This window comes from Phacochoerus africanus, chromosome 4, assembly GCF_016906955.1.
Source record: "Phacochoerus africanus isolate WHEZ1 chromosome 4, ROS_Pafr_v1, whole genome shotgun sequence".
In the NCBI taxonomy this organism is placed as follows: Eukaryota; Metazoa; Chordata; class Mammalia; order Artiodactyla; family Suidae; genus Phacochoerus; species Phacochoerus africanus.
In genome coordinates, this window is record NC_062547.1 from 137,125,226 (window position 1) to 137,265,936 (window position 140,711).

Sequence of the window (140,711 nt, forward strand, 5' to 3'; positions counted from 1 at the left end):
AGGCTGTTGAGGTCATTGAAATAACTTTTATGAAAGCCTCTGGTTAACTGTGAAACTGAGAAATCATTAACGCTCTTAGGGATCCCAATGAAGTTACCAGAAGAGTACTGAAAAGACCCTGACTTGTTACCTCTAGCTAATCTTGAGATTCTATGCAAACAGTAAACAAAGGCTAAGACAGAGTTGTAAACTGCTAAGGCATTAAATACAAGCACCAACAAAAGGGGCTTTTCCAGAGCTGCTTGGGAAAGGCTGGAAGACTTACTGGTTTCAGGCATTTAAGGAATACTCTGTTTAATCACTAGCAGACCATTAACTTAACAGAGCAAAGACTTTGACGACCACATGTGGCAAATAATACGTACTTTTCAGAATTAGGGAAAGTCACTTAAAGAATGGTGCAAAAAAAACCCTAGGGAGGGGGGAGTATTTGATTTCTAGAATTTCCAGTATTATATGATTTAAAAAGTTCAATTTTAAACCAATGAAATCATGAGACATGCAGAAAAATAAGAATGTATGGTGTCTACACGAGAAAAAACAAAGCAACCAATAGGAAATTTCCCCAAGGAAACCCATCTGTTGGACTTACTAGACAAAGATTTTAAATCAACCACTATAAATACGTTCAAAGAATTAAAAACAAACAATCAGAAAGAAAGAAAAACCATATCTGAAGATCCAAAGGAAAGTATGAGAATGCTGTCTCACTAAATAGAGGATATGAGCAAAGAGAAATTTTAAAAAGAGCCAAATAGAAATCCTGTAGTTGCAAAGTATAATAATTGAAATGAAAAATTCACTAGAGGACTTCAACAGCAGATTTGAGCTAGTCGAAGAAGGAATTAAATACCAGCAAGAGAGGTCAAGTGAGATTTCCAGTGTGAGGAACAGAAGGTAAGATGAATGAATAAGAGACTCAGGAAACACCATCAAACATACAGACATGCATGCAACAGGTGTCACAGAAGGAGGAGAGAAAGGATAGGTAGAATATGTGAAGAAATAATGCTCCCAACCCCCCAAATTTGATGAAAAACATTAATCTGCATGCCCAAGAAGATCAACAAACTCCAAGTAGGATAAACGCAGAGATCTACCTAGACACATCATAGACAAATTGTTGAAAGATAAAGACAAAGGGAGAATTTGAGAGCATCAATAGAGAAATGATCCATCGCATACAAGTGATCCTCATTTTATTGAGGATCACTGATTTCTTGTCTGCAACTGCAGGGCCAGAAAGGGAAGGGATGTCATATTCAGTGTTGAAAGAGAAAGACTGTCAAACAAGAATTTAACATCTAGGAAAAAAAACTGTCTTTCAAAAATGGAGAGAAATGATGTCAGTGAAATTGGCAGAGTAGGTAGCTCCAAGTGTCCATCTGTCCACAGGAACGTGAGAAAAGGGGGCGAAAACTGTCAGAACTCTGGAAAATAGTCAAAGGTTTACAGCGATTGAGTGAACACTGAAAAGAAAAGGGCAAATTAAAAAGGTAGAAAAACACTGCAGCATTTACTTGCCTTTGGCCCACCCCCTCCTCAGCATGGTGATTGTCCTGAAGATGGCAGACTGAGTTCCCAGTGTGAGACCCTGGTCCCTGAGTCCAGAAACAAGAGAGCAGACTTTGATATTAAAGAATTGTGTTTGTCTATTTTGACCCGAGGGCTGCCTGAAGGACTTATCCAAAACTTTTCTTTCTGTTTTGCCTAACTTGGAACTTCCTTAGGGCATAAAGGTGGCTATGCAGAGGGCATCTCTCAAAAACACTGAGAGGTGAATGAGTGACCCACTGCCACCTGGGGCAAAAACAAAACAAAACAAAACAAAAACAAAAAAAACACTTGAGGCAAACACAGAGCTCATTTGCAAAGACTCAGAGAGTTTTTCTTCTCCTTCTTTCCCTCCCTTTCTCTCTCTCTTTCTTTCCTTCCTTCCTTCCTCTCTTTCTTTCTTTTTCCTGCCTTCCTTCCTTCTTTCCTTCTCTCTCTTCCCCCTTTCTCTCCACCCTCTTTTTCTTTCTTCTTTCTCCCTCACACCCTTCCCTCTTTTTGCATGAGGCATTTAGGAAAATCTCTGTTTTAGAGTTCCTTCTGTGGCACAGAGGGTTAAGGATCTGGCATTGCCCTGTGGTGGCATAGATTTGATCCCCAGCCTAATGCAGTGGCTTAAGGATCTGATGTTGCCACAGCTGCAGCCTGGACTAGATCCCTGGCCAAGGAACTTCTGTGTGCTGCTAGTGCAGCCTTTAAAAAAGGAGGGATGAAAGGAAAGACAGGAGGGAGGGAGGAAGGAAGGAAGGAAGGGAGGAAGGAAGAATATCTCTGTTTAAACAGTAGCTGGCCAGAAACTAAAGAAAAAGAGACTTCAGAGACTATGCATTACAAAGAATACAGTTCAAAAATTGTTTAGAAAAGATACTAAACAACTGCAACCTACAGAAAGTAACAAAAACAAATCCTGATGAGGGGGAAGAATTTGATTTCCAGAAGTACCACACTGTAAAATTTAAAATGTCCAGTTTTTTTAAAGATATGAAGCATGCAAAGAAACAAGAAAATAAGGCATTTACACAGGAGAAATGAACAGAAACTTTCCCTGAGGATGCATAGACATTGAAATTATTAGACAAAGACTTTAATTCAACTATGCAAAATGCCCAGAGAGCTAAAAGAAACCACAGGCAAAGAACTAAAGGTAACCAGGAAAACAATGTTTTACAAATAGAGTATATCAATAATGAGATAGAAATTATAAAAAGAAACCAAACAGAAATTCTGGAGCTGTAAAGTATAATAATTAAAAAATTCTCTAGAGGGTTCAATAGCAGATTTGAGCAGCCTGACGAAATAATCAATGAACTTGAAGACAAATCAGTTGGACTTATTTGGTCTGAGGAGCTGAAGGAAAAAAAAATGAAGAAAAGAACAGAGCTTAAGAAACCTATGGGACACCATCAAGCATGTGAACATCCACAGAATGGGAGTTCCATAAGGAGGAGAGAGAGGCAGAGGGGGAGGAGAAGGGGGGGAGAAAAGCGTTAATAGTTGATGAAATAATGACCAAAAACTTTGCAAATTTGATAAAAATATATATATCCAAGAATCGCAGTGAACTCCAAGAAGGAGAACCAGAAAGAGATCCACACTAAGACACTTTATAATTAAGCTGTCAAAAGTCAAAGGCAAAGAGAGAATCCTGAAAGCAGCAGGAGAGAAGCATTGTGTTACATACAAGGAATCCTCAATAAGGTTAATAGCTTTCTGTTATTGGAAATTAGTAGTTAATTTATCCTCACAAACTGTGGAGGACAGAAGGCAGTGAAATGACATTTTTTAAGTACTGAAAGAAAAATATTATCAACCATTAATTCTATATCCTGCAAAGCTACCTTTCAGAAAATGAAATTAAGATGTTTCCAGACAAAAGCTGGGGGAGTCTGCTCCTAGTAGACCTGCTCTACAAGAAATGCTATTGGTAATCCTTTAGGTGGAAATTAAATGAGATACCTTAAGCCATATGACGAAATAAGGAACACTGATAAATGTAGCTACATTGGTAAATATGAAAGCCAGTATTGTATTTTGGGCTTGTAACTTCTTTTTTCCTGAATGATTTAAAATATTAATGCATAAAACAATAATTATAGATAATTAGTGGGTACACAGTATATTCATTTTTCGTGTGTGACAACAAAAAACATGAAGGGATAGGGATGCAGCTGTACAGGAATAGTACTATTAAAGCTAAAGTTGTATTAGGTAAAAATGGATAGTTATAAATTTAAGAGGTTAATTATAACTTTGAGGGTAACCACCAAGAAAACAACTTAAAAAACACAGAAAAAGAATGAGAAAAGAATCAAAATGGGATGCTCCAAAAAAAGAAAAAGAAAATCAAAGAAAGCAGTAATGGAAGAATTGAAGAACAGAAAAAAAGTGACATACATAAAACAGATAGTAAAATGACAGAAGTATTTTCTTTCTTATCAATACTTAAATGTAAGTGGATTAAACTCTCCAAGTAACATAGAATAGATTATTTTTCTTTTTTTCCTTTTCTAGGGCCGCTCCCACGGCATATGGAGGTTCCCAGGCTAGGGGTTGAATCGGAGCTGTAGCCACCAGCCTACACCAGAGCCACAGCAACGCGGGATCCGAGCCGCATCTGCAACCTACACCACAGCTCACGGCAACGTCAGATCCTTAACCCACTGAGCAAGGCCAGGGATCGAACCCGCAACCTCATGGTTCCTAGTCAGATTCGTTAACCACTGCACCACGATGGGAACTCCAGAATTGATTCTTTAAAAAATCCAAATATACACTTGACAAGAGATTGATTTGAGATCCAAAGATACAAATAGGTTGAAAGTGAAAGATCGAAAGAAGATATTCAATGCAAATAAAAACTAAGAGAGCAGGTTGTGTATATGCATATTAAACAAAATAGACATCAAAGCAAAACAAGTTACAAGAGGCAGAAGACATTATGTATTGAAAATAGAGTCAGTTCCTCAAGAAGATATAAAAGTTTTTCTCAAGTACATATGGAGCATTCTCTAGGATGGACCATATGCTAGGCAACAAAACAAGTCTCAATAATTAAAAAAAATACTGAAATCATACAGAGTATCTTTCCTGACAACCATGGAGTGAAACTAAAAATCAACAACATCAGGAAAACTGGAAAATTTACAAATATATGGCAATTAACACATTGTTAAAAACACCATTAGGTCAAACAAGAAATCACAAAGCAGATTAGAAAATACTTTAAAACGGGAGTTCCCGTCGTGGCGCAGTGGTTAACGAATCCGACTAGGAACCATGAGGTTGCGGGTTCGGTCCCTGCCCTTGCTCAGTGGGTTAACGATCCGGTGTTGCCGTGAGCTGTGGTGTAGGTCGCAGACGTGGCTCGGATCCTGCATTGCTGTGGCTTTGGCGTAGGCCGGTGGCTACAGCTCCGATTCGACCCCTAGCCTGGGAACCTCCATATGCCGTGGGAGCGGCCCAAAGAAATAGCAAAAAGACAAAAAAAAAAAAAAAGAAAAGAAAAGAAAATACTTTAAGACGAATGAACATGAAAACACAACATTATGAAACATAATAGGTTGCAGTAGAAGCAATGCACAGAGGGATATTTATCCCTGTAAATGCCTGGATTTGAAAAGAAGAAACATCTCAAATTAATAACTTAACTTTACGAACTAGAAAAAGAGGAGCAAACTAAACCCAAGGCTAGCAAAGGAAGGAAATGAAAAATATTAGAGAAACAAAATAAAGAATAGTGAAATAATAAAGAAATAGCAATAAAATCAAAATCCAGTTGTTTGAAAAGATAAGCAAAAGGCTTTAGCTAGATTGACCAAGAAAAAGAAGACTCAAATTTCTAATAACAGAAATTAAAGTTGGAACATTTCTACTGACCTTATAAAAATGAAAAGGTTTAAAGGCGAATACTATGAATACTTCATACACCAAAAATTAGATAAACTAGATGAAATAGACACATTCCTAGAAATACTAACTACCAAAGTGACTCAAGAAGAAATAGAAAACAGGACTTCTTTTGTGGTGCAATGGGTTAAGGATCTGGCATTGTTACTGCAGTGGCTTGGGTTGCTGCTGTGGTGCAGGTTTGATCCCTGGCCTAAAAACTTCCACATGCTGCAGGTATGGCAAAAGAAAAAAAAAAGAAGAAGAAATAGAAAACAGACTTATTGAAACAGACCTATAAATACAGATCCAATCACTAATCCAAAACCTCCCAACAAAGAAATGCCCAGGATCAGATGGCTTCACTAGTTAATTTTACCCTACATTTAAAAAAGAATGAACATTAATCCTCCTCAAACTCTTCCAAAAATAGAAGAAGAGGGAATGTTTCTGAATTCATTCCAGGAGGCCAGCATTACCCTGATATGAAAACCGGACAACGATATCACAAGAAAACTAGAGACCAACATCCCTCCTGAATAAAGGTGAAATTATACTTACATCTGAATGCAGCAGCATACTTAAAATGATTATATGGCCTGACCTTGTGTGATTTATCCTAGGAATGCAGGTTCAGTGGTTCAATGTAGGAAAATCAGTGGATATGTAATACACCAACAGAAAGAGGAAACAATTGACACAATTACCTCAGTAGACACTGAAAAAGCATTTGACAAAATCTGGCACACTTTCATAACAACAAATGACTTGAAGTAGGAGAGAAATTTCTTAATAGTGGGTAATTATAAAGAAATCCACAACTGATGTCATACTCAGTAGTGAAAGACTGAAAATCATTCACCTAAGATCAGGAAGAAAAAATGCCTGCTTTCACCATTATTCAACATTGTACTAGAATTTCTAGCTAGATCAATTAAGCAAAAAAAAAAAAAATTCAAAAGGTATCCAAATTGGAAAGGAAAACCTGAAATTACCTTTATTTGCAGATGACTTGATCTTTTCCTTTTGGCCACATCCATGGCATATGGAAGTTCCTGGGCCAGGGGTTGAATCTGAGCTGTAGCTTCAACATACACTGCAGCTGCAGCAATGCTGGGTCCTTAACCAACTGTGCCATAATGGGAACTCCACAGATGACTTGATCTTATATATAGAAAATTATGAAGAATACATACAAGCTATTATAGCTATTATCTGGCATAGTTGCAAGGTACAAGACTGACAACAAAATCCAGCAAAGTTTAAGGGTACAAGATTGACAACAAAAATTGCTTGTATTTCTATACACTAATAAGAACAATCTGAAAAGGAAATTAAGAAATTCCATTTACAATAGCATTTGAATAATAAAATACCTAGGAATAAATTTAGCTAAGGAGATTAAAGATATATATATACTGAAAATTATAAAAGATTGATGAAAGAAATTAAATGACTTTGTGGGATTTATCCCAGGGATGCAAGTGTTCTATAATATCTGCAAGTCAATCAGTGTGATATACCACATTAACAAACTGAATAATAAAAACCGTATGATCCTCTCGATAGACTCAGAAAAAGCCTTTGACAAAATCCAACACCCATTTCTGATAAAAACCCTTCAGAAAGTGGGCATAGGGAGAACCTACCTCAACATAATAAAGGCCATATATGCCATATATGCCATAATGTTGTCATATATGACAAACCCACAGCTAACATCATCCTCAATGGTGAAAAGCAGAAAGAACTCCTGCTGAGATCAGGAACAAGAGAAGGATGTCTGCTTTCGCCACTATTCTTCAACATAGTTTTGGAAGTCCTAGCCACAGCAATCAGAGCAGTAAAAGAGATCAAAGGAATCCACACTGGAAAGGAAGAAGTAAAACTATCACTCTTTGCAGATGACATGATACTATACCTAGAGAATCCTAAAGACTCTACCAGAAAACTGTTAGAGCTCATCCATGAATTTGGCAAAGTCGCAGGATACAAAATTAATACACAGAAATCAATGGCATTTCTATACACTAACAATGAAAGATCAGAAAGAGAAATTAGGGAAGCAATCCCATTTACCATTGCATCCAAAAGAATAAAATACCTAGGAGTAAACCTACCTAAAGAGACAAAAGACCTATACTCTGAAAACTACAAGCCTCTGATGAAAGAAATCAAAGATGACACAAATAGATGGCAAGACATACCATGCTCTTGGATTGGAAGAGTTAATATATCAAAATGGCTACGCTACCCAAGGCAATCTACAGATTCAATGCAATCCCTATCAAATTACCAATGGCATTTTTCACAGAACTTGAACAAAATATTTTAAAGTTTATTTGGAAGCACAGAATACAAAGAATAGCCAAAGCCATCCTGAAAAAGAAAAATGGAGCTGGAGGAATCAGGCTCCCTGACTTCAGACCATACTACAAAGCAACAATCCTCAAAACCGTATGGTACTGGCACAAAGACAGAAATCTAGATCAATGGAACAGGATAGAAAGCCCAGAATTAAACCCATGCACCTACAGCCAACTAATCTATGACAAAAGAAGCAAGGGTGTACAATGGAGAAAAGACAGCCTGTTCAATAAGTGGTGCCAGGAAAACTGGACAGCCACATGGAAAAGAATGAAATTAGAACACTTTCTAACACCATACACAAAAATAAACTCCAAATGTATTAAAGACCTAGATATAAGACCAGACACTATAAAACACTCAGAGGAAAACATAGGCCAAACATACTCTGACATAAACAACAGCAACATCTTCTCAGATCCACCTCTTAGAGTAATGACAGTGAAAACAAAAATAAACAAATAGGACCTAATTAAACTTAAAAGTTCCTGCAAAGCAAAGGAAACCCTAAACAAAATGAAAAGACAACCCAGAGAATGGGAGATAATCTTTGCAAATGAATCGACTGACAAGGGATTAATCTCCAAAATTTATAAACACCTTCTGTAGCTCAATACCAAAAAATGAACAACCCCATCAAAAAGTGGGCAGAAAATCTAAACAGACAGTTCTCCAAAGAAGACATACAGATGGCCAAAAAAACACATGAAAAGATGTTCAGCATCACTCATGATTAGAGAAATGCACATCAAAACCACTCTGAGGTACCACCTTACACCAGCCAGAATGGCCATCATCCAAAAGTCTACAAACAATAAGTGCTGGAGAGGGGATGGAGAAAAAGGACCCCTATGACACTGTGGGTGGGATTGTAAATCGGTGCAGCCACTATGGAAAACAGTATGGAGAGTCCTCAGAAAACTAAACACAGAACTACCATTTGATCCAGCAATCCCACTCCTGGGCATCTATCCAGAGAAAACCATGACTCACAAAGACACATGTACTCCAGATGTTCATTGCAGCACTATTTTCAATAGCCAAGACATGAAAACAACCTAAATGTCCGTCGACAGAGGAGTGGATCAAGAAGATGTGGTACATATACACAATGGAATATTACTCAGCCATTAAAAGGAACGAAATACCAGCATTTTTAGCAACATGGATGGACCTGGAAATTATTATTCTGAGTGCAGTCAGTCAGACAATGAGACTCCAACATCAAATGCTTTCAATTACATGTGGAATCTAAAAAAAAGGACACAATGAACTTCTTTGCAGAGCAGATATTGACTCACAGAATTTGAAAAACTTATAGTTTCCAAAGGAGACAGTTCAGGGGGTGGAGGGATGTGCTGGAGTTGTGGGATGGAAATCCTATAAAATTGGATTGTGATGATCATTGTACAACTATAAATGTCATAAATTCATTGAGTAATAAAAAAAAGAAATTAAATGACTTAAATAAATGGAAAGACTTCCCATATTCATGGATTAGAAGACTTGTTAAAGCTTGTTAAAAAGACTATACAAAGTGATCTACAAATTCAGTGTAATCCCTATCAAAATTTGAATAGCCATCTTTTTTTTTCGAGAAGGGATACTACTTATTTTATTTTTTTAATTGATCCCCAACAGCCTTTTAAAAAAATTGAAAGGCAGATCTCAAATTTATATGAACGTGAATAGTCAAGACAATATTGAAAATGCAGAACAAAGTGGGAAGGCTTGCACTTTCTTACTTTAAAACTTACTACAAAGATACAGTAATGAAAACAGTGTGGTACTGGCATAAGGATAGACATATACCTATGTAATAAAATTGTGATTGTAGAAATAAATCTAAATATCTATTGCTGGTTGATTTTTGCAAGGGTGCCAAGAACTTTCAATGACAGAAAAATAGTCTCTTCATTAAATGGTGGTGGGAAAACTTGATACCCACATACAAAAGAATGAAGCTGGAGCCCTCCCTCATGCCATGTATAAAAATTAACTCAAAATGGAGCAACATCCAAATTATATAAGCTAGAAGAAACTCTTAGAGGAAAGCATAGGGGTGAATCTTTATGATCTTGGATCTGGCAATAACTTTTGATATTATATCAAAAGCTAAAAGTTATAAACATATGTAAATCTAAGGATACTATCAAAACAGTGAGCATATAACCCACAGAATGGGGGAAAATATTTGCAAATGACATACGGTAAGGGATTAATATGTAGAATATATAAAAACTTCCTTGACTCAACAACAATACCCCAATTCAAAAGCAGGGAAAGGACTTGAACAGACATTTCTCCAAAGTAGATAGGCAGATGACCAGTAAACACATGAAAAGATGTTCAGCATCACTTGTCATTACAATGGGGAATGCAAATCAAAACCACAACTAGATACAACTTCACACCCATTAGAACAGCTGTTAGAGAAACCGAAAAAACATAAAATGGAAAATAGGTGTTGTTGAGGATATGGAGAAATTAGAACCTTTGTGCATTCCTGATGGGATGTGAAATATTGCAGCCACTATAGAAAATAGTTGGTCATTTCCTCAAAGAGTTAAACATAGACTTACCATATGATCCAGCAATTCCACTTCCAAGTATATACCCCAAAGAATTGAAAACAGGAACTCAAACAGATACTTGTATACCAGTGTTCATAGCAGCATTATTCTCAGTAGGCAAAAGGTGGAAGCAAGCCATGCATTCATCACCCAGTGAATGGATAAAGAAGGTGTGGCATATTAATACAATGGCATATTATTCAGCTCTAAAAAGGAATGAAATTGAGACACATGCTACAACGTGGGTGAATGTTGAAAACATTGTGCTGAACGATATAAGTCAGACACATGAAAGAGCCAAAATTGTATGATTACAGAGACGAGGCAGTGATAATAGGCAAATTCACATAGACAGAAAGTGGAATAGCGTTTATCTGGAGCTGGCTGGAGAGGAGAATGGGGATTATTGTTTATTAGGTACAGAGTTTCTGTTTGGGATGATGAAATAGTTCTTGAAGTGGATAGTGGTGATAGTTGCATAATAATGTGAATGTACTTAATGCCACCGAAATAACTCTATACCTAAAAATGGTTTAAAATGATCAATTTCATGGTAAGATTTTACCACAGTCAACACCCAAAGGTAATAAATACTCAAAATGAATTCCTTCCCCACTGAGTTCGATACTTCAAAATGGTGAATTTTATGGTTCCATGAATTACATTGCAACTTGAAACATTAATGAGCTGACCTGTTGGAAAAGAGCAAGAGAATAAAATCAGAAAGGACAGAAAGGTGGAAGGAAAAAAGAAGGAAAGTAGAAAAGAAATAATAGTGAAGATAATAAAAATTAATGAAATGGAAAAAATAACTCAACAGAAAGGGTGAACGAAGCCAAAAGTTAGGTCTTAGAAAATGGTTATAAAATAACGTTCTCAATAAGACAATCATGATAAATTGTCAATCAAGCCCTGAATCAGGAATTAAAAAGGGAAATTATATTTACCACTATTTACAGTAGATATCAGAAATTTAGTAATTTTGGGGCCATCAATTTGAAAATCTGGCTGAAATAAGATAATTTTCTGGAAAAAAATAAAACTCACTCTCAATAAAAAAGCAAAAATTTGAAAAAATACTTGTATTTCCATATATGTCCTTTAATGGTTATAAAGCTTTGAATTAGTATTAGCTTTAGATTTGCTGTAAGTAATCTAAAGATGATTTCAAGTACATGAGGAGCATGTGCATAGATTACACACACATGCCATGCCATTTTAGACAAGGGACTTGAACATCCTTGATTTTGGTATCCATGGCTGGTCCTGGAATCAATCCCCCAGGAACACTAAGGGACAACTATATAAATTTCATGCCTAAACTAGACAATGACAATATGGAAAAGGAAAATTACACCCAGTGTCACGAGCTGGGACATAAACACCCCAAACAAAATATTAGGAAACTGATTTTTTTTTTTTTTTTGCTTTTTATGGCTACACCCGAGGCACATGGGGTTTCGAAGACTAGGGATCTAATCAGAGCCACAGCAATGCCAGATCCTTAACCCACTGAGCAAGGCCAGGGATCAAACCTGCAACCTCATGGTTCCTAGTCAGATTCGTTTCCGCTGTGCCACGATGGGAACTCCAGGAAACTGAATTTTTAAAATATGTGAAGAAGATATTATCCCATTGTCAAGTTGGGTTTTTCCAGTAATGCAAATATTAGAAAAATCTACATATTTTATTAGCTAGCTTGCAATATTAAAGGATAAAAAAATCCCCATATAATCACTTCAAGAGAGGCAGAAAAAAAGTTTATCATAAATCTCTCTTGTTATAAAACTTTAGCAAACTAAGCATAGGAAGAATTTGTTTTAAATGATTAAGAGTACCTATGAAAAACCTATGTCCAAATTTACATTCAGTGGTAAAACTTTAACAATATTCTCTTTAAAGAGGTAGTGCAGTTATTACTGACAAGATTTGTATTAGAGTCTATGCAAAAAGTACTTAGAGGCAAATCTAATAACAGTTTTGTGTGATCTTAAAGGAGAAAAAAAAATCTATGAAGTACATTGAAGAAGACATAAAGAAATGGAAAAATACTTCAGATCATGCCTAGAAAGGCTCACTTTCTTCAAAATGCAATCTCCCCAAATTAAGCTACTCTATCAATGCAACTCCAGTAAATCTGGCAGGATTTTTTTTAATGGGTCGCCAATTGCTGATGTTAAAATTTAGATAAAAGAATGAAAGACAAAGACAAACCAAGATGGTTTTGAAAGTGAAGAGGGAAGAAGACTTGCCTTACCAGATAAGAGGCTTTAGTCATTCAAGTAGGGTGACCATGCGTGGATAGACAAATAGACAAATAGACTCCATCGAACAGGATCGAGCGCTCAGAAACAGAACTGGCTTGTTTGGAAACCTGCCCCCACCCCCATCAGATGGTCCTGCCAATGAATAGTGGAAGACAGATTTTTCGTTAATGCCTAAGGAGAAAACACACAGTTGGTTCTCCACCTTCTGGCATTCACGGCTAGAGTCAAGACCCAACTCGACGCGTGAAACTCTAAAGTGTGTGGAAAAAGATGTAGAAGATTGATATCATCTCTCGGGGAAAGTTTTCTTAAGCTACAAAGTACGTAACCAGGAAGAAAAAGTTTGGTTATTCTGATTCCATTAATGAATGAGGTGAAAATCTAAGTCAGTATAGAAGAAGCTCTTTGAAACACATATACCAGGTAAAGGGTTAGGTTTCAAAGTATGGGAAATATTGTCTTCAAAATCAGTAAGAAAAAGACAAGCCAGCAGAAAATTTGGTGACAGATTAAGAGTAGACACTTTACAATTTAAACATATAAAAAGATGCCCAACTTCATTAATAATTAGAGACGTTATTAGAGATAACATGAGACAATAAGAGCTATAGAAATACTTACTGATAATTAAAATGGAAAAATACCATTTCATATTCATCAGACTCACAAAAACTAAGAAGTCCAGCAGTAGAAAGTGTTAGCAAAGATGTCACAGGAACAGTGTTGATAGTAAATCGGTGCAAGAATACAGTTCGGCAACAGCCATCGAAGCCGAGACGCTCGTTTCTTCCATTGAGCAGTTCTGCTCCTCGCTGTGTCGCAGAGAAAAACTTGTCACATGTTATACTCTAAACCATGACGCCGGGAGTTGCCTGGGAGTGTGGTGGGGGTCGGGAGGAGTTATTTCAATGATCTTATTTGCGGGTTTCAGAGAGAAACGAGGGGAGCTCCCCTACCCCCGGCGATCTGCAGGGTGAGTGAGGTTGCTGTCTTCGCTGTCCCAAGGGGAAGGTCGCGTGGGCATCATGGCCACAGAGGCACCCCGTGATTCGGCCCAGTAGCCCTGCCGTGAGTTTGGAGTGGTTTCCTCTCACAACAAGGACAGCAGAGAAGGTGATCGGGCAGCGGATGAGCGCTGTGGGGTTTGGAAGAAGTTACTCCGAGGCAAGCTGACCCTCTACACCTCAGCGTGCAGAGAGCGCACACAGATGATAAAGAAGGTGCAGCCACGAGCATCTCCATCACCGACAGGAAGGGGTATCCTTATGCCAAGGTGGATCAGCATCACCAGGCACAACTGAATCTTCACAGGAGAAATGCTCTTTTGGGTGCTCCAGAGTGGGTGCCGGCGGCCCAGTGGCTGGGGGCCTGATGGGGCACTCAGCATCGGTGGTGGTGTGGGGTAGAGTCTGGTCCCTAAGGGGATGGAGGATACGCTTGCTTGCGGGTTCAAGGCCCTGCAGCTCTCGAGCTCACATCTGGCTGGGAAGAGGGCCCAGGGGCGAAGGTGCTCAAGTCTGCCTTTTCAATGGCCCTGTCATCTGGCTCAAACTTTTCATAATTTTATACTCTTTGCAGTAGTAAAAAAAATTCCAAAGAAGCCAAATGTCACTCAGTGGGTAACTGGATAAAGAAATTATAGTATTTTCATAAGTGGAATTGCTAAATAGTGGTGAAAAACACTAAACTGCATTATGTATAAAAACACGGATGAGTCTGATAATTTTAAACAAAAAAAAGTTGCCTAAGGAATAGAGTATGTGCAATTTATGTAGAGTATTAAAAATGCAAAACACGACCATGTAGTTTCAGGGCTACGTATGTGGTAAAAGTATAAAATGCACAAGCAAGACCGTCTGTAGATTTACAATCGGATTACGCTTGTGGGAAGGAAAGGGGATTTAACCAATGAGTGGCACTGCCTGGAGTGGTGCTGTTTTATTTCTTTAGCTGGGTGGTAGTATATGGTGGCTCATTATAGGATTCTTTCTACGTTTTTTGGTGTATCTTAAATGGTACATTGTCGTTAACTGAGATAAAAGTATATGGAAATGGTTGCTATGTGGAGACCACAAATATAAGTATACAGGGCAGACACCACCAGCAGCTGCCCTGATGTTATCCCAATGGGTGGTTGTGGCTTGGGTTACAATTTCCTGCCACAACTTCTGACATATATTTGAAAGGTGGTGTACCTCAAAAACCTTTCTATTTCCCTCTAGAAACCCTCTCTAGCCCCCTTCAACCTACCTCAAACTCACTCAGTGAAAGGCATCAACACTTACCCCGTTTTTTCCACCTGCACCACTGGAGTCTCCCTTGTGCAGACCGACGCTCTTCCCTGTGCGTCCCTGAGTCGGTCCGCAAGTCCTGTCATCACTGCCTACAAAATTATAGCTGCCCTCTGTCCTCTTCTCTTCAGCTCCACACTGTCCCCCAGTCCAGTCCAGTCCAGTCCAATCCAATCCAGCCTCCTCTCTTGCCTGGATGATGCTCGAGATGTATGTAGGTATATGCGCTTGTTTAAACATTCATTTCTGTCTCCCCTACTTGACTCTCAGCTTCCTGGGGGATGGGCATTTTCTGTCTTATTCGCTGTTGCATTTCCTGGTGCCTGAAATGGTGATAACTTGGCCAATGGTAGAATCTTTGTTTTTTTCCTTTTAAATCAATCAGTCAATTTATTTATTTTGCTTTTTAGGGCTACACCCACAGCATATGGAGGTTCCCAGGCGAGGGGTCCAATCGGAGCTACAGCTGCCAACCTACAGCACAGCCACAGCAACGCAGGATCTGAGCCTCGCCTGCAACCTACACCACAGCTCAGGGCAATGCCAGATCCTTGACCCACTGATCGAGGCCAGGGGTCGAACCCGCAACCTCATGGTTCCTAGTCAGATTCATTTCCACTGCACCACGACGGGAACTCCCATGGCAGAGTCTTTTTTTTTTTTTTTTTGGTCTTTTTGCTATTTCTTGGGCCGCTCCCTCGGCATATGGAGGTTCCCAGGCTAGGGGTCCAATCGGAGCTGTAGCCACCGGCCTACACCAGAGCCACAGCAACGCGGGATCCGAGCTGCGTCTGCAACCTACACCACAGCTCACGGCAACGCCGGATCGTTAACCCACTGAGCAAGGGCAGGGACCGAACTCGCAACCTCATGGTTCCTAGTCGGATTCGTTAACGACTGCGCCACGACGGGAACTCCCCCATGGCAGAGTCTTAATTGGCACTTCCTCAGTGAATGAAGGCATTGCTGATAAGGCGGACCTTCGATGACTCAAAACGTACCTTTAAGCCACCGGAGTTGGGACTGCGTGAGAAGAATCCAAGGAAGATGATTTCATAAAGTATAAAAGTGGAAAAAAGCAGAATAATCTTCGAAAGTAGGTTTTCAGCGTGTGTGACATTGGAGGACCCGCGAGTGCCTGTGTAAGCAGATCACTCGGAAAAGTCTGGACAGGCAGGTCAGCCCGAGCACCCCCGAGATCTTCTCTTCAGAAACCTTACATCCAGGCTGCCTGCCATGCACCTCCTCTTGGGCCTAGGTCGTCATTCTGTCTGTCCGTCAATCAGTCGTCCCTAGGCTTCCTGGGTGAGACCCAGCCCTAGGCTCGGGGCCACGGGGTGGGGAAGACCCAGCAGGAGAAGGGAGTCAGGCCCCACGTGCCCGCTCTGTGCCCGGGGCTCTGCCTGGCTTTCTCTCCTGTGTGGCTGACTTAGGAGCGCCCTCCCCCACCAACACACACCCCTGCTCCGGTGGTCCAGGCAGCGGGGTCGGACCCTCCCACCCTTGCCGCCCCCACAGGTCTCGGAGGTCATCTTCGTGTCCGTCTATAGTTCCGAGTTCTGCATGAAGCTCTACGTGGACCCCGTCGCCTACTGGAGGGACGGCTACAACCTGCTCGACGTCATCATCCTCGCCATCCTCTTCGTCCCCTACGGCCTCCGCAAGGTCAAGGGCAAGCACTACCCCTACCTCAACATTGCCGACGGCATGCAGTCCCTGCGCATCCTCAAGCTTATCACCTACAGCCGCGGCATCCGGGTGAGCGAGCTGGGGTGGGGTGGGGGCGTGGTTCTGGGAGCGCAGAGGTGCCCGCCAGCCCCTGAAGAAGGCGTAACGCTGCTTCTGTCACCCGGGGATTGAGTCCTCGTGTGTGCAGGTTGATCTTTACCTGTATTATCTCACTGGACCCTGACACCATTCCAGGAAGAGTCTTAGGTCCATTTTGCAGATGAAGAAATTGCGACCCAAGACCACTCAGCAGTCAGATTCCAGAGCTGAGCTTTGCAGGGTGTGTCTGACTTGGGGGCTGGCCGGGCTTTCCCTCTCTCCCGTTCTGCGAAGGGGGCGGATTTTCTTACAGTATAGACCCTTTGGACTACATGGCCGGGAGTCTCCAGCTTTTTGGTGGCCCCGGCCATTCCCTGCTTTCCCCTAACAACTGAAAAATCTGCTGCTTCTCTCGCTGGGAATGGTCTCCTTACTCGTTCGGGCAGCTCTGAAAAAAATGCCACTCCTGCTGAGAGCTCGCGAGGTGACCTGCCTTTCCTCAGCCCAGAGATTTCAGAACAAACCTTGGAGGTGACCCGAGCACAGCCTCAGCCATTCATCCTGGGCACAGTGTTTGCCCTGGTTCTGCTGCGTATCTGTGTCCTGCAGGAAGGGGCTGGCTGGGGCCCATCTGACCAGTGAGGCTGTGTCAGCCTGTTCTGCTGGGGGGTTACCCCCAGCCCAGCCTGGTGTCTGTCTGTCTAGACCTTGGCCTGATACTCAGGGAGGCCGCGTGTGCCCCAGGGCTGGGTGGCGGGGATGAGGCCGTCTTAGGGTGGTGGCCCTGCCGCAGGTGCCATTCTTGACATTTTGTTCTGGCCGGCTCACACACCTGTCGCGTCCCCTCCCGGACAGCGTATCCCGTCCTCCCGCCCCTTCTCCTCACGGCGAGGCTCCTGGAAGAGGTGTTTGTTCTCTGGGTCCCCCTTCCTTAGCTCCATTTCTGCCTGGGCTTCCTCCGTCCATGCCACAGTAACTGTCATCAGCTGTCTGAGGGGGCCAGCAGCCTCCTGTCACTGCTTTCTCTTGGTTTTCCTGCAGCTTCTCAGGCATCACTTCTCAGGGGCATGTTTTCTTGGCTTGACCCGTGAGTGTGGTTTCCTCAGGACTCTATCCTGAGTCATCTTCTCCTCTGCCTGTTCTCTTTGGGTCACCACCTTTTAGGGGTCTTTCCCCCGCCTACACCCCTCTCTTTGAACTTCAGACCTAACTGCTTCCTGGATGTCTCGTGTGCTTCTTGAACTCAAGGTGTCTAAACTGGAAACCACCACTCCCCCCACCCCAGCCCCCAAATCCCAAGACCTGGCTTCTCCTGTCTTTTACATTTTCTTTTGGCGACAGGTGCCTCCCACCCTCTTCTGTTTCCAAGTCATCAATTTGAGCGAGGGCTTTGACCCCTCTCCCTCAGAGTCCTGTAGGGTGGTCGCCTGGACAGGGGTTGGCTCGTCTGTATCTTTGCACCTTGATGCCATCCTTTCTTCTCCATCACCAGCTACCATCCACCTTTCCCGCAGTGCCTCCCACTTTGCTGAGCCCTGAAGCAGAAGTGCCCCCAGCAGCTGGGGGCGTCTCTAAAGTCTCAAGTCACGGCACTCTGCCTTTCACACCCAAGAGTGGCCTCCTTTGTTCATGGGCTAGAGACAGACCCTATCAGGTGTCCTAGAAGTCGGGAGGGGGTGCTGTTTGAGGTGCTGGGCTTTGGCAGGATGGGAGTAAGGTGGGTGGATGGAAAGGCACCCCTGGGAGGTAGGTGCCAGCGGGAGGGCACCTTGGAGCGAGGCAGTGAAAGACAGTGGGGAGAGTAGCTGGTGTTTCGGGTGTTGGGTACCAAGGGGGGAGGGGCCTAAAGTGGTGCAAGGGTCGCTGGAGCTGTGAAAGTCAAGGGATGAAGAGGCCTGGGGGATGGCCTGTGCCCCCAGAGATGCTGAAGGCTTGCAGGATGCTGGCAGGTCGGAGTGGAACTCGGGGCATGGGAAGAAGCAGGGGCTTTGCCCGTGGAGGCTGAGGCCCTGAGGCTAAGGTAGCGGGGCCAGCGGGAGATGGGCGGCCTCCCACCAGAGGGCTGCTGGGGACTGATGTCCCCAGGCAGGAGGGGATATTCAGGGGATGCCAAGGGAGAGATCATGTGGAGGTGAAGGTGCCAGAGGCCCATGGGAGTCCCGAGAGGAAGGAGGGGGTGGCAGCGGGCTGAGGGAAAGGAGGTCGAGGGCTGTGCAGGGAGGAAGACACAGCAAGGACTGGTGGCAGGAGGGGCTTCCATCCTGGAGAGCTGGGGGAGGGGCAGTGACCCGGATTGCCCCCTCTCCTGGCTGCGGGCACTAGCTGCCTGCTGGGTGCATTGTCTTGGATGTGTCATGTGGTGGCAGCCTGGTCAGAGGGGAAGGTGCCAGGGTCTTGTAGCGAGAGAAGGGCACACAGCCCTCCCCACAGACAAGCCCTGTCCCAGAGCTCAGCCTGGCCAGCTTGGTGGCCACAGGCCTCTGCCACAGGGCCTTTGGTCCTCGTAGACGTGCGCAGAGATCCACGGGCACGCAGACACAGCCTGGGCACCGACACACAGTCCATGTTTGACCTCTAGGTCCTTCTGTCATTAAGCAGAGCCCTCTATCCCAAAGCTGTTTCCTGGGGACCACTAGCCCCCCTGGCTGTGGCTCTTTCTGTAGCTTTTGGTATGTCATTGGATCCCAGAAGTGACTCTGCCTCAAATGCCCTCTGGACACCTGCCCGGCCCAGTGGCCCAGGGACGCTGGAGGTGCCGAAGCTGGAGCCTTGCATAATTTCTATTCATGGAAGTCTAGCTGAGGCTCTACCAGAGCTGCTGCTCAGTGCCCAGAGCTGGCAGTCTGGCACATTCTTGGCTCAGTTTCCCTGATGAATTGAAATGACATTCTGTCTTCCCCTTCATGGCAATAAACCTGCACCACGAGGAAATCGTTCCTTGTTTTGCACACAGAGACATTCTGTTCGCTGAGCAGTCAAGGGCCACTTGGTTCACGGTCCCGGGCCTTTCAGCCTGAGGCACAACCTTCAGACGCTGGGCTGTGGTGGAGCACCAGCCTCGCCTCCCTCCCCACCTCCTCCTCCGTGGAGCACAGCTCTTGCTGCCCATCAGAGTGGCAGGGCCTGGGCACCTGCCCTGCCTGGAGGTCCTCTCCATGCCCAGAAGGTCCCAAAGCCAGGAGGGCAGCTGTAGCTTGACGCGGAGCCCAGGAGAGTGGAACTGGGAGGTAGGAGCGGCTTCCACAAACAATTTGGGAATTCAGAATCAGATGCCTCCTGGGGACCAGGCAGTAGGCCTAGGAAGCCCAGGACTTCCTCAGGGAAGGCGCTGCCAGCCTGTGCGGATCTGGGCAACCGTCCCGGGGACTGGCTGTCTGCACCTTCTGGCCTGCAGACTCATGGGGCCCACCTGGACGGGGCTGGAAGCACGTGGCCAAGGCCAGCTGTCAGGAGTTGGTGCCACATAGGCTTCCGGAGAGCCTGACCTCTTCTCCATGGCTCTTCTCCAGGCTGCTTGGCTTTGACCTCAGGGGGCTCTGGGCCTGCGCACTAGCCTGGAAGGGGAGGCCTGGGGCTTTCCCAGCCCCTCCGTGGTGCCCCAGGTTCTTGCACGGGGCCCTGCCCCTCCCCACCCTGCAGACCTCAGCTGCAGCCTGCACAGCATTGCAGCGTTTCTCCTGAGCTCTTACCTCTCCGTCTCAGCAGTTCTTGGGAAAGAAGTTCTGTCTCTCTCACAGGGTTGGAGGCAATTTTTTGCATCTCAGTTCTTCCTGGAGTGAATGCCCCACCACTGATTTTCTTCGGCTAAGGCGAGGAGGGAGCCTTCGGGGGTGGGTGCACCTTGCAGGGAGCTGCTAAAGCAGTCCGCATGCAGGGCAGCCGGGGCTCCTGGCTTGTCTCTCTGCTTCCCAGGTTAGTCCAAACTGTCAACACCCCGCTGTCCTGTGTCCCACCTCTACCAGTACCTTTTTTCCTAAACAGTTTCTTGGTTTAGAAAAAGGGACTTTCGTGGTTGACCGTGGTGGCACAGGACAAGGGGCAGGGGCATTTCTCCTCCTCTCTGCCATTGTATCGGAGCGTGACCCTGGCCCAGGCATTTCGCTTCTCTGAGCCTCGGGTCCCCCATTTTGAAATGGGAAAAAGGATAACATCTGCCTGCCTTGGCATGACATCTGCGACAGCATTTAGGCAGGTGAATGTGTGTATGCGAGACTCCAGGGCCCGGAGAAGGAACGACGAGGAGTGAGAGATAGGACAGACGCCCATTTCATGGGGAAGACTGAAGTCGCAAGCTGGGGCCCTGGCCACGAAACAGGGCCCAGAAAGCGTGGGAAGCCCCATTCTTCTCAGCCCTCTTCATTCCTCCTGCCAGGATGGCTTCTCTGCTCCTCCTGGGCCTGGAAGAGCTATCAGGGCTGACTCTCAGCTGAGGAGAGAGCGGGACACTGTGGGGTGACCACACAGGCAGGCTCAGGTCAAGTGGAGTTGTTCGAGGTGCTGAGGGGGAGACGACCCCAGACCTGGGCCCCCCACCTTCCCGGGCCATCCGGCCCTGGTGACTGAGGCGTGGAGGCCAGGCATTGCTGAGCCCTTGTTAGCTCGGGCCAGCCCTCAGTCTGGGCCAGGTGCCCATTCATTCATTCATTCATTCATCTCACCGTTTAGGGACCATCCGCCCTGTGCCAGGCCAGGCCAGGCCGGACCGCTGTGCCCTGAGCCCCGTCCCCTCTGCCTTGCAGACGCTCCTCACGGCCGTGGGGCAGACGGTCTACACCGTGGCCTCCGTGCTCATCCTGTTCTTTGTCCTGATGTTCATCTTCGCCATCCTGGGCTTCTGCCTGTTTGGAGCTCCAGAGCGGGGTGACCTGAATAACTGGGGGAACCTGGCTTTAGCCTTCTTTACCCTCTTCAGCTTGGCCACGGTACCGTGTTTGGGAAAAACTAGTGGGGGCGGGGCCTTGGGAAGGGGCTGCCAGCTGGTGTGAGTGTGCGGACCTGCCAGGCCTCTCCTCGGGCCTCCCCCAAGTTCCGGCCCTTCGCTGGGCTGGGAAGGTGCAGGGCTGGCCTCCCAGGACTGAGCAGGGGCCGGTGCCCCGGTCAGGAGTCTCTCTCTCTCTCTCTCTCTAATCTTGTGACTCCTTGCAGCATTCTTATTTGTCCCACACAGTTGTAAAACTTTTAAAAACTTCTCAAGAGAGAGGTGTTCCCGGTGTGGTGCTGTGGTTAACAAATCTGACTAGGAACCATGAGGTGGCGGGTTCGATCCCTGGCCGCGCTCAGTGGGTTAAGGATCCGGCGTTGCCATGAGCGGTGGAGTAGGTCGCAGACAAGGCTCGGATCTGGCGTTGCTGTGGCTCTGGCCCAGGCTGGCAGCAATAGCACCGATTAGACCCCTAGCCTGGGAACCTCCATGTGCTGCGGGTACAGCCCTAAAAAAGACAAAAGGCAAAAATAAGTAAATAAAAATAAAAATTCTTCAAGAGATAATTCATTCGGATCAAGTTTAATCTGGATGTGAAACCCACGTCACATCGCCTTTTGGGGGAACAGGCTGTCACAGATTCCCCCCAGAATAAGCCTGCAGAGCCCGAGTCTAGTCTAGATTCTGTTGGACTCTGGATAGACTGAGGTCTTTCCGAAGAGGGGGCCTGGCAGAGAGGCGCTGTCTCTGGGGGAAGGATGGGCGGCCTTTTGGCGAAGAGCCCTCAGGGTCCCTTGGTCAGGAGTGCCCCACCCGGGTCCCCTGCGTCGCCAGGCCAGCGTGTAGGCCCTGGAGTCCATGGATCAGGGGGTGTGGAGGGGCTGAGGTGGAAGTAGAGCCAGCCTGCTCCTCAGTGCGGCTGGGGCTCCCCTAGGGTAAGTGAGCAGGAGGCCTGCCCTCTGGGCCCCAGGCACTCAGCATATGCCGCCCTGCCCGAGCAGGTGGATGGCTGGACAGACCTGCAGCAGCAGCTGGATGACCGGAATTTTGTTCTGAGCCGCACGTTCACCATCACCTTCGTCCTTCTGGCCTCCTTTATCTTCCTCAGCATGTTCGTGGGTGTGATGATTACTCACACGGAGGTGAGGTGGCGCCCCTACGGATGGGGTGGGCAGGTTCGGTGTGGCGCGCATGCGCGCGCGCTCAGCTCTGGGCCACGGCTCCAAGGAGGACCCGGAACTGTCTCCCTCCTGAAGCCGAGGGGAGGCAGCCAGATGGGCTCCTTCCTCCCAGAGCCCAGATTTTTCCCTGCGCCCGGGCATCTTCCCTCCTTCACGACGGTGGCCAGCCGGACAGGCGCTTGGGAAGTCACCGCAACCGCCCGTTGGCAGCTTGAGCCGGAGGCTGGCCCTCCTTGCGCGGGGTGGGGGTGGAGGGGGGCGCTCCTGCCGAGGGGCCCCGAGCAGCAGTGCGAGGCGGAGGAAGAAGGACACCGGGGTGTAGGCAGCGAGAGCCCGGCCCTCACCTCCATCCTCCGGCCCCCAGGACTCCATCAAAAAGTTTGAGCGGGAGCTGATGCTGGAGAGACACGTGACCCTCATGGAAGAGAAGCAGGTGATTCTGAAGCGGCAGCAGGAGGAGGTCAGCAGGCTGGTGCAGACACAGGTAGGCGGACACGCAGAGGGACCGTCAGGGCTGAAGGAATGGTCACGAGGAGGGCCTTGGGGCTGGTGAGGAGGGCAGGTAGCCTTGGGCATCTGCGGCCTTTGGTTAAGTCAGCTACCCGCCACCCCTGTGCTTTCCAGAGTCAGACTTTACTCTGTGCAGTTTGGGGTTTCCCTGGACCTCCGCAAGTGCTGACTGTTGTGATTGTAATATTTCCTTCCTTCACGGGCACACCTCCACCGCCGGGCACCTGGCCTGGAGCACCCTTACTCCTGGGGCCCCCGGGGGTGCCAGGCAGGCTCGGTCCCCGTGCCCTGCGTGGGTGAGGCCGCAGAGGCCCTGACGCGCGTTACTACCCTCGGTGTTTCTCACCTGGCACGAGAATGAGCCCAGCAGGCTGGAATTTTCTGTCAAGCCTGCTACAGCTGTGACGGGTGGGCGGCGGGGGAGGAGTCTTCTCTTTCCTGCTTAGGGGCTCTGAGCTGTCCACGCCGAGCCTGGGGTGCTCAGCCAGGCCCTGACCGCTGCCCTTTTCTCCCCCTGTGGCCGGTGCCTCCCTCCCCAGCTTCTTCTCGGAGGTGGGGGCATCCACCTGTCCGGATGTGCCCAAGGTTTGTCCAGAACATGGTGAAATGCTGAGCCATGTGTCACCTGTCAGGGATGGTGGCTCCCCAGGTGACCTCAGTCAGGGGCGTCCAGGCCCTGAAGGTTTCGGGTGACCCTGCGGTTAGGCTCAGGGGAGTCCCCAGGCCTCTCTGCAGCTTGGCCACGTCCTCCTCGCCCTTGCTCTCTTTATGCTTCCCTCTCTAGAAAAACGTTGACCACAAAAGTTTCGCTGAGCTGGTGGAGAACTTCAAGAAGACCCTGCGGCACACGGACCCCATGGTCTTGGATGATTTTGGCACGAGCCTTCCCTTCATTGATGTCTACCTGTCCACTCTGGACAACCAGGATGCCACCGTCTCCAAGTCAGTCCCAGCCCCGCTGAGCCTGGCCTGGGGGCAGGGGGTGGGGGTGGGGGTGGGGTGGCAATAGCTGATGGGCTGTGTGGGTGGAGCGAGGCCCTTCCTGGGGGTGCACAGGGGCTGGGCTGCGGTGTGGACAGGCCTGTGGCTGGGGGGGCCCTGCTCCCCGGGCCCTCCCTAGCCTACCCTGAGCCCTATTTAAGTACTGGCTTGGAGTTCCCGTCGTGGCTCAGTGGTTAATGAATCTGACTAGGAACCATGAGGTTGCAGGTTCGATCCCTGGCCTTGCTCCGTGGGTTAAGGATCCGGTGTTGCCGTGAGCTGTGGTGTAGGTCGCAGTTGTGGCTCAGATCTGGTGTTGCTGTGGCTCTGGTGTAGGCCAGCGGCTACAGCTTCGATTTGACCCCTAGCCTGGGAACCTCCATATGCTGCGAGTGCGGCCCTAGAAAAGACAAAAAAAAAAAAAATACTAGCTCCTTCGACTCTCCAGGACCCTCCTCACCCACCCCTTTCCTTTTTCTGAGGGCAGAGGAAAGGGCTGGTAAGTCAGAAGCTAAAGCTCCTGGCCTGGTTCTGCCACTTCTTTTTTTTTTTTTTTTTGCTTATTTATGGCCACACTTGTGGCATATGGAGGTTCCCAAATTGGAGCTGTAGCTGCCGGCCTACACCACAGCCACAGCAATGCCAGATCCGAACCGTGTCTGTGATCAACACCACAGCTCATGGCAACGCCGGATGCTTAACCCACTGAGCAAGGCCAGGGATTGAACCTGTGTCCTCATGGATCTTAGATTCATTTCCGCCGAGCCACAACGGGAAGTCCTGGTTCTGCCACTTCTGCCTGTGTGACTTTGGCCAAGTCTTTGATGCTTTCACACCTGTCACAGGAGGGGCTGGGCCAATGGAAGCCATGCGTGTGAAGCTCTGCCCTTGGCCTGGCCCAGTGCTGTGCTCAGTGTGAGTTAGCTGGGGTCATACCGGCCATTACTGCAGGAAGGGAGCCTGGCTTCTCAACAGAAGCCCCCAGAAGGCTCCATAGACTGGAGAAGCTCAGGAGAGGGTACCTAGGAACATCCACTGTTGGCCCAAGAGTGGATCAGGTGGGGTCTGGGCACCTCCACACAGTCACTCAGAGCCCAGGAGTCTCTTATCTCCAGTCTGACACGTGGGGTGAAATAACAGCCCCCCGGGTCCCAGCTGAGCTTCCAACCCAGCCTGACCTGGCGCTAAAGTCCTGGTCACCGCCGGGAGGGGTGAAGGGGCCGGTGGGACCATGCAGTGGGCGGGACCATGCAGTGGGCGGGACCAGGGGGCGTGGCGTCTGCCTGTGAGCTCAGCCCCCTCCCCTCCTCCGTTTCCAGGCTTCAGGAGCTGTACTATGAGATCGTGCATGTGCTGAGCCTGATGCTTGAAGACTTGCCCCAGAAGAAGCAGTCTCAGTCCTCAGAGAAGGTTGATGAGAGGTAGCTGGGTGCGAGCACCCAGGCTCTGAGGGCCTCGCCGGCCGTGACAGGTCCCCCATTAAACCCAGGCTTTCTGTCATGGTTGCTGTGATCATGACACGTCTCCTCTACCTTGGGAAGCTGGGCCTATGGAAGCCATGCGTGTGAAGCTCTGCCCTTGGCCTGGCCCAGTGCTGAGCTCAATGTGAGTTAGCTGGGGTCATACCGTGAGTAGGTGCCCACGCAGTCTGGCTCTGCCCCCCACTGACGTAGCCAGACTGTGGGGGTGGTGATAGGGTGGCTCGAGGCTCACCGTGGCCAGAAGCCACACCTAAGGTCCACGCTGGCTCTGTCCTTGGCCCCAGTGGCAGGGACCCACTGAGCTCCTGGGGAACCCCTGAGGATGCTGGACCAAGAGGGGCCTCCAGCAGCCCCCTAAGAGCACATGGCTCCTTTGAGCTCTTGGAAGCCCTGCTGGGCTTGTCCACGTGGGTGTCCCCACACCTGGCACAGGTACAGCTCTCTCTGCACACCCAGAGCCTTGGAGACCCTCTTTGGAGTTTGACTCTTTTGTCCCAGGCTCACAGTGATGCTGGTGCACCGGGGGTGCAGCCGTGACTGGCAGGACTCTGTTCAGTGGGCATGCAGTGCACAGGGGGCCCCTCATGCAGGGGCCAGGGAAGTGGCAGCCTCGGGCACTTTGATCTGATCCCTCCCCTTACACATAGTTAGAACTCTTTACTTAAAAGGTGGCATCTTCTGTCATCCCTGGCCACATGACTGCCGCAGTTGCCAAGGTCTTGGTACCACCCGAGTGCAGCCATGATGGAGCCATCCGAAGGCCCAGGTGGGGCAGGCTGGCTGGCATTCCTTGCCCCCCAATGGCCAGGTCAGAGTCTGGCCATGTCCCGTTGGCTCCCATTGCTGGGAGTGTTCCTTAAGCCTGTTACCTTGGCAGTGCCCTCTTAGAGGAGAGGTGAGTTCTGGGTTCCCCTGCGGTGAGAGACTGCCTCCTGTAGCTGAGCGAGCGCGGAAAGGCCTAGACCCACCCTGGTGGGGAGAGGTCAGTAGAAAACGTGTAGGATTGAGAGGGCTGGACGAGGGTCCCACGGGGGTGCCCATGGGCTCCAGGCCCGTCTGATGGCTCCCCTGAGGCCAGAGGACAAGGACCGGTAGAAGCTTTTACTCACGGTTTCATTTATACCCCGGCTACTAATTCCTGAGCCGTACTGGGTGCTGGGGGTTCTGCGACGAGAAAGCCGCAGTCTTGTCCTGGCCTTCTTGGTGGCCATAGTTGAGTAGGGCAGACAGTCCTCCAGCCAGAACGGCTGAGAGACAGTTTCCCTGGGCAAGTGACAATCACTGTTTGAATGCAGAGACTCTGTCATCTAAGATCCTCTGATCGCTTGCATTTGCATACGTTCACACACAGGACAAGTTGAGCGTTGTGTGAAATGGTGCCAAGAAGGGTTGCTCTGGAGCGTGGGACCCATCGCCATGCTGTGGGAAAGCCGTCTGAAGGCAGGGAGGTGGCCTCACTCCTTCCTGGGTGGAGAGAACTTTGTCCCGGTGCCCAGGGAGGTGGGCCTGAGCTCGCCTCTGTGCCGAACTGGGAGGTGTCTCTAGGCTGGGGGCTTCCAGGGGAGCCCTGGTGGGTGCAGCCCTGTCAGCAGGGCACCCAGGCCTCAGGCAGTGGCTCTGATTCAGGGCTGGGACAAGGCAGACCTCGCCAGCTGCCCACACTGAAGGTGCCAGTGTTGCTTGGGAAAATGTGCCGACACCTCCACCTGCTCTCGCTAGGAATCATGGGAATCGCCCCAGGCCTCTGGAAGTGAACAAAAGGTTTAAAATTTCCCACAAAGGGAGTTCCTGTCGTGGCTCAGTGGTTAACAAATTCAACTAGGAACCATGAGGTTGCGCGTTCGATCCCTGGCCTTGCTCAGTGGGTAAAGGATCTGGCGTTGTGGTGAGCTGTGGTGTAGGTTGCAGACATGGCTCGGATCCCACGTTGCTGTGGCTGTGGCGTAGGCCAGTGGCTACAGCTCCAATTAGACCCCTAGCCTGGGAACCTCCATATGCTGAGGGAGCGGCCCTGGAAAAGGCAAAATAAAATAAAATAAAATTTCCCACAAAGAGGTGAATTAGTCTGTACCCTGGTCTTTGAGTCAGGGACTTGGATTTCTTAATCAGGTGACCTTGGCAAGGTGTCTGGTCTTTTGAAACCTCAGGTATTTCATCTGAGAAAATGGGCCGATAAAACTGTCCAGCTCTATGGATTAAATAAAATACATGCGAGGGTGTTAAAAAAAAAAAAAAGCCATAGCCGCGGTTCCTGCTTCCTGGCTCTCAGCCCGATGTCTGCCGTGGGGCCAGCTGCAGTGGCTGTGCTGGTCACGGGCTGAGGGGGACTGGGCCCAGGACAAGGTGGTGGTGGTGAAACCCCGTAGCTGAGAGCAAGAAGCTGCAGGATGGAGCCATGTGTGGGTGTCAGATGGGGCTGGTGCCGGATGGGCAGGTTGGACCTGGGGAGCCTGGGCCCTGGCGGGGAAGCCCTGGCACGGCCGCAGGCCTGCGGGTTCTGGAGGGCAGGCTGCCCTGAAGGGCACAAGCAGCAGGCTTTCACAGGGCACAGAGCTGGGAGAGGGTACTGGGCAGGGGGCTGGCTCGGTGGTGCTGGCAGAACCAGCCCGTGGATATTTGGCGCCAAGTCCCGAAGCAGCATTTCTCTTTGGCTCTATTTGCCTGCAGAGCAAACACTGGCAGCCTGGAATTCCCACTTGGGCTCTCACCAACGCAAACAAGCTTGGCCCAGGCTTTCAGCTGATTTGCTTGGGGCAGAAGTGGCTCTGCTTGCCCAGGCCTCGCTGTGGAAGGCAGGACCCTTCTCCAACCCCCAGCCCTGGGATCCAGCAGAGCTGTCCCCAGAGAGCTCACTCCTCTGCATCGTGCCAGCCCAGTGGTTTGGGGCTACAGTGGGATACCCGGAGCCTGGGCCTGAGTCTTCTGGTCACACCCAGGCACTCTCCCGGCTCTTGTAGGAAGGATATGGAATCAGAAGCTAGAGGTGTGTGGAGGGTGGCGGATTTTTTTTTTTTGCTGCTTGTTGATCCCAGCAGCAGGAAGCAGTCTCTATAACATGGAAATCCAGGCCGTGACTGCGGCTCTGAGTTCTCCTCTCTATTCCCGCAGCCCTAGACATCCAGCACAGAGACACTGGCAACTGCAGCTCTTGATGTTTTCATCACATGTGGCTGAGGCAGGACATCTCCTGAAACGGGCTGCTCTCAGCCAGGTCAGGCCTTGCTCTCAGCGGCGGGTCCCTACCTGGCCCTCTCTGCCCCTGGCCCCACATCGCCCGGCCAGCTCTCCTGTCCCACAGGCTCTCAAGAGAGCAGATGGCTCTGAATCCCTAAGTAGGCTCCTTGGGAAGGAGAGGTGATTGTCGCAGAGCCTCGTCACAGGGGCTGGGACGTGAGGAGGAGGGAGCTCCCCGTGATGGAGTGAGATTTACCAACACTCAGGCGCTCCCCATGTCCCCACACTCTGCACCAAGGATTTTTTTTTTTTTTTTTTTTCTGTGCTTGGTCAGCCACGTGCCTGCCTTCCCCGAGTTCTGTCGGCGATGGGATGCAGCCCTGGGGGATGGACCGGAAAGCCGCAGGGGACCAGGAGCGTTAGGGCTTTTCCTTGGTCAGTTCCTGGCTTCTCCTTGGGGGCCAAGCAGGGCAAGCGGAGAAGCAGATCACAGGCTCCACGGTGGGAGCTGGGATGGGGAGGAGGAAGGAGAAGCGAGACAGGAGTCCGAGACCTCGGACAGAGGCTCCCACCGAGGGTGGAGGGTGAGAATGGAAAGGGGACAAAGGGGGACAGTGAGTGGCTTTGTGGGGTGAGAACTGCATCCCCCCTGACAGCCCTTGAGAGAGGCAATAATGATGGGAATTCCTTAAAGATTTTCAGTTGCTGCACTGTGTGTGCCCTTTAAAAACGGAGCCCCAGGAATAGATTCGACCACGTGGAGTCTGCCTTCTGTTTGGGTGACATCATGAGGGCTGTGTGTGTCCTAGGACCCTCTGAGGCTAGACCTCGGGTGTGTTTACAGGGCATTACACACGACGCACTCAGCCCCCAGCTGGGACCCGAGGCCTCTAGGTGAAGCGGCACCAAGTGTGCCTGGCTTTTTGCAAAATGAAACTGAAGTCTCAGGAGGAAGAGTGGCTGAGGCCAGAGGGGGACGAAGAGTGTGATTGAAAACTCTTAGGACACTGGGGGTCGACCCCATCTTTTGTGAACTGGCAATGGGACGGCGACGTCTCCCAGCAGCACCCCCCCTGCCCCACTGGCCGGGAGTTCAAGGTCCTGAGAGCACAGCTGCCCTTGACTCCCCGCCCCTCCCCCACTGGGCCCTTGATGCCTGGGGCTGGGGCATGAGATGAAAGGCTTTGCAAAAGCCAGTGACAGCGGAGTCCAGGCAGAGGTTGGGCCGAGGCTCTCAAAGGGTGGCCTCTTCTCTCTGGTGACCGTGGAAATACCTCCTTCTGTTTTGTCAGGAGTTTTGCTTACAAGATACTTTGACTTCCATGATTTGAATCTCAGAACGACGCTTCGGTCCATTCCTTATTCCCATGAGCAGGTGGGCAGAGCTGAGGTTCACTGTGGCCCTGGAACACACCCACGGCCGCGGGGCTAAGAGGGAAGAACCAGCATCACAGCCCAGCGTGTCTGGCCACCTGCCAGGGGATGGCTACCCATCTCACAGGTGGGCAAGTGGCACGCAAGAGACACTGTCGTTTGGCCAGGGTCATCACTGTCACTTGGCAGAGTCAGTATGTGAACACAGGCCACACATAGTCCCCTCTGCTCCCCTGTCTCACAGCACTCTTGTTTTTTCTTATCAAAGCTATTGTTTGAACTTTAAAAATCAAGCCGTGCTTCCCTTCTGAGGAGGGCCTGCCGCTGGGGGGAGGAACGTGGCCTCTCAGATGGGTCTCATGTGGACACATGCTGCCTGATAGAAACTCTGAAGTCTGCTGGGCCAGTGTTGGGAGCCCTGGGTGCTCCAGAGGCGGGAGGGTGGCAGGAAGCAGTCAGTGTGTGCAGATAGGTGGTGACTGTGGCGCCTAACCAGGAAATTATAGCCTGGGCAGAAGAGGGGTTTGGTGTGGATATCACCCTTCCCTTGGTTCCGTCAAGCAGGCCCACAGGGAGGCCTGCCAGCCAATGGGACGTGCTGGGTGGGCATGAGCTCCGCAGGCAGGACGAGCCAGCCTTGTCCTTGCAGAGAGGCCCTCACTCCCAGGAGGCTGGCCTCCCCGCCGCTGCTGCTGCTGGTGGTGGCCGTCCTTTCTGCTCCTGCATCCGTTGAGACCCCATCAGCACGGGAAGAAGCTGTGGTCCTCCAGATGAGGCTTTGGGAGGTTCTTGGCCTGACTGGTCAGTGACTCTTTTCCTGCCCCTTGAACGAGCAAGCGGAGAAGGTGCGACAGAAGCGTATGGTGGGAAAAGCCACCTGCAGGGCTGGACACGCGTGACACCATTTGTATTTGAAAAAAAGGGAGAAACAAATACATCCACACATGCAGTGGCAATGAGATATTCTCTTTCAGGTGGCAGATATGGCAGGCAAAACCTAGGGCCTGGAGATGGGCACCCCGTCCACTTTTGGCCGTGAAAATAGGTGTGGCCTCCTCAGAAGGACTAGATTTTATGTGTGTGTTCCGATGGCCCAACAGTTCTGTTATGGAATTTTCCTGAGGAGCCAAATGAGAAATGCACAGAGATGCAGGGATAAGGGTGTTTACTCTGGCCTCTTGTGATAGAAACACAGCAAAATACATCAAGGAGTTACCTAATGCCCGGTGGTTAGGAGACTTGGTAGAATTAGTATGAATCCATATGTGTGGCTCTTAAAAATAGTGATTTTTTTAATGTTTTGTTTATTTAAAAAATTTTATTATGGGCAATTAGTTGATTTACAATGTTCTGTCAATGTCTGCTGTATGGCAAAGTGACCCAGTTTTGTATATATATGTATATGTGTGTGTGTGTGTGCGCGTGTGTGTACTTTTTCTCGCATATCCTCCATCATGTTCCGTCACAAGTAACTGGATAGAGTTCCCTGTGCTACACAACAGAATCTCATTGCTTATCCACTCCAAATGCAATAGTGTGCATCTATTAATCCCAGATTCCCAGTCCATCCCACTCCCTCCCCATCCTCCTTGGCAACCACAAGTCTGTTCTCTTTGAACCCAAACCCAAGTCTGTGAGTTTCTTTTCTGTGGAAAGGTTCGTTGGTGCCCTATATTAGATTCCAGCTATAAGTGATATCATATGGTATTTGTCTTTCTCTTTCTGACTTACTTCACTCAGTATGAGAGTGTCTAATTCCATCCATGCTGCTGCAAATGGCACGGTTTTGTTCTTTTTTATGGCTGGGTAGTATTCCATTGTGTATATATACCACAGCTTCTTAATACATTCATCTGTTGATGGACATTTAGGTTGTTTCCACGTCTTGGCTATTGTGGATAGTGCCGCAATGAACATAGGGGGGCATGTATCTTTTCCAAGGCGAGTTTTGTCTAGATATGTGCTCAGGAGTAGGATTGCTGGGTCATATGGTAGTTCTATATTTAGTTTTCTGAGGTACCTCCATACTGTTTTCCCTAGCGGTTTACCAATTGACATTCCTACCAACAGTGTAAGAGGGTTCCCTTTTCTCCACACCCTCTCCAGCATTTGTTATTTGTAGACTTACTAATGATGGCCATTCTGACAGGTATGAGATGGTATCTCATTGAAGTTTTGATTTGCATTTCTATAATAATTAGTGATGTTGAGCATTTTTTCATTTGCTTTTTGGCCATCCATATGTCTTATTTGGAGAAAGGTCTTTTCAGGTCTTCTGCCCCTTTTTTCAATTGGGTTGTTTTTTTGCTGTTGAGTTGTATGAGTTGTTTATATTTTATATTATTTTATTAATTTTATATTTTATTTTATTTCAATTTATGTCTTTTTGCCTTTTCTAGGGCCGCTCCCGTGGCATATGGAGGTTCCCAGGCTAGGAGTCTAATCAGAGCTACAGATGCCAGCCTATGCCAGAGCCACAGCAATGCAGGTATCTGAGCCACGTCTGCAACCTACACCACAGCTCACAGCACCGCTGGATCCTTAACCCACTGAGCAAGGCCAGGGATCGAACCCACAACCTCATGGTTCCTAGTCGGATGCATTAACCACTGAGCCACGACGTTTGATTAGGTTCCATTGGTTTATTTTTGTTTTTATTTCTCTTGCCTTGGGAGACTGACCTAAGAAAACATTTGTATGGCTGATGTCAGAGAATGTTTGGCCTATGTTCTCTTCTAGGAGTTTGATGGTGTCTTATCTTACATTTAAGTCTTTAAGTCATTTGAGTTTATTTTTGTGCAGGGTATGAGGATATGTTCTAGTTTCATTGCTTTACATGAAACTGTCCAGTTTTGCCAGCACCACCTGCTGAAGTGACTGTCTTTTTATTGTCTTGCCAATTTTGTCAAAGAGTAACTGACCATAGGTGTCTAAGTTTATTTCTGGTTCCTTTTCTGTTCCATTGTTCTCTGTATCTGTTTTTGAACCACACTGTCTTGATTACTGTAGCTTTGTAATATTGTCTGAAGTTGGGAGAATTATGCCTCCTGCTTGGTTTCTGTTCCTCAGGATTGCTTTGGCATTTCTGGGTGTTTCATGGTTCCATATTGCCGAGACCAGCTCAGCAGGATGGAGCGGAAGAACGGGTGCTGTGGAACTTAAGGAAAAAAAGTTAACATAAAACAAGACACAGAGACATTTATCTTAAGTAAAGGCGGGAACCGGGGGACTCAAGGTCTCAGGGACCAAGAGCCCTGCCTCAAGAAACCACGCTGCTTTTATTGTGCTCTTGAGGACTACGTCAAGCGAAAAGGGGGTTGTAGGTGCAGGATATAGGGTTTTTTTTTTATTGTTTTATAAGTTCCTTTATTATTTTAAAAGTCACTTAGCTGGTAGATGGTTAAACTTTACTCTAAACTTTCGGCATTTAAGAATCATTAGCATTTGAGTTAGCTATCTATGCATAGCATTTCAGAGAATCCTCACTGTGCTTCCGCAAATGGCCTGCCTGTTTGCAGCAACCCTTTGTGCCTAGGTTTGCATCTTGGTTCTCTTTGCTAATGCATATTCTGCTAACGACCACTCATAAACCACTTGGCCAAGAGGTTCCTCTTTCTCTTATTCTTTAGAGGACATATCGCGCTTGTGCAAATGGCTTGCCAATCTGCACAGGTCTGGTGTGCCTAGACCAATGCATTATGTTCTCATTCAGCTGACCCTGTGAATAACCCATGCCTTTAGGTCCTTGTTCTTAAGCTGAAGTCATTTACCATCATGGTGACTGTTTCTCAAGCAGAAAGACGGGACAACGTAAGGAAGGACAAGATGGAGTTTTCAGCAAAGAGGCTAAGAAAATATTATAAAAACAAGTCTCGCAACACCATATAAATTTTTGGATTGTTTGTTCTAGTTCTGTGAAAAATGTCATGGCTAATTTGATAGGGATTGCATTGAATCTGTAGATTGCTTTGGGTAGCATGGTAGTATGGTGTTAACGATATTAATTCTTCCAATCCAGGAGTATGGAGTATCTTTCCATTTCTTTGCATCCTCATTAATTTCCTTGATTAATATTTTGTAGTTCTCAGCATATAACCTCCTTGGTCAGGTTTATTCCCAGGTATTTAATTTTTGGGGATGTGACTCTTAAAGATAGTGTGTTTTTATATTCCTTTTCTAATATTTCATTGTTAGTATACAGAAATGCAACTGATTGCTGAATGTTAATCTTATAACCTGCTACTTTGCTGAATTCCTTGATCAGTTCAAGTAGTTTTTGTGTGGAGTCCTTAGGGTTTTCTACATATAGTATTATGTCACCTGCATACCATGACAATTTTACCTCTTCTCTTCCAATTTGGATACCTTTTATTTCTTTTTTTGTCTGTTTGCTATGGCTAGGACTTCCAATACTACACCACTTTTGAATAAAAGTGGTGAGAGTGGGCATCCTTATCTTTTTCCAGATTTTAGTGAAAGACTTTCAGCTTCTCTCCATTGAATATTAATTATATTTCCTGTGGGTTTGTCATAAATGGCTTTTATTATGTTAAAGTCTGTTCCCTCTATACCCACTTTGGTTAGAGTTTTAACATGACTGGACATTGTATTTTATCAAATGCTTTTTCTTCATCTATTGAGATGATTGTGTGATTTTCGACTTTTCTTTTGTTAATGTGGTGTATGACGTTGATTGATTTGCGTATGTTGAACCATCCTTTTCAACCTGGGACAAATCCCACTTGGTCTTGGTGTATGATCTTTTTCATATGTTGTTGAATTTGGTTGGCTAAAATTTTGTTGAGAATTTTTCCATCTATATTCGTCAAGGGTATTGGCCTATAATTTTCTTTTTTGGTAGTATCTTTGTCTGGTTTTGGTATTAGGATAATGGTGGCTTCATAGTATGTCTTTGGGATTATTCCTTCTTCTTCAACTTTTTGGAAAAGTTTAAGAAGGATGGGTATAAATTCTTTGTATGTTTGGTAGAATTTGCCTGTGAAGGCATCTGGTCCTGGACTTTTGTTAGTAGGTAGTGTTTTTATTACATATTCAATTTCATTTCTAGTGTTCAGTCTGTGCAATTGATCTATTTCTTCTTGATTCAGTTTTGGTGGGCTGTATGTCTCTAGAAAGTTGTCCATTTCTTCTACGTGTCAAATTTGTTGCCATATAATTATGCATAGTATTCTCTTATGGTTTTTTGTATGTCTGCAGTATCTGTTGAGATTTCTTCGTTTTCATTCCTTATTTTCTTTGAGTTGTTTCTCTCCTCTTCTTGGTGAGTCTGGCCAGAGGTTTGTCAATTTGGTTTACCCTTTCAAAGAACCAGCTCTTGGTCTTACTGATTTTTTTTCTAACATTTTTTGAATCTCTATTTTATTGATTTCATCTCTGATTTTTAGATTTCCTTCCTTCTGCTGACTTTAAATTTTGTTTGCTCTTCTTTGTCTAATTCTTTTAGGTGGTAGGTTCAGTTGTTGATTTCAGATTTTTCTTCTTTTTTTGAGGAAGGCCTGTATTGCTATGAACTTCCCTCCAAGAACTTTTATGGTATCCCATAGATTTTGAATGGTTGTGTTTTCATTATCATTTGTCTCTAGGTATTTTTAAATTTCTGTTTTGATTTCCTCATTGACCCATTGATTTTTTTAGTAGCATGTTGTTTAGTCTCCATGTAGTCACTTTTTTTCTCATTTCTTTTCCTGTGGTTGATTTCTAGTTTCATCCCATTGTGGTCAGAGAAGATGCATGAAATAATTTCTGAACTCTTAAATTTGCTGAGGTTAGTTTTGGTCAATCCTTGAGAATGTTCCATGGGCACTTGAAAAGAATGTATATTCTGATTTTTTGGGGGTGGAAAGTCCTGAAAATGTCAAGTAAGTCTAACTTTTCTATTGTGTCCTTTAGGATCTCTCTTGCCTTATACTGATTTTCTGTCCAGGGGATCTGCTTATTGATGTCTCCTACTGTTATTGTAGTCTCGTCACTTTATCCTTTTGTATCAGTATTTGCTGTATGTATTTGGATGCAGCTGTACTGGGGGTATGTATGTTGATGAATGTACTATCCTCTTCTTGAATTGACTCTTTTATCATTAAATTGTGTCCTTCTTTATCTTTCTTTATGGCCTTCATTTTAAAGTCTATTTTGTCTGATATGAGTATTACAACTCCTGCTTTCCTGTCTTTTCCATTCTCATGAAATATTTTTTCCATACCCTCAATTTGAATTTATATGTGTCCTTTGCCCTAAGGTGAGTCTCTCATAGGCAGCATATTCTAGGCTCTTGTTTTTTTAAATCCAGTCTGCCACTCAATGTCTTTTGATTAGAGCATCCAGTCCATTGACATTTAAGGTAATTATTGATAAATATGTACTTGTTACCATTTTATTTATTTATTTATTTTTGCTTTATTATTATTATTATTATTTTTTAAGGCTGCACCCATGCATATGGAGGTTCCCAGGCTAGGGGTCTAATTGGAGCTGTAGCCGCTGGCCTGTGCCACTGCCGCAGCAACAGCAATGCCAGATCCGAGCCATGTCTGTGACCTACACCACAGTTTACGGCAATGCTAGATCCTTAACCCGCTGAGTGAATCCAGGGATCAAACCCAAAAGCTCATGGTTCCTCATCAGATTCGTTAACCACTCAGCCGAGATGGGAACTCCCTATTTGTTATCATTTTAAATCTTGTTTTCCAGTTGATTCTATGTTTCTCCTTTGTTCCTTTTTTTTTTTTTTTTTGGTTAGATGATTTCCTTTTTTTCTTTTTTTTTTCTTTTTTTTTTTTTTTTGGTTGTTGTTGTTGCTATTTCTTGGGCCGCTCCCGCAGCATATGGAGATTCCCAGGCTAGGGGTCCAACCAGAGCTGTAGCCACCGGCCTACGCCAGAGCCACAGCAACGAGGGATCCGAGCCACGTCTGCGACCTACACCACAGCTCACGGCAACGCCGGACCCTTAACCCACTGAGCAAGGACAGGGACCGAACTCGCAACCTCATGGTTCCTAGTCGGATTCGTTAACCACTGCGCCACAACGGGAACTCCATGATTTCCTTTTATTTTATCCTTGCGTCCTCTCCTTTTGGATTTTGTGAATGTAATGTTTGATTTTGATTTGTGGTTTCCCTGTTTTTCAAGTATGTTAACCTCTTCCTATATCCCCTTGCTTTAGCCTGATAGTCATATAGACTCAAACACCTTCTAAAAAAAAAGAATCTAGATTTTCTTACTTTCCTTCCCCACATGTTATGCTTTTGATGTCCTTTTAAAATATCTTCATGTTTATCCTTTTGCTGTTCCTTGTGTTTATCGACACTTTTACAGTAGGGTTGGGTTTTTTTCCTTTTAGATCTGTATACTGGCTTATTTAAGTGATTGCTTTCCAATTGTGATTCCCTCCATCCTATTTCTTCTTACTTCTTTTTTATTTAGAGGAGCCCTTTCAGTATTTCTTTCAGAATGGCTTTAGTATTGATGTACACTTTCAGTTTTTATTTGTTGGAGAAATTCTTTATTTTTCCTTCCATTTTAAATGATATTCTTGCTGGATACAGTATTCTAGGCTGCAAATTTTTTCCTTTCAGAACTTTGAATATATCTTGCCACTCTCTTCTGGCCTGCAGTGTTTCTGTAGAGAAATCAGCTGATAGCCTGTGGAGGCTCCCATATAATTAACTCTTTGTTTTTAACTTGCTGCCTTTAGAATCCCGTCTTTAACTTTTGCTATTTTTTATTATACTATGTCTTGGTGTGGGCCTGTTTGGATTCACCTTTTTGGGGGCTTCTTGTATCTTGATATCTTTTTCATTTAGATTTGGAAAATTTTCAGCCATAATTTCTTCAAGTATATTTTCTAGCCCCTTTTCTTTTTCTTCTCCTTCTAGAATCCCTAGTATGTGTAAATTGACCTGCTTTATATTATCTCACAGACATCTTATATTGCTTTCACTTTTTTGTTGTTTTTTTTTTGTGATTTCTTGGGCCGCTCCCGCAGCATATGGAGGTTCCCAGGCTAGGGGTCGAATCGGAGCTGTAGTTGCTGGCCTACACCAGAGCCACAGCAATGCAGGATCCGAGCCACGTCTGCAACCTACACCACAGCTCATGGCAATGCTGGATCCTTAAGCCACTGAGCAATGTCAGGTATCGAACCCACAACGTCATGGTACCTAGTTGGATTCACTAACCACTGAGCCATGACAGGAACTCCTCATGTTTTTTTAATTTGGTTTTCTGTCTGCTGTCCTGATTGGGTGATTTCCATCATTCTGTCTTCCAAGTCACTAATTCGTTCCCCTGCATTATTCATTCTGCTCTTCAGTGCCTTTAAGTCAGCTTGCATCTCTGCAAATGACTTTTCTAGTTTTTCTTGGCTCCTCCTTATATTTTCTAGTTCCTTTCTAAAGTAATCTTCTTTACTGTTCATGTATGCTCTTAATTCCTTCATAATCACTCTTAATTCCTTCAGTGTTTTCACTCTCTCCTTTTTGAACTTGGTGTCTGTTAGACTGCAGAGATCTGTTTTATGGTTTGCTCCTTCAGGTAAATTCTCCTATTCTTTTAACTGAAAATGGTTCCTAAGCTTCTTCATTTTGCTTATATTTTTCATATTCTGTGAGTTTAGGGAAAAGAACTACTGTAGTCTCAGAGGGCTATTTATATGTGAGAGTACCCCTGGGTATTTTGTGAGGGCTTACGATTTATTTTTGGTGTGAGGGCTGCTTTTGGTTTAGATGCTTGCTGTCTCTTTGCTCAGTGTGTGCAGGCTGTTATCCCCTTGATAGGGTGCTGTGCATGCTTCCAGGGAGATGGAGGCAATGGGCAGGGCTGGTAGCCAGTGCCTGGTTGCTGGGCCCTTGACAGTGGCAAGGACTCAAGGGAAGGTGGCACAGACTGCTCCTAGTTGCAGGGCCCTGGGACGTGGCAGTGACCCTCAGGCAGGTGTAGGTGTTGCCCAGAGTGTTTGACAGTGGCACGGCAGGACCTGTGTGTTCCCAGGGGAGTGAGGGCAACAATGGGTGATGCTTGGTTGCAGTGCCCTCTTCAGTGCTGACCTCTGAGGTGACTGGGGCCGCAGGTGGTGCCTGTTCATGGACCCCTAGGGGTGATGGGCCACACCCACTCCTGGAGTCAGGTTGTGCTGGTTTGCCGCCACTGCCCACAGATGAGGCAAGAGGTGCCCTGTCACACTTAGCCTCGCAAGAGGTGCCTCCCACCCATAGCCTGGCCCTTTAAGAACCTGCTTGTTTGCAGAGAAAGATATTCTATGGCAGGCCACCCCTCCTCTTGCCCTCCCCAACAGTGGCACCTTACTTCTCCTGTGGGCCCAGATGCACCCGCCACATTCCTTCAGCTGCTGCACTCTGCTCCCCATCCTTTGGTGCACTGCTCCCTAGTCCCTCAGGCTGTCTCCATACAGCCAGCCCGAGTCCTCTCCCTGGAACTGACCTCCAGAGCCTGAGTCTCAGCGTCCAGCCCCCTTCCAAGCATCTCAGGCTGTGGTGAACTGGGAGGTGGTACAGTGCTCTGTGTGGCTCTTACTATGCTTTGCCCTCCTGGGTCCAGTGGCTGCACTTTTCTCTGAGGCTTTGATGTCCCTCCATCTTGGTTGATGGCCCTCTCAGTTGGGTGGCTTCCCAGGGTGTGTGTTCCTTCCCTCTTTCACAGCTCCCTCTCAGGAATGCTGGTCTGTCCTGATTCCTTTCTCCCCGCTCTCTCTCACTCTTTTTCCTTTTGTTCTACCCAGTTACATGGAGGGTTTCTTGTCTTTTTTGGAGCCTTAAGTTCTTCTGCCATATGCTATGCAAATCGTTCTACATGTAGATGGTTTTTTTGGTTATCTTTGTGGAAGAAGGTGAGCGCCATGTCTTACCCCTCAGCCATCTTAATCCTGCCTCCGTTCTTTTAATTTTTTGTTTTTTATTGTTTTTGGGGCCACACCCATGGCATAAGGATGTTCCCAGGCTAGGGGTCAAGTTGGAGCTGCAGCTGCTGGCCACAGTCACAGCAACGCAGGAGCTGAGCCATGTCTGCTGTATACACCACAGCTCACAGTAACTCCAGATCCTTAACCCACTGAATGAGGCCAGGGATCGAACCCCCATCCTCATGGATACTAATTGGGTTCATAACCCACTGAGCCACAACGGGAACTCCTAAAAATAGTGATTTGTTGATAAGAGTACCTGTTCTTCTTATTAGATGAATGAAAAAGTGGCTTCTAGAGCAATATGTGATATGACGTCCCCCCTTAGGTAACAGTGAGTGAGTATAGGTAACGTATGTGTACACACCTGTATGTGTGTGCTGAGGGTTGTCTGGGAGGGTCATAATATTTGTAGCAGTTTGATATTCTTGACTTTGCCCTCACACTTTTCTGAGCCTTTTGAAATTTAATAATCAATGTGTATTGTATAATCAGGAAAAAAACAACACAATTTTCATTTGGAAAAAAATGTTAAGGAGTGTGTGTGTGTGTGTGTGTGTGCATGCTTGTGTGTGTGTGCCTGGGGTGGGTGGAAGAGCATTCTAAGCAAAAGGAACCACATGCACAAAGCAAAAGAGGCTGGAGGATGAGACGCTGTTGTGGTCAGCCTGCAGTGGGGGTGGGGCAGGGGTGGGGGAATTGGGAAAGTACACTGAGTATGAACCTTAGCTTGGCAGTTTGGAAGCTGGGAAGTGACCTGGCTGGATTTGATTCCTGCTGCCTCTCTGAGAATGGCCTTATGCCCTTCACCTGGCATTTAAAGCTCCTCTATTCTGTCTCCTCCTCCTTTCTCTCCCCCTATCTTCCAGGGCTCCCCTTTGCCCGGCCCTTTCTCACCTCCGGTCCTGCGCATCCATTCCAATTCTGCTTGTCCTTCAAAGACTCAGCACTAGGCCCCTTCTCTCAGGAAGCCTTCCCAGATTACTCAGGTTAGCCTTGATTTTTTTCTTTCTCGTACGTTCACCCTTGACCTTTCATACCTGACCTCAAGTCAGACCTTAATTCCTCTAGAACCATTTGTGGAGGGCTATGGACTGAGCGGTCATTCCATAATACCTGGATGCCAGTGATGAGCTGCCTGACCTCTGCCAGCTTTAGGGTCCTGAGGCAGGAGGGAGCAAGTGGGCAAGCAGAGATCCAGGAGTTATTTTGAGCCTATCACGTCACTGACACAGTGCTAAACACTGCCCATAACTTTTTATGGTTATCCCCATTGTTCAGATGAGGAAACTGAGGCTTCGAGAGGTTCTGTGGCAGCAAGTGGTAGTGCTGCGTTGAACCCAGGCTCTAACTCGGAAGCCCAAGCTTGTAACTTCTGTGATCTGCTCATCTCTGGCCTCACCCTCCTGGATGTTGGCAGGGCTGGGCCTGAGTCAGGCCTTCCTGTGCCTTGCTGCCCTGGACTCAGTGGAAATGGACTTGAGGACGGGAAGGTGATGCCATCTCACGTGGGTGGCGGCTCCTGACCCAGTGGAGGATCTGGGGGCAATGTAGCATCGCTGCTGAGGCCTTGAGTGCCAGCGTCCCCAGTGAAGTAAAGCGAGATAGACCCTTCCCTGTGGGGCTGGGAGCAGGGGCACAGTGGAGGAATCTGGAAGGGAAGAGGCCGAGCATATTGACCGGGAAAGAGCTTGCCCACTCCGATTCCCCAGCAGTAGGAGGTCAGGGAGAGGATGGAGGATAATCTTGGGCCTCTGAAGCCACAGCCCATCTGAAAGCCTTCTGTACTGTTCCCATCCATGGGCTCTTCAAACCCTGACAGCAGACTCACAGGTAGGTCCAGTGCCCGTTGACAGAAGAGGAAACTTGGGCTCTAGGAAGGGATCGCCAGGTCTTGGGGAGAAGCCCAGGCCAAGGCTAGAATCCAGAAGGGCCCCGGCCTCTCCCAGCCCAGGCTTGGTGTGTACCCTTGCCTTGATGGGCTGAGCCGGTCTTGGGAGCCTTGGGGGGCCTTTCCTGGGGGTGGCCTCAGCAGAGACTGTGGGAGAAGCAAGCAGCTCTGGAGGCGTGGGCCCCAAGCTTGGGAGAAGCCACGAACCGTGTGTGCTGGTCCTCAGGACCAGCCCTGTGACTCAGTAGGAGTGCTGCTTTGGGAGATGGCCGAGGGGTCTGTGCCCCACGGGGTGTGTGTGTGTGTCTTTTGTCTAAATACATCCCTTCTTCGATCGGTCTTACCCAAAGGAAGAGAGAGGTGTGTGCCTGAAAAGGCTGGAGTGAGGGGGGGCTCAGCGGCCATCCCAGTGTGTTCTGGAATGTTCCCAAAGAGGCCACAGGCGGGAACAGTGTGGGGAAACCCTTGCCGGCCCCGCCACAGCCTGGCAAGCGGCAAAGTGGCCGGCTGCTTTGTGGCGGCTGCGTCTTGGAGGGTTTGCCAAGCACTTTCCGTGAAGTCAATGGGACCTTTAAGCCCTTGGTTCAATGAAATGGGTTAATGTGCTTTGTCCGATCCCGCCGACTCCGAATACGATAATGTGATAATGGCAGTCACGATGCTCGGAGCTGCGATGATCACACGTGCCGCACGGTCCCAGGCGCGGAGGGGGGTGCCGCTCCCACTGCTGCACACTCAGGCCTCACGTTCCACTCATAAAAGCCCCTGCTTCAAAGCTCTTCCAGCCCGACTCCCTATATCCATTTTCGGGACAAATTACCAACACTTAAAAAAATTGGCCCATTTTGCGTAAAAGCCAAGTCCAAATTACTGTTACTTTCCCCTTTGTGTTTTGAAATTTCAGAGAGAGAGGGAAGGGGTGGGGAGCTGGGGGGGGGGGACGCGGCAGGGGATGGAGAGAGGAGGCAGAGGGGAGAAGGAGAGCATGTGAACGGAGGCCCAAGAAATCGTCCTCCTTGTTTCAGTAAAGACGTATTTCTGGAACGATGCTTCAGTTTACTCAGGCTGAAAAATTTGAAATGGGCTGCTTATTAAACAGGCTAAGGAAGCATGCCTATTTTTAGTAGTGCAGTAAAACCTTGGTAATTTGGACCTCTTTAATAAAGATTCCATGATCACGCTGGCTGGCAGGCACACCCAGCGCGTGTGTGTGTGTGCGCGCGCGTGCGCGTGTGTGTGTGCACGCGCGTGTGGGCAGGCAAGGTGGGAGGGCACACAGGTTGCTGAGCTGGAGGATTGGGAGCGCGGGGGGTGGGGGGTGCGGGAGGGCACGGCTGGTGCAGCAAGGGGACAGAGGGCACAGGGATGGGAGCCGGCTTTAAACTGAGTTATCTTTGCTTAGACACACAAGCTCATTGCGAATTCTTCTCTCTGAACACGCTTCCTGGCACCTACTAATTTGACCTGTGTTCCAAGAAGGACGTATTTGAAAACAAAAATGTCACTTCTGTAAAAATCTGTAAGTGTTTACCTGACACAGTGCAACTGGCCTGGCCCCGAATGAGGCTGAGTCCCAGGGGCTGACGCATCACCCCAGGGACGGGATGACTGGCCCCGTGGGGGTGAGGACAGGGACCTGGAGGCAGGAGGCCACTCCCGGTCGTGCAGATCACAGCGCTTTGTATTTTTAAAATAATAGTTAATGATTCATTCCATCGCGACCAAAGTAATGTCATGACATGCTCAGTGCAAAAAAACTTGGAAAGGAAAAATGAAAAAAGAAAAGAAAAGAAAAGAAAAAGCCTCATTTCCCAGCACCCAAAGGTAGCTGATGTGAGTTAACAGTTCGTGCGCTTCCAGACATTTCTCTGTGTGGGTAGAAAAACATGGCACGGTGCTGTGCTTATTTAATATTTTGTAGCTTGTCTTGTTTAGTGTGTTGACAGAGGAGTTCCGTTTCCAGAAAGGCGGTGGCAGACCTAGCACTTAATTTTATGCTAAACTTACAGAGAAGGCATCTACCTCATTTACTCTCTCTTGGCCGTACAGCCGATACTTAGCAGGGGACGTGTCCTTCGTGGGAGCCCCATGCTGTGCTGCGTGGAGGGATGGAGGAGGGGGCGAGGGCCACATGGGCATTCAGCTCTCACTGGAGCCTAAAGAAGGACCAGCTGAAGAGGCCTGCAGGGCACAGTTTTCCAACAAGCAGCAGACCAGCTTGAGTTGTGGCTTTCGCCCCAGGAGGCCTGGGCACCAGCCTCCGAATGCCTCTATGGATACGGTGGAGGCATAATCACACATTATTTTGTTTTTAGGTGTGATGAAAGGCACAGAACATGAAATTTACCACTTTAACCTTTTCAAAAGTATGCGGTTCAGTGACATGACGTGCATTTGTACTGCTGTGCAGCCACCACCAGCAACCATCTCCAGAACGGTTTCCTCATCCGCAAATGAAGCTCTGTACCCGTCAAACGCTAGCTCCCCCTCCCTCTCCCGCTGCCCCGGGCACCCACCATCCTATTCTCTGTCTGCATGCGTTGGGCTGTTCTAGTGCCTCATATAAGTGGCATCATACAACGTCTGTCCTTTTGTTCACTGGCTTATTTCACTTAGTGCAGCATCTTCAAGGTTCATCCGGGTTGTAGGTCTGTCAGAATTTCCTTTTGCTCCAAGGCGGAATGCTATTTCATGACATATTCAGACTCTAATTTGTTTCTTCTCTGTTGATGGATATGAGTTGCTCCTACCTTTAGACCACTGTGAATAATGCTGCTACGGACACGGGTGTACAAATATCTCTTCCATCCCCTGCTTTTGTTTCTTTTGGGTGTATATGCAGAAGTGGAATTTCTAGATCATATAGGAATTCTATGTTTATTTTTATTTTATTTTATTTTTTAATTATTTTATTTTATTTTTTTTGTCTTTTTGCCATTTCTTGGGCCGCTCCTACGGCATATGGACGTTCCCAGGTTAGGGGTCGAATCGGGGTTGTAGCCACCGGCCTACACCGGAGTCACAGCAATGCAGGATCCCAGCCGTGTCTGCGACCTACACCACAACTCACGGCAACGCCGGATCGTTAACCCACTGAGCAAGGGCAGGGATGGAACCTGCAATCTCACGGTTCCTAGTCAGATTCGTTAACCACTGCGCCACGACGGGAACTCCAGGAATTCTATGTTCATTTTTTTAAGGAATTGCCATACTGTTTTTCACAGCGGCTGCACCATCTTACAGTCCTACCTTTCTTTTCTTTCTTTGCTTTTTTTTCTTTTCTTTTTCTTTCTTTCTTTTTTTTTTAAAATAACATGCTTATTGGCCATTTTTTCTTTTCTTTTTTTGTCTTTTTACCTTTTCTAGGCACCTGTGGCATATGGAGGTTCCCAGGCTAGGGGTCTAATTGGAGGTGTAGCCTCCAGCCTACACCAGAGGCACAGTAACGCCAGATCCAAGCCGAGTCTGCAACCTACACCACACAGCTCACAGCAATGTCAGATCCTTAACTCACTGAGCGAGGCCAGGGATCGAACCCACAACCTCATGGTTCCTAGTCGGATTCATTAACCACTGAGCCACGAGGGGAACTCCTGGCCATTTGTATTTCTTCTTGGAGAAATGTCTATCCAAGTCCTTTGCCCAATTTTTTTTTCTTTTATTTTAAGGACCGCACCCATGGCATATAGAAGTTCCTAGGCTAGGGGTCAAATCAGAGCTACAGCTGCCGGCCTACACCACAACCACAGCAACGCCAGATCCGAGCCACGTCTGAGACCTACACTACAGCTCATGGCAAGGCCGGATCCTTAACCCACTGAGCGAGGCCGGGGATCGAACCCGCATCCTCATGGTTCCTAGTCGGATTTGTTTCCGCTGCGCCACGGCGGGAATTCTTGTTCAGGTAAACTTTCAAAAGCAGTGCCAGGACCTGTCTGTGCTGAGAGGGAGGAGCGAGTAAGAGGAAGAAGCAAGAGAGGAGAGAAAGCAGCGGGGAGAGGGAGGAAGGGCCAGGATATGTCTTGTGAAGTGAGGACTAAGGGAAGGCAGCCCTTCGGTTCTTTTATTCAGCAAATCCTTATTGAGCACCGACTGTGTGCACAGTTGTGCACATGCTGTTGTTCACACCTGTTTGCTGCTACATCCTGGCGCTCAGGGGCTGCAGCGACCCTGCCCGGCTGCCAGTGGCCTGCCTCCAGGAGGCTGTGCTCACAGACACAGGCTCTGTCTGCAGACAGGCTGGGATCCAGGGCTCTAGAGCTGTGTGCCTTTGGACAGGTTACATGACCTCCCTGAGCCTCAGCTTCATCTATAAAATGAGGCTTGAGAGGTAAAACATGCGGAGAGCACGGCCGGGGATGGTGTGGTCCTGCCCTCTGCCTCCACCTGCTCCAGTGGCAGCATCCTGCCCCTTGAGCTGCATCTCTGTGGCAGCATCCTGGTTCATGGGATGGCAGGCTCTCTGACCTGGCTGGGCTCTGGCATTGCATCTCCTAGGTGCCCTGCAGGGTAGCTACCTGGTCTGGGCAGTGCCAGCCAATGGGGAGGCCAGGGCCAGGGTCCTGCGAGGACAACACAGGAGTGTGAAGAGCAGGCTTGGGAGGAAGCCTGGGAGGGCAGGCCGACTGGAAGCGCCCACGGAGGAAACGAGAAGCTGGTACGACTGAACGAGACAGGAAGCTGGATTTAATGGTTGACCTTTCAGGGCCCTGCCTGTACCAGAAAGCTTCTCCCTGGCCCCTGCTGCCCACCCCATCTGCCACCCCCCACCCCAGGGCTTCCTCAGTCTCAGCTGTCACCCAGGTCCTCTGCTGCTCCCCCACAGCCGAGGGAGCTCCCTCCTCTCCTGGGGCCTGGGGCTTTTTTTCTCTCTCCCACATTACAGCTAAGTCCCGCCTCTGGTCATGAATACTAAGTGTTTATCTCGCCCGCCACCCCCCCTCCCCAGCCCAATACTAAAGTGATTTACAGCAGGAGAGTGCACAGTGCTTGCATGGGGCCCGGCCCCTGGGCAGAGGGCTGGAGCTCGAGTCCTGACCCTGTTCCTCGTTAGCTGTGCCATCTCAGGTGAGCTGCTGATTCTCTCTGAGCCTCAGTGTCTTCTGGTGTACGGATAACAAGCCCCACCCCACTGTGAGCAGTGCCTGCGGTCATTCTTATGCTGTGCTGGCCCGGGGCCTGGCGTTAATTGGCCTTGAGATGAGATAACCCAAAAGCTAGTGTTGAGCATCTTCATCCCGTGTTGCAGGAAGCAGTTAGAGGAGAAGTCTGGGTGCGAACCCCTCCGTGTCTGAGGCTCATCTCTCAGAGAACAGACTGGCCTGGCTCACCTGCCCCTTCTCAGGCCTAATGGACAGCAGGAATTGGGCCTGGTTCCTCTGGGTCTCCTAGGGTCTGGCCGGTGGAGCATGACGGGAAGACTGGACCACAGGACAAGAAGCTGGGTAACTGGGGGCCCAAGTGTAAGATGGTTCTCGGGGTGGGATGGAGTGGAGAAGGTAGGGCAGGCATGGAAATCAGCAGGACCGTCGGTCGTGACTCACATTCATGGCACCCAGCAAAGTTGGAGGGACAACCAAGGTGGGCCTTGAATGACATTTTCAGAAATGACCTGTTGAGAAACTCAGAGAAGCCCCATGAATGAGGAAAGTGGGTAAGGGGGCCCTCAGGAGGGGAGGCAGGAATCTCACTTTAATAATAATAATAATAATAATATCAGCAATAACAATCCCATCAATAATAGCAGTTTACTGAGCCCTTACTGCAATGCCAGCACCCAAACTCACACTTTATATACGTTATCTCATTTAATCCTTTAAACAGCTGTGTGATGTGATTACTGGTATTCGCTTTTCTTAAAGAGGAAACACACTTAGAGACCTTTAGTCTCTTGCCCAAGGCAACTCAGAGGGAGAGCCAGGACTCAAACTCAGCCTCTCAAAGACCACGGCGAAGGCCCCTGTGGATGCCAGAGCCAAGTAAGTGGCTCAAGAAATGGGGCATTCCCTGGGGCAGAAAACCACCCTCACTCACTTCCCAGACTCGCCTTCTTGATGACGGAGGCTCCCTGGCTGTTTCACGGGGGAGCAGCAGGCTCAGGCGAGTGGAGCTGAAGGGCCCTCCAGGGCCTGGACTCCCCGGTCAGTGCCCCCTCCAAGCAGCTCTTCCAGCTGTGACTTCCCGCTTCCCCTCCAAGTGACTCTGGTGGCCCAGAGGGAGTCCTGCAGCCTGCCTGGGGCCATAAAGCTGGGGGAGGCGATAGCGGTCCTCTCCCTCCGTGACCAGGCACTCGGGGGACTGCAGACACTGGCTTACCGCACTCTCACTTGTTGCCCACAGTGCCTTCAAATTGGTGCTGGGCACCGGCCTCTTGCCCTCTGGTCCCTAATTCGCGCCCTCTCCAAACTTAGGGCAGCCCTTTGGGGTTCGCTTTGTTGGGACCAGGTGAGAACAGATCTGCTTTTCTACCTCCCAGGGGCTGCTCCTGTGTTGCCATCAGGAATCATGGTCTCTTCAAGGTCAGACACCCTCTCCCACCATGTCCCCAAGGTGCTTGGCCTGGGACAGGTAGAGAAGGGGGAGTGATAGCGTTGGAATCCACTCCACGTCCTGCTGTGTGACTTCTTTAGGCCTCAGGGGCCTCAGCCGGGAAACGGGACCACGAACAGCCTTCTCACGGGGCTGTTGTGCAGGTACAGGGGCTCACGGGGGAGAAGCGGGCACTGCACCGAGGGCTCAGGACCCTGAAGGGCTCCATAAACGATGGTGCCACCTCCCCGGACGGCTATGCCTGACCATCCCCGTTGGAAGCAGGACTTTCATTTTCTTCTTACCCACACCACCCCGTTCTTTCTCTTCACAAGCACTCAGCCCAGTTTGTAATTAGATGAGTTTGTTTACTTGTCCTTGAGAGCAGGGACTGTCTCGTTTCCCACTTCTCCATCCCGAGCACCAAGAGCAGGAGCACAGAAAACACTGAACGGACCTCCCCCGTCCTCTGCAGGCGGAGCGGGACTAGGGCTTTCTGCCGTTTCTCAGCGGACTTGGCTTTCAGAGCCCTGGAGAGTCCTCCCCTCCCCCCCCCAGTGATGACCCTGCCGCTGGCGCTGGCGTAACTGGGAAGGGCTGGATACTCTCTGTAGACACAGAGGAAGCTGGGGCAGAATGGCTAGGGGGGACCCAAGGCTGGGTCTCACACTCACCTTGCTGGCCATGGCCCTTGATGGATGATCGGGTCCTTCTGGAACTGCTTTTGCCCTTCCTGCTGCCTGCAGCTGCTTGGCCTGCAGCCCCCGCAGCCACATTACGTCTCCCCCAGAGCCTGGCTTTGGCCCTGCTCTCACCTGAGGCTGGGCCTGACTTTCCGAGCCGCCTTCCCCTCCTGCCCCACCTCCTTCCAGGTCTCGCCTGCCTCCTGCCCTCAGCTGAGACCAGGGCCCCCCTGGCCTTGGCAGATGTGTGAGGCACTCTGCGTCCAGATGTGATTGTGTTTATGTTTCCAGAGAGCGAGGGGTCGGAGCTCTGGACTGGAGCCGCTGGGGGAGGGGTGGTCTGGCTCCAGCCCCCTGCCCAACCTTCCCTTCCCCCACCTCCCTCCTCCAGCCAGTGTATCTGGCCCCGTCCTCCTCAGAACCCCACAGCATCAGGCAGGGCTGTCCTCCAGAAGGACCCCTCCTCACTCCTCCCTGAAGGTGAGAAGATGCCTGGCTTCGGAAGGCGTATGACCTTGGCCCAGTGCAGGGTGTGGTAGGGTTTTGGTCCGGTCATCCGTATAGCAGGGATGACACTCCTGACCTCAGAGGCAGTGCTGATGTGGTTTGGGAACATGTCCCCAGGACTCCTCAGCTATTCGCTGGTGACTAAGCCCATGGCTGTGCCCTACTCTCAACTAGGGCTTGCCTGGGTCCAGCTCCAGGGCAGTGCCAATCACAAGGTGATTCTAAAGCAGGATAACCACCCCTCCTTCCTCCCCCGCTGCAGCTGCAAACATTTTGTTTTGCCATTAGAAGTGACTTACTTAAGGGAAGCAGAATTTTACAGGCGGTTTACAGGCTGGTCTTGTTCAGTAGTTTCCAAAACTCCGGGCGGGGAAGGGGGGGAGGGTGGTGACGGCGGGAGCCACCGATTGTTGGGATGGAGGCGAAGTGAGAAGTGAGCTCTGTGTGATGGACACCTTCTCTGGAACAGCCACATGCCCCTGGGTGGGATTTCGATGCGGAAAAGCCAAGGGAGGCCCTAGCTAGAGTCTGGCGGATCCAGCACCCGCCCCCCACCCCTCCGGCCCCCCATCCTCCTGGAACAGCCAGAGCGGGGCTCAAGGTGGGGGTACCCGGCCTAGAGGAGAAAAGGCAACCCTGGGCCTAAGGAGGCTTTCAGGGTCCCCCACCCCTACGCTCCCGGGAGACACAGACAGCGTGGCACCCTAAAAGCCTGGAGGGTCCCTAGAGACCCAGTTTGGGAAGAGCCTTCGGATTCCTGAGGCCTGGGAAGGGCGGGTGGTCGGGGTAGGGCGGCAAGCGCAGCAGCGCTGAGACCCCGAGCGGCTCAATAGATGCGTACCCGGTGTTCGTTCGCAGAGAGCTCAGAGCGCCCGATGGGTGCCCTCAAGGAATCGGGGATGTACAGGTCCGGAAAGGTTAGGGGAGTGGCGGTAGGGGTCCCCAGGCGGGGTTGGCCTCCGCTCTTCCCTCCTATCCGTAGGCCTCACGGGAAGGGAACGCAGTTCCCCTTCTAACCCTCCTCTCTCCTCGGCCCAATGAAGCAGTCAGAGCTCGGCAGTGGTTAGCACGCTCGTACTATGGTTTTAATAGACGTACATGAACTAGTCGATATAGACAGATTTATAATTCTATACAGTCAGTCCGACATACACAGGGACGCTGTAAACAGGGACGCGGGCCGGAGAGCGGGTGTGCAAAGTGGGCGCGGCGTGGGGCCCCGGCCGCGCCCCGAGCTCTCCCGGCTCGACTCTTGCACAGCGGGCGGTGAGGAGGGGGCTCTTCGCTGGGACGGGAAGGCCACCTCCTAGCCCGGGAGCCAAGCGGAGGGCCTGGGCCGGCGGCGAAGCTCGGGGGCTGGAGGCTCAGAGACGAACCCTCCGCACCCTCCCGCCTCGTCCGCACCGCCAGCTGCAGCTCCGTGGCCTTAAAATAGGACTCCCGGCGAGGGCTCTTCCAGGCGCGCCGGGGCCGTTGGTGCGGCTCCACGACGAGTCCCGGACCCTGGGCTGGGTACAGTGATCCCCGGCCCGACGCCCGCTCCAACTTGGATCCGGATCGAGCTAAGGTACGCTCGGCCGGGCCCAGCTCGGAGGGGGCGTCTAGGTTCGCACCCGGCCGGCCGGGGCCAGGTTGGCCCGGGCTCGGCGCTCCAGTTCTCAGGCGCGGGCCGCTCAGTCCGGGTCCAGCGCCGCGGGAACGCGGGCTACGGGGGCGCCCCCTTCGAGCCTCCGGTCACGGCCCCGCGCCTCCCGCGCCGCGTCCCCTCCGCGGAGTGGCCCGCCCTGCCCGAGCGAGCGAACACGTCCCACCCGCGCCATCCCCAGGGAAATTGCAACTCATCCGTTTTTTCGCGGCACTTTTCTCCGACGTCTCTTTGCTTCGTTTTATCTCGTTTTGGAGGGCTGAGTGGGGTCCAGGAAAGCAAACACAAAACCAAGCCAGAGGTGGGGAGGTGGGGAGCAGGGGGCCGCGCAGGCGCCAGGTCCTCGGCGGCGCCGGCCCCGGCCCCGGCCCCGGCGCCCTGCCGGCCGCCGGCCCGCGTGGCCCGTCTGGGCGGTCAGCTGTTGTACTGGCACGCGTTGAGGCCCGAGGCCGGGCCCTGCAGGCCGCCGTAGCCGAACGACGAGTGCTGCTTGGACTTGAGCCGCAGGCTGGCGAGGCTCGAGTTGCACGTGTCCCGGTAGACGCTGTAGGGCGAGGCGGGTGTACCGTAAGGGCAGGCGCCCGGTGACATGGCCGAGTTAAGCGAGGAGCCAGTGAGGTTGTTGATGTTGTTGAGGCCCGAGTTGGGCATGCCGGGCACGGCGCCCGGGCCCATGCTCGACGGCATGGTCATGGAGGAGATGGAGCTGGGGGCCGAGAACATGGACTGCGACGACAGCGGGCTCATGGAGTTGAAGAACGTGAAGCTCTTGGTGGAGAGCGGCGCGGGCGCCAGGCTCTTGGCGGCCCAGTTGTTGTAGGAGTAGCCAGCGGCATACACATCCTCGTAGGGCTGCACCAAGCCGCTGAACTGGGGCACGTAGCCGCCCTTGCACAGGTCCAGCTGCTGGTTACGCTCGCGCTTGCGCCACTTGGCTCGCCGGTTCTTGAACCAGACCTGGGGGAGGGGGACAGGAGAAGGGTCAGGGCTGCCGAGGGCGGGAAGGCGCCTGCAGCTTCCCCCCGCCCCACCCCGAGCCCTGGCCCAGCTTCCTTCTCTTCGAATAGTTTCTTTTCCTTCAGATTTCCGCCCCTGCCTTGTCTCCATGATGGTTCCTTCCCTGTCCCCAGAAAATACGAGAATCTTTTCCTTTTTCTGATCTTTGTTCCTTTCCCCCAGTTAAATCTGGTTTCTTCTCCTAATACGGATCTTTTTTTTTTTTCCCCCCGACAAATATTTTTCTGGCTTCCTCTCGACCACTTTATCTTCTGCCTTCTTTCCCCATCGGCTCCCCATCTATCTCTTTGATATTCCATCCTTTTTCTTCTCTCAAATAGGAAAGGTAGTTTTCTTCCCTACCTCTAGGAATATGCGACTCCTCTCATTCTTCAGTCTATTTTCCCTTCCTCATATAGTCTGTTTCCATTTTTATTGGCAATATCTGATATTCTTATTTCTGCCCCAAATGTTTATTTTCGTTTGGTCCGCCCTGCTATCGGAACCTCTTTCTTCTTCAAGCAGCTCATTTTTCTTCATTAGCCCCCATTAAAAAAAAAATCCTTTTGCTTTTCCTCCAAATGTTTAGTTTTTTCCTTCTTTCTGACCTTCCTTATGTCTCTTAAATAGTTGATTATTTTTCTGAAATACTCGATCCTTTTGCCTCTCCCTTAAAGATTTAATTTCTTTCCTGCCACCTAAGTGTATACCAAATATGTTTTCCTGCAAATATTTAATTTCCTTTCACTACGTACTGGTTTCTCTCTACTCTCCCCCTCCACCTTTCCCCCCCCCCCCCCGCCCCTCGAAATGCAGGAAGAACCTCTTCTTTCCCAACACCCGATCCTCGCCCGATCCTCCTTTATCCTCCGTACTCCTTTGCCCTCGCCAGCCCTCCTCCAGCCCTGCGCTGTTTCCCGAGCTAGCTTGCCAGTCTCCTGCATCTCAGCCTTCCCCATAGCCAGCACTAACCGCTGCTGATTCTACCCCCACTCCAGCCCTGCTAACATCAAGCCCTGGCAGGATTAGTGAGTTCAGGATTACTGAGTGCTGTCTTCACTCCCTATCACACTGGGCTGGTCAGCCTAACTGGGGAGGGGTGAGAGCTGGGCTTTTAGCAGGGACTCTGTGGGCCAGGTGGGACCTTGGTTTAGCTTGGGACGTGCTCCCAGTATCGGATTAAATATTTGCAGTACCCAGGGAAGAAATGCTTCTCTTGCTGCTCTGGCCGGAAAGTCATGTACGTTTTCACGAGTAACCAAGGGGTGAGAAGAGGGAGGGTGTAGTCCCATCTCAGGTCGGAGACCTTACGTCTCCAAAAGGATTCTTCCTGAGAGCCCCTGGTCCACCAGTCCACCAGAGCTGCTTCCCCACCCGCCACCTGATCCCAGCCCTTAGGGAAAGGGTCCAGCTCCAGACTGGCTGGTGGCTGAGAAAGAGTCAGGTGAAGAGTATCTTAAGGTTTTGGAGAAACCGACTGCAGATGGGACCACTGCTCCAGGAAGTTTTGAGACCCCCCGCCCCAGGCCTAGGCTCTTATCCGGCCTCTCTCAAGCTGCCAGGCAGGACCTGCCTTTCCCTTTCGTTTTCTCGGGAAGGTGCCAGCTGCTCCGAGATCGCCAGCGGCGGGGAATCCTCTGCGCAGTCTAGGGCGGCAACATCCGAGGGGGGCCCCCGGACTCTACAGGGCTGGGGAAAGTCCCCTGGGGCCACAGGTCTTTGGGCGAGGGGCTGCGGTAGAGCCGGAGGGTCACAAAGGATGCGGGTCAGAGGGATCCGAGGCGGCAGCAGCCGAGGCGCGAAAGCACCAAACGGCTCAGCGGCGGCTGGGTAGACCCCGGCCGGATCCTCCGGTGGAGGGAGGGAGCAGGTCTAAGTGGTGGGACAGAGGAATAGTCTGAGCGCCGATCTAAGCGTTCAAGGGCTGCGCTGGACCGGCGGCAGCCTTCGGCGCCGGTCCCCTTAAGGCACACGCCCTGCGCTCACCCGCACGCGTGGCTCGGTGAGGTTGGTCCACACAGCGATCTCCTCCCGCATGCTCATGTCCGGGTAGCGGTTCCTCTGGAACGTGGCCTCCAGCTCCTGCAATTGCTGACTTGTGAAGTGCGTGCGTTGCCGCCGCTGCTTCTTCTTCTTGGCGGGGTCCTCCGCAACGCCGCAGCCCGCGCCGCCCGCACTGCTGTCCTCGGGCCCCTTGGGCTCCCCGCTGCGCTCCTTCTCTGAAGCGGGCAGGATGGGGCATCGGTCACCTCGGGCTTATGCCCTTCTGCACCCCGTCCCGGCTCCACCGAAGCGCCGGCCTTCAGCGGCCGCCCTCCCGCCAGGGGCCCTGGAATTGTCCCCATTAGAAAGAGCCCGCCCGTGCCGGACGTCAGTAGTCACCTCTGGCCCGGCTTGTCTGGGAGAAGAGCCCAGGAGTTGGAGCCCTGGGCCTAGGTCCTAGCTGGGCAGGGCCTGCTCTCACAGCTCGGCTCCTGCTCGATCCCTACTGCTGATGTCACTCGCGAATGTACATTTTTAGGGTTCTTGGAGTTCTAAGCCAGAGGGGAGCTCTGCTTTTCTAGGCAGAGGGTCAGATCTTTCTAGCCCGAAGTTGAAGTTATCCGGTTGGCAGGGCGAGAGCCAGACAGTGGTTTGCAGGCTCTCCACCCTCTTCTCCCCAGGGCTGTGTGGGAGTCCCACGGGGCAGGCACTGCACCGGCCGGTTCTCGGCCTCAGCTCCAGGCCCCACGTCTCAAGGCCCAGAAAATCCCTCTGGCGGCAGCCGAGCAGGCCAGACCCACAGGCTCTGTCTAAGTGACCCTGGGGCTCTGCCTCTCTCTCTTTGAAGCTACACAAAACACATGCAGTCATAGAAACATCGAAGCATAAAGAAAAAGAATTTAAAAACAAAACACAGAAGCCTAGGAAAGCTCACAGCTCTATGCCTAAAAACATTAGAAAGGGTCACACACTCTTAAAAATAGGCAGGTAGAAACACAGCAAATGCAAATTAAGAAGCCAGAAACCTCCGTGCAAACACATCCCTAACTAAATACAGTGCTGTACATGTATAAACTCCAGGCAGACACAGGCATTTATTTATCTGGGACTTTAAAAAAAATCAAGGTACTGTTGTAGATAGTTTTTTTTTAACCCCTTCCCAATAATGCTCTTCTAGAGGTAATTTTTAAATCCCAGAGAAATACAACACTCTAGTTAGATAACTTAAATTCCCCAAATCACACCCCTGTAAATGGACTTTGAGAAAATCCTGGACAAACGCGCCATTTTGGATTGAATTTTTAAAATGTCTCGAAGAATAACGTTGCATGCAGATATTTTAAAATTCCGGAGAAATGTACTTAGGATAGCAATTCTTTCTATACTGAAAAATACACTTAAATTTTAAAGTTTATCCTCATAGACTTGGTTGTTAAAAGCAATCCGTAACGATTTCTCTGAGCTTTAAAAATAAAAACCAACCCAAGCCCACGCCTAAAACTTTTGAAAACAAAAGTACAGTCCAGCGCTGCTTACTTTTTAACCAAGCAACAGAACCTCTCAGAGAAAGTCACTTAGGGATGCAAAACAGAAACAAATAGAGATTAAAAACGCGTAGAGAAACACTCAGCGGTGGATTAAGAAATGAACGCAGAAGAGGCGCCCGTAGCCGGGAGAGCAGGGAGCAGGGCGGCGGCGCGGAGTCAAGACCGCGAGCGATTCGAAGACTCGGGAGCCAGGACCGGGCCGGGTACTAACCTCGCCACGGCCCGCGCCGCCCATCGCCGGCCCAGCAGCGGCCGGGGAATAAAGCTCGAGCCGGGACAAAAAGGTAGCGCGGAGGGAGACGTGCCTGAGCCGAGCTGGAGCCCTGGCTGGGCGGCCTGGCGGCTCCGGGCTCCGGCGGCGCACGTGGGACCGGGATCCCTGGCTTAGGGGGTCCTCGCCGGAGCCGGGCCGAGCCCCTTGGCCCGCTCGCCCTCGCTGTCCTCTCCTTTTCTGTTACCTTAGGTTGTTTCTCTTACTCCCTGTTTGCTTTTCTCACTTTTCCCGCCACCCCTGCCCTTGGGTCTCTCCCTCTCGCAGGCAGTCGCCCACTCTGCTTTCCTGGGCACTTTCTTTCGCCCACCGCCCCATTCCTTTCTGATCTGCTCTTTTCCTTCGGTCCGAGCGACCCCTGTCACCCAATTTCCTCCCCCCCCCCCCGTTCTATTTGCTCCTGATCAAGAGGGGCTGTCAGTCCGACTCTCCGGTCGTAGGTTTCTGCATCTGCCGGTCACTTGGAGCGTGGGGATCTCATGGAACTGCTTTCGGAAAGCACTAGATTTCTGCTTCTTAAAGTGTGTACATTTCCGCGTTCACCCTCAGGTACAAAACGGGAAAAGGAAAGATCCCGACGCTCCTGGGGTGTAGAGCGAGCCTGCCTGCGCGGCGCGGGTGCCAGGCCCTGCTCCTGGCTCCCTGCGCCCTCCTGCGGAGTAGGCTCCGTGCGCGCCTCGCAGACAGCCGCGCTTACCTGGCAGCTCCGTGTCGGACGACTCGCTGGCGGAGTTCTCGAGAGGCTCGCGGGGGTCGGCGGCGCGGGCTAGGTGGAAGGCGGGCCCCATGTCGTGCGGCGGCGGCGGCGGCGGCCGGAGCCCCTCCGGCAGCCGCTCCAGACTCATGCCCCCCTTGAAGGCGTCCATGGAAGCGGGGACCGTGGCGGGCGCTCCGGGGGCCGGGGCTGGGGGCACCCGGCCGCCCTGGCTGCGACCTGGGAGAACGAGAGCGCAGCGTCTAAGCGGCTGCCCCCCAGGGCTGCCCGCGCCCGCAGCGACACCGCGCCCGCCCCATGGACCGCCCGGGGCTGCGGGGCCAGGCGGGCGGCAGCGGCAGCGGTTTCTCGCGACCGGGGGCCCGGCTTCGCGCTCCGCGCTGCGCTCCCGCCGCTCGGGCCTCAGCCGCCCGCCCGGCCCCGGCTCCGGCTCCCGATCCGGGGCCGGTTTCTAAGGCTCCGGACCGCGCCGGCAGAGCCTGTCTTAAAGCGACAGCGCGCACCGCCAGGTTCCAGCAGTCCCTGCGCCAGGGGTGGTGGGTGGGGTGGGCCGGGGTGGGAGGGGGCAGGGAGGGAGGGAGGGAGGGAGGAAGGGAGGGAAGGAGCAGCGAGCGAGGGAGCGCGGGCGGAATCCAGCCCCGAGCCGCCCGCGCCGCCGCGCCCTCTCGGCCGCCCGCCCGCCCTCCCTCCCTCCCTCCCGGCCTCACCCGCGCCCTCCCCCTCCGCAGCCACCTTCCCGCCGCCTCCCCCCTCCCGCGGCTTCGCCGCGCCTCACCCTCCTTCCCCCGGTGACACACCGAGTTCTCCCTCGGCCGCACAAAAGAAACGCATCTGGCCTGCTAGCCCCTCGCGGCTCGTGCCCACCTCAAGCCCCAAATGACTTGTTTCGCTCGGAATCAACTCCAGTCTGGGCCGCCTCGAAGTCCCGAGTCCCCGGCGAGAACAGCCCAGGCCGAGTGAATGTTCACCGAACAGGATCGCACCGACCGGTCGCCGGCGAGCCAGCGCCAGGGCGGGGGCAGAGCCCGGGGCTCGTTCCGGCAGCTCCCAGCCTCGTCCTCGTCCAGGGGCCGCCGGCCCCTCCTTTCCCGGCCTCTTCTCCCGGGACCCGAGCCAGGCTGAGTGACAGCAGCCCGCGCTCTAATGGGCCCCCGGATGCTGCCTCCTAATTAGCTTGGACCCTCTCCCCCAAGGCGGCTTGCTTCTCAGGCCTCCCCCCTCTGCACCACAGTCAATTTTCCGGGATTGGGATAGAACTGATGGCTTCTAATCAGACGAAACGTTTCTGTTGGCTCCAGGCCGCTGGCGAGTGCAGCAGGAGACCCCAAGAGCCCTGCCAGGCCCCACATCCCCTTCCAGAGGACTCTCTCCTTGTTTTGCCCTTTCAGTGGGCTCACCGAATCTGCCTGGCTCTGGCCGTGGCAACCACGGGGTGGGCCTCTGACCCCCTTCAGGGCAGGTTCCCAGGGCCTGGGACCTCACTTTGGCTGCCCAGAACTGCAGGCACAGACCTGGCAGGCCAGGTGACTACAGTTTGCAAACCTAGGCCAGCAGCCCAGGAAGCCTGGGATGGTCTCGGAGTTTGTCTCCTGGGCCTTTTGGTCGCTAAGCTGCAGCTCCATTGGGCCCTCTCTGAGCACAGGCAGAGATGGTCCGCTTCTCAGCCCGAAGAATCAGTTCCTCCCCAGTCCTCCTGCCTCAGGGAAGTTTGGTGAAGGATTTTGCTTAGCAATGGGTAACTGGCCCTGAGATGTCGGAGTCTTGAGCAAACAGGTGACAGCTGGGGTGGTAGGGTGTGACCCTGCTCTGTTCCTCTGGCCACAGCTGGACCCCAGGCTGCCCTCTATGTCTCATCTCGGCCCACCAGTTCCACCAGGCAGAAGCAGCACTGGGCAGGATGGCGGGGGTGGGGGTGGGGGGGGCAGGACTTGTACTCTCCAGGCCCAGCGCCTCACCCCGGGGCCCAGTGTACGCTCTGGGTCCTCCTGGGGACTCTGCTGGGGAATGGCTGTGCAGACGCTCTGCGGCCCCTGCCCTCACCCGGCTCCCTGCCAGAGGGAGGCACCTCCACCCCAGCCTGAGCTCCTCCTCGGTGAGGATTGTGGGGGCGGGGCGGGGGCAGGGTGGAAACAGGCCTGCCTCTCCCTCCCTTGGTCTCAACCTAAGGCCCCCAGCTCTGGCTCTGGGGGGAGAAGGCACACTTCCTTGGGTGCCTGTGAGCACAGGGGGCCTGGACTGAGGCTGGGGCCAGTGGGAGGATGCGTCCCAGGAGTTTGGGTTGGGGGAAGGCTTCAGCAACTCCTGCCCTGTCCTCCCCAAGGGAAGGTCCTCTAAGTTGAGACCCCCAGGATGAATATAGTTTTGGTATAAGTGTTGGGGGCGGTGGTGAGATGGGAACACAGACGCAGGGAAGTATGGCTGTCCAGCCTTGCCCTCAGCCCCATCTTTTAGCACGTTTCTTGGCTGAATCTCCTGAAGCAGCAGCTACCCCCTTTCAAGGAGGTTTTTCTTTTCGGGTGCTGCAGGAGGCCGGGGGTACCTCTTCACACACCACCTTCGGTGCGGCTGCCTTATCCTGATGAGCCAGTGTGCCACCCAGCCTGCCTGGATACACATGGGTGCCAGAAGCATGCGTGAACTCATTTGTCCCTCATACCCACACAGATGTGCTGTGCACACACAGACACACTGCCCACACAGGGGAGTGCCGGCTGCAGTCACATAGGTAGCTCTCTGGGGCCCAGAACACTGATGCTGTTTGGCACAAAATCTGCCTGATAGGGGTGTGTTCCGAGCCTCCTAAGTGTCAAGCCGAGGTGGGAAGCCCCGTGCCTCTCTGGGTGGGGATCTGGAATGAATGGTCGCCTGTGGGCAGCCGGAGGCTGAGGGTCACAGCCCCCCACTCCCCAGAGAGTCTAAAGAGTCAGGCTTTCCATGGATGGGAACTGTTTTGTGACTCTGGAGCTCTAGCTATTCAGAGGGGCTTGTAACCCTCACTGCGGATGCATTTAATGCAGTTATTGAGCACCTGCTGTGTGCCCCTCTGATCTGAGCCTCTGGCAGTGCTCCAGGCAGTCACAATAATCCCTATATTTGGAAATCTTGGTGCCTGCTGTGTGGATGGAAAGGCCCTCAGACTCTTGTGGGTGAAGCTCCATATCCCAGGGGCCCTGAACCCTGGAGAGGGGCTAAGACTGGTGGGGGCTGGCCAGGCAGTCTGCCCTGCTGGAGCTAGGCAGCACTGAGGAGGCGGGGGCGAGGAAGTGATAGATCTAGAGGAGGCCGTGGCCTGATTCTGGGTGTTGGCTGGAGACCTGGGCGCTCTCTCTTCTTCCCCAGCCACTCCCTCCGCTGGTCACTCTTCCAGGCAGCATAGGGGCTTCTTGCACACTCAGATGCCTCACACACACACACACACACACACACACACACAGGAGGCAACTCTTTCAGGAGTAACAGCAGGGGTTCAGCATTCTTTGGGCTTTGCTGTGTGATCTTGGGCAAGGCTTTTGACCAACACTGAAACACTGTCCCTCGGTTCCCAGGTCTGACAGGGGAGCCATCGATCGATCGATTGATCCCCACTGCTGCCTCAGCCTCTGCCTCACTTGACGATGGGCACTGAGGAGAGGAGGGAAGGGGGCTTCCTGGAGCTGGAACCATATGCCCCATCCAGCCCTCCAGGCCACACAGAGCTAGCAATGATTCTGTGACTTTCAGGAAATTTGGGGCTTAGAGTCCTGGCTGGGCTCAGCAGAGGGGCCTGGGCTGTTGGGGGGGTAGTCACCAAAGGGACCCTTCCAGAGTCTGGACTTAGAGAAAACAGACTCCGTGCCCAAGAACGGCTTAGTAATTTTATTTGGAAAGGGTGGTTGGAGGGTCCTCCTAGAGGGCATCCTCTCACCCACTCATGGGAGTACCTGCCTGAATCTTTGCACCAGAATCAAGGGATTTCAGGACAAGGAAAGGAATGTGCCATGGCTTGCCCCCGGGGGCCATCCAAGACTCTCTGGGACATTCCAGCCCTAAGCCTCTTAGGCTGTGGAGAAGTTCAAACTAGAAAACCCAGTCTGGGGAGTGCAGCCTGGACCACCTACCTCCTTCTGCCAGATCTAACACCCTCTCCCCAATAAAAACTCTTGTTTCTTTGAATACAAGCACTCACTGGGTGACTGGGGAAAGGGGTGCCCAGGTACAGGCTGGGAATGGTATCACTGGCTCCTTTAGGCTTTGAGGTCCCCGTTGGTTGGCTTTCTTTCAATTGGGGTTCCCCGGTGGCTTGTCCTGGTGGGAAGAGCTGGGATGTATTCAGGCAGGAGGGCTTAGTGGGGGTGCCGATGGGAGCATGAAACTCAGAACTCTCCGTCAGCAGCTGGTAGGGCCCATCGCTCTCCAGGCTCAGGGCTCCCTTGAGCCCACCGGTCGCTATTTGGTTCCTGAGAATGGCTGAGCCAGGGAAGAGAAGGCTGGGCAAGTGGCTATGGCTGCCACAAACTGGGAGGCAGAGGGTCAGCTTTTGCTGTACACAGCCTTCTCTTCCCAGCAGCTGCTTTCCTGAGAGAAGGGCACTCTGAGCCTGGCCTGAAGGTCAACAATACATCCTAGAGTCCAGGAAGCCTGATCTGTACGTTTCTGTCCACTTCTTTTCCTTTTCTGAGCAGAGATGAGGCATTTCAAAGCAGTCTGAGGAAAAGGCAGAGGGCCAGCACGTCCCCCTCGAGTGCTGCTCCTTCGCCTCTAGCTTTTGTCATGACCCTGGATCTGTTTCCTTGGCCTAGTGGACAGCAACATAGGTTGCCTCCCTCTGGCCCTGATGGCTGCCAGAAGTCACAGGGATGCCAAAAGAATACCTGAGCCTTACTTTCTTGGAAAAGTGGACTCAAATATTTTGATCAAGGGCATTCCTAAATCGGAAAACCTTGGCACGGGGCGCCCACCTGGGGTTCCCATTTCTGCGATCTGGATCAGGGGGGCCCTCGCTTTACCACGTCGAATCCGCTCAGATTTAGAAGGCTGGTCAATTTCAGAATTCCGAAACCCGGCTCTAGAGAAGCGGCTCTAAGCTTGGGAACCCTGCGTCAACACCCAGATCCTGGAGAGGCGTCGGGAATGTCTTTATTGGATTTTGCGGAAGAGCATTTTGGGTTTCGCTCAGGGCAAGGAGAAGCCCGACCTGCGCGGGCCAGGGCAGGCCGCCTTGGGCCGGGGGCGTCTCCAAGCAATGCGGCGGGACATTGGGGTGCGAGGCGGGACATCGGCCGACGTCTGCTGCTTTTCTGCGGCATAGCTACCCGAACGAACGAATGAACGAAGCGGTTTCGTTTAGGAAAAATACCCTCTTGACGCGAAGCTAAAGCCGAAGTCCCCAGGCTTGCAGAGGGGCCAGCGCTTCCGCTAGTGCTGGGGCCCCCATTCCTGGGTGCATCGGGGAGCGGCGGGTGGCCTTCTCGCTTGCCCTTGCTCTCAGAAGTCCCCAGTGGCCCGGGTAACCCTTCGCCGGGCTGGGGCCCTCGCCCCGAAACTGTTGCCCTCTTGGGGTGCCCAAGGCTAAAACGTGGCGTGGGTCCGCGGGTTAGGTGAGGTAGCGCCCGGCGATGGCAGCTGTGATCGTGCGCTGGGCGCAGGAACGAACTCCCGGAGCTGCCTCGAAGGCGCCTGGCCTTTACGTTGCGCTCAGTCCCGCGCCACCGGCTGGACCTCACCTCCTCCCAGAGCAAACAGCGCGCAACTCGGCCACCACCTCCTTGCGCCCCAAAACCGCGGAGACCCAGCGCGCCGAGCCCAATGCCTCTTACCCGAACCGGGCTGCGCGGCTTGTGCGGCGGCTCCTCGGCTCCGGGCTCGCTCGCCACGGACTCTGGCTGAGGTTTCGGCTCCGGCTGGAGCCCGGGACCCAGCTGCGTCTTTGGCTCTGCGCGCAGCTTCGGCTCCTTCTGGTTCGCTACATCCCAGCGTGCAAGGACCGGGCTGCCGCGGCTCGGCCCGCTCCTCCCGCCGCCGTCGCTGCCGCCGCCCGTCGCCCGCGGGGAAGGCGGGGACACGGGCTGGGGAGGCGGGAAGGGGGGAGGGGAAGCGAGGCGCTCGTGGGACCAGCGGGGAGGGGGGCGGCGCGCAGTCCCGCCGGCTAGGGGTCCCGGCCTTCCTCCGGGCGCAGGCTGGGGTCTGCGCGGCTCGTGGCCCGGGCCGGAGGCCGGTGAGCGCGCCCCAGGACTGCGTGCGCAGAGGAGGGGGCCCCGCCGCGTGCGGACCGAGCCGCCGCGGGTCCCCACCCGGCCCCGACGGACTTTCTCTCCCTGGGCTCAGTTTCCCATCTGGCACGTGGGGGCCCGAGCCCGACCTCGTTTAGTGGGGGTCTGGTTGGTATTTCCCGGGTCCCGCCAGGAGACGGTTGACCCGGGGTTTGGAGAGTCGGCTTTTCCCCCTTTCTGCTCAGCCGGCGGGAGGGAGCTGGTCTTGCATGTTGGCAAGAGGAGCCCACTGCGCCGAGCTTGGCAGCCGAGGGGGTTTGAGCACAGACCCTAGAGTTTCTCCGCGTGCACTGAGAGGGGGTTCCTAGGTTCCTAGGGAGGGGCAACCGGCTGACCTGCTCAGCTTGGAGGATCCCCCTGCCACCATCCTTCTCAGGGGCTGGAGTGATGAGGAAATGGGAGACCCACCGCAGGAGGACAGACTGCTGGGGCCCCTTGCCCAGCCCCTTGCCCACACACCCTCCATCGGTGGTCCTGCCTGGCCCTTCCACTTTCACAGGGAGGATTCAACCCTGCCGCGTGGTTGGCCTGTCCCTGGTGGGCGGCTACTGGGAGATGGGCCGGATTGAGGAGAACTGGCCTCCATCCGCAGACCACTGGGTTCTCCATCCGTGGCCAGAGTGAAGCCTTGTCTGAGCCTGCTGTTGCTGGGGCCGTGGGATGGGACGGAGGTTCGGGCGGACCATCTGTTGGGGACCACCCCCAGGGACAGGACAGCCAAGCCTGCCCCGACCCCCGACGGCCAAGGGGCTCAGGGCTGCCTCTTTGGCTCAAGGTGCCAGGAGATGGCAGTGCGGCGGCTGGGCATCAATGTTTCATGAGGTGCCGTTGCTGACGGCGCCTCCCTGCCTGGTTCTTGCCGACAGCTGCTGCAGGAGAGGCCACGGCCCTGTTCCGGCCCTGGCGCCCTCCTGCCCCCGTCTCCAGGGCTACCTTGCCCGGGAACTGGGACAACCCAGACCTCTGCCTAACACCCAAAGTTGGCCTGGCCCAGGTGTGCAGAGGCTGAGGCACTAGGGCCCTTAAAGTGGTCCCTGCACCCTGTCCTGCTGTTGGGGGAATCCACAGCCTCCCCTCGACCCTCAACAGGGGACCTTCTCTTTGGCAGGTGTGTGAGGCTCAATGCACACGGGGTCATAAGAGTCAAGGGTTAGAGTCAGGTCCCCAGTGCCTGTGATTTCAGACGTGGATCTGGGGCGGCCTGGCAGAAATGCAATCTCTCAGGCTTGGACCCTGCCCTTCGGGAATTCTAGCCGCTGCTTCTCCTGCTGCCATGAGTTTGGCCGATTTATGCGTGAAACCAGTCTGTTGGCCAGTCTGGGCCCTTGGGCTGCTAAGCTGAGATGCTACGGACCTTGTCTCAGGCAGCCTCCCCCAACAGCCCTGGGGCCTGGGCATCTCCCAGCATAAAGACAACCAGTGGGCCCTTACTATGTATGGAGGGCCCGAAAGGTGTCTAGCTGGGGTGGCGTTCCCTCCGGTGTCTATGTCAGGAAATTGAATCTTTCTGCTTCTGCACAACAGCGATTTCCTGGGTTTCGTTCCTGTGGTGACTGGGCTTATGTATGTGATTCTCTGTACCCCCTGTTAACAGGCGGAGCCTGTGGACCCAAAAAGTTGCCTCTGAGACCAGATAGTCAGAGTTAGGATCTTGTCTCGTCTTACTAGCTGTGTGGCCTTGGGTAAATATCACATAACCTCTTCCAGCTTCAGCTTCCCTACCTGTGAAAGGGGGGAATAATAAGAGTTTCCGCCTCTTTGAGAAATCTAGGAGCTGCTGGAGGTGAGGGGTGTGGCCTGGTGTAGGAGTGGACAGCCGGGCACAAAGCGGTGATACCTGCCAGGCTGCTTTGCTCTTTAAAAGGGTTTGCTCTCATTTTGGTTTCCTTCTTTCCCCAGGGTGGTCACGTTGGTTTAATTAGGCAAGAGTAGGCTCCTTCTCTGATTTAGCAGACCTGCCCCTCATCCTCTGCTTCACTGCTTGGTCGTTTTGGATCAGGGAAGCTGGGCAGGCAGGTGGGGAAGGGTGGAGGGGGACCAGGGCCTGAAAGCCTGAAAGTTTTTGGTGAACGGAGTAGGTAAAAAATCTTTTTTTTTTTTTTTTATCTTATTTTCACTTCTTCCAAAAAGAATTTTTTCGCTTTTTCCCCTTTAGGTTTTGACATCTTGGGGCATGCCCATTTCTCTCTCTCTCTCTCTTTTTTTTGTTTTTTTTTGTTTTGTTTTTTGTCTTTTTAGGGCCACACCTGCTGCATATGAAGGTTCCCAGGCTAGGGGGCTAATCATAGCTGTTGCTGCCTGCCTTCGGCAGAGCCACAGCAACGCCGGATCCGAGCCGCATCTGCGACCTACACCGCAGCTCACGGCAATGCCAGATCCTTAACCCATGGAGCGAGGTCAGGGATCGAACCCGCAACCTCATGGCTCCTAGTTGGATTCGCTTCCGCTGCACCACAACGGGAACTCCCATTTCTCTTTTGAAGGCAGAGGCATCAGGCATTAGTGAGAGGAAGGTTGAAATGGGCTCCACCAGGAAGAGAAGTGATATGGTCCTTGCACCTGAGTATCGCTTTAGCTTTGAGCTTCCAGGCGCCTAACCAAAGAGGTCAGTGGAGTTGTCTGATGCCTTGGCTTAATCTTTCCTTCCAAACTGCCATGCTGCTTCTCATCAGAAGTTTTTCTCTATGGTACAAAACTCTCAGCTGAACTTGTCACACAGGTTATCCCTGAATCAATGGGTAAATGTCTTTAGCCACAGTTATGTAGAAAGACACAGCAGTTCTTCAGGCAGCATTTCTTATTTCAGTATCTAGTAAGAGCAGTATCTGTCCTCTCCCTTCTTAGCTTATATTTTACTAGTATCGAAATCAGTATTTATGTTTGGATTGATTAAAAATCTATTGTCCCTACTGCTTGTAAGCGCCTCAAGAGCAGAGCTGAGCCTCTCCTGCTAGCCACAGGGCCGTCCCTAGGAGGAGCAAAGGAATTTGGCTGTGCGGATTGGCTGGGTGCAGCTCACATGCCCCTTGCTGAACCAATCACTTTGTGGGGAAGAGTGACTCAGGGCTGTGATTGGTCAGGTTAGGGTCACAGGCTCCATCCCTGAAGGATGGGACAGGGAGCACCACCATGTTAGGGAATAGTCCCCATACGCCCCCAGGAAGACTGGCTGCTGTCCTGGAACACGTCCTCCAAGCTGCTGGTGGCGGGGAATGGGTTGGTTCCCAAACCTTGAAGTCCCTGCCCCATGAAGGTTTGCAGAGGGTTGCTGATGGTGTTGGTGAGAAGTTTACTCTGGTGCGATGGGGAGGTCCTGGCTCGGTTGGGAAGAATTTGAAGTCCATCAGGATTGTTCTTGCTTTCATCTATGGGAAGAGGTGGAGGACGACCAGATAGTCTGAGGAGGCTCAGAGTCTACTGACTCACATGTAGAGATGGATCCATAGATCAAAGGAAAGCATCTATTGTACTCCCTTGTTCATCTGTGAGGAGGGAAGTAGAGGCTCTGGAGGTAGAGAGGAACCCCTAGATCAGGTAAGGTATTAATTTATTTGAGCACTATTATATTGCACTTTGAGCTTCCTGGCAGCCAAAGCAAAAATAGAACCCATTCGGGCATCTCATGTATTTTTTCCATTGCAGACCTATCAACATTCACATGGAATAATGGAAAGAGCTCTGCTCTGGAACTTTCCTGGACGGGCCTCTGTCAAGTCAGCCAAAGATTAGAGAGCACATATTTCTGTGCCTGTGATTGCAGAGATACAAAGACGCATGGCTTCTGCTCATTTGGGTTGAGCCAGGGAGGCAGATGGGGGAAGCCGTAGCCATAATTGAAGCGCAGTGTTGCCTGGTGTCGAAGAGCCTTGAATGACGTACAGGCCTTGAGTTTGCCAGCAGTATCCCCACCCCTCCACCCCTACCCCTGCCTCGCGGGAATAGCCCTGAGACAGGTGGTAAGGCAGGGAATGGGGAAAGAGGAAGTTGGAGCTTTCTGTGGAAACCAGAGGGCTTCACAATCCTGGTGAGAAGGGTGGGATTTTCTCCTGAAAGCAAAGAGGAGCAGGTGAAGGTTTTAAACAGAGAGATCGAGTCAGATTTATATTTTAGAAGATCTCTCTGTCTGGGTGGTGGAGGATGGAGATGAGGAGGTGATGGAGAAGCAGATTCATGCAACATCATTCACTCAGCCACTCCATCCATCTTTTTCTTGGTCCATCGGTCCATCCACTTGCCTGGAGCACAGGAGGCTACACGCTTCGCATGGGAATCACGAAGGTGAGAAGTTGAGGTCCTTGCTTCCAGAGCTGCCCCTTAGAGGGCCTCAGTTTACCCTTCTGGAGGGCTGGTCTGCCTGCCATCCTCACAGGCTCTGTGGCTTTCGCTCAGGAGCCTCCTGGATGTCTGCTGCTGCCTGGGGACACAGGGTGTTCAGGAGCCACTACTGCACACAGACAGTTTGGGGAACCGGCGCAGAGAGTGGTCCCGTCAGAAGCTTTTAAAATAATTACCTCTGCCTGCTTGGCTGACGGGCCGACGGCAGCCTATTAGCCCTGAGTTGGAAATTCTGAATTGTTTCATGACAATTGAAAACACGATTGGAGGCCAGGAGGGAGCTGCCCATGAAATATTGATGTTGCCTCGGTGTTGTGGGGCTGCGCCCCTCACAGCCGGGAACCCTGGATGCTTAGGGCTGGTGGCTGCAAGGTGACTGCCATTCTCCCCAGGGCCCCTCAGGCCAACTGCCCTGCCCTGCGAGGACACGGCAGACTTGTGATGGCCCTGGGGGACCTGTACCTCTCATGCCTCTCTCTAAGCTGCACCCCGCAGCCCTCCAGCCCCACTTCCAGGGCTGAATGGGAAAGAACATGGGAACTTGAGGGCACTTTCTCAGCTCTTCAGTGGGAGATGCCACCACATCCTGCCCAGCAGGGCTGCGATGCATAGGGATGGCCGTGTGTACAGGGTCTGCGCTCAGCCACAGGCCCCTGAGCTCAGCAGGAGAAGCCCTCGGTAGGTCCTGGGGTCAGCGCAGGGCTGGCTAGGAGCCCCTGCTGGATGGATCCCCAGGACTTGTGGTCCCTTGTCCTCTGTGGACTGCTTTGAAGCCCTCTGCGTTTCCCTCTTCTCTGCAAATCCTATGGAAATGCTAGTGCTGAGAAGATGCGTGCTGGCCTGGCAGGCATGTCTCATGAGTGAGTGCCCTGAGGTCTTGGTAAGGGATCCTGCTTGGCCAGCCCAGGCCTCTGCCCATTGAGATGAGTCCCTGCCACCGCAGAGGAACCTGGCATTAATGCCCTGGGTGCCTGCCTTCGGAACCTTCCCCAGGCAGCAGGAGAAGGACTACTGCTCTTTGGGCCCTTGACTTGTCAGTCATTATTCGCACTGTGGAGCTGCTAGCTACCCATTTTGCAGATGAGGACAGTGGAGGCTGTGCTTCATTCTTTCTGCCCACAGGCAATTTCAACAATACCCATTCTATGTGCTGGCACTGGGGGCGGAGTGCCAGGAACTCAGAGGTCAAAGACAACTTCAGGGCAGTCCTTCAGGAGGGATTGGATCTAAAGATGAATGCTTGCTTGCTTGCTTGCTTGCTTATTTATTTATTTATTTTGTAGGGCCACACCCATGGCATATGGAGGTTCCCAGGCTAGGGGTCAAATTGGAGCTGAGGCTGCCGGCCTACACCACAGCCACAGCAATGCCAGATCCGAGCCATCTCTGTGACCTACACTGCAGCTCATGGCAACACCAGATAACCCACTGAGCAAGGCCAGGGATCAAACCCATATCCTCATGGATACCAGTCAGGTTCATTATCGCTGAGCCGCAGCGGGAACTCCAAAGATGCATGCATCTTTAGACGTGGGGCAGGTTAGGAGCTGTGGGTGACCGAACAGGGGCAGCAAACCTACCCTGGAGCTCAGGGCAGGCTTCTTGGAGGAAATGACCTCCCCACTGAGCTGGGGTGTTAGAGGGAGTCTGCCCTGGAGCTCTCACTTCTCTGGGTTCCATTGTGCATATAGGGAAACTGCGGCCCAGAGATTCCCTCCTCTAAGGACAACTCTGTCCCCTGGGGCCTCCATCTGGCACAGGCCTCCGTCTGTCCGCTCCCTGACATTGACTGTGAAATCCGAGGCAGTTACCTCTGCCGAGGACCCTCCTTTCTGGGGGCTGCCTGCACACCTGGAGGTTTTGATCAGGGCCCACTGACCTCAGCTAGCCAGGTGGTACCAGCCGGAGTTCAGGACACAGGGTGGCCAGAGCTGCGGGTGAGCCAGAGCTGCCACCTCTCCTTCCTTCTTCCTGTGTTGGGTTCTGGCTCATACTCAGCCGCCATCCCCCAGCCCCCAACCTTGAGTGCACACAGCTTCTCCCTCCTGGCTTCTCCCAGACACCTCAACTTCACTGCCACCCGCTGTGGCTGTGGGACTGCCAGGATTCTTGCCCTGGGGGGAGTGTGTGATACGGAGGACAGGGTGGCATTTCAGGCTGGGCTTTTGAGGGATGGACAGGCTCCGCCCTGGTGTGCCTGCAGCTGGCGCCTCAGGGGGTCCCAGCGAGTCCTAGGGGCAATGCTTGTCTGTGCACAGAACCCAGATCCCAGCCGAGGAGACCAACGCAGAGTGCGGGACGTGTCTTGACAAATGTTTGCCAAGTCCCTGGCTGACTTGGAAGCCTGGAGCGAGTTTGTTTGGCAGAACAAAGGGGAGCGCAGCCTCCAGCGGGCCATAAACAGTGAGGAAGGAGGAGCAGCTCGGCCTGAAGGCTCCATGGGTTCTTGTCCCGGCCGAAGGACCCCGAGTCCTCTGCTGAAGGATCCCGCTGTCCTCTCCCACATGCTTTGCACTGGCTGCCAGGGACCATGCTGGTGGCAGCCATCCTGCCCCCTGAGCTGGGGCTCCTCGGGAACCCTTGGGTGTTGGGGCATCTGAGGGGACCTGAATAGGCTTGGAGGTCAGCACGTCCACACGTCTCAAGGTCCCTCTTCCTCTAGGGATCGGGATGTTTGGCAGGGCTTCCGAGAGGCAGCGCTGATCTGGCATGAGACCTGGGAGCCTGTGACACCTGCCTATTCCCAGGCTGAACTCCCTTCAGCCCCCTCCCCCTTCTCTCTGCCTTTGGTCTCCAAAGGGGGAGGGCAGAACAGGAGAGGTGGGGGGCGGCTGGGCCGGACCCTTGCCCTGCCTGGGCCTCTGTTTTCTCAGCTGAATGTGGGATCCTTCTGCTCGGTCAGCCCGCCCCCGACCCCCCTGGGTTACTGCAGCTGTCAGGCGAAGTATGGAGAGAAAGGCAAATCAGAGAAGGCTCTCCAGAGCGGCTAGCTTTTTTTTTTCTTTTTAGGGTTGCACCTTCAGCATATGGAGGTTCCCAGGCCAGGGGTCGAATTGGAACTGCAGCCGCTGACCTACACCACAGCCACAGCAACTTGGGATCCAAGCTGCGTCTGCGACCTACGGCATAGTTCACGGCAATGCCGGATCCTTCACCCACTGAACGAGACCAGGGATTGAACCGGCGTCCTCAGGGTACTTGTCAGGTTCGTTAACTGCTGAGTCGCAAGGGGAGATCCTAGAGGAGCTAACTTTTGTATGGGGTCCTGAGATGTGGGCAGGATTCCCTTCCAGCAGAAAGAAAGGCCAAATGGGAGTGCAGACACAGAGGTAAACATATGCAGGTGGGGGGTGGGGAGTGCTGGGGAATCTGTAAGTTGAGTGTTTATGGGGGGGGGGGGTGCTGGGAGCTGGCTGGAGAGGCCAGGACAAGGGCCCAGGGATCTCCCTGGGGAAGTGAGTGAGCTGGGAAAGGGCCCTGAGCTGGGCTGTGCTCTGGGATGGTGGGAAGGGGGCAAGAGACAGTGGAGGTGGGTCTGGGGGAGGGGCGGGAGGTGGACAGCAAAGGGCTCGGGCTTTCTCCTCTGCGCTGGGGGTGAAGGTCCAGCAATTGGGCGGGTGGAGATAGGGGGCTGGCAGTGGGGATGGGGCTGTGGTGGTGTGAATGGGAGGGTGGCAGTGGAGATGGGGGCGGTGGTGGTGGTGGGCATTGGGGGTAGCTAAACCCTGGCCTTCGCTGATGGGCTCGCTGGCTTCCCAGGGCTGAGCCACTCTCCTTCTGAGTGGAGGCAGCCCGGGGGGTCCTGGGCTCCGAAGCCTGGGCCCCACACAGAGGGCTGGCCTGAGCTCCCAGTGCCTCCCTCTGTCTCTTCATGCTGGCCCCTTGATTCTGCAGCCCATGCACCCAGTGTTCTCCAAGGAGCCCGCTGCAGGGGAGCGGTGGTGGGGACACCTGGTGGATGCCATCTGGGCGCTCGCCTCCTCCCAGAGCCGTGTCACAGGCCCGCCCAGTCATCATCCAGACCTCCCTGGCCGTGTGCCTCCCTTTGGGGCTGGGAGCCTCAGGGCCCAGGAGGGGAAGGGACTCTCCAGGATCATAGACGCATCTTCATTCAGAAACCTTATGGAGCCCCTTCCTGGCCTGGGGTCCATCTGTGGCAACAGCGAGGCCACAAAGAAGCCCCCTTCACCTTCACGATGGGGAAGAAGGGACTCGTTGGGTGGCAGCTGGGCTGCATGTGTCGAGGAAGCTGTCTCAGTTCCCAGGAGGCTGGTGGCTCACCCTGTTGGGGGCGTGGAGGAATGTCGAGCCTGGCCTTTCTGGAGCCTGGTTCTGGGTCCATGGATCTAGGGTACCGCCCCCCTGGCCCCCGCTCCCCCACGTGCTTCTGTTTTGCTCTCCGCCCTCTGGCGGCTGTCGGGTGGGGTGGGTGGCAGGAGAGTGGGAAGGGGAAGCAACATTTCCTTTCCTCCACCTGCTCTTTGCCCCAGTTTGGACTGTTTGATGCTCAATCTCTTGAATTCAGTCTCCATTCTCCATTCTAATCACTTTTCTTTATCTTTTTTGGTAACATACGTACAATATGGAAGTTTCTGGGCCAGGGATTGAACCTGTGTCACTACTGTGACCTGAGCCGCAGCAGTGAAAATGCTGAATCTTTAACCTGCTAGGCCACCAGGGAACTCCCTGACTTATTGTTCTGTTTTGGTTTGGGTTTTTGGGCTTTTTGGGGTCTTTTTTAGGGCTGCACACACAGCATATGGAGGTTCCCAGGCTAGGGGTCAAATTGGAGCTGTCGCCATCGGCCTGCACTGCAATAGGGGATCCGAGACACTGATTTTTTAAGTTTTATTTTATGTACCTAAAAAAAAAAAGCCCTCTCAAAGATTGGGCTGATGGAACAGTTTGGTATCTGGATTCTGGTGGTGATTTCATGTAACTGCCCATGGGGTAAAATGACAAGACGCCACAGGCTTTAAGCAGCGTCAGTTTCCTGGTGCACGGCAGTCACGTGACCATGAGCAAAGCGAGGAGGGGTGCACAGGCCTGTCTATCCTATCTGGGCAACTTCCTGCGGATCTATATTATTTCAAAATAAACTGTTAAAAACAAAGAGGCCAGGTTGCGGTTCTGCTTGGAGGGTGAAGCGTATGTCCCTGCAGAACACAATAGGAGTTGTTGGGGGAACCTCGGAAAAGGTGGGGAGCCAGGGGCCAGGGCGTTGGCGGGGGAGATCAAGAGTGGCTGGGGCGGAGTTCCCATCGTGGCTCAGTGGTAACCAACCCACCTAGTATCCCTGAGGACACGGGATTGATCCCTGGCCTTGCTCAGTGGGTTAGCAGCTCAATGGGCGTTGCCGTGAGCTATGGTGTAGGTTGCAGATGTGGCTCGGATCCCGTGTTGCTGTGGCTGTGGTGCAGGCTGGCAGCTCTAGCTCCAATTGGACCCCTAGCCTGGGAACTTTTGTAAGGCTGTGGGTGCGGCCCTAAACAAATGAACCCCCCCCCCCCAAAACTGGCTAGGGGAAGAAACCAGGAGTGTGTCCTGAGTCCTGCTGGAGCCCAGCCAGGGCTGTGGCGGAGGGGACCCACGGACCTCCATGGCCAGAAGCACGGTCCTAGAGCAGGGTGGTGCGGCTGGGCTGAGCTGGGAGCAGGGAGGAAAAGCTATGTCGTTTTGCCTCCAAAGGACCTCAGAAGCAAGGGCCTGGGTGTCGTATGAGCCGAAGAGAGGCGCATATGGGATGTCTGTGCTGTCAGGTGCCCAGGTTGCCCGGTAGCAGGTGGGCTCTAGAGACAGCAGGGCTGCATGCTGGGCACCTGGCTCAGGCCGCCGGGATGCCTTTGGATGCAGGTCTGCTGTGGGTGCAGTGGTCTGGCCACATGGATCTCTGTCCCCCAGGGGCAGCCCCGAGTGAGCCAGATTCTTGGGTATTTCCCCTGCGGTGGCCTCGTCATCTGCTTTCTCGTCTAGTCTCCCCTTGGACCCTACCCTCCCTGTTGTCCTCCTTCGTGATCCAAGAGTGCTGCTTCCAGGGCCATCGAAACACCTTCCCACACCCTTTACCTGCCCGCGAGGCTCTTCTTCTTCTTTTTTTTTTTTAGGGCTGCACTAGCGGCATGTGGAGGTTCCCAGGCTAGGGGCTCTAATCGGAGCTGTTGCTGCTGACCTGCGCCACAGCCACAGCAACATGGGATCTGAGCCATGTCTGCGACCTACACCGCAGCTCACAGCCATGCTGGATCCCTAACCCACTGAGCGAAGCCAGGGATCGAACTTTCAACCTCATGGTTCCTAGTTGGATTAGTTTCCCCTGCGCCACGACGGGAACTCCTTTTGAGGCTCGTTTAAGTGGATGCTGGTCCCCTGTTTCCTGTCACCCTCTGCTGTCCCTGCGTCCCCTCCATGGGCTCACCAGCTACCCAGTACCAGCTATTCATTGACCGGGGGAGGACTCCCACCTTCTCTTTCTTTTGGCAAACTCCTCCTCACTCATTCAGGCCCAGCCTGGAGACCCCTCTTCTGAGCAGCTTCTCCAGCGCCCCCTCCCCTGATCACGCTTGCATCTACTGTCCTGCTCCCTTGGCACAATCCCTGATTTTGCCCCGTGTGTACCTTATATTCGTGGGTCTCTTTTGAGCCACAGACTGTGGGCTCCCTGGGCATCAGGACCCTGCCTTTCTCCATTACTCTAACACTGTCCCCCACCCTCAGGCACAGGGGCCCGTGTTAGGAGCCCAGGAAGGTTCGCCACACACATGGGGCCAGGGATCAGCCACTGTCATTGAGGTGAGGCTGAGAGGAAGGTCTGAGGCTTCCAGGGCATGGCCGGTCTGGGGAGATGAACAGGGAACACTGGCCTCTTGGCTCCTTTGCTGCCGGGAAACCCAGACACCCAATGAGAAGGCAGCTCCCATGTGCTGAGCTCCTTCTGTGTGTCCCATCCTGCAAGGTTAGGACTGACTGCCAGCCATTCAATGGATGAAGGCACCAAGGCCCAGAGGAAGTTGCTGCCCCGAGCACTGAGGGGAGGAGCCGGGATTCAGAACTCGGTTGTTTGATGGAGGAGCTCTCCCCCACCCCCGTACTTTTAACCATCACATAATCCAGGAAAGTTCAGGGGGATGAGCCTTAGCCTGGGTGGAGCCCTGGGAAGCTGTAGGGCCCCAGCCCAGCAGGGAGCACCAGATGATGCTGGGGGAGGAGCCCTGACTTCAGTGGATTTGGGGACAAGCAATGCAGAGTGTCCCGATGCGGGCTGCCTCGTGATCTCAGGAGAACCCCATTCCCAGCCTCGGCCCTGCTGTCCTGTGGCTGCATCGCAGTCAGGACCGCAGGGAGAGCCTGGCTCCGCAAATTTACTGCCCTGCTCAGGAATTCCTGGTCCACGCCAGATCTGGGTGTCTGGGGGACAGCTGGCTGGGCTGGGAGGAAAGCTGGAGTTATCTTGATCTCCAGATGAGGTGGGAGCTGTTCGTGGAGTTGCCAGGGAAGGCTCTTTGCCTTGGATCTTGCTCCCTCTCTCCTTCCGGGCCCCGATAAAGGGTCCTAAACACAGGGCCATAAAGGTGGCCATAAAAACAGGAGAAATGCTGGCGCAGCTGGCTTATCAAAGCACATCTCAGGCACCAGCCAGGTCTCCCTACTTCAAGTTTATTTCTCCTCCTCTGCTTTCTCTCAGAAGGTGTCTCGTAAACAGCTAAGAGGGTCATTTATAAATGTCTCTGCCTTCCCGTCGCAGCACAGGCGCTGCCGCTTTGCTTTCTGTGCCTCCAGGCGCGGAGGTGGTAAAGGCTCAGACTGGGCACTCCCTTCTCCCAGGTGCCGGCCGAGATGAGACATGGAAGCCAGAGGCGTCCCTGTGTCCCCAGAGAGGGGCGAGGCTCCCAAAGGTGAGTGATGGTGACATCTTTGACCCTGGTTCTGCCAACACGTCCTCCCCCCATTGGATTGATGGGGTCGGGAGTTGCGCCGACCTCTGGGAGGGGGCTCCTTGCGGTAGTTGACCCCGACGCAGAATCTGTCCTATGGCATCAGAGCAGAAAGGGCTTTAGAGACGGCCTGTACAAGTCACTCGTGATTCCAGTGAGGCCCAGGGATGGTGGGGGCGCTTCCCTGAGGTCTCACAGCAGTTAGAGGTGGAGCCAGGAGCAGAAAGGGAGTGGAGGAAGCGCAGCCTGCTGTCATTCCTTCTGCTTGTGGACCACGGTTCAGGAGGTGGCAGGCTTCAGCATCCCCTTTTTGTCCGATCTTTGCAGTGACTCTGCGCAGAGAGCACTCTCTCCAGGTTCCAGATCGGTGCTAGGAGACTGGCTTGCCTGGGGACTCTGTGAACTGCAACACAGCTGTCTTCTCTTTGCCTCTCCTGTTCCTCACAGGGGTTTCCTTGTTGAGTTTCTCCTTATTCAGTTTCAAGAGAGGTTCATGGTCATTAAAACACAGTCCTTGGAGTTCCCTGGTGGTGCAGCGGGTTAAGGATCAAGCGTTGTTGCTGCTGTGGCTCTGGTTGCTGCTGTGGCGCGGGTTCATCCCTGGTCCCAGAATTTCTGCATGCTGTGGGCAGAAGAGCTGATTCCATACCCTCCACCCTGCCCCCCCAAAAGAAAAATACAGCCCTCAATACCCCAGTTCTCCTCTCCTAACCTCCTGTCAAGCTCCCAGCTTCAGAGCCCCGAGAGGAAGCAGAGTTGAGTAGTATCCTCGGCCTTTTGTCCTCCTTCCTTGGGGAGGGGGGTGGTTCCTGCCAGCTGGGGGCTATGACTGGGCTTGGATGAAGCCCCTCAGATGGCTGAGAGACCTCCAGTTCTTGAAGGTGGGTGGGTAGGGAAGGTCTGAGTGGGTGTGAGAGGAGCCTTGGCAGTGGGAGCCTGAACCTCAGCGGAGTTCCTGGGTTCCTGTCTCCCTGGCGGCAGCCCAGGGCTTGGCATGCAGCAGGAAGCACTAATTGCACAAATTAGCCCAGCCTTGGGTGGCCAGGCTAATTGCACCTGCCTTGGCCACAGAGTTGGGCTGTCTCTGTGTTGTATCCCTTTCTGCTAAGAGGTAGCCATGAGAGTCCTCTTGTGGCACAGCAGGTTAAGGATCAGGATCTGGCGCTGTCACTGCAGCAGCTTGGGTTGCTGCTGGGGCACAGGTTCAATCCCTGCTCCAGGAATTTTCATATGCTATGGCCACAGCAAAAAAAAAAAAAAAAAAGGGAGTTATGGATTCTGTCCTATCTATTTAGAACTCCCCCCGACCCCATCAGGCCACGGTGTCTCCACACTGGCTGCTCCTCAGCCCCGTGGCACTTGGAGGGTTTTGCTCGCAGCTCATCCACCTCTTGCGAGTGGATTCCTTCGTGTGGCCTGATTCAGTACATGAACAGTCCTCCCAAAATAGATACTCCCTGTTTCAGAGGCGGGGTACTCACTTTGATCGGGAGAAAACAGGCTTCACGTGCCCAGGTGACCTGGCTGGGGCGGCACAGAGGGCTGGCGACAGAGCCAGGAGGATAATCCTGGCCTCAGTGTGGCTCCTTTCCCTGTTTCCTTGCCTGGAGAAACTGGCCGGGTGTTTAGGGGAATGTGCAGCGTGCAGGCTGCTGTGGTGGAGACCCTTGTGAGGCCATGTGGCAGGGCGGGGGCAGAGAGGAGGCCCTCGTGTCTGCCTGTGCCTGTAATATATTTGAATTATCTCTGCAGACGAGCCCTGATTTAGCAAACAGTCTAGAGTAAACCTCAGCTTGAAGACAAAGACAATTGACACTGGGCTTGAGTGGTTCAAAGGTTATTGGCACAAAACTGTCGGCTTTGTTTAGCCGAGGGACTGTATTTATGACAGGCGATACGGCAGTGCCGTCCATAACGGGCCGGCAGCGGGCTGCTGTCGGACGAGAGACAGCCTTTTCCCGTTGAGCCTGGGGTTTAGTTTCTTTGCCGGGAAGGGCAAAGGCAATTTGATTCTTGGCCAAGTGGCTTTATGGGTTGCTGTCTTAGGTCTGGTGTCATCATTTGGGTCCTCCGTGAACCTTCCGGGGGCGGGACAGCGCCACTCGAGAGAATTGTTTCCTGGGTGTGTGCCGTGGGGTGACCCGGGCTGGCAGAGGTCACTGGGGCTCTTGGGAAGGATGTGATCAATGCGTTTCCCTTTGACCTCTAATCTCAGGCCCACATACATAGTAGCAGCTCCATTGAGTCCCTGGGTCCCTAACACTTCCTGTGTCCCTTGGATGCTGTGATGAGTTTAGGGAAAAGGAACCAGGGGCGTTTGGCGCCGAACAGGTGCGCTTGTCTGCCGTGCCTGCGAGGCGTGTGTTACAGGCACCAGCTTCCTTGGAGAGGACTGATCCCAGGAATGAGCAAACTGTGGGTGGAAGGAGCCTGGGCCAGAGCTTGGCAGAGGCATGTGTGGGAGCGGCTTTTAGCGAAAGAGGAGGGGTCTGTGTCAAGAGCCTGAACCTGTGCTTCTTTGGTGACTTGGTGACCCATTCCTTCACTGCTGGGAATCCATCCTGAGATCCGGGCAGATGTGGCCAGCGATTCGTCCACCTAGATGTTCCCTGCTGTGTTTTCCATAACGGCACAGAAGGGGAAACCGTTGCCCCCGTGGGGGATTTCTTTGGCGTGTTAATAAAATGAAATACCGCACCCTGGTTCAGGTTGATGTGTGTAAAGCATTTTTAATGATTTGTCAAAACGATTCTAAGGAGAGGAAGGGGACTTTTTACACATCACCTGCAAACTGTCTTTTCTCTTGGGTAAAAAGTCTCTAAAGGAGGGAAATATGCTAGAATATGTGGACGTTCGCTCAGGTCGGGGGACTGTGGTTTTCAAATTCTCATCTCTTGGCGGTATATGTTTCCCCTTTCTGCTGGGGGTATGCATTACTTTTCCGCCTCAAGGACAGTGCCTGAAGGAATAAACCACACTCCAAGTTCCCACCCCTCCAGAGATTCCCACTCTTCTCCAGGCCTCAGTTTCCCTGGGCATAAAAGGACCCTGGGCTGTTCTTGTTCTGCTCTGGCTCGGGTCCTGGGCTGGCAGGAGTGACCCTCTGGGCAGCTTGGGCCGCCTGCCCGTGATCACTGTTTCCCGGATCTGATGGATGGGTCACGTAATTTTAGTGCCTGCTCGGGCAGCTGCCTCGGGGTGGCCCCAGCCGCTGGGCAGATGGTCAGCGTGGTGTCGGCCATGTTGGCAGCATCTCTGCAGGCCGGTGAGGTCCGGGCATAGCTTGAGCCACGGGGGGGAGGATGCTCAAGTGTCCGTGACTTGAGAAGAAAGCCATCAGCCAGGATCACTGCACTGAGCCGAGGGGACGGGGGCGCCTGCAAGGGGTGAGGGAGAAGCAAGGGTCACAGACCCTCAGCGCCGAAAAGTCAGTTCTCTGGAATTCCAGAGGCTGGCCTGCCCTGTGCTAGGGCTTCCAGTGTATGGCTACGACTTGTCCCTCAGTCCCGTCTGCTGGTCGGGGACCTGCACGGAGACGCGAACATTTCCGCAACATGTCTTGGCTGAGGGCTCCTTCTGAGAGCAGGCAGCCGTGGGCACTGCGTCCTTAACCAGAAGAGCTGGGAGTGTGGGGTCTCTGGGGATATGAACTTGAGAACATCTCAACCAAGAAGAAAGCTCACGGGCGAATGGAGAGCAGGGCTCCGTTAATGAGCAGGGACAGGGCTGCCATGACCTCGTCCCTGGTCTGCTGTCTTCAGTCTTGTGTCACCTGCTTTGCACATCAAGCCACCTGTCTCAGCCTAGCTGATCTGTAACGTCTTCTCCGACATGGCACTATAGAGCCTGTGAATAAAGCCAAGACCCCTAAGTATGGCGTTCAAGACCTTTCCTCAACTTGGCCTCAACCTATTTTTCTGCTTTTATGCCTATAAACGTCCTACTCTGGTTAACCCATGTCCTGTCCCTTCTCTACCCTTGAACACACTTATAAACCCTCAGTTTTCCTTGGGCTGGAATGCCCTTCTTCTCCTCTGCCTCATTTCATCCCTAGCTATTTATGGAACACCTGCCTTGGACTGGGTAAGATTCAGCTGATAAACTCCTATTCAACCCTCAAAACCCACATGGCTTATGGTCTGATATTCCTGCACCAGCATGATCGCCCAGTGTCACTCTTTCTCCGCTGATGGTGTCTTGTGTCTCATATTCTTAGAGTTTTGTCTGATTTTCCCATGGGCTTCGGTAACTTTCCTCTGTGTTCCTGGCAGCAGGCTAAATTCTCTGGGCATAGCTGTTCAGGGTTGTCATATGGAGAAGAACCATTAGTGAATGCCAACAAAGCAAGTGGGAGGATCCATTCCCTAGAGTTGTAAGGACATGCGATAATGATAGCAAATGACACGTGTCAGCTTACACTCACCCAGCACGTACCAGTACCAGGCCCTATACTGCGTGCTTACCTTGTATTAGCCCAGTGAATCCTCCCGAAATCCCAGAGATAGGCGTGCTTACCCCCTTGTCTTACAGATGAGAAAACTGAGGCACAGGAAAGGTTAAAAACTGGTCCAGGGTCCCACAGCCGGAAAGCAGCTGAGCTGGGATTTGAACCTGGGCCGACAGGCTCTCCAGCTTGCTTCCTGCCTGGCTTCGCAGCTCTGAGAAGGCTGCGGAAGAGGCAGTGTGGTCAAAGATGGCTGAGGGGGTGGGGAGGCTTTCCTCTTAGAAATGCAAATAGCATCTGTGGAGGAATCCTTTTAAGGGATGAAAGCAGTTTTTAAAAAGACATTAATCTCCTCACTCACTTCCTTCTGATGGAGGGAGACGAGTGACAAGCTTCGTAATTGAAGATGCTGGGGCTGATAATTTGGCAGTAGCCCGGGGAGGGATGTCTCTGGCTGTGAATCACTGCACACTACACAAATCTCGGTGTCTCCCTGATGGTATCTCCCAGGCTCTCGGAGCCTCTTGCTGGCGCGTAACGACTCACACGCGTGTGAAGGCTTGAGTTGAGCTGGTTGTCAGGATGCCCAGATACAGCTTCCTGGCCCAGGGATGCTTTCTGGGGCGCAGCTGCTGCAGCAGGCAGGAGACTGGAGTGCCCGCTGTGGGTGGGCACTCTGCCAGGGCTGGGCAGAGGGTGCCTGGTGCGTAGTAGGTGTTTGATGGATGTCTGTTCAGTGGGAGCCTGAGAGGCTCAGGGTAGGAGCTTAGGATGCTGAGACCAAACCGGACGACCACCCCTCCCCCACCCCAGCGCGTTCCTTTTTTTTTTTTTTTTTCTTCCCCCTTTTTAGGGCCTCATTTGTGGCATATGGAGGTTCCCAGGCTAGGGGTCTAATCGGAGCCGCAGCTGCTGGCCTGTGCCACAGCCACAGCAATGCAGAATCCAAGCCTCATCTGTGCCCTACCCCACAGCTCAGGGCAATGCGGAATCCTTAACCCACTGAGCGAGGCCAGGGATCGAACCGGCAATCTCATGGATACTAGCTGGGTTCTTAACCTGATGAGCCCTGACAGGAGCTTCTCTGTGCTTCTCTCATTTCCCCTCACAGCAGCTTAGAGAGCGCAAGCAGCTCTGAGCTCATGGGGGACCCTCTGTCCTGGATGGTGCTGGGTGGGTGGGTGCTCAGGGAGACTTGACCTTTCTGCTCAAAGTACCTGGGGCCCTGTGTTCCTGCAACTATATTTGGAGCCCCTACCCTGGGCTGAACCTGTGGGTTCAGAGATGGTATCGGCATTGCCAGCACCTCGGACAGGTCCAGCCCAGAGCCGGGCAGGACCTGAGGAGCGATGCGTGACCATCTCTTCTGTCCACTTTCCTCTGGAACCTTCCACAGTGGGCTTTGAAGGGCCCCAGGAAGTGTGGATCTCAGATGTGTGCTATGGGGAGTGTGCTGAGAGGTGATCTGGGGTTACTGTGTGTGTGTGTGTGTGTGTGTGGAGGGAGGGAGGGAGTGTTTACTCATTTATCCAATTATTCATTCAAAAGTTCCCATCATCATGTTTGATTCTGGAGTTCCAAGGGGGGAACAAAATGAAGCCGGTCCCCACTGTCATGGAGCCTGGAGAGGAAAGACAGATGTGACGGCCACAACCAGTGGCACCAAGAGATACAAACGTACTGATGCTGGGAGTTCCTGTGGTGGCACCGTGGAAGTGTGGGTTCGCAGATGCGGCTCGGATCTGGCGTGGCTGCGGTGTGTGCTGGCCCCTGTAGTTCTGACCCTCAGCCTGGGAACTTCCACATGCTGCAGGTGTGGACCTAAAAAGCCAAAAAAAAAAAAAAAAGGGACTGATGCTGAGGTTTGAGGGGAGGTGACTCTATGCTAAGTATTGAAAAAGTCACTGGTTTGTGACTTTTTCCTTCCTGCCGGAATATTCATGCTTCTGATTTACCAGAAGACCTCTTTGTTGGCGTAAACTCTTGCTTGTTCCACTGCAGAACGTTGGGGGCTTTTCAGATCCCCATTCACCTGCCTTTCAGGCCGTCTCCTCCCATCCCCTCAGGGTCTGGGGGACAGTTTAGGCATCACTGCTCTAGGCATTGGGGAACCAGAGAAAGTCTTGCAGCAGGTCAGGGAGATGTTGAAATTGCTCTCTGAGGCGGATGCACGTGGCAGGATGATCTGAGATGAACAGCGCCTGGGATGAGAGGCTGGGTGGTTCAGACCCCTGTGGAAGCATCCCTGGCCCGGGCCCAGCCTTGTACCAGATGTGAGGAGACTGAGCTGGCAGATGGGAGAAGTTTCCGCCACAGATCTCGGGCCTGCCAAGGGCCCCTGGGGAAGGGGTGGGCGCCAGGGTGACCTGTGGGCTCGGACAGCTGTAAGCACAAGCTCCGGTGCTGACACAGAGCCGGCTGCATGAGCCACAGAGCTGGGGCTTCTTAAGCAACCTCCCATGGGCAGCCCCTTCTGCTGAGAAGCGTGAGGAGGTGGATGGGCAGGTCGGCCCAGGGCTCTGGGGCAGTATGACTTTTCTATTGTTCCTGTAACACATTGCAACAGACTTAGGGGCTTAAAACCACACAAATTTGTCATCCTCCAATTCTCTAAGTCAGAGGTTGACAAGGTCTCACTGGGTTAAGGGCAAGGTGTTGGCAGGGCTGTGCTCCATCTGGATGCTCAAGGTGGGGAGTCTGTTTTCCTGCCTTTTCCAGCTTCCAGAGGCTGCCTGCATTTCTCAGCTCATGGCCTCTTCCTCCCTCTTCAAAGCCAGCAACACTGTGTTTTTTAATAATCACCCTCCCCTCCTCACTTCGCTCCCTGCCCGGGGGTGGGACATGTTCCCACTTGCGAGGACTGAGTGATTAGATGGGGCCCACCCAGGCCATTCAGGAACATCTCCCCACTTGAAGACCCTTGAACTTAATCACATCTGCAGAAGCCCCCCTTTGTCATGTAGGTTGCATCGTTGAACGTTCTGGGGATTCGGATACGTGCGTCCTGGAGTTCCGTTGTGGCTCAGTGGTGAACAAATCCGACTAGGAACCATGAGGTTGCAGGTTCGATCCCTGGCCTTGCTCAATGGGTTAAGGATCCGGCGTTGCCATGAGCTGTGGTGTGGGTCACAGACGCGGCTCGGATCCCGCGTTGCTGTGGCTCTGGCGTAGGCTGATGGCTACAACTCCGATTCGACCCCTAGCCTGGGAACCTCCATATGCCTCGGGAGTGGCCCTAGAAAAGTAAAAAAGACACACACACACACACACACACACAAAAGGATACGGGTGTCTTTGGGGCAGGTGGGGTCATCATTGTGTTCACCTAGGGGGAGGCCCGGGGGTCTCCACATCAGGAACAAGGAGGCGAGATAGCTCTCTAGCTTCCCAGGTGGGGGTCCTCCCCTGACAAGACCAGCAGCCATGGAAACGCCTCCAACTGGAAATGAGTGAGGGGAACCTTCTTCTCAGATGGTTGCCTCACCAGAGCTCACCTGCTCTCTTCCTGCGCCGGCCCTGGTACCTGTGGTTCCCCACATGTGCCAGGCTCCCCCTTGCTTCTGGACTTTAGATATTTTGGCTCCCAGGAGTTCCCATTGTGGCTCAGCGGAAATGAATCTGATTGGCATCCATGAGGACACAAGTTCGATCCCTAGCCTCGCTCAGTGGGGTAAGGATCCGGCATTGCCGTGAGCTGTGGTGTAGGTCACAGATAAGGCTCGGATCTGGCGTTGCTGTGGCTGTGGTGTAGGCGGGTGGCGATAGCTCCGATTGGACCCCTAGCCTGGGAACCTCCGTATGCCACAGGTGCGGCGCTAAAAAGACAAAAAAAAAAAAAAAAGAATGTGTAGACATGGACTTTGCTTGGAACGCCCTCCTCTTCCTCACCCCACCCTCACCTCAAACTGGTGACAATCTGCTTGTCCCTGGTTCACCCCGTGGAAAGCCTCCCTGCCCCCTTGCCTGCCTTCTGCTGCTTCTGGCTGAGTTAGGGGGTCCCCATCCGTCCCTCCCTGCACCGTCAAGGCCTGTGCTTGTCTTCCCTCCCCCCTCGGACTGTGAGCTCATACACGTGGAGCTGGCCTGGCCTGAGCCTGTGATCATGACCCTTGTGAAAGAAATGAATAAAAGAATGACTCAGCTGAGGGGGAAGAGAGGCCTGGGGTGTCTAGAAGGACAGTGGGGGAAGGGAGGTGAGTCCCTCCAGCTGCCCGGGGGAGGGGCCCATGGCTGGTTCACATGTGGTCCTTCCAGCTGCATGAGGGTCCATGGTCAGGACAGCAGGAGAGATGGGGCTGCGAGGTTTGCAGGGAGACCAGGGTGTGTGTGGCCCTATTCACCTCGTACGGATGCTGAGGGGCTTTGGGCACCTTGGATGTAGCGACCCCCCCCCCCCCGTAAGGGCACAGCCTGAGTGTGAGGCCTGCTCCCTCTTGGCCTTTCTTACCCCCCAAGAGTGGGCTTCTCTGGCTTTGTCTGCAGCTTGTCTGAACTTGGGGCTGGACACTTTGTGGGGGGAGCGGAAATGTTACAGGCACTCGAGGGACAGTCAGGCTTGTCCCCGGCCAGGGACAGTGGCTTCTCAACCGCTAGGCTGGAAGCTGTATCTGAGAGGGGGGAAAAGCACAGATGTTCCAAGATGCCTCTTCCTGTCTCACCCCTAAGTACTGACGGGCTCCGTTAACCTCTGGATACTTCGTCCTCCAGGAAGGCCCTCAGGGGTGGACAGTGACCGACTCTCTGAGTTCTCACTGGGGAGGGGGGCATTGCTATAGGGTGACAGTGACTTCTCCAGGGCAAGGGATGGGCTGGGAGAGCTGCCTCCCCCTCCCAACTCCAGTCCAAGTGGTCTTCCTAACATTGCCGTGTTGAGCCTGAGGCAAAGGAAAATCAGCATTTAATCTGGTTTGCTTAAAATATCGGTATTTTATTCATCATGGATTTTGGCCTTAATTTTTTTTCTTTCCCTTTTTGGCTGCCCCGAGGCATATGCAGTTCCTGGGCCAGGGATCAGATCCCAGCCAGAGTTGTAATCTAAGCCGCTGCTGCCCCAGTGCCAGATCCTAAACCCACGGTGCCAGGCCGGGGACTGAACCTGCCTCCCCGGGCTTCCAAGACGCCACTGATCCCATGGCACCACAGCGGGGACTCCTAGGCTTTAATTTTGATTTTTAAAAATATGACGAGGAAATACTGTTCATCTGCATGGCGGAGTTTTGGGGGGCCCCTTTTGTTTTGGGCCCCTTAAAATTTAGGCTTCACTCATCTCCCCCTAGTCCTGGCCTTGCTTCTCTGTGTCCCCAGGAGCTCACTCTGGCCTCTAGCCCTCTCTCCTGAGGGGGACGGCGAGCGTGAGCTCAGTGCCCAGGAAGAAGGGGCTGGTGATGCCATGGCCATCCTGGGTGTCTTAGGATCTGCCACAGCCACCTGCGGGTGGGAGCGTGGGCTGGGCCGAGGAGGCCCTCGTTCTCCCGCCTCTCTGCCAGCCCAGCGCTCGCTCAGCGCCTCCTCCCCCACCTCCTGGGGTGGGAGGCCCAGCCCACAGGCCCATCGGGCTGCCTGGGCCGAAGAGGTCTTCCCTCCTGGGCTTTGCGAGAGGCCCAGGGGCGTGAGCTGCTGGGGCTGAGGTCAGGAGAGGAGGATCCGGGAGGCCGCATCCCCAGACGTCAGCCCCGGCAGCTGGGTGTGTGTCTTGGTGGCCGAGGAGCCGTGTCGTGCTGGCCGTCTGACTGTAAGCTGAGTTGGCAGGGCCTGGGCTCCCGGGCCTGATGCTCTGCACGCTGTCAGCACTCAGCAAATAATAAATAATAATAATATCTCCAGCATGTTGGGAGAGCGCAGAGGGAGGGAACACAGGAAACATGTGTTCTCTCTCCTGGCAGGCGCTGGGAGGCTGAAGTCTGCATTTGAGAGGGGCCACCCTCCCTCCCCTCCATCCCCCCCTCCCCTCCATCCCTCCCCCCCCATCCTAGGCTTGGCAGGGAGGAGGGTGAGCAAGCAGCGGGGGCATCCAGTTTGACCGGGGGCGTCAGGGAGACTTGTCTAGGGGTCTCCCTGACCTGCCCTTTGTAGAGTCCAGACTGTCCTTAGATGTCCCCTGAGATGTGGAGATGATCAGATGAGGGTTTGGATCCTGCATCTTCAGATGAGTCGCTTAGTTTTGCCGGGTCGCCTTGGTTTTCTCACTTGTAAAATGGGCCATAACCGTGAGCTGTTAGGTCGGGATAACGGAGAGTGGCTGCGAAGCGCTTGCAGGGGGATGGGCGCCAGGTGGATGGGGAGCTTTGCTGGTGTTCTAGCTCCCTCGGCCATGTCTCCGGTCCTCCTCCGTGTGAGACCTGAGTTTGGTCCCAGGGGAATGGGGGTGGGGGAAGACCCTGAGCAGGACCGAGTGGCGGGGGGAGCGGGGTGGATGCTTCGGATCCCCGCCCCACCTGTCTGCAGCCCCGTTGCCCCAGTGTGCTGCCACCTGTTACTGTTTGTCACTGGTTTGCCAGCTTTCATGGGGAGGGGCATGGAGGTTGGGTGCTTGGTGTTGAAGCCCAGTGGGGACTGGGTGCCATGGGTGAGGTCCCCTCGGCAGCCCCCTGCACATGGAGCTCAGTGCCCAGATCTCAGGTTGCAGCTCCCTGGCATCTGGGAAGGCTGAGTTGGGCTGAGACAGTGGAGCTGGGGGAGGGCCTGGGGCACAGTCCCCCGTGACACCCCTTATCTCCCTGGCCTCTTCCTCAGCAGGTCGGAGGCCCTGGATGCTCCCTCTAGGAGGGTTGCAGGTGGGGTGCTGGGTTTCCCCACCTGCTCGGGCTTCTCCCAGAGGGTGCCTCACTGCACCCCATGTCTGCCCTGTGGCTGCAGCACCAGAGGAGTCCCAGGGAGCAGACCTCCAAGGGGCCGCCCGGCCTCCCCCACGCCAGGGCCCTTGTGGGTCCCCTCTTTCCCGAACAGGATGTCTCCAGCCCCCTGCCCCAAGGCGAGGGCTCCTCCCGGGGAGGCCCAGCCGCTGGCCCCCAGGCCTGGCTCCACAGGGTGCCCACAGGGGATGGGCCGCTTGTCAAAGTCTCTCGTCTAATTTTCCTCACTCAGAGTCTGCTTGTTCCAACACCCTGCAATGACACGGGTGTTAACCGAGCCCCGGGGACTATATTTATCGGGGTTGAGAGACAAGAATCTCCTGGTGGGGTAGCAGCTGCAGGCCTGATCTGTCCCTGGAGAGGAGCCGCTCCAGCCGACTCGTGTCTGAAGAGCCGTGGCTGGGTTCGCGCCCTTCACGCTGTGCTTGTCTGCCTGCAGCCCCGCAGGGGTTTCTCCCTTAAAGGGCCCCACTGCTCTGGGCGGGGTGTGTGTGTGTGTCTCAGATGCATGGATGTTAGGGGGTCCAGCATGGCCGGGAGCCTCCGAGCGGGGATGCGCAGCTTGTGTGGTCTTGCTGATGATGGGTGGGGAAGGCTGCTGGGCTGGGAAGGGGCAACTCTTGACCACATGGGTGCCGACCGCATGGATGGGCACCCAGGGGCCACAGCTAGTGAGCGGGGCTTCCCCAGGGATGAGCACAAAGTGCTGCGTTTAGGTTCAGGACATTGGCTCCTGAGTTCTCGCTGCCGTGGGACAGACTAGACTCCACAGCTGGGACTCTGGCCACGAGGTTGGTGTCAACTCGTCCCATGCTGTAGTTGCTTAATAAATGTCTCTGAAGGCCATCTCCATACCTATGAATAGATGTTTAGTGTCCTGATTGGTGGAGGGCACAGCGGGTCCTCCTGGGGGTGGCGCCTTGGTGTAAGCGGTATGGACCACCAGGAGCCGTGAGAAGATGGGCCCCTGCTCAGGTGGGGATGCTCTGGGATGCAGGACTGGCCGAGGAAGGGATGCTCCCCTGTGCTCAGGTGTGTGATGGGCACGCGGGAGGAGGAGGCCGCAGATGGCTGGGCTTGGCTCTGGAGAGGAAGGTTGTGCAGTGCTGACCCAGAGGGGACAGGGCTGGGTCGTCAGGGAGGGAGCTCTGCTTCCCGGGGGTCTCTGGTAGGTGAGTTGGGGTGGTTGCTGCTGACATATGCAGAGAACAGCTCGGGCCTGGGAGAGGCCTCGGGCTGGGTCACTTTTCCTGATCAGGTGGTCTCTAGCCCTGAGGCTGGTCTTAGCTCTGCCCCTACCTGGCACCTGCTTTCTGGAGTATTCTCATCCTTTCTCTGTGCCTCTATGCTCCTGCCTGGGACAGAGCATAAGGACCTGCTTCCTCCTGGTTTTGTCCTGTGGGGGGTATAAGGGGGACATGGGGGAAGGGGTACCAGTAGGGCACAGGGAACTTTCCATGAGCACACTGGGCCAGGATGTCACGAGCCATGGAGGTCAGTATTTGTGCATGGAACCCTTTCTCCTAAGACTTCCGGCTCCCCAGTGAGACCTTGGGATACTGTGGCCCTGGGGACATGATGGTCCAGCAGGAGTCTCTACTGTTGGGGTTGGCGTTGGGACCTAGGACTCTAAGAGCCATCGGAGGCCTTGGGGCTGAAGGAGGGGGAAGCCACCCTCAAGGCTTCTCCTGGTCCAGTTCCCGCGAGCACTGGCATCGCCTGAGCGCATAGTAGGCCCTTTCTTGGCTCGCACGTTCAGTGGGCTCTGCCAGTGGCACAGCCTGGCTGCTGACAGGTGAGCCTACCTTCTGGGAGCCAAAGATGGGCTTGGTAAGGGTCCTCGGCCTTCTGGGCTTGCTCTGGGGCCAGAGGATGGGGTCTGGGGAGGCAGGAGAAACTGGAGCTCACAGGGAGCATCAAAGGGCTGGTGCGAGGTTTATTGGGGCCTTTACTGCCCTAGTTTTCATTATTTACACCCTGTTGATTCTAGGAGTTCCCGTTAAACGTGTAATAAATATAAAAATATTTTACAGGCCAGTGAAAATTCCAAAGCAAAAATAACTCTATAAAGAGGGATTTTGCCCTGCTCTGCCCGCTGCCGAATTCTGTGTGGCATTCCTCTGAGCCTCTTGGCTGGCAGCAGGGCGATGAGGTGGCTGGGTTCCCCAGTCTTGGGGGCGGGGTGTGTGGGGCATGGGCCGGGCGTTTAATTAGCCCCTTTACCAGCCTATGAATGAAGTCACTCCTCCTCAAGCTGAGCCTGCCAGCTCTCCCTGGTGGTGGTGGGTGAGAGTGGGTTGGAGTGGAGCCTGGGTCCCAGGTTGGGCTGTGGGAGTCTGGGGAGCCGCGGGGAGGAGGAAGGGAGCAAGTTAAAGCCGGTCTTTTGGCACCTACCTGCCCTCCTGGACAGTTCGAGGTGTAGCCAAGGGGATGGGCCGAAAGGGTGGGGCTGAGAAGACCCCGTAGAGCAGTGATTAGGAGTGAGGGCTCTGGGGCCAGACTGCCTGGGTTCCAATCCCTTTTCTGCCCCTTTAAAGCTGTGTGACCGTGGGCAGATAACTTGCCCTCTCTGTGCCTCACTTTTCTCCTTTGTAAAATCCGGTCTTACATGATTATCAGGAAGCATGTGCCTGACGCATAGAAAAGACAATAAATGACCATAATTATTGTCCTTATGCTCGATAATTATAAGTATTTTAAATAAAGAGCAAGGCATTCACAGTTTCAAACTTGGAAAGCTGAGTCTAAGGAGGAGGTTGCCTGCTGCTTCCGTCAGACTCACGTTCTCCACTTGGAGACCACAAGCCACGTGATGGCCCCCGAGCACCTGAGCTGTAGTTGGTCCAGACACACTCGGGCTTCCACATGTGTGAAAAAAAGCTCTAAAATATCTCATTCATACCCTTTCCGTACTGAATAGATGTGTATGTTCTCTCTATCTTGCATCAAATAAGGTATATTATTAAATTTCATTTCACATGTTCCTTTTTTTACTTTAAAATAATGTGGCTAGGAGGAAATGTAAAATTACACATGTGGCGTGGATTGGTGGCCTGTGTCGTATTTTGGTTGGATGGCTCTGCCTCTCTCTGGGTAGGGCGGGCCTGAAGCCCCTGGACGCTCATGTCCTGCTCTAGTTCAGCCAGCCGTGTTCTAGAAAGGGAACCGCCAGCTAGAGAGGGCAGGGACTTCTCTGAAGTCACAGCTGTTTGGGGGCAAAACTGCTCACAACTCAAGACACCTGTGCTCTCGGCGTCATGGTGACAATTCGCCTTGCGCCTTCTCTCTTCTGGTGGCTGAAAAGTAGACCCAGGGCGTTATGACAAATGTGTGTTCGCAGCTTTGTTCGATGAGGCTGTGGCATTTGGTGAACTCTGTGGCATGTTTAAGGACATACAGCTTCACGGTGGGGACTGAGAGAAAGAGGCAGGTGGCTCCCTGGCCTGATGGAGCACAGACGGGCCGGTGCTGCCCCTTGGAGGTACGGCAAGAACAGACCCCTGCCTCTCTGAGAATCTGCTGCTGCTTGGGTACCAGGCAGGATGGTCGGGGAGAAGTTTTTGAATGGTGGCAACACCCTGCTTTACTGCGCGCTGACCCATGCCAGGCCCGCGATGAGAGAGCTCGGGACCAGAGCATCGCCGCTTTAGGGAGGAGGAAACTGAGAGCGAGTGGGTGGTGGATCTAAGATTTAGATCTCGGGCCGTTTAGGTTTAAGGCTTGTGCTCAGAGTTCAGCTCATGGTAACCTGCTGTCTGTCTCGCCCACTCACCTGCTGAGTGCCGCTTGCCTGTCTGGTCCTCCTGCTCACGGAGAGGGAAGGGCTGGACGAGTGGCCCAGGGGCCTCGGTACAGACTCCAGAGCCAGGGCTTTGCCACTTCTTGGCTGTGTGACTTAGAGAAATTCGTGTCACCTCTCTGGGCTTGGTTTTCTTCCTTCGTAAAATGAGAGTAATGGGGTGCAGATGAGTGGAGGCAGCGTCTTCACCCTCACCTGACAGTGGGGCTACGCCCCTAGGTCCAGGGGTGGGGTGGAGAGAGGACTGCAGAACGCCCCCCACCCTATGGCCACCCCATGAAAACTGGCTGTCCCAGCACAGGCCCTTCTGTGGGTGGAGTGTTGACGATGCGGTGAGGAGGTTATGCGACCGCAGGCATGCACTGAGCTGGGTGCGAGCCAGGCTCTATGCTGCAGCCTTTACACACTCTTCCGCTACACACAGACCACACTAAGAGGCAGGTGCCATTGTGAGCCCCACTTTAGAGATGGGAACATCGAGGCAGGGAGGTTTGGTGCCTTATGGCAGGGAAACCGTGGGACTGAAATTTGAAGCCAGGGAGTTCCTTTTGTGGCGCAGTGGAAACGAATCTGACTTGGAACCATGAAGTTGCGGGTTCGATCCCTGGCCTCCCTCAGTGGGTTAATGATCCAGCGTTGCCGTGAGCTGTGGTGTAGGTTGCAGACGTGGCTGGGATTCTGTGTTGCTGTGGCTCTGGCGTAGGCCGGCAGCTACAGCTCTGATTGGACCCCTAGCCTGGGAACCTCCAAATGCCGCGGGTGCGGCCCTATAAAGACAAAAAAAAAAAAAAAAAAGAAAAAGAAATTTGAAGCCAGCTGATCGGAGCCTCAACCGGGCTCCTTATCACACCACCTGCCTGCCTCCAGGTCAGGTGGAGGCTGCCCGCTCAGGAAGTGCAGCTGCGGGGGGGTGGGGGCGGGGCGCGGGGGGTGGGGGCGGGGCTACTTGCCCTGGTGCCCCGCCCTCCCCAGGCCTGGCCAAGCCTCCCTCTCTCCAGACCCCATTGACTTTCTACCTTTTCCTTGCCACTCAGGAAAGCAAACTGGAGAGCCAGTGATGAAAGGGGTGTTGTTACAGGAACTTCCTTAACTTTGCTCTGCATCTCTAGAAACAGCAAATTGTTCCCAAATTTGGGTCCTTAATCTTAACCACGGGATGGACACATACAGTGAGAATCAGAAACTGCTAATAAGAAGGAGCCCCAGCGGGCGAGCTGCATGTGTGTTCTGAGCTCTGTGCTGTCTCTTTCCCTTTGAGATGGACCCTAAAACTGTGACCATTTCCCAGGGGAGGAAGCTGAGGCGGAGAATGTTACTTTATTGCTACTGTTACAGCTGGAGTGATGCTCTGCTGTGCTCTCCAGGGATGGAGCCGATTTGCTGTTTCTGGTGCCCCCTGGCTCTCAGAGTGGCCTGGATGTCAGGCAACAGGTTGCCAGCCCAGAGCTCCTTGCCCTTTGCTGTGGTGTCCACCAGCAGGGCCAGCTGTGTAGACGCTGGGGCCGTGAGAGGCGCAGGCTGTGTAGACGCTGGGGCCGTGAGAGGTGCAGGCTGTGTAGACGCTGGGGCCGTGAGAGGTGCAGGCTGTGTAGACGCTGGGGCCGTGAGAGGTGCTGGCTGTGTAGACGCTGGGGCCGTGAGAGGTGCTGGCTGTGTAGACGCTGGGGCCGTGAGAGGTGCTGGCTGTGTAGACGCTGGGGCCGTGAGAGGTGCTGGCTGTGTGGTCCTGATGGTCTCTGCCCTTCGGGCTTGGTGTGCCCACACAGCCTGAGGGGGTCTGACGAGGGGCCCCCACCAGGCCCTGATCCTGTGACAGACAGCACAGGTGCATTCCTCAGCAGGGCCAGGAATGCAGAGAGGGTCTAAAGCCCACTGAGTTGGTGGGACATCAAAGACAGGGTGGCTGAGGGCCTTAAGTGGGGCTTAGGGGCTGAGGGGTCTGGCCCCACCGTGGGGATTCTCCCCTGCTGCTGGTCCAGGGGCCCCTCGCTCCAGTCTGCAGTCCAGCCTCTGTGCTGTCTGCCCATGAGGCTGGCGGCTGTGCGGGCCCACCGGGTTTGTGGGGGCTGAGGGACGGGGGGCGGGATGTTTGTCCTACCCTGCATTCTCCTGTCCTCCTTGCTCGAGCTGCTGCTTCCTGGTGTGGCAGGGGTGAAACTGGGAGACTGTTCTCCTTGGCAGAGCAGCCTTGACCCATCTGTCTTGCTTTGCTGCCTCCCTTCTGCAGCCTGTGCTGTTGGAACCAACCATCTCAGTTTGAGAAATTGTGCTTCTATTACTGTGAGTCTTGGCTCTGATTCTGAACTCCCAAACTAGGCCAGATCCTGCGAGGCTGGCACCCTTTTCTTCTAAGTACCTGGGCTGCAATTGGAGGGCATTCTAGAGCTTTAGGGTGAAATGGCCCAAACAGAGTAACCAGTCCACAGTGATGATAGCCTCTGCCAGCCCCCCAGCCTTGGGGCCAGAACACCTTAGCAGGAGCAGCACTGCAGCTTGCCCTGGGTTTCTCTGAGGCTTGCTGCCCAGTATCTTTGGTGATCATGGACTTTTCTAGATGTGGTTTGGGAGGCCCTGGCCCTCCTGGGACTAGGGACTGGGGAATGCAAGCGACCGACTTAGGGTGAGAGCCACCCCATCAAATCCTGGCCTCGGGCAGTGGCCCAGAGGAAACCTGTTGGGTTCACCATGCCTGGCTCTGCCTCCCCCATCTCAGCCAGGTGGCTTACTCTGCCCTGGTTGACCTGGTCTTGGCTGCAGCGAAGGCAATCACATGAGGTGTGTGGCAGCCTTCTGGGACCGTGGCCACCATGTCAGAAAGCCCGAGGGGGCGAGAGGCTGGCAGGTGGCTGGAGGCCTGACTTCTTCATGGTCCTAGAAGACCTGCCCTGTTACGTGGCATCGTGGAGGAGACTCAGAGTTGCTCATAGGTCCTGGATGCTGAATACCTGGCCATCTCTTGTGGGGACCGCCCTTAGCTCTGGGGGTCACTTGCAGTGACCTCTGCTTTTTGGATGCAGACTTGGCCTCGCCAGCCTGGGGCAGGCAGTCTTTAACCCCTCCTTTGTGTCATCATGGGCCGGGGTGAGAGTTCACGTTAGAGCAGAGCGTGAGGGCTAGGTAATTAAGCCACGCACTTGGCACGGAGACCCCGTTTTAATGCATGTATCCCATTTGATGTCTTTTCCAGGCCTGTTTCCCCAGCTTGGGCCCATGGACTAATTACAAGGTGGGGCTCTGGGGTGATTCAGTGGCCTGGCCGCCTGGGCTGAGCTGTGCCCACTCCTGGGTGCTGTGCCAGCTGTGCTGTGAGGGGCCACAGTCCACCTGCCGGAGGCAGCCCTAGAGATGGCTTGTGGAAGGTCCAGGGCTGGGGTGGGGGGACCAGGGTGAGGGGAGATGTTTGAGGCTTCCCACGGGCACGCTGATCGGCCTGGCCCCGGGATGAGCTGCCGCAGTCCCCTGGGAAGACTGCTCCTACGGGGGCTCCAGAGCCATGAGAGGTGCGTCCTGGGGACCTGGGCTCTCTGAGGACTGTGCTGTGGGTCCCAGAAGCGGCTGCGCCCCGGCTGAGCCTCTCTGTGTGGGGCTTTGTGGAGGGGACACTGTCCTTCCCAGGGCAGAGGCCGAGGGGGCTGAACATTAGACTCCTGAGCGACAGCCTAGCCCAGGGGAAGAGGCTACCAAGCCCCTGCCGTGGCGAATCCCAGGACTGTGGAGCCCTGTCCACAATCATCGTGCCGGAAGCCTGGTCCCAGGACTGCGTCTGGGGTGCCGGGCACAGCTCCTCTGCCCCTTGCGCTTGGTTCTGAATACGCATGAGTCATCACGTGTGTCAGAGCCCACATTGCCTACTGTTTTACCTGCCTTAGATTTTAGAATAGATTTGAGGGTTGGTTTGCCTGGCTCAAGTCTCTTAAATAAAGTATCCATAAATATATATATATATTTAATTTTTTGTTAAAGTACAATTGATTTTTTTTTTGTTGTTTTTTTGTCTTTTCTGTGGCATATGGAGGTTCCCACGCTAGGGGTCGAATCGGAGCTGTAGCTGCTGGCCTACGCCAGAGCCACAGCCACATGGGATCCGAGCCACGTCTGTGACCTACACCACAGCTCACGGCAATGCCGGATCCTTCACCCACTGAGCAAGGCCAGGGATCGAACCCGCACCCTCATGGTTCCTAGTCGGATTCATTAACCACTGTGTCACGATGGGAACTCCTAAAGTACAATTGATTTACAGTGTTCCTTCCATTTCTGCTTTGCAGCAAAGAGACCCAGTCATTCATATGTTACACCTTCTCTTTTCTTTCATACAATCTTCCATCATGTTCTATCCCAAGAGATTGGACAGAGTTGCCTGTGCTGTACAGGAGAACCCCATTTCTTGTCCATTCTAAATGGAATAGTTTGCCTTGAAAGACATTTTTTTTTCCTCCCAGAGCGACCTCCCCCACCAGGATCCCCCAACAGGATCAGTGTGGTTTCTCCTGGTTCCTGGGTCTGCCTGGAGTGGAGTCAGGTCGGCAGCCTGCTTGGAGAGGCCAGCGACTTTCCCCATTAGCCTTTCCTCCCTAGAAACATACTAGACTAATAACAGCTAACACTACTGAGAGCCAGACTGTGTCGGGACCTCTGGGGCCCTCAATGTTTATTTTAATCCTCAGACAACCTCTTGAGTTAGGGGTTATTAGGTGAGATGGCTGGGGCACAGAGTGGGTAAGTGACACACCTTAGATCACACAGTAAGAAAATGATGGTCCAGGACTGGGAGGTGGGTTGTAGGTGCCTGACCGTCTCCACAAGGAAGGGCAGCCCAGCATCCTCACCTGGCTCCTCCTGGTGACCTGAGCCCTGCAGGGCTGAGCTTCAGGATGGCTGTCGGTGGCCCCACGGACAAAGGCCCCAGCAGACCCCTGCGAGGTCTCTACACCTCTCTGCTATTCGCCTGTCCCCAGGCCCAGCTCTCCTACTCCATTCCCTGGGCTGCCTGCTTCTTGCACAACCAGGCGCAGGAGGACAGTCCACCCATTCTGAGAAAGGCTTTAGGCTAGAAACTAACCATGTTTTAAAAGGATGAATGCAAGCTTCAGTTCAGCAGCTGGACCCCTACAGGTGCAGTGGTATATTTCTGCTTATGGGGTGGCTGATAGTGGGCCCCTGTGTCAGGTGATACAGTGACAGTGGGCAGCTGTGTGTGTGTTGCAGGAAAGAGCCATTCCAGGCAGAGGGCAGGCCCCGCCAGGGAGCTCCGTAAACTCTGGGCCCATAGCTGTGAACACTTGGCTGAAGCAGGCAAGCTCTGCCCGAATCCCGAGGTCTGGGTGGGGACCCTGGGATCCCTGAGCCCAGCAGAGGGTCTGATGCAGTTCGTTTGCCTCACGGGACCCAGCCCACAGCTGCCTCGGGCCTCAGCCAACACTTGTTTCTAGAGGTTCATCTTGCGCTTTAATGAGAAATGAACTGGAAAATCTCTGCACTCGTATAGGGGCCGAGTTCTCTGTGCCCTTTGGTGGGCGGATTCCCTTCACCCTCAAAGGGGTCTAGGGAGAGTTCCCCGGCTTACACACCTTCACCAGCTCCTCTGTCCTCTGCACCTGTGCACATGCCGTTCCCTCTACCTGCACTGCCCCCTCACCTCTGCTCCTTTGGTCTGGCCCAGCTATTGCCTACTTGGCCTTGGGGTCTCACCTGTGATGGCTCTTCCTCCAGGGACTTTCACTAATGCCCCCCAAGCCTAGGTAGGGCCCCTCCCCTGGGATCTCAAGGAACCAGTGCTCATACTGTGCAGAGCCTGGGCGGGGGGCGGGGGGGCGGTTTGTCTTCACCATTGGAACCCCGGTTTGCCCAGTTTGATTGTCACAGTGCACAGCAGTCCCAACGAGAACGATCGTAAGCACTCCGTAAACGCCAGCTCTGGGCCGGCCACGGTTCTCAGCATTTGACAGACATTCACTGATTTGCTTCTCATATCAGCCCCCGGGGCAGGTGCTCTTATCTCTCTCTGGCACCCAAGGAAAGAGGCAGAGAGCATCTGCCTTGCCCATGGCTGTATAGCTAGTAAGGACCGGAGGTGGGATCCAAACCCATGACTCTGATACTGTTATTATTTTTTTTTCTTTTTATGGCCGCACCTGCGGTATATGGAAGTTCCCAGGCTCGGGGTCAAATTGCAGCTGCCTCTGCGACCTGCGCTGCAGCTGGCCGCAACACCAATATTCAACCCACTGAGCGAAGCCAGGATTGAACCTGCATCCTCTCAGACGCTATGCCAGGTTCTTAACCTGCTGAGCTACAGCAGGAACTCCTGGGGTTCTTGTGAATGATGCTGCTCTGAACATTTGCATTCAAGTTTGGTATTTTCTTTTTTCTTTTCTTTTTTTGGCTGCCCCATGTCATGTGGAGTTCCCAGCCACAATCGTGACCTACACCACAGCCAGGGCAATGCTGGATCCTAAACCCACTGAGTGATGCCAGGGATTGAAACTGCATCCTCACGGACACCATGTCTAGTTCTTAACCCACTGAGCCACAAGGGGAACTCCCATGACTCCTCTCTTTTTAAGAAAATTTTTAAATTTTTTTATTTTTTATTTTTTTGTCTTTTTTTAAATCTTTTCTAGGGCTGCCCCTGCGGCATATGAAGGTTCCCAGGCTAGGGGTCTAATTGGAGCTGCAGCCGCCGGCTTACACCACAGCCACAGCAACATGGGATCCAAGCCACGTCTGCGACCTACACCACAGCTCACGGCCACACTGGATCCTTCACCCACTGAACAAGGCCAGGGATCGAACCTGCAACCTCATGGTTCCTAGTCGGGTTCGTTAACCGCTGAGCCACGACGGGAACTCCCAACTCCTCTTAAACATGTGCCAGGCTGCCTCCCATGGGGGCATCTGGAGACGGCAGGGTCAGTGTCTCATCCTTCGACAAAGCGGTCTTGCCCGCCTCTCCAGATAAGGGCTGAAGTTCATGGTGAAGGGGCTTGGCCAGGGTGATGTGACTGGTAGTGAGCAGTGAGTCCAGCCCACCCGAGACCACAAGCTCCTAGACCACTTCCCTAGCTCATCTCTAGGGATGACGAACTGGATGCGGGCCTCCCCGTGGGAGCCCTTGCAGAGAAGCGTGTGGGGTCGATGGCTGTCGGGCGAATGGCCGTGGTCTTGGCAGGCAGGCCGGGACAGGGGTGGGGGGTGAGGTGGAAGGAGGACCCGTGCTCCTGCTTCCAGCTCAGCGGCAGTGCTTCCTTCTTTCAAAACAAGATTTTGGAGTTCCCGTGTGGTGCAGCGGAAACAAATCTGACGAGGATCCATGAGGATGTGGGTTCCATCCCTGGCCTTGCTCAGTGGGTGAAGGATCCGGCGTTGCCGTCAGCTGTGGTGTAGGTTGCAGACGTGGCTTGGATTCCGTGTGGCTGTGGCTGTGATATAGGCCGGCAGCTACAGCTCCGATTGGACCCCTAGCGTGGGAACCTCCATATGCCACAGAAAAGACAAAAAACAAACAAACAAAAAATCAATTGTACTTTAACAAAAAATTAAAAATATATATATATTTATGGATACTTTATTTAAGAGACTTGAGCCAGGCAAACCAACCCTCAAATCTATTCTAAAATCTAAGGCAGGTAAAACAGTAGGCAATGTGGGCTCTGACACACGTGATGACTCATGCGTATTCAGAACCAAGCGCAAGGGGCAGAGGAGCTGTGCCCGGCACCCCAGACGCAGTCCTGGGACCAGGCTTCCGGCACGATGATTGTGGACAGGGCTCCACAGTCCTGGGATTCGCCACGGCAGGGGCTTGGTAGCCTCTTCCCCTGGGCTAGGCTGTCGCTCAGGAGTCTAATGTTCAGCCCCCTCGGCCTCTGCCCTGGGAAGGACAGTGTCCCCTCCACAAAGCCCCACACAGAGAGGCTCAGCCGGGGCGCAGCCGCTTCTGGGACCCACAGCACAGTCCTCAGAGAGCCCAGGTCCCCAGGATGCACCTCTCATGGCTCTGGGCCTGAACACCCCCCCCCCCAATTTTTTTTAATCATAGTATAGTTGACTTACAATGTTGTATTAATTTCAGGTGTCCCACAAAGTGTATCAGTTATACACATATATCCATTCTTTATTTCCATGTAAGGTTATTACAAACTGTAGAGTAGATTTCCCTGTGCTGCAAAGCAGGCTCTTATGAATTATCTATCTTACACAGCAGTGTGTATATGTTATTCCCACACCCCAATTCCTCCCTCATGGGGGGGGGGGGCTTTCCTTCTGGCGGTTCTTGAGTCTACCTTTGTCTGAGATTGGCGTTGTCTGGGGACGCCTGCAGGGACCCAGGGCTGGAGACTTCCTTGGGACCCCCCACCAGGAAAGGAGGTACCTGTCTCAGGAGCTGAGGTTTTGTTTTGTCCCTGTAGCCTTGAGTGAAGAGACACTTGTGAGTTCCCCGTGGGCCTGGAGGCCCCTCCCATGGGCAGTGAGCAAACACGGGTGCTGCAGGCAGACGCACGGTGGCGTGGCCTTTTGTTGGGCGCACCTGGCTCAAACATCTCCCGGGATGGGAGTGACGCCTCCAGTCGCTCCTTCCTGCATAGCAGCACGGAGTCGGTTCAAACATTCTCATCTGGGCTCTGACAGCTGTGTCAGCTTCTGGGCTCACTCAGGGGCAAAAGACATGTTCAAAGTGAGGTTTAAACCTGTAGGCTGGAGTTCCTGTTGTGGCTCAGCTGGTTAAGAACCTGAATAGTATCCATGAAGATGCAGGTTTGATCCCTGGTCATGCTCAGAGGGTTGAGGAGCCAACATTGCCGTGAGCTGTGGTGTAGGTTGCAGACACAGCTCAGATCCAGCATGGCTGTGGTTGTTGTGTAGGCTGGCAGCTGCAGCTCCCATTTGACCCCTAGCATGGGAACGTCCATACATCTCAGATGCAGCCCTAAAAGGAAAAAAGAGGAGCTCCCATTGTGGTGCAGTGGTTAACAAATCTGACTAGGAACCATGAGGTTGCGGGTTCGATCCCTGGCTTTGCTCAGTGGGTTAAGGATCTGGCGTTGCTGTGAACTGTGATGTAGGTTGCAGACGAGGCTTGGATCCCACGTTGCTGTGGCTCTGGCATAGGCTGGCAGCTACAGCTCCGATTCGACTCCTAGCCCGGGAACCTCCATATGCCGTGGGTGCAGCCCTATAAAAGACAAACAAACAAACAAACAAACAAACAAAAAAAAAGGATAGAAGAAAAGAAAAGAAAATCCTACAGCCTGTCACCTTCCTAACTGCCCGAGTCCCGTGGCCCTGGCCCCAGTCGCACGGCCGTCCTCTGGGCTTGCCTAGGAGCCAGCATCCAAAGCCCAGCCCGTCACATGTTTCATGCTGGGCCCTCAAGGTCCAGAGCCCTCCTTAAATAGGAATGGAGAAGTTAGTGTCACCAGATTAAGTCATTACACCGAGTGCCCTGTGGGGGGGACACTGACCACAGCCAGGCTGGATTTCCTCGTCATTCGTGTCGAAGTCAGCAGGAAGCCAGAAAAAGGGCAGATCAAAGGTTATTCTCCCTGGCTCTTGAGCCTAGAATTGAGAAATCCGTAATTAAGCTGTTCAATAACATCGTTTTTGATAATTCTCTTTGGTGCTAATAGGTCACGTCACCTGCTGAAAACTCCAGCTTCGCTCACCTTAGGCTGATTATTACAGTAATAGTTGGAGGGCTCGCCTCCTCTTTGTAAACTAGCAGCACAATGGCTGTTAAATCAAAAAGGGAGCTGTAATTTATTTTAAGATTCAGGGATTTTGTATGTGCAAGTAGGCAGCAATTATGAAACAAATACTATAATTATAACTGCTCTAGAAAAGTGAATGAGGCAGGAACTAGCTGAGATGTGTTTTCTGATTAGGAAATACATTATTTCAGTTCTGAGCAAACTCTGCTGGGCTGCCTTGTCCCTGGGTTCTTGGGAGCTGAAACGGAGAATGAATGAAAGGCTGGAAAACTCTCTTTCTGCCCATTTTCCCAAGGAAGCAAGAGGCTGACACTTTTCTAGATGAGCAGGAATGGCCCCTGGAAGTCAGGCAGGTGAGCAGCTGAAAGACTGCCACCCAAAGCCAGCAGGGAGGCATTTCCTGCTCTGCCCTCCCCCTCGCTCTCCTCCAGCTGCGCCCCATGGCAGGGCCAGGTGTGTAGCCTGCCCTGTCCTTGCTGAACTGGCTGAGGTTTGACCTTGGGTATCCAGAGCTGTCTGCCTTTGGAGTCTCTGCTGGACTCTGCCAGACCAGATGCCCTGCTGGTGACAGATGCCCAGGAGAGCATGGCACTTCTTTCTTGTTTGCCCTTTTGGGACATACCCTGGAACCTACAATTAGATCCCACAAAATGAGTTATCTCTATCCAGGGATGTGTTTTTCTAAGAGATGGTTTTAACTCTTGGGTACAACTGTCCTGAGGGCATCACGGAAACATCTCAGGACTTGCTAAATGTTTTGAGCCCTTTCTGGATTCTTGGTGGGTGGTCTGACACTCACAGTTTTCCCACAGCTGGATGGTGAGGAATTCAGAAATGTTGAACACAGACTGACATATGACCTGCCCGGGGTAAAACAGAGACACGAGGTAAGACCCAGTGCTAGAATTCGCGGGCCTCTTTTCTCATCGTGGAACCAAATCCAGGACCATCGGGCCCTTTTAATCGATATATCGATTGGAGCCAAGGTTTGAGTAATTGGGAAAAGTCAGACTCTTGACGCAAGTGTGAAGTTAAAAGGACTTTATCACCTTGATTAAGAAACTGATCAGCCAAAGCCGAATTCCTTATCAGACTGTAAGCTTTGTGAGGTTCAGAATATGCCTGGAGTTCCTGCTGTGGTTCAGCGGAAATGAATCTGACTAGTATTCACAAGGATGCAGGTTCGATTCCTGGCCTTGCTCAGTGGGTTAAGGATCTGGCATTGCCATGAGCTGTGGTGTAGGTTGCAGACGTGGCTTGGATCTGGTGTTGCTGTGGCTCTGGCATAGGCCGGGGGCTGTAGCTTTGGTTCGACCCCTAGCCTGGGAACCTCCATATGCTGTGGGTTTGGCCCTAAAAAGACCAAAAAAAAAAAAAAAAAAGAATATGCATGTTCTGTGTCTCTGTCTGCTTCTGCAGCCCTGGAACAGTATTTAGATCCTATAAGTGCATCATGAATAAGAATGAACATCCTCAGGAATCACTGGGCTTCTTTGAAATCTTTCCTGCAGAATGAGACACGCAGCCTGGATGCACATTTGTGATTAGGGTCCAAGGGCTCCTGGAAAATCCTTCCTTTGGGGGGAAAGAGAAAGGAGCAAAGGATCTGTGCTCACCACGTGGACCGACCGAGTCTTGTTGCCCAGGACCCTGCAGAGGCAAAAACTGCTGATTTTTAGTGAGAACCGTGCCGCAGACTTCTGCTTAACACTTTCCACCCTCTTTGGATAGTATTAGCCTCCGCTGGCTAATGTTAATACCAGCCAGCATCTGTGCCGTCGTTACGGAGGTCTAAATGTGTCTCTATTTATTTATGTACATAGATAGCAAATCAATATAGGCTGAGAATTTGAAGCCTGAATTGTATAAGCGTTGTAGTGGGTTGTGTTGTACTGTTGGCTCCTCTGAGCTTGTGTCAAATACGTAACGAGGTCAATAGAACTCATTTTCAGGGGTGCAGATGGGACTTGCTGGTGGGTCGTTGCTCTGTAAAGTCAAGGCATCGGATCACACTGCTGTAAATCACCCTCCTGAGTCCATGCCATGGGGTGTGCATGTGTGTGTGCAATTACACTTTTTTTTTAAAGTTTTTTTTTATTACTCAAATGAATTTATCACATCTGTAGTTGTATAATGATCATCATAGTCTGATTTCACAGGATTTCCATCCCACAGCCCAATTGCACTTTTCTTGTCCCCTGGGACTTGTGCTCTGAGGCTGCAAATGGGCGTGTGCATATTCTTTTCCTTTGTTAATTTTTATCTTTTACATTTTTTTTGGCGGTGCCTATGGCACATTGAAGTTCCTGGGCCAGGGATTGAATCCACGTCACAGCAGCGGCCCAAGCTGGAGCAGTAACAATGCCAGATCCTTAATGCGCTGAGCCGCAGAGAAACTCCTGTATAGTCCTTTTTAAAGGGACCCTTGTATATTCTTGAAGCTAAGAATTCCCTTTTAGGATTCAGTAACTGACTTGCCTTGATTGGGGGCAGACTGGGTCTCCTTTGGGTGTCCTTGACTCTAGGCGTGGACCTGGGAGGCTCTGAGAGGCTTTGAGCCAGGCTCCCTACTCTCACACTCACCAGGGGACAGCTAGTTGGGAGCTGCTGTCCCTGAGCTATTAGGGTCTCTCATCCCATGTGCCCAGGCAGCAGAGTCAAGGCCTCAGCCTTCTCCCCATTTGTAGGCTGGCATGGGTGCCTCCTGCTATCTCAAGACACTTGTATTTCTTTTTTTGTCTTTTCAGGGTTGCACCTGCTGCATATGGAGGTTCTCAGGCTAGGGGGTGAATGAGAGCTGTAGCCCCTGCTCTATACCACAGCCCCAGCAACGTGGGTTCCGAGCTGCATCTGCAACCTATAGCACAGCTCATGGCAGCACTGGATCCTTAACCCACTGAGCGAGGCCAGGGATCGAACCTGCATCCTCATGGATACCAGTCAGATTCGTTTCCGCTGAGCTTGGCCTTCTTCTCTCCAGGTCAGAGGAGTGGTTTCTGTACCCCCAGGGTTTGGGTGGGCTGGTTGGTCAGAATCAACACACAAGACTTCCTCTCAGTTCTCTTGGCCCTGTTCCTCTGCCTCTGAATGCTTAGGGTTTCATCACCATTCATACAGCTATTGTGAGCCTGATACATGGGAGAGAGGCCCCAGCAGGCTGCAAGGCCTCGTGGTGACAGAAGCTGCCTGCAGAATGCACAGTTCGGGTGGCGTGTACACGGTGTGGGTTCGGGCCCCAGGGAATCCGCGCCAGCCTGGGAAATGCACCAGCGTTGATGGATGGCCAGGGAGCTCGGCTGTGCCCCTGACACTATTTGCACAAACAGGGAACTCAAACGAATGGGGTTTTCAAGAGCTTATATAAGTCAGTTGGCAAGGCACGGCGCCCCAGCTGTGTGGCATGACAGGACAGAGCCTTGCGTTCCTGTTCAGAAACAGGTGACTTTAGGAACCAGTTTGCCTGTGTCAGGACTTGAAATGGTTTGCTCTGCCCTTCTGTTGTCACAACCCCCCTTTTCTCTTTGCCTTTCTCTTTGTCAAAACTGTCTTTGCAAAGGGATTCTTATAACTGGGACAGTAGGGCTTCTGTTGCTTCCAGCAGCTGCCCAAGAGGTTTGCTTTTCTCTGGGACACTGACTTCCTTGAAAGACGTGTCAGGGAGGGACAGCAGGTGTGTGTGGCTGAGTGCTCTGGGAGGTGGGGGTAGGGGGTGGGGGGGTGGGGTGCAGGGGTGGGGGCGGGGTGGCCTGGAAACCCACCTCAGTGCCTCCCTGGAGTCACCCCCAGCTGTCTGTCCAGGCTCCGTGCGAGTTGGGCATGGACTCCGCAGGCTCCCACTCACACAATACCCCCGAGTCCCTGGCACATAGTAGGTCTTTCCTTTGCTGCTTCCATCAGCCTATTGTGAGGTAGGCAGCGCAGGAGCTTTCGTCAAACTTAAAGCTAGCATTCAGAGAGGGGATGTGGCTCTCAAAAGGCGCTCTGGCCTGCCAGAGCAGGGCTGGCCTGGAGCCCTGGCCCAGGGCACTTCAGGGCCATGCCCCTGCTACCAGCTTCCCTGCCTGGCCTGTGGCCTTCTGCCCTCCTGGCCTCCTGGAGGCTCCAGGGACAGGGAGAGAGGAACTCCTGAGAATAGCTGGAGACCCCATCCGTGTGTGGGCACGCCTCATCGTCAGGGCCAGGCCTTCACCTCCTCCCCTGGGACTTACAGTCATTCAGATCTTACTGTGTTCCACGACTGAATTTTTTTTATCACTTCTGAGATTATGGAAACCATTAGTTTTATTCAGAGGCAAGCATCTCATCCAAGACTTTGTTCTAAATTTATCATCTGTGTGTAGGAAAAAATGATTTTTTTCCATGTTAAAAAGCAGTGCATGATTATTATGGAAAGTCAGAAAATACAAAGGGAGGCGTTCCCGTCGTGGTGCAGCGGAAACGAATCCGACTAAGACCCATGAGGTTGCGGGTGCGATCCCTGGCCTTGCTCAGTGGGTTAAGGATCCGGTGTTGCTGTGAGCTGTGGTGTAGGTCGCAGACACGGCTCAGATGCAAAGGGAGAAAAATGTTTAGTAACCTTGTATATAAAACAAGATGAGCTCAGGCTAACTCCGTGACGTTTTTATAACCAGGATTTTCCTTATTTAACTGAGCGCGTCTGTGACTGTCATTGGATGTTGCTGAACAGCCCCTTCCCTGGGGCTGCAGGCCATCCTCTCATTGGCTGGAACCACATTTTGTGGATGATCTACCTGGGCTGCTTCTACCTTTGTGTGTTCTTTTTTTTTTTTTTGTCTTTTTCGGAGGCCGCTCCCATGGCATATGGAGGTTCCCAGGCTAGGGGTCGAATCAGAGCTGTAGCCACTGGCCTACGCCAGAGCCACGGCAACGCCAGATCCAAGCCCAGTCTGCGACCTACACCACGGCTCTCGGCAACGCCGGATCGTTAACCCACTGAGCAGGGCCAGGGATCAAACCTGCAACCTCATGGTTCCCCGTCGGATTCCTTTCCACTGCGCCACAACAGGAACTCCTCTGCTCACATTCTTATTCAACAAGTATTTGTTGAGGGCAAGAAACGTTTTTGTTGTTGTTGTTGGGATACGTTCTTAGAAGTCGATTTCCTGGGTTAAATCATATGAGTGCTTTTAAAGTTACCACATTCCCGGTAAAAATTTACATTTGCATCGCATTTGCATTTAAAGAGAGCAAGAGGGAATTTAGTGAAAAACTTGAAGACCCTCAACCTCTGCCGTTTAAAAATAACCACTGTGAGCAGTTTCTAGGTATGTGGGTGTAGGCGTACCTTTTTAATATGAATTGATGCATCACTTTTCTAACAGAATGAACGGTGGTCATTCTCCTTAATAACCTGTCCTGGGCAGCCTCCTAGCATGACCCTGGCACACCAGCTTCATGGTATAGCTGGATCAGTCTCTTACCAATGGACTCTTTTTTTGGCTGCGCTGGACAGCTATGCCCATTTATAGTTTCCGTAGCTGTTGCTAAATCCGTGTGCACGCTTGAAATTGTCCCGCGTGGGTTGGCTGATCATTTTCTAGAAAGGCTCTCTCTGGTTATACTCTTACCGGCAGGGTTTGAGAGTGTCTGTTTCCCGGTGGCTTTCAGTGTTTGAGATGTCGATTTATTAGGTGAAAAAGAAGGGATTTGGTATTTGTGCACTGAATCGCATTCTTCTTTGATTAGCACGAGGTCCCCCTCAAAGCTGCGATAGTGCTTCCGAGCATCTTTTCATTCATTTATTTATTTTCAATTCATTTTCTAACTGGGTAGCTTTGGGCAAATTACACTGAACGTTGGTTTCCTTATCTGCAAAAAGGGGGTAATGCTAACAGCTGCCTCTCAGGATTGGGGAGCACATGTTTTTTGAGCGCTTTGTCCTGGCTTTTCTGATGGCCTGGCCTCCCCTGGGAGGTCGCCTTGTGCTGTCCAAGGACGCGTCCCCACTTCTGCGTGTGTGCCTGTGGTCTGCGCCGGCCTTTGGAAGGTCACTTTGGTCTGAGCCCTGTGACTTTCGGCGGGGGGGTGGGGGGGGGCTCCTGATGTTGTGTGTTACCCAGCGTGGTCATCCTTTCAAGCTGTCACCTCCTCCCGTCACCCCACACCCTCCCTGCCGCCTGACGCCTCTTGGTGCCTGCAGCAGCCCTGGCATCACTTTAGCTCTGGCTGGTTTTGAAGGAGGGTGAGGTGCCCTGCTGTGGGCAAGCCTAAGGACCCCTTTCTGAGAACCAGAAAGGGATTTGCTGAGCGCCCACCAGGCACTGGGCACTGTGTTGCCACTCCCTGTGGCTTTTTCCTGTGACTCCCTGCCCACGAAGGTGTCATTATCCTCATTCCCAGAGGCTTAGAGTGGTGAGGACATTCCCAGACTCACACAGCTAGTTGGCAGCCCGGCCCAGGGCTGACCTGCTCCCAGGTCTGAGCCCCTTGGGTCACATGATGCCGCTGAGGACCACTGGGTCCCTGGCTCATACCCTTGAGGAGTCTGGAACCCCTCCCCGGAGAAGCTATGTTGGTCGAGGTAGGAGGAAGGGTGTTTGGGCCCTCATGCAGCCTGCAAGGGACAGGTGCCAGGCAAGGGACAACCCCCACTTGCCTACAGCAACAATCCTCACTAGGTCCAGGCTGGCCAGGCACCTCTCCAGGTCTCAGCCAGTTGTCCCATAGTGAGCTGCTGGGGTGCAGTCACGTGGGACCAGGGAGATAGAGTCTTGCTCCCCATGGGACAGACCCTGCAAAGGCCAGCCCCGCTTACCAGTGACAGTGGCCAAGGCTCAGAGCTCAGGAAGCAGGCAGAGGGATCCGCTCATAGGCTCCTAGCTTTCTGGGGAGGGGTCTCTCCTCGCCCAGGTTGACGGGGCCCCATGCCCTGCTGTATCCTCTGAGTGACAAAGATGTAAAAATGAAAACAAGTTTGACGGAATCATTGAATCATTTTAGTCTTTATCTTTTCTTATTTCTAAATCTTTTTTTTTTTTTTTTCTGCTGACACTCACTCTCAACAATGTATATTCACTCCAGAGCTTGGAGTACCTAACATTTTTAGGTGTTTAATGAATCCTTGAAGAACAAATGAATGTGATACAGAAGGTGTGGTCTGTCTTCCAGAAATAACCGTGTAGTCAGTAGCCGGTTGAACAAAGTTTCACCATTTTTTCTAGGCATGTATGTATATATATATATACACACACTTGCTCTTAACTTGTATGATACATGTTGTTCCGCATTCATTTAATACCATCTTGGGACTCTTTCCCTGTCATCAGTACACAAAGCAACCCCGTCCCCCTGCCCCACCTTCAGACATCTGCTTTCGTGTTTCTGTATGGGTAGACTCCAGTGTGCTTAAAGCCTTCTTGATGAACATTTGGGATGTTTCCAATTTCTCATTTTTTCTCAAACAATGTGGCAAATAGTATACTCTTTTGAAAGGCCTCTTTGAAATGAATAGAAAAATGCTGGGGCAGGTTAACTCTCTTCGAAAAATGGTCTGCGTTCCCATCGTGGCTCAGTGGTTAAGCAGCCCCACTGGTATCCATGAGGACATGGGTTTGATCTTGCTCGGTGGGTTAAGGATCTGGCAATGCTGTGAGCTGTGGTGTGGGTTGTAGACGAGGCTCGGATCCCACATTGCTGTGGCTGTGGCATAGGCCGGCCGCTGCAGCTCTGATTGGACCCCTATGCCTGGGAACTTCCATATGCCACGGGTGTGGCCCTGAAAAGACAAAGATACAAAAGTAAAATAAAAATAAATAAAAAAGATGGATCACCTGCTTTTCAGAAGCCTTTGCTGATCCAGCCACTTGGTATTCAGTTCCTTCCTCCTGGGTCCACTGCCAGTAGCCTGCTTCTTTATTCACTACTTGTTCTGCAGCCTGGCATGGCTGGGTTTCTAAGCTCTGGACAGTGGCAAGCATGCTGCTTTCTCTATCTTTCCTTTCCTTTATTTTTTGGCGGGGAGGGTAGCATTAGTTTTTGCTTGTTAATTTTAGTTTTCGCTTGTCACCGAAGTATCTTCATTAACATAAAGAATCAAATACTTATACGACACTTGTTATGAAAAAGAAGGTCCCCTTCCACCTACGACGTGCACATCCATCCTCATTTCCACTTCCCAGAGACGACCAGTTTCAACACTTTATCTGACTTTGAGGGCCGGTATTTACTTCCATAATTCTACCAAACATGTTTATATTGCTACTTTAAAATTTTTCAAAAAAATTTTTTTTTCATTGTTAAGCATTATCTATTGACTTCTGACTCTGGAAGGTAAGCATTTAATACTTCTTATCCACCTGTCACACACCCCCTCTCATGGTGTCCCCCACGCTCCCAACAGAGTGACACTGTATGTTTACTGGGTCCCTATTCAGTGTTGACACTCTCTGGCCTATGTCGTGTGCATCTATGAGTATTTTCCTTTGGCTGCACAACTTTTTGTGTTTCACCATGATTAATAATTCTTTTTAGTATCATTTTCTTTGCATGTAGTGCTATTTTATCTCCACACTATACCTAGTTATGTAAATCTCCTCTGGGTATGTTCTGACCCGTGTGTATTTTACCAGGTTCATCTTCCTGGAAACTTCTGACCTGCCAGGGTCTGGCCAGTTGTCCTCTGGGCTTGGTGTCCATCCTGAGCTTGTCCTTCACCATCACCCTGGGAATTGTTTTCACTTCTCTTTTGAGTAGGATTTCCTGTCTTCCTTATCCCACGCCTTCCTCCTTCTTGGTTCCCTGGTAGAGCACAGGCTCTGTGGCTTCCTGATAAAGGGTGCAGTGGAGGGAAAAATTTTTAAACCTTGTACATGTTACAGACTCTTTATTTTTCCTTCACACTTAGCTTGATAGTTTGGCTGGGTATAGAACTCTAAACTAGAAATAATTATCCTTAAGAATTTTGAAGGTTTTGTCCATTGCCTTTCACCTTCTGAACTTGCTCTTGGAAATTCTGATGCCGTTTGGTGCTCTATCTTTTGTGTAAAACCTGTTGCTGTTCCCTCTCTAGAGGCTTCTAGGGACTTCTTTTGGTTTGCAGTGGTCTGAAATGGATATTTCCTGTGTTTTTGGTATAATACTATTTCCTTTCATCTGCTAGACACTCAGTGGACTATTCAATCTAGAAACTCATGTCCTTTAGTTTTAGGAAATCTATGAGAATTATTTACTTTGTGATGTCTTCCTAGCCTTTCTATTTTCTCTCTCTTTTTTGGGAACTCTTATGTGGTCAATTGAGAAAATAGCCTCTTCCTTATATACATTCTTTTACCATGTAACTTTGTGGTTCCTCCTTTTCTGATTCTGGGCTGAGACCTATGGCTTGCTTTGAGCCAATGGGATGATGGTAACTGTGATGCCAACAAAGGATTGAAAGCCACCTGTGTGATTGAGCTTGCCTGTTTTTGCTTGCTCCCATCACCGTGAGAAGAACATGCCCAGGTTAGCCTCCTGGTTCCAGGAGGAGGATGAGAGACACGTGGAGCAGAGCCAACCCCTAGGCAAGATCAGCAACCACCCCAGATGTGTGAGCAATAAGTGCTTTATGCACAAGAATGTTTTGTGCGCTACTGAGACATCATAGTTGTTTATTCTTCAGTGTTGTTGTGGTAATAACTGATATATCGGATTATTTAGATGCTGATCCTCCTAGCATAGCCCTTTAATATTCTTTATATTGTTCTTTCTGGGAGAGTCTTTCAACAGTATCTCTCAGCCCTTCTATTGAGTTTTTCATTTCTATGGTCGTGTTTTTAATTTCCAAGAATTCTTTGGTTCCCTGCATGCTGTTGTTGCTTTGTTGCCTCCTCTTCTGGTTTCATGGAAGCCTATCATTTCTTCTTGCATTAACTCTTTATTCTTTAAAGTTTTACTCTCCTTGCATTGTCTCTTTCCTCCGAGTTGCCTTTTTATTCTGTCTATTTTATCTTCTGTCTTTGATAGGAGAGAATGACCTCCAGTGTCTCATGATCCTGCTCATATTCACTGAAAACCTGATTGGAAGCTGTGCCTGTATTGGTCACCCAATAGCAGGCCTTGTGTAGAACTTCTGACTCGTCTCTAGAACTAGAGAGATGACCCAGGGAAGCCTCCTCCATTCTCCAGCTTTTAGGACATCTGCCAGGCTGCAGTGTTCTGAGAATCTGATGGGGGAAGAAGGCGAGGGGGCTTATCATTCAGAGTGAAACTTTCATTGCATTACTGTTTTTGGTATGGCACCCCTGCTCTCAACTGTGCCTGGTGTCCTCAAGTGAGGGTCTCTCTGCTAAACCCTCACCGATGGCAATCCCCCAGTGCTCTGCCAGGAGGGAGAGGGGGCAGTCAGCTGGCCACAGAGAGGCTGGAGGGGATCTGTACACCTAACGTGGATTATGAGGGCTTCCAGCCAGCCCTCCTTCTCTCAGCCCCACCTTTCACATGCCCCTGGTGCCTCTAATTCCTAAGACTTTGTGTAATTCTAGGACGAATGCACCTAGCTTTTTGGCTTTCTTCACTGCTGACATAGGATTTAGTTTACTTAGGTCTGTGAAGTCAGTCTGCCTCATCCATCTGCTTTCTAGTTTCTCACGTTTTGTTGCTATTATTTCCTCTCTTGTTCTTCCTATCTGCATGGATGTAGGCCTTCCACCCCCTCCCCCAGGGCTTTATTTGAATGGGGAATCTTTATTACCTCTTTGATGATACATGATTATTATAAAAAATTAAAACCATAGAAAGTCAGCGAAACTCCCTCATAATTTGCCTTCCCCATCCATAGCTGCTCAAGTACTTATCCTTGTAGCAGTTTTGCCTTTATGAATTATGTGCATGGCTATGCTGAAACACTCACGTGTATTAACACACACACACACACACACACACACACACACACAACTTCACACATACGTGGAATCATGCCATACTGTACTGTTCTGTTACTAGTCCTTCCCTGCATCACTAGATCTTGGACAGCTTTCTTTTTTTTTCAATTTCCCCAATACATTATTTTTTTTTTTCTACTGTACAGCTTGGTGACCCAGTTACACATACATGTATACATTCTTTTTTCTCCCATTATCATGCTCCATCTTAAGTGACTAGATGCAGTTGCCAGTGCTACACAGCAGAATCTCATTGCTAATCCATTCCAAAGGCAAGAGTTTGCATGTATTAACCCCAAGCTCCCCAACCACCCCACTCCCTCCCCCCTCCCCCTGGGCAACCACAACAAGTCTATTCTCCAAGTCCATGATATTTTTTTCTGTGGAAAGGTTCATTTGTGCCATATATTAGATTCCAGATATAAGTGGCATCATGTTATTTGTCCTTCTCTTTCTGACTTACTTCACTCAGTATGAGAGTCTCTAGTTCCATCCATGTTGCTACAAATGGCATTATTTTGTTCTTTTTTATGGCTGAGTAGTATTCCATATATACCGCATCTTCCTAATCCAATCATCTATCAATGGGCATTTGGGTTGTTTCCACGTCTTGGCTATTGTGAATAGTGCTGCAGTGAACATTCAGGTGTGTGTGTCTTTGTCAAGGAAAGTTTTGTCTGGATATATGTCCAGGAGTGGGATTGCTGGGTCATATGGTAGTTCTATGTATAGTTTTCTAAGGTACCTCCATACTGTTTTCCATAGTGGTTGTACCAGCTTACATTCCCACCAAGAGTGCAGGAGGGTTCCCTTTTCTCCAACCCCTCTCCAGCATTTGTTACTTGTGGACTTATTAATGATGGCCATTCTGACTGGTGTGAGGTGGCATCTCATGCCTTTCTTTCTCCCCCCGCCCCTTTTTTTTTTTTTTTTTGTCATTTTGTCTTTTTACAGTCGCACCTACGGCATATGGAGGTTCCCAAGCTAGGGGTTGAATTGGAACTGTAGCTGCTGGCCTACGCCACAGCCATAGCAATGCAGGATCCTTAACCCACTGAGCGAGGCCAGGGATCAAACCTGTACCGTCACAGATATAGTCGGGTTCATTAACCACTGAGCCACAATGGGAACTCCTTGGACAGCTTTCAATCATAAATCAGGAGCTATACTGCTTTCTCTTTACCAAGTTATGTCACCTTCTATTATGCTATAACATCCAGGCCCTTATTAGTGGACATTTAGGCTGCTTCTGATTTTGTGTTACTATAAAGAGTGCTACTCTGAATATCAGTGTACCCATATCTTTGCATGCCGGTCCTTCTGTCTCCTTAGGTATTTTCTTGAAGTGAATTGCAGCTGGGCGAGCACAGCTAAGATCCTGGCACATGGTGCCAGATCACCCTCCAGGGAAGTGTGCCATTTGTACTGGGCTCCTGGTTATGGGAGGGGCTTTTCCCCTTGCCTCCTTACCTGCTCCTGTCCTAACACTCTTCAATTGTTGCCAGTAGGTTGGGTGGAGGGGGCATCTTATTGCTGCTTTGATTCGCATTTCTTTGAATAGGAAGGCTGAGCCTTTCTTTGTGTCCTGGTCATTGTGTGCGCTGCTTGCTTTCTCTGTGGTTTGTTCTCTCTTCCGAAGGGAGTCTTCAGGCCCCAGTTTGTCCCCCGTTTTGCTACCTGGATGTCGTGGGCCCTGGGGTCCAGAGGCCCGCAGGCTGTGTGGCGATGGGAAGCGGTGCGCTGTGGCTGAGGGGTGGTCCAGAGAGCAGTGTTCGGCCGCCGCCGTTTCTCCCCTCTCCCCACAAAGGCACCTCATGAGAGACGGGCACAGCCTTGCCCCCCATCAGGCAGGCCTGCAGCTGGCAGGTTCCGGGCGTGGAGCGGCCCTCTGGACTTCTCGACTCGTTGGGCCGCCCTGTGCGGGGGCCCTGGTCGCAGCCAAGTCCTGGGTGGTGATTCTGGCACCGGCCCGAGGTTTGGCATTCACCAGCGTTTGCATTCCACAAAGACGGTTACCTTTTTTTTCCTTCTTTCTTTTTTTCACCTTTCAAAAATTGTGAAATGCAACACATATAGAAAATGCTCGGTTTAACAAATTATTATAATGCAAACACCCGTGTAACCACCTCCCTGGGAGACAGTTGACTTTTAACAGTGCTGTGGCTGCGGCTGGCACCTTGCCCTTGACTGTTGGGCTGTGTGTTCCCCCTCTGGCACACCCCAGGTCTCGGGGCCAGGGTGGGGCGCCCCCTGGTCTTGGGAGGACCGCTCAGGTGTGGCGGCTCTGGAGTGGGGCGCTGGAGTCGGGTTGGTGGGGGAGGCCGGGGGACGGAGCCTGCGACTCGTGTTTCCTCTCTCAGCCCCCCTTCACTTACTGTGTCCTCACCAACTCAGGGGACATTCAAACCTCAAGAATTTGGGCGGAATCCTGGGATCAGGAGGCGTCCAGAGATCCAGAGCGTGTAGGCCTGGGCAGGCCTGAAGCCCAGGTCGGACTGGCTGGGGGTTTGGGGTGACCCTGGAGCCTTCACCCTCCACAGGGGGGCCCACCTGCCTGGCCTGACAGGGAGCAAAGCCATGTTGTGTGTGGACAGCCTCCCTCTCACGGGGGAGGCTTCATGGGAGGGATTTTCCGCATGGGTCAGGCTGGGAGGTGAGCAGCTGAGGGCAGGTTGGGCCTGCGTGCCCGTTCCTCTGGGCCAGGCTAGTTGGAGGCCATTCCCATCTTCCCTTTGCTGTCCCAGCCCTGTGGTGCTTCTCCAGGTAGGATGTCTTCCCCCCACGACCAGCCCCCCGGGGTGGAACCCCCACGTCCATGAAAGCACACCCACCCCCACAGGGAGCTCCCCACCATCTTCCAGACACTGGCTGACAGTGAGGGGCTGGACAGACTCAGTCCCTGCCCTCGTGGAGCTTGTGGTCCAGGGCAGCGCTGTCCAGTGGGCTTTTCTGTGATGATGGGGTGGTCCCTGTGGTGCCGGGCGGGGCCGGGAGGAGATGGAGAGACAAGGAAGCAGGAACCTCAGCGCTGTGGGGGCACACAGGGCTTGGCATGGAGCGTGCTGGCCGGGCAAGGCTTCTGGCACACACTAGACCTGAAGGATGAAGACGGGGCAGAGGGGCCCAGAAGTGTGACCAGTGCGTGCCAAGGTCTGGTGAGGAGGGGGCGCCCTCCTGGAGTGGAGGGAAGGGCAGGGCCACTGGGAAAGTGAGCACAAGGGAGGGGCCGGGTGGGCAGACCCAGCAAGTCTCAGGGAGGCTTTACCTGGAAGGGCACTTGGGTATGGGCCTGAGAGGGGCAGATCTGCATTTTAAGAAGGTTGCCCTGGCCTCTGTGGGGAAGAAGGGTCTGGAAGGGGGGACCAGGCAGGATGCTCTGGTGATCCTCCTGGCAGGAGGCAGGGGCAGCGGTGGGAGGGACAGAGTTGGAGGGCGAATCCGCCGGACTGACGGATGGAGCGGATGCTGAGGGAGTGGGCAGAGGGGATGCGAGGAATCTGGGTGGGGTGGAGCCGGCCCTGGAGTTGGGGAATGCTGGGGGAGGAGCAGGTGTGGAGGCGAGAGATGGGTTCCACTAGGATGAGCCGCGTTTGGGGTTCCCGAGGGCCATCCAGCTGGCCTTTGGATGAAGGAATCTGGTGCTGGGGGACAGATCTGGGATGGGGACAGAGCTGAGACCACCACAGGCATGGGGGCTGCCCTTGAGTGCTTGCTTGTTTCTGGTTCTGCCACATAAGCTATGGCTCTCAAGGTGCCCTGGACCTGCCCAGCCCGGGAGGGTGGTCCTGACGGTGGTGTGTCACTGCTGCCTGCTTGGCGTGTGGGTGTGCTCCCGTGTGTGCCTGTGTGGAGGGGGGCTTTTGCGCACAGGTTAGGATGAAGGGGGCTGGTGCAACGTGGAACTTGCCCCAGAAAGATGAATTCTGCAGCTCGCCTCATGGATGCCAGCTGCTCCTGGAGGCTCTGGGCACTAACTGATGGGAGAAGAGTAGTGTCAGCCCCGATGCTCTGCCTCCTGACTGTATTGTGTCACAGACTCATTTTCTTGGGGATTACGCTCTGGCCTCCAGCCTGTGAGTTGCCCAATTATACCAGTGCCCTTGGGGCTAGAACCAGTCCTTGGGACTAGAACCTTGAAGTACACACTGAAATTCAGTATATGCTGAATCCAATGTAAGCTATTAGGTATGCATGATGTTCTAGGGCCTTAGAGGGTGTGTGCCAACTTAGCTGCCCACCTGCCAGCCCCTCCTCCTTGCCCATCTGTGGACAATCTGGACCTGGCTCCTGCTTTGGGTAGGGAACGCATCCCTTTGGCATTCAGAGGTACAGAAATTGGCCATATTAGGGGGGCCATGCGATGCCTGGATGGCACGTTCTATTGAGTCTCTTGGATGGGGTTCCGGACCAGGATTTTAGACTCATTTTGTTCTGACCTTCAGCAGGGATGGCTGGGGGCGTCCGCAGTGACAGTGAGGATGCAGCCCACAGGCGCAGCCAGATCAATAATCCAGGGAGAGGACTCAATAATCTTGGCTTGTGCCCCTATGGTGGCCAACCAGTCACAGCTCCCGCCTTGGCCAGGTGCATAGTGGGGCCAGATGCATGAGCATAGCTGTCTCGGGCAATCTAGCCCCAGGATCAAGTTTGCTTAGGATGCTGTGGCTTCCTCTCTCTGCATCCATCACCCAGCTCTGCAGACGCTGCCTCTATCACCATACTTTCTCCCAAACGTGTCCACTTCTCTGCCCTGGAGCCATTGCACCTGCCCTGGCGCAGGCCTGCATCATCTCTCACAAGTCTTCCTGCCTCCTCTGACCTGGATGACCCTCTTTGGCAGTCAGCCCTGATCCTGTGACTCTTATCTTTGACCTCTTTGCAAATTCTGTTTCCTGCACCTCACTGCCCTCCACATGGCTGATTTCCGGGCATTCAGTGCCTGGCACGTAGCAGGTATTCCTACGTTTCTCAAAAGAATACATATACATTCATGCGGATTGAATCCTTTTGATCTGTGTTGTCATCACATAAGGAAGTCCTCTCTTACGCCCCTTCTTATTTCATGGTGCTCCCCCCTACTCTGCGTGAGAAAGCGGAAATATGTGTTCAGTTGGCCAAACTCTCTCCCAGGGTTGTGGGACCAGCATCCTCCCCATGTTCCGTGTTGGCCAATCTTGTCGAATTAAATTGAGAAAGGTTATGTTTTCATACTGAGAAAAGCCAGTGAAACCCTGTTAGCGCCTTCTTCTCAGGCACTGTTTCTGATGTGTGGATCTTCTGAAGGGGAGGTTTTGGTTTGATTTTCAGCCTCTGGCTTTATAGAGAAGGTGGCTTGTGAACCGTGGAGGGTGGGAAGGTTTGATGCTGAGAGAATAAGGTAGAGCAGGTCCTTTGGGGGCACAGAGAAGGCCTTGAGCTAATGTGAGACGGTGAGATGTGTTCTTCAACTCCACCCGTAAGTCATCCTTCCAGGATCCAGTTTGGTGTCAGCAGTATGACTTTGAACTTCTTTCCTGGGCTGAGGTCCCTCTGAATCTGACCTGGCCTTGCTCCCCAACTTCATTTTCTACTGCTGCTGCTGCTTCTTTTTTTTCTTCTTTTTAGGGCCACATGAGCAGCATATGGAGGTTCCCAGGCTAGGGGTCAAGTCGGAGCTATAGTTGCCGGTCTATGCCACAGCCACAGCCACACCAGATCTGAGCCGCATCTGCGACCTATACCACAGCTCACGGCAATGCCGGATCCTTAACCCACTGAGCAAGGCCAGGGATCAAACCCACAACCTCATGGTTCCTAGTTGGATTTGTTTCCGGTGTGCCACGATGGGAACTCCCTCTTCTGCTTCTTGCCTCTGACTTTGCTTGGACCACTGCCCTGCCTAGGATGCTGTTTCTCAGGGGACATGTCTTGAAAGCCTGAGTCTTTCCACCTTCCATTGGAATTGTGGGTTTTCAGCACCTACACATTTTGCCTTTTTCATAATGTTCCTCAGCTCCAATTCAAGTGACTTCACCCTTCATCCGTCCACTCAGTGTCCTTTAGTTGTTTATTTGTGTGTCTATATGTCTTTGTTGCTACTGGGTCTGCAGAGAGTCAGGTGCCTAAGACATAGTCTCTGCCCTTGTGGGGTTCATGGGCAACCTGGGCCGTGGAGACGCAGGAGAAGTGGCTCCTTAGGGTATCATACAGGCCAGAAAGGGAACAATCGACCATTGCTTCCAGCCTGGAGCATCAGGCAGGGCTTCCTGGAGGAGGGAGCCTATGGGTTGAGTCATGGCAAATGAGGAAGGGATTTGGTCCTGCAAGGCTGGCGTAAAGAAGACTTCCCATGGGACAGTCTTGAGCAAATTTAAGAAGACACAAGAGGAGGGGCTCGTAGAGGGGAGAGGAGGGGCGTGTCCAGATGATGCCTGGTCCTGAGGTTGGAGACTCTGTATGCAAGAGTAGGCAGGGCCTGGGCCTTAGGGGGATGGAAGAGCTCCCTCTGGGGATGGAGACGTCGTCCTGGTACTGAGCAGTGAGGGCTGTTGCTAATTTTGATAAGTCAACATTAAAAAAGGAAAGAAAGGTGACAGTAAGGAGGGCATCATTAAGGAAGATGGCATGGGGTGGCGAGAAGTGACTGTGGGGGCCGGCGGGGATGTTCTCGTGTTGAGGAGGGTGGCCCTGAGGGCCCCTAGCACTTGGTGACCCCTGCCTGGGTCTCAGGAATTGTAGGTGGGATGAAATGATGACAGCTGCACCCGGTGACTTCAGAGGAGCCAGCAGAGTGTCGCAGACCAGGGGGTCTCCTGAGAAGGAGGGAGGGTGGCACCCCATACACCCAGGTTGGGGTCAGGCTTTCACGTTTCTTCCTTCCTTCCCTCCATGGCCACACCTGTGGTATATGGAAGTTCCTGCCCTAGGGATCGGATTGGGGCTGTAGCTGCAGCCATGGCAACACAGGATCTGAGTCACGCCTGCAACCTACAGCACAGCTTGTGGCAACGCCAGATCCTTAACCCACTGAGGGAGGTCAGGGATCGAACCTGTATCCTCACAGAGACAAGGCTGGGTCCTCAACCCATTGAGCCCCAATGGGAACTCCCATGTTTTAATGTAGGCACTTCCATATCACTGGAAAATTTTACAAAAATACATACTAGTCATTGAAATGATAAACATTTTGTTCTCACTCAATCAAGAAGGAAGACAGGGTGCCTGACAGCCTCTGGGTGGATGGGATCTGGGGAGCTGAACTCTGTGAAGTGGTTTCCAGTGGCAGCGGGTCAGGGGTATCTGGTCCCAGGGTAAGGTGAGGTATCTGTAGAAAACCATGGCACCCAGTCAATGCCTAGTTGGAAAAGAGATGTCAGGTTATGATACAAGACAAACTGTCATCACGGATTAGAACACATCTGCAATCCAAGAGTCGTAGTCATTTCTTGGAACAGTTGCTAATCTTTTAAAAATTTTACCAATGTGAAACAGATCAACTGCTTGAGGCTGGCTTCTTAAAGCTCGGGTTTAGATTCGTGGATTCCCCTGCCTGAATTTAACTGGTTCATTGAACTGATCCGTTGGTAGTAACCTCTGTTGAACCACAAGGCAAGGTCAAGAAGGGGGGTCCCCGAGATGGTGGGGGCTAGAAAGCTTCACTCCTTACCCCCGTGTGGATTAAGCGGCTGTGGTTCCTGGGAGTCTGAAAAGCAACTTGAAGTGCAGGAATTCTCTTGCGTTTATTATTGTCAGATCAATGCGAGAAACACCAAAAAAAAAAAAAATGCAACTTAGAAAGGGAGACTCAGGGGCACATGGCATTTCATGGGGCTGCCATGTGTGGGGCTCACATATATAGAAGACGAGCAGGTGGGGGCTGGGGGAGAAACCAGCCCTCGTGGGGGTTAATTAGGGGTTAAAGAGGCTGTTTTTTAGGCAAGCAGAGCAGATTGAGGCCATCTCTGGCCCAGCCATCCCCAGGCATTGTCCTGGGACAGTAGGTCCCATCGATGTCATCGTAAAACTCTGGTTGCTGGTTGAGCATTTGGAAGCCTGGTCTGGAGCCCTCGTAGCCCATGGGTTTGTCCACAGGTTGTCCACCTAGAAAGTTCTGAGGATGAGTGGTGACCAGGTGAAGGTGGGCCCAGTCTTGCCCTTTCCACAGATGCCCAGTGGGGCAGGGGTCCCCTCTGTTTCAGGGCCACACTGGATCTGTCCCCCTGGAAGGATGGTGCCTTCAGGCCGCACCATCCAATCCCACGGTCATTCCTTCAGCTTTGTAGGTTCTGGGGGTCAAGTTCCAGAGGCCTGGGAATCAAAGGCTGATGAGGCCCAGACAAGAGGCTGTGGACACGGGGTGGGCTCCTCAGGGCAGAATGGCTTCTGGAGGGGGGAGGCCTTGAATGGTGGGGAAAATCCTGGGCTCCAGCAGGCCCTGAGCAGGGAGGAGTGAGACTTCTCAGCTCCAGACAGGCGGCCGAGGCCCCACGCTGCCCCATGCATGCTGGCCTCCACAGGGGCCAGGTCTCCGCCCATCTGCTACCTTTCGTCTCTTGCCAACCTTGACCCAAGGGCACGTTGGAAGGTTCCGATACCTTATACAGAACAAGTGCAGAAGGGAGAGTTGGAAGGGGTTAAAATGTGTTCTCAGCCATCTCAGGTTACAGATGGGTAAACTGAGGCCTAGAGAGGAGAAATGAGCCATGGGAACCTGAAAGGAAGACGGGCTATGAAATCAACAGAAATGGGTCCTTCCCCTCCTCTGCCATCCCAGCAGAACAGATTACGTGGCCTCTCTTTGCCGCACTCTGCTCATCTGTACAATGGGATAATTATACGCACATCTTAGGGTCTGCAGTCGGGATTCAACGTGACTCTTTTCAGAGCCTGGCTCCTAGCAGGCACTCCTGCTGTTGAGGCCCAGGGCCTGGCTCAGTGTCGGGCTCGACTGGGGCAGGCTCTGGTCTGGGCCCCCTGATGCTCTCAGCCTGGTCGGGCCCTTGCTCCAGCGATGACAGTTGCGATTGGGGTGTGGGGCCGTGAGCGGGCTCTGTTTGCTAACTTTGTGTATTGCTTAATAAGGAAAACACGGCTTGTCCTGGCAATCAGTGGATCCGGCCATATATGGGGAAAAGGAGTAACTTGGATGCGGCCGAGGACACGATTCTGAGTTCTTCTTATTTAAAACAAAATCAAAGACAGTATGGAGTTGCCACTCTTCTTTGTCCAGTTTGGTTATGGAGCAATTTCTGGTTATAAATAGGCAACATCTTGCAGGGCGAGCTTTAGAAATAGCCGTGAACTCTTGGGGGAGCAAATCCTTTCCACATTCAGAAGACCTTGGCATTGAGCAAGCATCTCCATGGATGGAGAGAAAGCGGCTGTTTTTTAGGCAAGCAGAGCAGATTGAGGCCATCTCTGGCCCAGCCATCCCCAGGCTGAGCACTTGAGCCCCATGGCCAGGGACAGGCTGTGGTGATAGCTTCGCATCAGCTCTAAATCGGGGGCCTCCAGGCCTCTCTGCAGGGGGCACCACTGATCCCACGCTCTTTGCTCCACCGTCTGCTTCATGGTGCCGGCATCACCTCCATTTCTTAGGCATCACTTATTTGGTCATTTGTTGACTCCCTCAAGCACATACTGAGCCATGCTCCGGACTTCCTCCTGCTCCTTTTTCCTCCTTACTGGTGGCTTTGCTCCTCAGGCTGCTCCTGGTTCGTGGCGAGTGTCCTGGGCTCTGTCCTGGGTCCTTTTCTTTTCTCTCTCTGCACACGCCCTCATCTCGTCTTGGCCCGATTTCTCCATAGCATAGTGGTTAAGAAGGGCCCATCTGCCTGGGTCCAGTCCAGGCTCTACCATTTCCAAGCTGTGTGACCTTTGGTAAGTTGCTCAACTTCTCTGTGACATGGTGTCCTCACTTGTAAACTGGGGATGATGGCAGTGCCCCCTTCTTGAGTGGTTGTGAGGCCTGATGACTGAATTAATCTCCATGAAGCTACTAGACAGTGGCCAGCAGCAGGTGAACACCCAGAAAGCTTAGACACTGCCATCGCTTGCTGATGACATCCAATTCCCTCACTTTGCTCCGACTGCCATTCCTGACAGGAAGGAGTCAGGCCGAGCTCCTCCCATGTGCCGTCACGTGCTTGGCACTTAGTCGGGGGATGTGGCATTGAGGAAGACACAGTCCAGGGCTTGAGCAGGCGCTGCTGTGTGTGTCCTGCCAGGGAGCTGGTGTTCCCCAGCCTCACACTCAGGTTTCGTCTTTGTCCGCATCTTCTGCCCAGGTCTGCTGCCTCTTCCACGGACGGAGCCCTCGTGGAGGTTAATTAGGCCAAAGACAGGAGACAGAGATAAGAAAGCTCCAGGTTTTCAGTCTGCGTGGCGATGCTGCCACCCCTTCTGCTTCTGAAGTATTTGTTTGGAAATGTTACTGCAGTCTGGTTGATTTAAAATGTTGCGTTAATTTCTGCTGTCACTTAAAAGTCATTCAGTCCTACATATATATGTGTATACATACACCATCTTTTATTTTTTATTTATTTTTTCTTGTCATGCAATCCTTTATTTTGTTTGCTTTCTTTAATTTTTAAAATTCTAGTTGATTTACAATGTTGCGTCAATTTCTGCAGTACAGCAAAATGACCCAGTGATACATACATATATATATATATGTTCTTTTTTATGCATTATCCCCCATCACGCTCCATCACCAGGGATCAGAGAGCGTTCCCTGTGCTGTGCAGCAAAATCTCGTTGCATATCCACCCCAAATGCAATCGTCTGCATCTACTAACCCCAAACTCCCAGTTGCTCCCCTCCCTGCCCCTCCCCCCTGGCAACCACAAGTCTGTTCTCCATGTCCATGAATTCGCTCCTTTTCTGTAGATAGGTTCATTTGTGCCATGTATGAGATTGCAGCTATAAGTGACAGCATGTGGTACATTCTTTTAAACTCGTCTTCTCCGTTATAGTTTGTCACAGGATATTGCATATACTTCCCTGTGCTGTATAGTAGGACCTCGTTGTTTAACCATTCTGTATGTAATAGTTTGCCTCTGCTAAACCCCAACTCCCAGTTCCTCCTTCTCCTGCCCCCACACCCACCTTGGCAACCAGAAGTCTGTTCTCTATGTCTGTGAGTTAGACGTGGAATATAAAATATGACACCAATGAACATATCTATGAAACTAAAGTATTTCTGGATTCTTCTTTTTTTTTTTTTTTAGAGTGGCACCCCGTGGCCTATGGAGGTGCCCAGGCTAGGGGTCGAATTGGAGCTGCAGCCGCCAGCCCACACCACAGCCACAGCAATGCCAGATCCGAGCCGTGTCTGTGACCTACACCACAGCTCAGGGCAACACCGGATCCTTAACCCACTGAGCGAGGCCAGGGATCGAACCCGCAACCTCATGGTTCCTAGTTGGGGTCGTTTCCGATGCGCCACGATTCTTGATCTCTCTCCTTGGTCACAGCCCCTGACTGGGTCCGGCCTCATCATGGCCCTTCCTCCCCCGGGATCTCTCTGTAAAGCCTCTTCTGCTTCCTCTCATGCATCTTCCGTCTCACCTGGCCAAGGTGAGGCCGGGCCTGGGTAAAGCTCCTTAGAGGTTCCCTGTCCCCTGCTGCCAGGGTTTACTGTGTGACGGGCCTCATCCATCCCCTGCTTGGAGATGGCCTCCAACACTGGCCCTGCGAGTGCTGTCCTCCTTTCCTCCTGTTTGCCCAGAGCCCCTGCTCCCCGCCAGGGTCCCGGAATACCTGGTGGTGCCCACTGGGGTGGGAGGGCTGGTGAGTCCCTCGGCTGCCCTGGGGGCGTGGGGCTGAGTGAGCCACCGTGTTCCAGTGCTGGCTTTCACCCAGCAAAGCAAGATTACTACATGAGGATCTCCCGGCCTTGTTGGTGGCTCCCCGGGTCTGTCCCTGCTCCCTCTCATACTCCTCCATCACTGCTCCTGTTCTGGCCACCTCTTGGCAGGGACCTCTTCTTGGACTTGTCCTGTGAGTGTGTCTCCCCTGGATTCCAAGGTTGACATTGCCTGTTACTCAGCCTGGACCTTCAGCCGTCCTGAACTGAGTGCAGACCCTGCCCCGGATGCTCTGACCTTGAGCTGGTCCACGAGAGCCCTTTCACTCTGACCTGCCTCCATCCCTGCTCCCCACCTGGCTGTGTGCTTCTGGAGGGCAGGACTCTGCTGCCTCCTCATCTGCTCAGCGAGGAGCCAGGAGCCGGCACTGAGCTCCTGCAACATCCGTCCTAGGCCCTCCAGCGAGCCTGCCGGCCCATGCAGCTGCCTCCTTGGGGGCAGGCACGTGTGTTTTCTGCTTGGGCTTCCATTTTAACCTTTGTCTGAGTGGGGATTTCTATGCCAAGGCTTTCTCCAGAAGCCTGAGACGCTCTGGGCTAGTCGATCTGAGCTCTCAAACTTCCTTATGAGATTCTTCTATGCCCTGGGTATTTTTTTTTTTTTAAGGGTCTCTCCTGTGGCATATGGAAATTTCTGGGCCCAGGGTGGAGTCAGAGCTGTCGCTTCTGGCCTATACCATAGTCACTGCAACACTGGATCCAAGCTGCACCTGTAACATACGCCACAGCTTGTGTCAACGCTGGATCATTAACCCACTGAGCAAGGCCAGGGCTCGAACCCGCATCCTCCCAGATACTAGTCAGGTTCTTAACCCGCTGAGCCACACAACAGGAATCCCATGCCCTGGGGACTTCTCGCTCTGCCTTCTTCTTGACCTGCACCATGGCCCTCAGTTTGGAGGCCTGTGGCCCAAGTCCCTGTGTGCATCAGGGGTGGATTTGGAAGCAAAGGCTGGACCCCACTGGCTTGTAGAGCTCAGGCGTGGCCGGTCTAGCATGTGGACCCTGCGTGTGGCGGTGGCCAACATGGGTCCTGGAAGGAAGACTCTGCCTAGGGCTTGGCCTGGCTCTTGAGCTGCTTTAGGAGATGCTGGTCCCTCAGGACCCACCTGTCGTCATGGGGACCTCCTACCCAGATGTTAGAGAAAGTCACAGTTCAGCCACCCTCTCTTCCCCATCGTGACTCCCCCAACCTTCCATCCTAGAGCATGGGGGTCATCCCCTGGGGACGTGTGCAGCCTCTGCTCTGGCCTGGGTCCCCGGCCCCCGGCCCCATCACACAGCGGCCCAAGTGGAGCCATCCCATTGTTTTCCCAGGGTTGTGCTCAACCGTGTCCTCCCCTCCCACAGGGCATCTTGCTGCCGTGCTTGTGACACCTGCTGATGGCACCTTGAGCTCCGAGTTCTCTAGCTGGTTTGCATGGTTACTTACTAGCCAAGTAAGTTCTCATGACTTACTTGGCTAGTCTTTCTTTCATGTATAGTTAGGTGGTGGTTGTCGATTTTTCTTTATTGTAAACAAACTGCAGTGAACATCTTTGTCGGCATATCTCTTTGTAGGGCTGAAGGGGCTGCATAGGTGTTATACTGATACATGATGTCAAACTGTCCCCCTCAAAGGACACTCTTGTTGTGTGAGAATATGTTTTCCCACACTCCAGCCAATCTGTGTTTTGTTCACGTTTTCATTCTTTGCCTCTATGAAAGTAGAAAAATTATACCCTTGTCTTTATTTGATTCTTAGTGGCTTGTTTGATATTTCTTTTTTTAAACTACGGCTGAGTTACAATATTGTGTTAGTTTCAGGTGTCCAGTTTCACATTCTTTTCCATGAGAGGCTATTACAAGATATTGACTAGAGTGGCCTGAGCTGTACAGTTGGTCCTTGTTGATTGTTTTATATAGAGTCGTGTGTATCTTTTAATCCCGTATTTCTAGTTTATCCCTCCCCGCCCCCCTTTCTTCTTTGGTAAGTTTGTGTTCTGTGTCTGTGAGTATGTTTCTGTTCTGTAAATAAGTTGTATTATTTTTTAAAAATTCTATGTATAAGTGATATCATATAATATTTGTCTTTCTCTGCCTGACTTCCCTTAGTATGTAACCTCTGTGTCCATTCATGTTGCTGCAAAAGGCAATATTTCATTCCTTTTTATGGCTTATTTTCCAGATTGCTTGTTTGTGACCTTCGCTCGTTTTTCTACTGGAGGCTTTTTGCTTTTTTTGTTTTTGTTTGATTGTTTGTTTTTTCTTCTTAGGGCTGCACCTTCGGCATATGGAGAGTCCCAGGCTGGGGTTGAACAGGAGCTGCAGCTGCAGACCTACACCCCAACCACGGCAACACAAGATCTGAGCCGCATCTGTGACCTGTACCACAGCTCGCAGTAATTTGAGATCCTCAACCTACTGAGTGAGGCCAGGGATTGAACCTCGTCCTCACAGAGACTATGTCGGGTTCTTAACCCACTGAGCCACAACGGGAACTCCTGGAGACTTATTTTAAGGAACTGAATAGTGAGAGCTCTTTCAGTGTTAGAAAGGCAGCAGCTGGTACTCAGTAAGACCAGTCCATACGTGTTCGTTCCCAAGTAACACTTTGTTGTATCTCATTTAACCATAATTTTTTTTTTTAATGAGACGTTTTAGGTTTTTATGTGGTTAAATTTTCTCCTTTATGACTTTTAATTTTTCAAATAACATGCTTAGAAATATCCCTCTCCCTTGCCAGATTTAAAAACGATTTGCTCATGTATTCTTCTAAAACGTGTAGGGCGTTATTAGTTATATCTGAATCTCTAGTCTATCTAGAATTTGTTACATTTTAGGGAGAAAGGTATGGATTTAACTCTTCCTTCCCTTTGCCCCGGCAACCAATGAAAGTTAGCAGGCAGTTCTCCTGACACCATTTACTGAATGATCCATTTCAACGTGGAAATGCTACCTGTATCATACACTAAAGTTTCATATGTGCTTGTGCCTATTTATAGATTTAGTTCCTGTTCCATGGGTCGGCTTTTACTTCTGGTTTTAAGAGTGCTTTTGATAATAGCTGCCAATCATTGAGTTCCTACTGTGTTTCAGGGACTTGACATGCTCGATCTCCAATCTTCCCGAGCACCCCACAGGGTGTAGCCAAGACTTGCAGGGTCAACGCGTCCCAACGCTAATCCCTGGTGGATTAGCCAGGAGTCAGACCCAAGAATGCTTGCCTCTAAGCCTGCCCCATCCCACCGCTTGGTCCTGCCCCCGGGACATGGGAGAGAGGTGGCTGAGAGAAGACCAGCTAGAAGGTACCTGTCCTTGCTTCACTCCACTGTGAACGGAGGCCAGGGGGCTTGGAGGCTCGCCCCAAACCCAGGTTGGGTTAGAGGTGAGCTGTTCTGGGATTCTCAGCTCACCGACTTTGAATCCCCCAACCAGTGTCCTAACAGAGCTGAGCTGGTGTGGTCATGGGATTATCTGCATGCCGTCTCCGAGCTGTTACAGAAATTCCACTGCAGACACCACTGGCGGGGTGGGCTCCCCTGTAGAATGAAGCGGGTCACGCGGTGCTCAGGTGAACACTTGCCTCCGTGCTGGCCCGCTGGGAATTACATGATTCCCTGGCATCTTAGAGCTGTCGACTAGAGAGTTCCTAAGAAGTCACACAGTCCCCCCTTGCCATGTTTAGGTCAAGAGGCTGATGCCCAGGGTGAGGACAGAATATGCCTAAGGTCCGTGTGTCATGGGGCTCTTGGGCACACTCTGAAATCCACACCCTGTGCTGAAGCCTGTTGAATAAGAACTGCAGCTGGAACAGCTCTTGGTTCTCAGGGTCAGTGTAGGAAGGTGTTAGGTCAAAGCCCAGCCTCCTCTCCTGGACTCTGGGACATCCCCGAGGACAGGCCTTGCTAAACATCTCCAGAAGTGTTGTAGGGTGGCATGCGGGGGCCCCTGATCTAGAGGGAGTTGGACGAGAACATGATAAGCATCGCTGTTGAGGTTGGCACCTCTCGGGAGTGACTTCAGCGTCCCAAGTATTGCTTGCCTGCTGGCTGTTTTCCATGGGAGATGCATCTGGGCTCAGATTTGCATAATCACCTTGGCTGGAGAGTCAGTGTGCGCATGGGTACTCCCGTGGGCATGTGTGCATGCACACACACACACGCCTACACACAGAGACGTACACAGAGATGTTAGTCATTGAGTGGCTGTGTCTCCACAGTGCTGTCTGGGCCAAATCACAGAGTCCCTTGTCCAGGGCCAGTGGGTGCAGTTTCCCATCAGTATCCTGGGGAGTCCTCTCCTTAGCACTTTGACCTTGGCCCGCCTGCCCAGCTGTCCTGATGTCTCCTTTCCTTCCCTGTGTCAAAACTCTAATTGAGGTTTTTTTTTTTTTCTTGGCTTTTTAGGGCCGCACCTGTGGCATGTGGAAGTTCCCAGGCTAGGGGTCGAATCAGAGCTATAGCTGCCAGCCTACACCACAGCCACAGCAACGCCAGGATTGAGCCGAGTCTGCGACCTACACAGCAGCTCACAGCAATGCCAGATCCTTAACCCACTGAGCGAGACGAGGGATCGAACTCGCATCCTCATGGATACTAGTTGGGCTCATTTCTGCTGAACCACAATGGGAACTCCTCTGATGGACTTTTAAGGCTCAGCTCAATTTCCTCTCTGGCTCTTCTCTGTCTTTTCTCCCCAGCCTCATCCAAGGTTCCGGCATGCTCCCTCTTCTGAATACCAATAGCATTCTTCTGTGTCGTTCACGTGGTACTGGAGTGCATACTGTCCCTGGACACCTCTTCTCTAGAACTTTCCCTTACAGCTTGTATTGTTTTCATGGGCTGAAATCTTGTTGATCCCCTGGAGGCAGGAATCTTGTATCTCACCGCATTTTGTATTCTCATCAGTGTCTGGCTCATAGTAGGCCCTCAGGAAGTGTTGGTTGCCGGGTGGACTGGGAATTAGCCAATACGTAAACACAAACTGAGATGCTTTCAGGCCTCAGTGGGCCTTAGGTGCTTGCCTGCGCTCGCTGGCGGCCGTTCGGAGGCGTGAAATGGGCTTGTTCAGCCTTGTGGGAGCCGTGGGGACAAGGGGACCAGAGAGAAAGGCTGAGGTCGAGAGATTAGGGAGATGATGCGGATCTGGTGACAACAGCCTGGCTGTGCTGTGTTCTCCTGAGCAGCGGGAAAAGGGTGTTTGGGCAGCAGATGAGAGGGCATGATGCCAGGGGAGTCTGAACGAAGCATCATCAGGAGAACTTAACCCTCTCCTCCTGGTTGGTTCCTGGCGAAGGAGGGTGAGGGGTTTGGAATTAGGCGGGGGGATGGTGTTCAGTCTCAAACGCTCTCTTTGGCCCCAAATCACCCTTCTGTCCAGGCGTAGAAGCACTCACAAGACTGTCCTGGGAGCAGGACCTGTTTTCCCCTAAGATCCTTAAGCGGTGCTACCTGTGGGCACGTTTTTGAGAGAGAAGGATATGCTGCTTGCCGTTCATTAGCTTATTTGTTTATTCAGTTGTGCAGGGCCCGATGGTGTGAGGTTGACCTGCTTCAAGGTCTGGATGGGGCGCCCCTGCTTACCAGCGGGGGACCATCTCCTGCGTGGGAGGGAAGATCAAGGTCATACTTACCGTCTTCCTGGAGGACACCCAGCCTCCTCGGGCCAGCACGTGGTGGCCTCCGGAGCAGCTCTCGGCTCTCTGGTCTCTAGAACTTCACCCAGCCGTGCTGCCCCTCTCACATTTCCCAGACACACGGGCTGCCTCACACAGCCCTGCTCCTCATGCTGAATCCTCTTCTTGGGTCCTGGAGGCCTCCCCCAGTCGGTGTGCGTGAGCCCCAGCCATCCTAAATGGAGCCCCAAGGAAAGCCCGTAGAAGAAAGAGCATGGACGTTGGAGCCAGCTAGAAGTGGGTTCAAATCCTGCCTTCACCCTCCTGGCTTTGCCTCTTACTTCTCTGGGTCTCTTTATGCCTAACGGCACTGACCTCGCAGGGCCGGGGGGAGGAATGCATGGAGGGAGGATGTGGCTGCTCGTTCTTCTTTCCCTGCTTCTCCCCCAGTCTTAGTGCTAGGTTTGTGGATGCCTTGACCCCTGGGTGTTTGTCTCCATGAAGCCCTTTTCCTCAACGCATCGTTGCTGAATACCACTGTGTAACAAGCGCGGGGCCCTGGGAATGGTTTTGTGTGGCTGTCCGCTAGCAAGCAATTCTGAGAGCCCAAGGGCTGGGTTCCTGGAGGAAATGACGTTTGAGTTGAGCGCCGGAAGTTGGATGAAAGGCTGCCTGCAGAAGGTTGGAGGGAAGAGAGTTCTAGGCAGAGGAGGGAACAGCGTGAGTGGGACCTAATTAGTCATGGATCGTGTTAACGTCTTTTTCCTAACAGCAGTAGGAAGGACTGGGGCACGGGCACAGGTGCATCCCCGAAGCAGTCCATGGACAAAGAGGAGGCTGGGAGACCAGTGTGAAAGGGCACGGGATGGCGGGGCGGGGGGGCTGGGGGGAACATGGCTAGTTGGGGTGGGGGTTGTGGCCATGAAAGATCCCGGGAGGCAGGTGAGTAGGTGTGGGGATGGGTGGGACATGGGCAGTGAGGGAGGGGGCGGAAACCAATGACTCCTGGGTTTCTGGCTCTTGTGATGCATGTAAGTATGAATGGAGAGCAGGTTGGGGGTCAAGGGAAACTCAGCCCTTGGCTTATCTCCCCACAGGTGTGTAAGCTCCCTGTAGGAGGGATGGGTCCTCAGACTCCAGGTCTTTCCCACGGCCCCTTAGTGCCCAAGGGGATTTCACAAGACTTGTTCTGGGCTGAGGTTGGAAAACCTGCTTCTAGCTCCCCATCAGTCAGCAGACTTGATCATGGACACATCTGCTTGGACTCCGAGGCTCTTCATGGGGCGTTGGCCCTGGCCTCATCTCCTAGAGGAGGCCCGGTGCCTCCTGGGGGCTCCATGCTGGGACTTACGTGCCTGGCATCCTTGCTCCCAGGCAGATCCAGCTGGGGTGGGTCTCCCATGGCCTCACCGAGGTTGCATGGGTTTGGTCACCCTCCTGGCTGTGTTGTATCCAGTGGGACGCATTTAGAATATATGACTGGAAGTGGCTGCTAGAGAGAAATCTACAGTTTCTCTTATTATTGGGAAAGAGCTAGGCTACCCGAGGCTACCAGATGTTCTGTGTCACATAATGTATGTTTTATGGCAAATGAAAATATATATAAAATCCGGACCCAGGGAGCTCCCTGCTTGTTGAAAGGGGGCTGGATTCTTCTTTTTATTCTTACCCTTTGCAAATTTTAGGCAAGAATTCCCTTCCGGGCAATGAACTTATCTGCCAAGTTGGGGCCCAGAGGGAACTCTTATGGGGGACTCGTAAACCCCGTCTTTTGAGGAATTCTTGGGGCTGAGGCCACGTTCGGCCCCACATGTTTACACAATACTCTCTCTCAGCTCTGAGGGGCCATTAGAGTTAATTGGGTGAATAATCTGTGTTTAAAAAGTCCCCAAATACGTATTTACATAATCCACGCTTTGCCCAAGCCTGTTCAAGCCTATTTGTGGGCTCTGGAGTGGATCCTGGGCTTAGAGTCTTCCTCCTGGGCTTCCAGCGCAGCTTCTCCTGTTGGTGACCATCCTTTGGTGGGGAAGGGACCGGCAGGCTTCCTTCCTGCCTGATGTCGCGGTGGGGCCTGTTAGCATGCAGTCTCCCTGAGCTTTGGCCAAGCACGTGTTGTGGATGGCTGGTCCCGAGAGGTACTCTCTGGGGGAAGAGGTTCCACGGGCTAGTAAGTTTGGGAAGCACTGCATCGCATCTCCTCTCTTGGAGGTTCCCCGTGCTTATTATTCCACCAAGGCTCCAGGACATCCTACAGTGAAGGGATGGATTTAGCTTGGTCTAATCCAGCTTCCTTCGGATGTCTCTGATCCAAGCATCTCGGTCCTCTCATCCTGATGAATAGCCCACAGAACTAGCATTCTGCACAAACACTTTGGGAAACAGAAGTTCCACTCCCTCCCCCCTTTCTTTCCGGGGGCCACTTCGGGTTTTGGCCACCCACCCAGTCATTGTGTTTGCTGCCTTTGGTTGCAGACCCTGTGTACAGTCATGTTGGCTGTGCACACACAACCCCCAAGAGTGTTTTTCACGTGACCATAGCCTTGTTGGTTCTTGGAGCAGGAAAGAGTCCAGGGCTTAGAGGCAGGGTGGGTGGTTGCATAGAGACCTGGCATTCCAGGTCAGGGATCTCGTACCTCCTGCCCAACCCTGCACCCCATTAGGTGCTGGGATCCCTTCTATCACATGGTCTCTGGGGGTCAGTTACTATAACCACAGGGATTCACTGGGACAGGAGCTTGGGGCACCAGGAAGGATGCATTCAAGCGTGCCCTGAGGAGCTGCCACTGTGGCTCAGTGGGTTAAGAACCCAAGATAGTCTCTGTGAGGACGCGGGTTCGATCCCTGGCTTCGCTCAGCGGGTTAAGGATCTGGTGTTGCTGTGAGCAGTGGTGTAGGTTGCAGATGCAGTCAGATCTGGTGTTGCTGTGGCTGTGGTGTAGGCTCCAGCTGTAGCTCCCATTCGATCCCTTCCATATGCTGCAGGTGCCACCCTAAAGAGGAAAATAAAATAACATAAAATAACCCCCCCCCAAACAAACAGAACTGTGCTCTGAGGCGCCACACTTGTGCTTGGTGCTGCTTTGAGTGGTCCTGCTTCTCAGTCCTCGTGAGGGTCTCAGTCTGGGCTGCACGTGAGAATCTCGTGCAGAGGTTAAACGATCCTGACGCTTAGCACCTTGGGTTTGTTAAGTCAGGATCTGAGTGGATGAGAAACCCCGCCTCAATAGATGGGCGACCTCCCCAGGTGATTCCAGTGTGCGGTCCTGGTAGAGGTGGAGCCACAGCCTCCCCGGAGCCTCCCGGGGAGGCTGGACGGCGTGGGCGTTCGCGGTGCTCCTCCAGGCTCAAATGCATCTGATCTGCCCTCGAGCACCAGACAACCCCCCCAGTCCTGCTCAGGCAGCCCCGAGCAGCGTGGCAAGCCCCTGAGTGAGGAGGCAGAGGTGCGGCACTGTGCTCATATCAGAGACGCCTCTGTCGGCCGGCAGCATCTCCTGCGGGCCAGGTACTGTACCACGCGTTGCCTCCGTTGACCCTCACATCCCCCTTGAGCTACGATGTCCACTCGGAACTGTGGAAACAAAGGCACAGGGTGGTGATGGAATGTGCCCCCAAAGTCACACAGCCATTCCGAAGTGATGGGGCGGTGATTTGAATCAGCCGAGGTGAAGAGTCCTTGGTGCGGTGCTGGTGAAAAGCCTTCTGGTAGGTCAGGCAGGCAGGAGGAGCTCCGCGGGGAGGGAGTGTGGCTGCGGTTGGGGGCTGAGGCTGTGGGTGTGTTCGCTGAATTCAGGGTCGAAGTGTTATCCTTGGGGCTGAGGGAAAGGGGATGGCTCTGTGGAGGAACAGAATCAGGAGGGCGTTGGAACCCGCTCGCACCATCGCACAGCCAGCTGTGCCTGTTTCTTTCCGACTTGAGTTCAGCGACATCTTGCTAGAAGCTTGAACTCAGCAGGTGTGAGTGTTTACACCACAGAAATTGGCAGGCACGACCGGTGAGGATTGTTTGTATTTAGTAATTTTCTACGAGGGCTGGCTGCTACCCTTTTGCCGGCACAGCACTGAACAGAACCCAACACCCTAAACCACCCAGAGCCTTTGGATTAAGGCTGGAGGGAGAAGCTAGAGGCTTGGATTAAGGCAAGGGGGCGGAGCTAGAAGGTAAGGAGAGAGACGTGGGTGAGACGCTGTTTGTACGATGGAGCAAATGAAATGAGAGAGGCAAAAGGGCTTCTGTGGCTTGGGGCAAGACGGTAGAGAAACGTGGTGAGTGCTGGATAAATGTCAATTCCTCTTAAAATTGGGGTTATTGAAAAAAAGAGCAGCACGGACTTGGAGGAGGACGAGGGAAAGGCAGGGACCATTCCCGAAGGATCTGCAAACTGATGCGGAAGTTTGGTCCCACCACACAGGCGATGAACTCAGAGAACCAAGCTGCACCTTGCAGTCCTGGGCCGGAACGCCATCTGTGTCTCGGGAGCCTGCCTTTGGGAAGGGGTGGACAGGGGCTCCAGCAGTGAGATGGTTAAGTCAGAATAACAAGGGGTGATTTATCTCACAGCCCCCACATTCCCTTGCTCACGGCTCCGGCTGGCCCTGCTAATGCTCCCGGGTTGCAAATCTACCTATTTGTCAAGTCTCTCTCCACAGCCTGGCTCTCTCTGGCTGCTTGCGTGGTTTATTAAAGAGGCGTTTGCTACCTGTCATCTCAAACGGCCTCCTTTATCCAAAACAGAATAATAGAGATATCTCCCTCCAGGGACGCGGGATGCAAATGCCTGAGGACAGGTTGCCAATTTGCTGCGTGTATTAGGGGAAGGAAGCTGTCAAGGGAAACGGCCAGGATCCAGCCTCTTCTAACAAGCTCATTTCTGGGTTGAGGGGAGACCTGGGCCGCTCGAGTTTAGATTACGTGGGCACGCGCCTCTGCTTTCCTACGGACAGCTGTCAGCAGCAATTGTTTCTCCCCGGGAAACAAAATTGGCTTTTCTTCCTGCTTCCCCTCCCCCAGCTCGTCCTCGGGTGGCGGGGGCCCTGCCAATAACTGTCAAGAAGCCGTCCAGCTGCGGAGCTGAGCCCGCGGGAGCGGGAGCGGGAGCGAGCGCGAGGGGAGCTGCGGGCAGTGCACCTGCTCTGGGGCGTGTTGGGCCGGGTCTGCAGCCTGGGGAGGTGGGTCCTGGCTGGTGCAGCCATTCTTGCTGCGGCCCAGGGGAGAGGGGTCATTTCCTCCCCGAAGGGAATTTAATCAAACCAGGAAACTGTTCTGGGGGTGGCGGTGCACCCCCACCCCCCACTGCTCTCAGCCTCGTGGGGGGCATGAGCCTCCTTTCTGCCCAGGAATCTCCCCACACTTGTCACCCACTGTCAGGGACCCTTGAGGGTCTTGGTTTGAGTCCTGCTTACTCTATGGTGGGGAACCGCCCTGGCACGGGGACCATTCAGTGTGACCCGTGGGGTTCGGGAGCTTTCTGGCCCCAGGAAGTCTCCAGGCACTTAGAGGACTTGGGTGCAGGAGAAGGGGACCCGCCCAGAAGCTCCTTGCAGCCCCTCGTTCCTCTGCTCACCCCTCCCTCCAGTTTCACAGGTGAGGAAGCTGTGGCCTGGGGCTGTTATGATAGCTGGCAAGTGCCAGGCTTTGACCTTGAACCCAGTCAAGATTGCTGCATTTCCTACATGGCTCTGCTTGGCCGAGCTGTGCAAAAGGTTCACAGGCCCTCAGGGGGCCTGCCGCCACTCCTGACCAGGGGTGGGAGGCTTTCTTGGGTGTCCCGCGTCTGCAGGACCCCTGTTCCCACCGTGTCCTCACCTTCACTCCACCGCCCTCGGCCACCTCAAGCCAGTGGGACCCCAGGGCAGGACCAGGAGTGCAGAGAAGCGACCCATGAGGGAGGCAGGGCTTTGTTCTTGAGCTGGGCAGAGGGGACTTGGATGCATGGAGACACCTGTTGGACTTGGAGGTGGGCAGAAGTCAAGGGCAGCCAGATGACGCCTTGGGGTCATGGAAAGAAACCTCAGGGTGGGGATCGAGGCCCTGTGGGGCACGTTGACCCAGGAGGCCCCAGTGAGCGAGGGGCTGGATGTTGCACTCGGCCCCTTTGGCCGCTGTCCTGTCCTCTGATGTTTTGGGTGGATGCTTGGTTCAAGCTTACTGCTAGCCTGCCCCATGCTTTTCTGTTCCCTGGTGTCGCCCTCACCCCTTGGGGGCCTCTCTTAGCCGCCGACCAATGCTGATGGGGCCCTGAGCCTGTGCCAATTCCATGCCTCATTGGCAGGTCCAAGCTTCCACGTGCTGAGACCCTCTTTCCATTCCAGGTGTCCTAATTTCCTTCCTCGCCTGGTGTCGTCAGCTTCTCTTGGAGGCTGCGTGGCTGATCGCGCCCCACTTCCTCAGTTACACCTTCATTTTACAGACAGGGAAATTGACCCTTAGAGAGGTTAAGGGTCAGAGCAGGATTTGAACCTAGGCAGTCTGACCCTGGAGTCAGTGTTCCTACCCCTGGCAGGGCTGCACGTTGATGGTGGTGGCAGAAGTCTGGGCTTAGGGGCAAGGATCCCCTTAACTTGGAGATCGCGCCAATTTTGTGTGTCTCCATCACTCGGCTGTGGTGGGTGCTGACGATTCAGTAGAGTGGGTCTAAGGTGCCTTGTCTGGCCCGGGGGTGGGGTGGGAGGACAGGCTGGAGGAGGAGGAGGGGGAACCTGCCGAGCAGGGTTGCCGGGGCTCAGATCTTTTGGGGCTGGGCTTGCTGCTCTTGGCTCAGCCTGTAGGGATGCTGGGTTGAGGCTGGGTTGGCCCACTGACGGGGCCCCAGGCTGTGGCTGTGAGCTGGCTGCTTTGCGATGCCCTGCAGGGGCCGTGTCACCATTACTGGCCAGCTGTACAGCAGGGAATTGGCTGTAGGTGCCTCTGCCCTGCGAGACAGCATAGCATCCCCACTGCCAGCCCAGATGCAGCCAAGACGAGAGCACTGGGGTTCCTTGTTCAGAGTCCCCGGAACACACCAGCAAAAAGGCCGCCTCTAGGGTGAAGGATACCAAGGCCAGAAAGTGAACATGGAAGATGCGTGAGATTCTATCCACACATGACATTGGTCTGCTTGAGGCTGTACTTCAACTTGAAGTGGGTTCAGCCCTGCACTGCGCCCCAGGTATAAGCAGTCCCGTGGTTGTCGAATGGTGGTGTCGAATGAGAAAGACAACCGTTTGTATCTCACGAGCTCATAGGGAATGGGATGGGATGGGATGAAGTGCGGAAGGGAGCTGGCATACAGTAGGTACCAACTAAGTAGCTGAAGCTCTTCTTTGTATAGGCGGGGTTAGGGGAGCTGGGCGCCTGCCCCCTGCCCAGTGCCTCTCGATTTTTCTAGCTTCCTCTCTCTCATCTGCTTTCCCTCTGCTCTGGGACTCTGAGGCCTTGCTCCAGAACACAAGACACTGGAATTTCTCTAGGGGAGCTTTCCCAGAAGCCAGCCTCACGGAAGTCTAGGAATAGATGTGCGAATGCCAGAGCTGGAAAGGCCCCTAGAGGCATCATGGAACAGTGGAATGGCACGGATGGAGGAGCCAGACAAACCTGGTTCTCATCCCAGCTCTGCTGCCTCTCTGCTGTGTGGCCTTGGGCGGCCCACTCCCCTCTCTGAGCAGCCTCCTCGAGTCCTACCTTAGAGGGCTTTTGTGAGGCCGGGGTGAAGGATCCTGGCCAAGTGAAGAGCTGTGTTTGTATTTCTCTAATAACACGTGTCCCTGTGTTAGAAAAAGCTGCATCACTCATGATCTTTTCTAGGGCTCTTGTTCCGCTGAGGGGGCCTCTGGGGCTCAGAGAGGGCCAGGGCTTCCCTGTTCTCCCACAGGAGGGGGAGAGGGGTAGGAGAGGCTGAGAGGCAGGCCCCAGGGCCTCTCCTGCTTCCGTTCCCCAGAAGCACCCTGGGGTGGAAGGCAGCACTCTGGCCACAGCTGTCAGTGAGCATCCCCGAGTCGCAGCATCCAGTCCCTGCTAGCGGGGAACAGGTCCTTTTTGTCTGGGGCCGGGGGGGGGGGGGTGCTGGTGGGTCAGAGCCAGAGCCTATGTTTGTGGCAGTCTTCGCTGGGGCAGACCCCACAGAGGGAAACGAACTCCCCACCCCACCGCCCCTGGTCAGCCTGCTGCCTTCCTTGGGGCCTGGAAAGCCCAGGCCAGCAGACAGGGACTCTGTCAGCGCCTAGGAGCCAGGCCTGGCTTAGGGAGAAGGCATCACGGCAGGGTTTGTGCATGAGGGGAAAATCTGCCCAAATAACTCCCAGATTCAGGCCCGAGCTGCGCAGGTGAAGGAGGCAGGTAGGAAATTACAGCCACTTGAGACTTTCTCTCCCAGGGACTTGATTAAAGCTGAGGCGTGTTGGACCCAAAAGCACTGGGAAAAGTGCCCTTTGATATGTTCATTTGGTTTTCATTTGGGGGGGGGGGGTGGCGGTGGGGGGGGCACAGGGCAATCCCAGCTGATTTTATTTCTGCTTCCTTTTAGCGGCTTTCACTTGGCTCCTCTCCCCCACGTCCGCTCCCTCCCCTGCTGGAGTTGGTGAATTTCAAGGTCAGCTGAAAGTCAAACCTTCCTCTGTTGGTGATGAAATGCAAGCAGATGTGGCTGATTTGGCTGATGGTGGCCACACCCTGAGAGCCGGCCTCAGTCCTGTGGGTGATGCCTGGTGAAATTAACGAAGTCTGATGGCTTACAACCCTGGGTTTCCATCAAGGAGATTCAGATTTCAAAGTGAGGGCCATTCAGGCGTGTGTTTACCTGGGAGGGTTGAGAGAAGTGATGCCGGCTGGGGAAAGTTTGGCGGCCATATCCTCCATCCCAGCGGCCGAGAGGCGGCAGATGGGTCCCTACTGGGGACTGGCTTTTGTCACATAGCGCTGGCTTTGCTGGGGGCCTTGCCCATTGGCCTTCCTTGCTGGTGGAAGGGATTGTTGGAATTTCTAATGGTGGTCACATCACAGGCCCCTTCATGTGCCCTGGTCCCCATCAAAGTGGGTTAAGCCATTGGCAAATCCTTGCCCCGTGACCACCACTGTGTTGGCAGTGACCTTAGGGAAAAGGTCAATTTTTGGCTCGGCTTCCTGGCATCACCCACACCCCTCTGTGACTCAGAAAGCGGCCCAGCCGGCTGCCTGCTGCACTAGCACCCTGGCAGACGAGATTGGGTGGTACAAAAAGGAGCCGGTTTCTGACGTCCCAGCTGCTTCTGGCACTACCCCAAACACTGGCCCTCCAGCTCCACAGGAAGTCTTGCACTGCTCCCCAACACGGGGTCTGTGGATGGACTGTGGTGGCTTCGTCCCCGGTACACGTGGGAATCCACCCTCCCAGTGAGATGCCAGGACTGGCTTACAAGGAAAGTGGGGCGACCCAGCAGACTTGGGTGTCTTTCTCTGTGCTCACCAGTTCTTCCCAGGCTGGCTCCCTGCACCTGCTGCTCCCAAAGCCCAGCCACGGGACAGAGCAGATGGATGTACAGCCTGAGAGGCAGGAGGGGAGAAGGACGGGCGTTGAGGAGTCACTGCTGTGTTGGAAACCCAGCTCCGTCGATGGTCAGTCGTGGGACCTCCACTCACTTCCTTAATCCTCCAAGACTCAGTTTCTTTGTAAGAGGGGATAAAGGTACCCTCCTCAGAGTTGCTGTGAGAATGAAATGGTGCATGTCAAGTGCCTGGCACAGTGCCTGGTGCTCAATAATATCCGCTATTATAACTATCCAGCGAGAGCCATTCAAGAAAGCGTCATAGGGAGGGACCTGCCTGGGCTCCCCTGCGGGCTGCGGGGGTTTCGTAGCTGCAGAGCCCAATTACGCAGCCTTCCCCTTGGCTGAGGAGCCCAGCCTCTTCCCCAGGGTCCTCGGCCCAGCTCAGCGAGGAGCAGAGGCAGATGTGAGTTGGGGAGTTAACTTGCAATCACCCTCTCCACTCGGCCTTCCAGAATGGCAGCACCATGCAGAGAAGTGATGTGTAAAGAAATGACCCTTAAATGGAGGTGTGGTCCAAAACGGGGCTGGGGTTCACAGTGCAGTCATTTTTGGATAAGAATGCCTGAAATGAGAGAATTCTGAATGCAGAACAAAGCAGAAGAGCCTGCCACAACAGCGCATGTGAGTCAACCCGCAGCGCTTCGCAAACAGCCTGCCTTGTTAAAATCAGTCCCTTGGTGCGGGAGGGATTAGCGCTCTGCAAACTTCCCATCCCAGGCCTGTCTGCATTTTCACTTTGTTGCTGCGCGTCTCTTGCTGATCTGGGGCTCCTGCATACCCGGGGGGATTTCCCACACTTAATGGAGGCCTCTCCCACTGCTCAAATGATGGCAGAGTATTTTCTTTGCCTTGGGTAGAAACATAGTAACTTGTGCCGGGAACACAGAGAGGCAGAGACACTGCCTGGACCAGCTCCCCCTACCTGGTCCCCTGCCCTGCGTGTCATGGGAGGGAGCAGGAAGACCTGGAGGGAAGGGGCCCCTCCACGAAACCGTGTGAGAGTCCCAGAGGCCTTCCTTTCCTCCTCCTCCAGGAAGGCCCGCCTGGTTGACTTGCTCTGCAGAGTTGGAGCTTCCGCTCTGAGGTTCTAAGTTGCAGACACAGATGCTCACACATGGCACCCCAGGGGCTGTGTCGCGTGCGGATCTGCTGAATGCCCACCATTCAGGCCACTTCCTGTCAGTGCAGCTTGTGGGCTCTGAGAAGCCTGTGGAGGATGGAGCATCAAGGCCACAGCCGGGAGACGGCTCTGTTCCTTGGCTCCCCACGGCTTCCCTGCCACTCTGGGTCAGCTAGAGCAAGACCGGCCGGCTGGCCTGAGTTCCGGGGCACAGCCCTTTCTCTCGCCCTGTCTGCAGGGCCTCCCCACGCCCTGACCGCTCATTATCTCTCCACTGGCGGGCACGTGGGAGAGGCCCAGGGGAGGGCCAATTAGCTGGCCTCAGCGCCGTGCACCGCCCCTGGATGACTTCTCTCAAATGGTGAAGCCCTCTTTGGGGAGAGGCAATTTGTGGGGAGTTCAGGGCAGCCTAATTTATGGGCCCCCTCTAGCCTGGGCAGGAGCGAGGTGGCTGTAGCTTCATTTAATTAGCCGGCTGTAAGCTGAGCACATTGCCAGGATGGGCCTGGAACCCTGGTCACCAAGGCTCATTTCTCTTCTGAGCGAAGCACTGCCAAAGAGGAAAAGATCTAAAGTTACTTCCTTCGCTGGATCCCTCGGTTAGAGATGTCTTCCAGTTTGAAATGCAAACCCACTTATTTTTCTTAACGAGAATCTAGCCCACCGGCTACAGTGTTCTGCTCATGCATTTAATAGGAATAATTGGAGCTCAAATTATCATAAGCTAATGCTCTCCCAGGCAGATCCAGCCAGGGAAGCAAATATGTGTGGCAGGCGGGGGACGCGGGGGGATACCGCCCGCCTCCAGTTTGGCTGCTTCTAGCCCAGCTCCGCTGGGTATTGCCTCATTGGTCGAGTTTCAGGGGGTGCCTGCCATCAGGCAGGGGGCCTGGAGAGGCTTCTAGAGGAAGGGAGGCAGGGTAGTGGATGCTCCCATAGCTCGCAGCTGGGCATGGCTCTTGGGGTCATTTTAAAGGATGATGAGGGTAAGAATGCTGGAGCTGGAAGGGACGGTGGAGGGCTAATCGTTTTGGTGGCAGCAGCAATTCTGATGAGGATTATGGACACAATTGCACATAGTGGTGACGATGGATAAGTGAGGACAGTCCCGTTCTTTTACACTTGAGGGAACTGAGGTCCAGAGGTTATAAGACACGCTGCGGCTGACAGACCCTTGACCCAGGGCTTCAGAGCCCAGAGCGAGGTTTCCAGTGATGCAATTCATAGACCCAGATCCCTTGAACAGATATGCACAGACTCTGGAGGGTCCATGGGGACGTCCCCTTCACCAGCTGCCTAGTCTTGGGTAAGCCTCACGCAGCCTCAGTTTCTACATCTGCCAAATGGGGCTCCTCACAGGCTGGGTTTATGACACCTGTGGGAATCAATGCAGGGGAGGGGGCTCCGCAAAGTGCCACCAGGT

At 52.7% G+C, this 140,711-nt stretch overlaps 2 protein-coding genes across 3 annotated transcripts; one reads left to right on the forward strand and one right to left on the reverse strand.

Annotated features, from left to right (window-relative positions):
• The first annotated feature begins 15,145 nt into the window (after nt 1–15,145).
• Nucleotides 15,146–27,591, forward strand: CATSPER3 (cation channel sperm associated 3). The gene is made up of 7 exons (XM_047774742.1): nt 15,146–15,151; nt 16,456–16,695; nt 21,444–21,626; nt 22,627–22,767; nt 23,171–23,290; nt 24,101–24,258; nt 25,617–27,591. Exons 1-7 carry the CDS (start codon nt 15,146–15,148, stop codon nt 25,720–25,722), a joined length of 954 nt encoding a protein of 317 aa, XP_047630698.1. The 3' UTR covers nt 25,723–27,591.
• Nucleotides 27,592–50,931: 23,340 nt separating this feature from the next.
• PITX1 (paired like homeodomain 1) lies at nt 50,932–63,015 on the reverse strand. 2 transcript variants are annotated; one of them, XM_047778666.1, is made up of 4 exons: nt 62,824–63,015; nt 57,011–57,247; nt 54,499–54,731; nt 50,932–52,473 (listed from the first exon to the last, which is right to left on the reverse strand). In XM_047778666.1, the coding sequence occupies exons 2-4, from the start codon at nt 57,177–57,179 to the stop codon at nt 51,931–51,933; spliced, it is 945 nt and encodes a 314-aa protein (XP_047634622.1). In that variant the 5' UTR covers nt 57,180–57,247; nt 62,824–63,015; the 3' UTR covers nt 50,932–51,930. The 2 variants fall into 2 exon arrangements, with proteins under 2 accessions (XP_047634622.1, XP_047634621.1); XM_047778665.1 differs by lacking the exon at nt 62,824–63,015 and adding an exon at nt 57,893–58,027.
• Nucleotides 63,016–140,711: the final 77,696 nt, after the last annotated feature.

Bases quoted from the DNA above. Each gene is read 5' to 3' on its own strand.
- PITX1 (XM_047778666.1), bottom strand. From the start codon at position 57,179: ATGGACGCCTTCAAGGGGGGCATGAGTCTGGAGCGGCTGCCGGAGGGG. The intron at 54,732-57,010 runs GTAAGCGCGGCT...TGCCCGCTTCAG, and splicing joins GTCCGACACGGAGCTGCCAG to AGAAGGAGCGCAGCGGGGAG. The intron at 52,474-54,498 runs GTGAGCGCAGGG...CCCCTCCCCCAG, and splicing joins TCACCGAGCCACGCGTGCGG to GTCTGGTTCAAGAACCGGCG.
- CATSPER3 (XM_047774742.1), top strand. The intron at 21,627-22,626 runs GTACCGTGTTTG...CTGCCCGAGCAG, and splicing joins CCCTCTTCAGCTTGGCCACG to GTGGATGGCTGGACAGACCT. The intron at 23,291-24,100 runs GTAGGCGGACAC...TTCCCTCTCTAG, and splicing joins GCAGGCTGGTGCAGACACAG to AAAAACGTTGACCACAAAAG.